General features: G+C 40.8%; 5 protein-coding genes across 8 annotated transcripts; 2 read left to right on the forward strand and 3 right to left on the reverse strand.

The window, feature by feature from the left end:
* The first annotated feature begins 18385 nt into the window (after positions 1–18385).
* Positions 18386–26658, forward strand: LOC119741469 (aristaless-related homeobox protein-like). The gene is made up of 3 exons (XM_038217227.1): positions 18386–19175; positions 22723–23123; positions 25294–26658. The coding sequence occupies exons 1-3, from the start codon at positions 18836–18838 to the stop codon at positions 25915–25917; spliced, it is 1365 nt and encodes a 454-aa protein (XP_038073155.1). The 5' UTR covers positions 18386–18835; the 3' UTR covers positions 25918–26658.
* A 6323-nt stretch (positions 26659–32981) lies between these two features.
* On the reverse strand, positions 32982–40813 carry LOC119740499 (aquaporin-10-like). Its single transcript, XM_038215820.1, has 7 exons — positions 40691–40813; positions 39802–39928; positions 38908–39045; positions 36132–36250; positions 35289–35506; positions 34472–34647; positions 32982–33831 (listed from the first exon to the last, which is right to left on the reverse strand). The coding sequence occupies exons 1-7, from the start codon at positions 40793–40795 to the stop codon at positions 33797–33799; spliced, it is 918 nt and encodes a 305-aa protein (XP_038071748.1). The 5' UTR covers positions 40796–40813; the 3' UTR covers positions 32982–33796.
* Positions 40814–46320: 5507 nt separating this feature from the next.
* Positions 46321–65324, reverse strand: LOC119741480 (aquaporin-9-like). Of its 2 annotated transcripts, XM_038217239.1 has the most exons (9): positions 65239–65324; positions 64944–65055; positions 52174–52386; positions 51374–51500; positions 50663–50800; positions 49939–50057; positions 49253–49470; positions 48670–48830; positions 46321–47402 (listed from the first exon to the last, which is right to left on the reverse strand). In XM_038217239.1, the coding sequence occupies exons 3-9, from the start codon at positions 52267–52269 to the stop codon at positions 47356–47358; spliced, it is 906 nt and encodes a 301-aa protein (XP_038073167.1). In that variant the 5' UTR covers positions 52270–52386; positions 64944–65055; positions 65239–65324; the 3' UTR covers positions 46321–47355. The 2 variants fall into 2 exon arrangements, with proteins under 2 accessions (XP_038073167.1, XP_038073168.1); XM_038217240.1 differs by lacking the exons at positions 64944–65055; positions 65239–65324 and adding an exon at positions 54777–55109.
* LOC119741479 lies at positions 57678–87004 on the forward strand. 2 transcript variants are annotated; one of them, XM_038217236.1, is made up of 27 exons: positions 57679–58022; positions 58342–58465; positions 62318–62399; positions 63561–63671; positions 64225–64365; positions 66269–66379; positions 67958–68110; positions 68278–68382; positions 68860–69000; positions 69925–70041; positions 70797–70916; positions 71348–71473; positions 71614–71679; positions 72105–72863; positions 73915–73965; positions 74401–74436; positions 75140–75274; positions 76894–77013; positions 77776–78030; positions 78329–81433; positions 82038–82424; positions 82880–83002; positions 83589–83705; positions 84293–84427; positions 85390–85521; positions 86246–86368; positions 86880–87004. In XM_038217236.1, the coding sequence occupies exons 2-27, from the start codon at positions 58361–58363 to the stop codon at positions 86993–86995; spliced, it is 6972 nt and encodes a 2323-aa protein (XP_038073164.1). In that variant the 5' UTR covers positions 57679–58022; positions 58342–58360; the 3' UTR covers positions 86996–87004. The 2 variants fall into 2 exon arrangements, with proteins under 2 accessions (XP_038073166.1, XP_038073164.1); XM_038217238.1 differs by having other exon boundaries at positions 57678–58465.
* A 10692-nt stretch (positions 87005–97696) lies between these two features.
* LOC119741698 (stimulated by retinoic acid gene 6 protein-like) lies at positions 97697–121631 on the reverse strand. 2 transcript variants are annotated; one of them, XM_038217553.1, is made up of 19 exons: positions 121348–121630; positions 118880–118946; positions 115988–116088; positions 114564–114703; positions 113845–113965; positions 111651–111708; positions 110935–111057; positions 110529–110599; positions 110036–110150; positions 108858–109014; positions 106936–107011; positions 106407–106482; positions 105610–105658; positions 103948–104065; positions 102518–102637; positions 101753–101916; positions 100788–101000; positions 100106–100302; positions 97697–98696 (listed from the first exon to the last, which is right to left on the reverse strand). In XM_038217553.1, exons 1-19 carry the CDS (start codon positions 121365–121367, stop codon positions 98448–98450), a joined length of 2235 nt encoding a protein of 744 aa, XP_038073481.1. In that variant the 5' UTR covers positions 121368–121630; the 3' UTR covers positions 97697–98447. The 2 variants fall into 2 exon arrangements, with proteins under 2 accessions (XP_038073481.1, XP_038073482.1); XM_038217554.1 differs by lacking the exon at positions 101753–101916 and having other exon boundaries at positions 98504–98696; positions 121348–121631.
* Positions 121632–121896: the final 265 nt, after the last annotated feature.

A 121896-nucleotide genomic window follows, 5' to 3' on the forward strand; every position in this document is an offset into this window, starting at 1 on the left:
CTTCAACTCCTCCCTGCATTCCTGAATGTTCTCTATGGGCATAGGATAATTTCATCCTGAGCAGGACTTGCATAGCAAGACGCATTTTGAAAAGTGTTCCATACCCAGTCAAGTGGATTTTTCCCCCCTCCCGATCTTCATTTTTGAATGAAGCGTGCAGGGAAGGCATCTACACGGGGTACCGGGTGGGAGCTCATTAGGACCCGGTTTGGACATCTTGGTTAACTCGCTCCATCAGGGGGTGCGACAGGACCAGTCAACAAGCATAGCTGGAGTTCCCACCTTGTTTAATAAGTATGTACTCAGTAAACGAGGCGACCTGCGGGGAACCGCCCGGGGAGTCGAGAGGCTGTTTTGCAAGGGGCGGAACACGGCGATTTAAATGAACGCGGGCACGGCAAGGATCCGAAGCGACGGTCATTCCTCACGGGCCAATTTAATGCCAATTAATCTCGTACCTCCACTATCCAGATGGGCAACTTATTTTGGTACAAGTCAAATGTAATGTATTGATCAGTCTAGTAATCAATGTACAAATCCATTGTGACGAATCAGCCTATAGACTTTCTTCACGAGTCGACCATATTAAATTGAAAGCGAGGTAAACTCTCAATTTTTGGAACTTGCAAGTATGGACATGAAACTAAGCCATGACATAAATTTAATTGCAAATTAATACCAGCCTGCTCTGGTGAACAATTTAAAATTTGTGATTAAATATACCTTATGTTTTAAGCTACATTTAAAAAAACAAATTGAAAGTGAGGCTTGGAATGCAATCAGATCATTTAATCATGGAGGTAGAATTCTACCTCCATGATTTAATGGTCTGGCACCATCCCATTCAACCGTTTACAATTTACAAAATAGATTCAGGGAACACGATCGAAAATGGCTTCGTCGTGAAGAAGGTCTCTCGTAGATAAAGCTTTGTTGAAGAGGAACCAAAGTGAATACAATTGTGTGAAATCACATAGAACTGTCGGGCACAAAATCCTGCTGAATACAGAAGAGATTTGCTGAACAAAAAACAGGTAATCAATCAGAATCTCATGTTATGTACACTGCTATCAAATTGTACTCTGCCACTTTTCCGATAAGTGCGAAAATTTGCTATAAGTCATTTTTTTTTGGCTTAGCCGCTCCATGAAATTGGACCAAGGGACTGTTCCAATTTCTGGACAAAGCTGTTCGCTCGCAGGACCAGTACTAATTATTGTTTCACTATCATATTATGAGATGTGATACGGGCAAGACAAAGAGATAAGCTTATCCGTGAATACGTATTATATTTGTTGATTCTGTTCCCGCAATCAGCCACGAAAAAGCTTTTGCATGATTAGTAAAGTTACGGGCGTTGTTATGTAATAAGCTACCGATCGGACGTTAGAACGATTACACAAGAACAAGAATAAAAACACACAGACGGACGTTTAAAACACAAACTCAAGTAATTATCATTTTTGTTGATTTTGTTCTCGCAATCCGCCACAAAAGAAAGTGCAGGATTAGTAAAGTTACGGGCGCTGTTATGTAATAAGCTACCGATCGGACGTCCGAATGAGTTCATCAGGATGAACAAAAGACACGTATTGGGGGCCTACAAGCTTACTTTTCTTTTAAAAACCCAAAAACAAGTATTAAGCATTTTTGTAGATTTTTGTCTCGCAATCGGCCACCAAAACGTGCACGATTACTCGATTAGTAAGTTATACGGGCGTTATTATGTAAACAAAATGTGCTTGTTTATATACTATAAGCTACCGATCAGACGTTAGAATGATTACATCTGAACGAGAATAAAACACGCAGAAGCTTGGTTTACGTTTAAAACCACAAACAAAAGTAACTATCATTTTATCTTGATTTTGTTCTCGCAATCCGCCACGAAAATGTGCAGATTAGTAAAGTTACGGGCGCTGTTTATGCAATCAAAAGATGTCTATTAACTACCAATGACAGTGCACTATTGCTTGCGAATCTTTAAGAAAACTTGCGAGAGAAGACGACGACGAACTGATTTCAAGGGACCGGGAATGTCGCTATTCATTGACTGTCCCTACTGATGCAAGTCATGTTTTAACAACAAACACCTTATTTTGTGTAAAGTTATGTGGTTCCGTTTTGCTATAAATTCGGGGTCCACTTTTTCCCTGTCCCAGTCATACTGATATTTATGATTTTGTAATTCTGGATAAACTCCTCATTGTAGTCTTCCTCTAAGACTGATTATGTCACGTGAAGAAAACGAGCTACCCAACAATTACTGAATAGTTCGAAGCCTTTTTAGATAAAAAAAATGACTGACAAGTTACAAAGTTCAGAAGTAACAGGAATAGAAAACACGACATCCCTTTTCGTAAGGCCTCTATATACCAAGGAGTAAGAAACATACCACTGACTATGGCCCATAGGCTCACTGCACACAGCGGGTGAAAAGGTTGAGTGTGTATGAAGCAGTGTTGTAGTCGAGACTGGATAGTCCGAGACCGAGTCCAAGACCGAGACCTGAAGTTTCGAGACCGAGACCAGCCTCTTAAGGCGGACGAGACCAAGACCGATATGGTCCGAGACCGAGACCGAGACCGAGACCGCGGATAATAAATAACTTTAATCTAAATAAAAAACAAGACGCATAACCTTTTTATTCACAAAGATTACAGACAAAATTTTGACCAGTGGCAGTGTTTACAAATTGACATATACATGACACCTCACTTGAGCAAGAAGTAGTTACACTTAAAAAATGTGAGCTTTGATAGGTTGTCTGCACCCAACCTTGCCCGATAATAACCGGACTTAACTTCTACCAAGACTTGTAAACCTTGTAAGCATATAAACTTGTACATCTAGACCCACAAGTTGCGAGGTGGTAGCCACAGATATGGATATTTATTTTTTCTGACTGGTTTTTTGCTTTTTGAGCATGGGGCACTTCAAATGAGCTATTTTCAAAATGATTCGCTTCGCTGCATGACTGCTGCAGCTTTACATGTACTGTGGGGACTTTCCAATGTGCAGTCCGAACCAACCACGATATACAACGATTCGTTTACAAAAATTAAGGTTGACAACATTATCTACGGGCCAGCAAATGTTTTACCTATCAGCGGTACTGAACGAAGTGAACACAAAGTAATTGATCGAGCTGTAAATGCTAAATATTGCTGGTCAAGAGTCGAGACCAGCCAAAATAACGAGGTCAAAGGGAACCGAGACCGAGACCAAGATCGAGACCAAGATCGAGACCACAGCTCTCGAGACCGAGACCGAGACCGAGACCGAGACCAGCAAAAAGTGGTCTACAACACTGGTATGAAGGTATAAGGCAACAGGGGAAAAGCCAAAATAAGGCATTGAAAAGACAGGCAACATGCGTAATGTTCACAAAATTGGAACTAATAATGTAAGTTAACTTTAAAAAATAATTTCCAAACATGTGATAACATATATTACATTTTTCTTATCAGAAGGTTCGTTGTATGCAGCCGGACCCTTTTTGGAGGAAAGGGGGGGGGGACTTTGCTGAAAAAATTATTTGGTGTACAACCCCAAAACCCATTTTCCCCCTCTTTTCTTGTGATGTTATGTCTTTTTTTTTGCGAAGTGTTCTTTGAATCCCCGATCACGACACTGCTTGAAAAACGAAACCAACAAAATTCGAGGTCGCGCCGAACTGGGTCAATAGTTTTATTTTTCACTGATGGGTCATTCCATGTCAGACCAACGCACTTTTTTACCTCATGTCTTCCGATTTTGATAAAAATTGCTGTGCTTGTAGGTCTTGATGAGCAATGAATGCACACCAATTTTTAGCCCGATCCAACCTACCATGTGGTCAGGGCAGAAACCACAAAAACGGACATTTTTAGAGTAAAATACCACCCTTTTGGTAGAAATATGTCAAAACCATGTCAATTTTCATCGAATATATGCGAATTTGGTATTAAAATAAGAAGAATTGAGTGGTCAAATCAACTTTTTTTGTCAAAATTAAATTTTGTGAAAAGGAGGTCACATACCTTTAATATGTTATCGTGACCTTTGACCCAATTTATGTACTAATGTATCATTCCGAAAATCAACGAAATTAAAACGACTTGATAGAGCATGTCTTCCTCCATCAGAATCTACTAAAAATCAATTGGGGTCTTCAAAATTTACAACTTTATGACTATTTTTGTATAGTTGGTGGGTTACAAATGAGTCAATTTATAGACTTTACATTAGAAATCCACCCACATAACTTACTATTCTGTTTCTAAAGCTACTTAAATTAATCTTGGTTTGGGAATTTTTCATGTTTGGGGCTGATGAGGTCTAACCAGACTCATAATATAATTTATCAGCAGTGGTGCACCCAGGATTTGGCTTTTTTTTGGGGGGGGGGGGCTCATAGCTCATAGCTCAAATGTCTGTAGAAGATTGAAAAAAAATCAAACAAGACAAATTGAAAACCTTGGAGGGGGTGGGTTTAAGCCCCTCAACCCCCCCCCCCCCCGGTGCCACTGATAATTAGTTATCCTACAAGCGCGATTGGAATATGAAACAATGCAATGCTGCAGTGACCCATATGCCACCCGATCCACTACAATATTCCATGTTCCACCAGCCATAACGAATTTATCTTCAAGCAAACTTGACGTCGAATGCGTACATTGCACGTGGTGAGGGATGTACCGTTCAGCAGCAAATAAAAACAACACAATACATACATGTACATGTACATTCGATATCTGGGTTGCAATACTGTGCAATACTATATCAAATCACATTGTTGTCGCTATAGATGGACTAATCAGGTTCTTGGATTCAAGGTTGCTTGAAGATAATACTCAATATGGCAATCAAAGTTACCTAACTCATTCATCACTGCGCTTCTTGAAATTTATTGAGTCTCACAGACTTCAAAATGTTTTCCTTCGAGACAACTTTCACCTAAATGTGTGTCCCCTGTACTGGGTCCAGGTAGAAAGCATACAGCTGTTGCGTACCCTAAACAGTAACATTTGATGACAATTGACTCTCAAGCATTCGACGTCAAGTTTGCTTGAAGATAAATTCGTCAGCCTACTTGCGCTCGTGGAACACGGAATAATGTAGTGCGTCAGGTGGCATATGGGTCACAGCAGCATTGCACTGTTTCATATTCCAAGCGCGCTCGGGGGATTTATCAGTGGCACCCCGGGGTGGGGGGGGGGGGGGGGGGGGTTGGCCTCAATTCAAAGCGCACTCTTGGGATAACTAATTATCAGTGGCAAGGAGGGGGGCACGAGGGGCTGGAACCCACCCCCACCCCCCTCCAAGGTTGCCAATTTGTTTGTTTTATTTTTTTTTTTTTTTTTTTTTTCAATCTTCTACAGAAAATTGAAACCAAACAAATTATGAGGCCCCCCCCCCCCACACAAACAAAAGCAAAATCCTGGGTGCGCCACTGCTGATAATTTATATTATGAGTCTGGTTATACCTCATCAGCCCTAAACATGAGAAATTCCCAAACCAAGATTAATTTAAGTAGCTTTAGAAACAGAATAGTAAGTTGTGTTGGTGGATTTCTAATGTAAAGTCCATAAATTGACTAATTTGTAACCTACCAACTGTACACAAATAGTCATAAAGCTGTAAATTTTGAAGACCCCAATTGATTTTTAGTGGATTCTGATGAAGGAAGACATGCTCTATCAAGTCATTTTAATTTCGTTGATTTTCGGAATGATACATTAGTGCATAAATTGGGTCAAAGGTCAGGTTAACCTATTAATGGTCACGTGACCTACTTTTCACAAAATTTAATTTTGACAAAAAAAGTTGATTTGAGCACTCAATTCTTATTATTTTAATACCAAATTCGCATATATTCGATGAAAATTGATATGGTTTTGACGTATTTCTATCAAAAGAGTGGTATTTTACTCCAAAAATGTCCATTTTTTATGGTTTCTGCCCTGACCACATGGTAGGTCGGATCGGGCTAAAAATTGGTGTGCATTCATTGCTCATCAGGACCTACAAGCACAGCAATTTTTATCAAAATCGGAAGACATGAGGTAAAAAAGTGCGTTGGTCTGACATGGAATAACCCTGATGCATCTCAAAATAAATTAACTTTGGAGTGGCCCATTGTGTGTGTTGTTTTTTTTTTTGGGGGGGGGGTTTCTATTGTTGCCTCATGAATGGCTGATCATATCCATGCAGCTGGAAACAGAAATGCTCAATATAATATGCATGGTCGCCCAAGGGCGGATCCATTGGGGGGGGGGGGGGGGCAAAGGGGGCCATGGCCCCCCCCCCCAAAAAAAAACGAAACCAATTTTTGTTTTGTGTGTGTGACATCGCAATAAAGGCAGGCAATGAGTACACCACCATCTTTTCCTCAAAAAAATATTGGTTAAAGTGGTCAGAAATTGCCTCAGATCGCACCACAGAGCATCTAGAATCCAAAAAAAATTTTTGGCCCCCCAAAAATTGTGTTTTGGATCCGCCCTTGTGGTCGCCTTTATTTTTCTCTTCTTTAGACAAAAACCACTAGTATTTTCTTATGTGACGCGCGCTACCACACGATTGTTACTTTAAAGGGCCATAAAGTGAATTTTTCTTAGGAACATATTTTGTGCAACTTCATCCCTTTATAGTTAATTGTATTGAAAAGTGCACTCCTTTAAACTTTAAAAATTGTCCATGCTTTTCTGGACAACTGAAGGCGCGGTTGCTGTGATGTCATTTCAGGATGACACTGTTCAGTTTTAGGGGGTTTCTGTTCATATTGTGAACCAAAAAAGTTGCTTATCGAAAATGGTTGTGAGAAAAGTTTGCTCATTGGCTTACTTAATTTGCCGCCATGTACTGACACAGCAACGCATCACAAAAGAAAACAAAATTTACGACAGCGAAATATTCAAAATTCTGTCTACTTTTGGTACTGAAATAGCTGTAACAGTCAGGTTTCTGCCTGAAATGACATCATGCACATTTTTGCTCATGAATATGAAAATTGTCATTAGTATAAACATCAAAAAGGCACCAAAATACCCTTGAAAATATGGCAAAACGAAAATTGAAAATAGGGTTAAATGGGACACAAGTGTGCATTTCCAAGGATTACATTAAAATAATTACATTGCATGGTCCCTTTAAAGATACGTTCCTTGCGCTCTTTAAAAAAAACCCTAGATTTTTGTTTCCTCATGAACTCAATTTGTAAAAGTGGAACTCGGTGTACGTGTACAAAGTTGAAAATTTATAAAATAATTTTGTGGCGGTCATTGTGTGAAAACGGAAACTTAAATATGAGACTAAAATGTCTTTTAGGGTACACATAATTATTTTTGTTAATAAACTTGAAGGACTCACTAGCATTTACAAAAAAAATTCTGCTGCTAGGGACTGCATTCAAGACAGCCCGACTTAATCTAGAACCCATCGGCTGTAAGTAGGTAGATCTTCGCGTCGTTATACATTTTTGCAAGTAGGCCTATGTGAAAACAAAATACATGAACGACCAAGGAGACCTAACGAAAATGCGGGATGTAAAAGGTCGTATAAGTTAAATTAGTTTTTACCAATCTCCTAAGTTACTTTTACAAGTATCATAACATTATTAGTCTGCGTCTGAGCGGGGCCGGGGGGGGGGGGGGGGGGAGCGGGGGGGGGGGGGGGAGCGGGGGGAGGAGAATGCAACCCACGCAAGGGCGGATCCAAGGGGGGGGGCCAACGGGGGCCATGCCCCCCCCAAAAAAAACCCATATTGTTCACTTTTCTTTTTTAGTGACGTCGCTATAAAGGCAGGCACTGCGTAGGCCTACACCACCATCTTTTCTTCTTTTCCAAAAGAAATTGGTCAAAGTGGTCAGAAACTGCCTCAGCTCCTACAAAGAGCATTTAGAATCCAATTTATTTTGGGCACTCCCAAACAAATTGTGTTTTGGATCCGCCTTTGAACCCACGTAAGTTCTGCTACTGAATGTTGTAAAGAAATAATTCGATAACTAAACGCCCTTGGAATTTTTTGTTTTTAGTTCACATTCAAATGTTTTAGGTCGCATTCAAATGCGAATAACTGTTAAATATCTACGATTTTTTTATAAGGTGAAATTCGAAAGCGCACGTAAGCAGAATGCAACTTTTAAGTTAGTTTTTGCAGCACGTATGCCAGAGGAAAGAGAGGCGATTATGTGACACACTCTTGCGCCCAAGTTTTCGAAATGATTTACGGCCCGTTTTTGAAACAAGATTGCCAAGCGCGCGTGTAACACATCCAGTGGCGTTAACTATAGGGTTAAACATCTGAGGGAACCTGGGATGCATACAATTTTCAAGGGGGGACTGACGACAAGTTATACATGATACATGTTCAATGCAAGATTTTAAATGGTGTTTTGGGGGCAAGGACATGGGGGTCACTCCCCCTCCCGTAGTTACGCCACTGATAACATCTACCCATTCATTGCAACAGAATGCGTCTCTTTTTCCACCAAAGAACAACAGCTCAAAACGATCAGTATAAAGCAAATACACAAAGAAAAATACGTCTGTTTCCATTCAGACGATGAAAGCAGGAACACGAACTGCTTTGTGTAAATACAGCCACGCTGTTGTGTTGTGGCGCATAATATTCAGTAAACTTGTGGCGCCAAAACGCGTAATTCTATTACAGCAAACAATGGATCGTCGGTGTTCTAGTAGTTGGCAGATCATCGATATTGTGATTCAGGCAATAGTCCTTGTCCTTGAGCAGAATAATGTACAGTTAGGAGCTCTTAATTTCTCAATTTTCGAGGACCATTTTGTTTCTTAAATATTTGGATCTTTTTTGAGAAAAAAGTTGACAACGAATTCTGAAAACTACTATCGGGGAAAAAGGAGTTTGGCAGACACGATTTACCTATATTAATCAGAAAGTTAAGTAATAACCTTCATGCTAAGATGGAGGTACCGCTAACCAGAACCATCACCGAAGGAAGACAATAGAGATATCTTGGAAGCATGCACCAAAGGGTGAAGAAAAAAAAGTGCTCCAAAATCCTGAGTCTTCATTTCCAAAAAGCATCGTGTTATACTTGGTTACCCGAGTGGCCTAAACTTGCCTGCATGTAGTCTTATCCACGAAAACTGCCCATAGACATTTACCAACAACAGTACTGAATGACAATGTTTTTTGCGCAAAAAGGAACCCGAATATTTCTACTTTCAGTCTCGCTTTGGTTACGTTGATTTGAATGGGATAAAAAATAAAGATGGCCGCAACATGATAATGGTCTTTTGCGATCAATGTGAGGAAATCAGTTCACAAACGTGCAGTAATTTCGTCACTTCCGCTGGTCAATATAAAGGAAATAAATATGTGCTTGACCGGTTTTAAGCAACGTTTAAAACCGGCTATGAGCCTGGCCTCGGATAATGGGAGCCCGAGCCGGAGGGTCATTACCCGCGTCCAGGCTCCGAGCCAGTTTTAAACGTACTAACTTAATACCGGCCAAGCACGTAAATTTATTCTCCTTTATAAATACCTTTCGGTCAACAAGTCAAAACAAGTCAAAATTCACAAATTTCCAACGTTTTTAATTTTACCCGTGTTTTGTAAAACACCCCTCTGATCATGTCTATGGTATGTGCATCGCGCATAGCATAAGGAATTGGTGCGTGCGACGTGGCGCAGAATGGAGCGGTGTTTTACCGGCGGTTTAAAACCACACACGTGACGGCCTCTCCACCAATAGGAATTGGTAAACTGTCCGAGTATTAATGAATGAAGAATAATAGCCTGCTGAGACCTTATCCACGAGGAAGCCATTTTCGATCGTGTTCCCTGACTCTATTATAAACTGTTGAATTGGATGGTGCCAGACTATTTTTTTTTTAGATTGGAGTGCGTTCCAAGCCTCACATTTAATCTTCTTTTAAATGTGACTTAAAACATCAAGATATGTTTAATCATAAATTCAAATTATTCATCAGAGCAGAATGGTAATAATTTGCAATGAACTTTTATATCACTGCTTTCATTTCTACTCGCAAACGGTTCCAAAAATGAAGAGTTTTTAATTTTATATTGCCGACTCGTGAATAAAGTCTATTGGGAAACCTCCAGAGAAAAGCAGTTTACACACGCCGAGAACAGCCCCGCCGTACATGCACAAAACCCATGTCTGGTCTCGTCTGAACCGGACTTTTAGTGAGACACCATTGTAAATTCGATAAAAGGAAACTATATTATCAAGATTTACGTTTCTAAAGAAAGGCTTTCTTTTAGAAAGCACTTCTTGATTTTCTAACAGCCAAGGACCTAACACTTCCCCATGATCCCGAGTTAATAATAAAACTCATTTCAATTATGCCCTTTCCCTTTCTTTCTTTCTTTCTTTCAATGAAACAAATAAGGGAGAAAGGACGTTATTGAAAAACAAAATTGCAGACTAAAAGTTTTTCTAGGTATTACCTAGAAAAACTTTCATCAGTCATCATAATCTTATCCTTCGCATCAAAAGAAGATGGTAAATCCCCTAATTGCCTTCCCTACCCCCATTTTTTTGAAGTAATCTTTCTCTTTTATTGTTTCTCTTTTCAAGCCAGCGCCTGCCGCACACAATAATTGTCGGCCACCGCGTTAACAATGTATGGTTTAATTATCAGCGCGTGCTGTTGGCAGCCAAGGACGGTCAATGCATTTTCGACCCACACCTGTTGTTCCGAGGCAAGCCCAGCTACCAGCAAAGTTCGGAGAAGACGCAACTAGAATTTTAGGGTTTACGTCTCCCACAATACAGGCAAACCCATGTTCTATTAAAAGACATCCCTCCCCCCCCCCCAAAAAAAAAACCCTGTTCGGTTTAATACACCTCGCGTGTCGGGTAGGCATTGATTATTTTTATGCAAATTGCGCGTGCTCGTTTTTATTGCTGGTTACATGCATTTAGTGTTTCCTCTTTAACGCAACGAACAATATTTTACCTAATTTTGTATTTAGCCCGGTCCCTCATTTGTCATTTTAGATTTCAAACTTTCATTTTCATGGCAATACGAAAACTGACAAGTAGCGAAGTAATAGAAAAGCCAGTAGCGGGCGCAAAACAAAACCAGAGGTCTGTGTCTGCTTGAGAACAGAAAACAGTTTATTTTATAGGCATTTCCCGCACTATGATTTTTTTTTTGTACGAATCTATGCCTTTGTTGGCGATGTGAAGTCATGAAAATGATAAATTTGCGAAAACATTGCATTTAATGTAAAATTTTGCTAGTAGCCAAAAATGATAAAAGTTTAAACATTATTTTTATTAAAAATCAGTTGATGACGTCATCTTGACGTCATTTCGAATTTTGCATACTATTAACATTATCTACCTTCCCACCAAGTTTCATGACAATCGGACCCATTATGTGTTATGAAAACGAACCTGTTCCCAAACAGCCAAACAAAAATAAACAAACATATAAACAAAAAGCAAAGAGAAAAGGAGCGATAAAAATATAACTTAATGCCAAACGGCTCAATTTCTTCTTTTTTTCAAATCAGGGAAGCCGCGTCCATGCATGACCATATCGCGTGCCTTAATCGTGCCGGCACGTGCTCAACCCGAGCGCTATTGTTCATGCCTTCACGCTTGACAATCCCCATCCTTCGGCCCCAAAACCCATCATAAAGAAAATGAAGTCTATAAAGAGCAGATGTGTTGATTGAAATTATGACCTTCACAATATTCGACCTATATTTATGTTCAGGCAAAACTGACAGCAACATAGGCAGGCGCGGTTCTAGAGCCAATATTTTTGGGGGGCTAGCAAGGTGGATCCAGAATTGTTTTCAGGGAGGCGTGCTGAAATGTAGACCGGTTATTTTCGCCGGACACTAAAGGCCTCTGAAAATCAATACGTGGGGGGTGGGGGGTGGGAGGGGGTGGGGGGTGGGAGGGGGGTGGGGGTGGGAGGGGGGGGGGTGGTTCGTGCCATATTTTCAATGGGGAGCGCTGATAAAATCCTACAATCAGGCACACTATATTAACAAAAAGTGTACAAATGCACCCTTCACATTTAGGGGGAGACCGTTCCCATGTACGTCATATTCTTACATTTTGCTAGTGCAATTTGTGTTTTATGGATCTTTTTTTGGGGGGGGGGGGGCTAGACAAAAATAATTGGGGGGGGGGGGAGGAAAGCCCCCCTAGCCCCCCCCCCCCCCCCAGAACCGCCACGGAACATAGGAAATAAGAGTGAGGCGTCAACGGAATGGTATAATAATAGGCCTACTTAATAGAGCCTGAAAGTACGCCATTTTGTCTGGGCTTCCGGACCCCTCGAGCGGCTCGTCTATGGGCATTTTACACTGGGATGCCCTTTCTCTAGCTATCATTTTGGACAGAATGATTTCTAATCGTAATCACCTCAAGAAACATTCATGTTGGAATCTTATCTTGGCATTCCACAAGAAAAAAAGTACTGCAAGTGAGACTTCCGCGATCCCCCTGACATGCTGGCGTTTTTTTAATACAGTCAGTGTCCTATAACCAAGAAGATTTCTATTGTTTTAGCAATGCAGTGACCTAGACCTTTGACCTGTCGGCCCCCAAAGCAATAGGTTTGTTAAGACTACCAAGAACAACCCACAAACCAAAAATAATTTTCAGTTCCTAAGTAAAGTATTTCTCAAGTTATCGCGTTGACAAGATTTCTTTTGCTTTAGCAATAGTGACCCTGACCTTTGACCTGTCGGCCCCAAAATCTATCATGTCTATAGGCTTGTTAAGACTAGCAAGAACAATCCACTAACCAAATTTCAAGTTCCAGTTTCGAGCAAAGGATTTCTCAAGTTATCGTGCTGACAAGAGTTAACCTGACCAAAACATAACACACACACACACACAGCACTAGCAGACCCACACAAGTCATGTTTGTTTTACATACCTAGTATGGACAGATCCTTTGTAAAAACTCATTTTTCTCAAACTGTAAAAACTCTTTCAACCCAATTTTTTTTCTATGATTCCCTTTAGTGTTTCTCTTCATTTTGCCATGGATAAACCTAACCCCAAAATTAATCTAAACCTGTTTTCCAGAGACGGGGAAGCCTCGTGTGGACGTGGGCAAGTCCACACAACGTTGCTGCTACCTGGTTTATGTGGACCTCTTTTGTTCGAACTCCACACAGTGATAGTAATGCTTGTCCACACACAGAAGGATGACGCTATCGCACTATTCTCCTCGGGCTTACAGCCAGGGGATGAAAAGTGATGAGAAATCAGTTGGAGATTGGTAAAAGCGAATTTTACTTGTGACATTTCACATCCGGCATTTCCGTACCTAGGTCTCACGTGAAAACTACTAGGTCTTGCGTGAAAACGAAAATGATAACGACGCGAAGATTTATCTACCTACCGCCGATGGGTTTTAGATTTAGTCGGGCTGGCTTGAATGCAGTTATTATCAACGGTCATTTTAGATTTGTTTGTAAATGCTAATAGGTCATTTAAGTTTATTCAAATTGTATGTCCTAAAAAAGGACATAATATCCTCCTATTTCAGTTTTAGTTTTCACCCAATGACCGCCACAACATTCTTTCATAAATTTTTATCTTTGAACGAGTGCAAAAGGTCAAATGTCAGGTAACTTTTCGGTTTCCATAAATTAAGATGCTAGTAACAATTTTACAAAGGCCTTTTTTTCGACAGTGATTTTCTTGAGAAATCAATGTACCAAAATTAACTGCAATATTTATAGTTTTTTTTTTACGTTAATTTCGTATTCAAGGGGTCCGGGAGCGCGCCACTAGGGGTGAACCTTCAGGCTCCATTGAGGCTTTGCACAGATCAGAGTTGGGAGAAGTTTCCAAAAGTAAGATGCGATTCTAAGAAGAACCAGATAAGTTTTCTCGAAGTTTCTCTCGATATGACATTTTCTCTCCCCTATACGTTTTAAATGAACATCAGAACTGTTATGTACGCTAAACTGGAGAGAAACAAGTTAATGGAACCATTTTGCTTCGATCCGCAGTTACGAAGAGAAATTATGGGACGATCCTACAAGTTCCCTTTACCAAGTTACGCCCTCATTGTATCGCTTTTACAGTTGCTCTCCCGGTGATCTTCAACAAAATTCTAATTCTTTCTCCTAGCAAATGTTAATTTGTGACTTTTATTTTTAAAGAAAGAACTTCTTTCCCCTTATTTTAGGTGTCAGTAACCTTCTGACAAAAAGGCTTTTACTTGGGTTGCGTTTGCGCTTCTAACGCACAAAAAGGTCCACGGCACTTGTCAAACCGCGAATAATTCGCAATAATATTTTTATTTATCTAAAAACTGTTTATTTACACTGATGATGGATTTATGATTACTGAGATATTAATCAAAATAGTGATATTATATTCATTTGTCTAGTCGAGTGTCCATTTTCACGGGTAGGAGACTCTGTGCAGCGCCAGGTGCGCGGCCCGTGTGATGCCCTGTAAATTAATGCCCCAAAGGGTCGTTTATACTCGAGGCAACATGCAGGCGTAAACCGGCTTCAGTATACCCGTAAATTTGCTACACGTTGTTTTCATTCATTATAGTCACGAATAAATACAATCTCTCTTTCACACCCATCTGAGACTTGGCGTTTCAGAATCGAGCCAACGAAAGTATTCCAAAGATTTGAATTCAGCACGAGTACTACTTGTCAAAAAAAAACATGTCCTACTTTTGATCCTATATAACTCTGTTGTTTACCAACAGTTTAAACCCAAATTTCAGATCATGTAAACATGGCATGACCAATTTCATGGAGCGACTTTCATCAGCTTTGTGCAAGAGAGTGCAAATTTAAACGCCATACCAGAAAAATATTCACTTTCAGCATCTGCCACTTTCGACTTGGCGTCCTCCAATGTCGATGCGGATGGAGACGGTGGCGGAAGGCGCGTGCTGCGGCCGAAAGCTTCTGACTGAAGGCAGTCAATCTTTCGACGCAGAGGTCCATTTAGGCGGTCGAGCGATGGAGATATCTGCGCCAGTAAAGCAGTAAGTCGTAGGTTCGAGTCCATCAATGCAAACTACTTGGGGATTTTTTTCTGATGTCATTGCACACCTCGATCGTTTGGCGCAACACACAGCTTCTGCTACCGTCCCCAGCGCTGTATCGACATTCTGAAAGTGCATTTGTTTTTTCGCATGGCGTTTAAATCTCACCCTTTTGCACAAAGCTGATGAAACTAGCTCCATAAAACGTGTCATGCCTTGTTTACATGATTTGAAATTTTGGTTTAATTCCATTTGTAAACAAAAGTTATTTAGGATAGAACGCAGGACATTTTGTTGACACGTAGTATGTGAAATGTTTCGTTCGAAAGAGGAGCGACCACGTTGAGAGATTGACTTTTGCAGCCGTTCGGAAAGAGTTCTATTTTACACTGTTTTTAATAGACAACCTTGGTCAGTGAACGAACTCAAGTGTGCATGGGCGTCGCCAGGATTTTTTCCAGGGGGGGGGGGGGGGCAAAGCAAATTTTCCCCAAAATTCCTTAACTTTTTCACTATATTCTCAATACATCATTTTTCCGAGCGTGAGCAGGGGAGCATTTGCCCTAACACCCCCCCCCAATCAAATTAACAGCAATATGGCTTCGCACCTCTTTTTTTTTCTTTTCTTCTTCCTCTTTTTTTTTTCGTTTTCCAGGGGGGCAAGTGCCCCCCCCCCCTTGCCCCCCTCGCGACGCCCATGCAAGTGTGGCCTTTAAACTATGAACAATACTAAAAACAATATACTTAATAGGAACAGCTCGTTCTTTACAATGGTTGAACTGAAAGGGCCGGTATGGTGACAACTATGTGTAGATGGAGATTTGCATACCCCCAAAACAAAACTAATATGCGGATACAGATAGATACATTTTAAAGTGTACCTCTCCATATAAAATAATAATCATGACGTTGAACACATTCCGGGATAGCATCAGACGAGTTGCTTCTTTTCAGTTCAGATTTACATTGCAAAACACAATAAATGTGAAAATGGCGTCATCAGTTCCCAAAGCTAAAGATAGCCACACCCCGTTCTTTGAACGAATGCACTCAATCTATCTTTGGACGTATGGCTCCATTTAGGTGGTCGAGCGGTGAAGATATCTGCGCCAGTAAGCAGTAAGTCGTAGGTTCGAGTCCCACCAATGCAAACTATACTAGTGATTTTTTCGTGATAAGTTCTAGGACGGCACTTAGGCCTAGTATGCAGTGGCGTAGCCAGGAATTTTTCAGTGGGGGGGGGGGGGGGGGGGCGCTGGGGGGCTGGAACATTTCATGGGGGGCGTCATGTAGATCAATGATAATTTTTTTAGAAACTCAAAATCTCAGTGGGGGGGGGGGGCGACTGGGGGGCGACAAGGTTCCATGGGGGGGGGGGGGGGGGCTACGCCACTGCTAATATGTATACAGTGTTTACGAAGGGCAATGTATGATTTGAGAGCCGGTGCAGGCACGGATGGTGCTTTCAAATCCTTCACTTTCAATGTTTTTGGTTCACTCAAAAAAAACCCCACCCCAACACGCATCAACAATCAAATGAACCGTGAACAAGAAGATTGGCATGAATCACGTACATGGGGCGTATTCGAAACCCCGTTAACTTGTTGAATGAACACGAGAACCAACACGCGAACGGTGTTCGCGAACAGGATTTTCACTCCCCACTTAAAGGGAATATACAACATTTGCAAACATTGGAAAACAAAACTACCAAATTTTTACGAAATTCCTTAATAGGATGTTGGTAAATGAAAGTCTAAAGCATCCTGTAAAATTATGGCACCTGGTGTGAAGTCATTTTCAAGAAAAGTGGTATTTTGTATAAATTTCCTACGGTGGTCGGCCGACCACCGTTGGAAAAACCTAACTATTTTTCAACTACTGCTCCAAATTTACGTTTTTTTTCAGTCCAAATTTTGTTTGCTATTGGTTACATGTTCATGAACGGGTGCAGGCTAGCTAGACTGGTTTCCTTACCTTACAATTTTCGGGCATCAATACATTTATTCATTTCATTTTTAGTGGAGTCAGGGAGCCAGACTACTTGAACATATTTGTTTTTCTTGGTTTTTCCAGCATTTTCGAACACAAAACTTCAAACTTGTCAGTGTAACAGTATTTGATCTATTATACTAACCCCTCAAATAGTTCATTTCTGAAAATTACAGCAATAGCCAATGATGTACATTCCCTTTAATGGGGGATAGATGAAGAACGTCAAGTACAAACATGGCGGACTTACCGCAAGTTGCATTCATCTTTAAGCATGGGCCTTATTCACGAGTTGGCCATTTTTGTCGAGTTCCCTGAATGCATTTCATTAATTGTTAACTGTTCAATGGGATGGCGCCAGAGTAATTATGCAGGCACAATGCAGCCTTATTTTACATTTTTTTTTTTAAATGTGGCTTTAAACATTGGGGAATGTTTAATTACAAATTTTAAATTATTCATTGAAGCAGACTGGAATTTATTATTAATGAACTTGCTTTTATTTCTTTTCGCAAGTTCCAACAATTAAGATTTTACCTAACTTTCAATCCAATATCATGACCGACTCGTGAGCTTGCCCGTTAGATTGAAAGCGCTCATTCAATACAGTTGGCCTAGCAGCATATAATATTCAATGACCCCACAACAAATTGTACGCGTCTTTGCCAATTTGTATAGCTGTTCCAGGATTAAATTATTTTCGTCAGATCAGTAGTTCCCCCTTCTTTTCATTCGGCGTTTTAACATGGCGGCTGCCATCTTGAATGTTCGCCCAAGTCCACACGCACTTGGACGTTAGTCGGCAACCCGCGAACATTGATCGGAGTTTCAAATACGCTCATGAGTTTAATTCATGTAATGCATGAACAACACAAGTGTTCGTATTCCTATAATTAGAGTGCTGACCATAGACACGAGGCGGGAGGTAGGGGCTCATCAGAACTTACAATTCCGAAAATCTGAGGTGGGGAATTTACTGAACCGTTTCCGTAATATCCCAAAGATTCTTATCTCCTACTATTCATTGATCAAATGCACATGAAAAGCCAATTTACACAAACGAAGGACGGTTTCTCAGACAATCATGATGATTGGTCAATGCCTTATCAGGTGGGCGTTGCTCTTTTTAACGTTCCACCAATGACATTAGGTGCTTGATAACACTTATAAATATATATACATATCCAGGCTTGCAGGATAATTAATTCCAATATAAAAAAACACAGAAACTGAGAAAGAGCGACACACGTGGACATCTACGTAACATGTTTCAGTTGGAATACCAGCATGTTTGATCACATTTCGCCTTTGCTGTCGACTTAATGAACAGCTAATTATACCGCACGGCTTAGGAGGTAAGATCACCGTCGATGATGCATTGATCGCGTGCGCGCGGGAGCCTGACTATACCAGTGCGCCCAGCCCTCCCACTCAGTTCAGACGCACACAAAAGATCGTGTGTCCAGTGGTCTGAGTAAAGTAGTTTCTTCGTGATTGACAGGCCGATCACTGATGTGCCCAGAGACCACAGCAAGACTTAAAGGCGACTGTCTTACCAGATGATCCAGTACTTTGTTTTGGGTGTTGCTGACCGCTAGAAACTTGTAGCTGGAAACAGTGAGAGGTGTTCACGCTCAAGTGTTCCTTGCTCATATTAGAACCTACTGTACTAGCAGACACTAACCTCTGGCGAGGAGAACTTTGTAGGGAAAAGATTGTTAAAATTGTGCAATATTTTTTGCTGCCTACTGCAAGCACTAAGAGTACTTGTGAAGAAATCACCTATGGTTTTATAGGAGAGTGATTTCGGAATTTGTCTATAATAGCGTCTTGTTTTATTTCTCTCACGTTCACATCATGGAATTTTCTGCCGGAATGCCCCCGAAGGACTTGTTTGTCAACCGTCAACATCACCACGCAGCCGGCGCGGAGTCCGCGGGGAAGAACCCCGCAGCTCGGCGGCCCTCCCCCTCCAACTACTCCATCGATTTCATCCTGGGCACGCCGTCACCGAGTCCCCCAGCCAGGACCGCGAACACAGCAGAGCCGTGCCACATCCGCGTGCCTGTGTACAACACCACGTCGACCACCGGGCGCGGCTGGGATTTCGCCGGGTGCAGCCCGGAAGGAAGAGATGCCAGCGCACGCTATCAACCCTCACGGTGCCCGGAACGCGAGCAGACTCCGGAATGTACTGGTAAGTTCTCGCAACTCTTTACTTCGCTTGGTCAATCACTATTCATTTGGTACAATTGCTCAAATAGTTGATGGTGGTTATTTAACAACTTTTCTTGAAAGCTATAATGGTCATGCATCATTTTAAAATTAAATTTCACGCTTTATGGTCATTTATTCTATCAAAAGTTAAAGGAAAATCCAATTAAGTTACTGCAATGACTCCTTTGGTGTTCAATTACTAATGGGCATATTCACATTTCCAGGAAAGGTTTCAAAAAGAACTCCCGACAAAATGGTCTTCTCCACCTGTTCTCATGCACCCCGACTACAATGTAGTGAGCCTATGCGATTATTTCCACATCAACTTGTCACACTTCAATGTACTTTTTTTGCTAATTTTGTCAACAAAAAAACAAAAAATGCAAAGCTGTCTGAAAAGTCAACTAACCCGGAAACTATACTCACTCTCAAAGAAGATATCACCTAAACAATCTTTATGTTCATTGCCACAAATTGTTCACAATATTTTTGTTGTAATGAGCAACATTTTGCAATTTTGTTTAATAGCATTTTTGGAAGCAAGTCCAATTAAAGAGATAATCTCCCACCTGCACATAATCAACATTGAAGTACACAAATGGTTGGCGTAGTACATGCGTTCCCCATATTCATTCGATCCATGCGAACCGAAACTTCAACATAATGTAGTACACAACCAATAGGCCTATCAAGAGACCATATGGCAATTAACAAACACCGTCAAATTATAGCCTTACCTTATTACAGAAACAGTGCATTTTGAATTAACGAATGTCTTCTGTTTTCGAATTTGGCCAAAACGTGTTAATAAAATTAACTTTTGTTTCCGGGGTTCTCTGAAAAGAAAAAAACACCCCAAACACAAACCTTTTAAACCTGAGCTACATACATCAACGTGATTCTCCATGACAACTGTCCAATGATTCAAACTAATCAATGACAATGTTCGTCTAATAACGTGTACAGTTCCACAGATTTGCGGGGGAAAAACACAGTCCAAACTTCCTTTCGAATGATCGCGGTTACCGATTAATCAACACTTTCAACAACAAAAAAGGTAAAAAGTGTGGCGTGCTGAAATGTTGACCGGTTATTTTTCCAGACACTTAGGCCTCCGAAAATCAATAGGGGGGGGGGGGGGGGGGGGGGGGGGGGGAGGGGGGGGGGGGGGCTCATGCCATATTTTCAATGGGGAGCGCCAATAAAATTCTCAAATCATTCACACTATATTAACTAATGCACCCTTGTCACGGCTATTTCTTCTTTAGGGGGAGACCGTTCGCATGTACATCACAATCCTTTTTTTTTGCTAATGCAATTTTTTTTTACGGAATTCATTTTGGGGGGCTAGACAAAATGTTTGGGGGGCTACAGCCCCCCACCCCTAGCCCCCCCGTAGAACCGCGCCTGCGTGTAGGCCTACCTTCTAGAAATTAATCAACTCTGGCCACAAAGAGACTGAAAAGAACATACCAACAAAAAAAACCCAACAAAACATAAAAAGACAGTATCGATCAGACTTACGGTACTGTTCACAAAATTTAACAATAACACCATTCTCCACATACACAAAGTGACCAAGAATAAAACAGTCACAATACATTAAATGTCTTGTTCATTAACGGGTATTTTCTGATCTTGGAGCGTGTCGTGGATCAATTGATTTCATCATTCTATTTAGTAGATCCTGCTATTACTATACGCAGTTGGCCGTATTATAGCTATATAACGAACACATTTGCATGTGATTTATAAGCATCACGCAGTAATAAAACTAACTCCTTGTAATTATTTTTTGGCCTCGTGCCATTCCATTGTCTCACCAATAACGCTTTTGCTTGCCTTCACTTTTGTACAATTATGGTGAATAAACTAATTGATCACTGGAGCTTGTCGTGCACGCGCCGCACAACAATCCACGTACCCGCACATCTTCAAACCTAGCTCGTTAGTCAGTTCCGTCCAAGCGATGCACGATTGAGCCCGAAAAGCCCTCCAAAATGTTTACGACCGCTGAAACGCTAATTTCATTGGCTGTTGCTTCGAGACAAGCTGTCGATATCAAAACATTTTTTTTCTGAAGCGGGGAGATGTCGTTTTACGACTCGGGCCCAGGATCTTTATTCGAAGATAAACACAGAGTGCTTTCTTAACTGCGGTCCGAACAAAAAGACGCCGAGAAATAATATGGCAAATTATTTGTGCAAATAGTGAAAGGAATGATTATGAATGAAACCATCTAGGCTGGACATTTTTTTGCTGGTACGTGTTCATTGGAAATTAATAAGAAAGAAAACTGCACCGTTGGACGCTTTAGACAGTGTATTCCAGCAATCTTTTGTAGTTTTGCATGCAAGGCTGTTCTAAGAAGTCGCACAAAATTATTGTGCACAAAAAAGCTAAGCAAATTCGGCGCATACGTAAGCAAATTATTTAAAATTTGCCCCTATAACGGGCTGTATGCCTACACTGAACCCCATCACAGTGGCGTAGCCGGGGGGGGGGGGACGTGCCCCCCCCCCATATTCCGTGCCCCCCCCCCCCCAACCAGGTGCCCCCACCAAAATACTGATAATGCCCCTTTTCCTTCCCGGCAACCAAAAATGTTTTTTGTAAGTTGTGTTTTTTTCCAGTTAGCCAAAGGCTTACTGTTTACAATGTCTTATGTCAATGGATATAGCGAGGCATTGTGGGGCCCAACTGGGAAAATTTGCAATAGGATGTCTGCGATATGTGCCTCCCATGATATTCTGATGCCCCCCTGTGCCTCCCCCTACACAGCCCCCGCCCTCAAAATCCTAACTACGCCACTGCTGAACCCCAAAATGTATCCCTTTCCCAATTCGATTTATCTCCGCATTTTGGCTACGTTGGAGCATGGTTGGAGCTTCCTCATTTTGATTGACAGCTGACAATGTCAAGAGCCGCAAGAAGACCGCAAATAGTCTCAATGAACAACCCAATGAATTGTGTCGATAAACTGTACACAAGGGACGACCAATTAGACACAATGGCCCTGTCCCGCCTTTCGTCTGGACGAGGCGTCTTGAACCTATTAGCTCGAACAATACAAGAGGAATAATCTTCCTTCTAAATATAGGCCAAAGAATGTTGTTTGCTGTACCTCTGAAAGACAAAGCCACTTGGAACATCTTGCCAGTCGCGAACACTGATGTGTGTACAACAGTTCTGAAGGAAAACGTGGAAAGGAAAGAATGCCTCAAGAATGTCATGTGGTGCATTCACTGTTGTCTCAAACAATTTGTTCAACAATTCTTCCTTATTGCCGGGTTAGAGTGACCTGTAAAGTAACAGGACAAGTACTCAGTTATTGTTGCGGATTCACTGTTAGTGTGTACCTTATTTAGTTATTTAATCTTGAAGATGTACAAATCCAAACCTTGACATCAATGGTTTAATGTACATAACACTACTGAAATTGTAAAATTGAACAAAAACTATTGTGTGTTTGCTGAATAAGCAAATTAAGATTTTTTTAAATTTTTTAATTTTATTTTGTGATGCAGTTTCCAGCGATCTTAGCCGGAACTTCCAGCACCTTCCCAGCACCGATAATTTCCCGGGCTCCGACCAGTACAGCCCCGACCCGGAGCCGGCGCGGTCCGTGCCGTGCGAACACGGTGACGAAGTCTCCTCCTCGCCTGAGCCGACCTCGCCTCCATCATCCTCATCGGGTAGGGAAGACGAATTGGACGGGGAGGACGATGCTACCCATCCCCACAACCAACACCACCGCGGCGGCGGCGGCGACCCAAAGACGGCCCGCAAGATCCGCCGTAGCCGGACCACCTTCACCACCTTCCAGCTGCACCAGTTGGAGCGTGCCTTCGAGAAGACGCAGTACCCAGACGTCTTCACCAGGGAGGACCTGGCCATGAGGCTGGAACTCAGCGAAGCTCGAGTCCAGGTGAGTGTGGGTCAGGATTACAGGGTCGTGAAGTACAAGTGGCTTGGCTGTGTTGCAATTTTAAGTCTCAGTTTCGGCCAAAAGTTCATACTCAGTGATGTAGTGAGTCAGTCCGATGACAAAAGGCCGGCACATTAAGTAAAGCAAAAAGCTGGCCCATTGCAAGAACTTGGAGGGTTATAGCCCCATCAATGTGGCCAATTTACTGGACTACCTCCGTAAACATAGGCCACACATCCACATGTGCAAAAACGTGTCGCACTTTGCCAAATTTTGATTTTCACATTTAGGCTTAGTTTGTAGGTTTTTTTGCCTTTTTCAGATGTCTAATTTTTGTGAAATTTTATGTTGAAATTTTGATACGCAAACGTGTGCAAATGAATCTGGAAATTTCACGAAAAATAGACATCTGAAAAAGGCAGCACTTTCTGATTAGCCTATAAAGAGGGTGAGTATGCTTCTAAAGCAAAAAAACCCTACAAACTAAGCCTAAATGTGAAAATAAAAATTTGGCAAAGTGCGACACGTTTTTGTACATGTGGATGTGTGGCCTATGTTTACGGAGGTAGTCCAGTAAATAGGCCACATTTATGGGGCTAGGAGGGTTAATGCAGAACCCTTTTTTGCTATTTCTTTTTAAAAACAAAATTGATGGCACTGTCGATTTCAAAGCGATGTTCAAATTAGAAACACATCTATCTGTCTCTTCATCTTTCTAGCATGTTAAACCACTACCGCAATATCCAGGTCATAATAATATGAAAATCAATATGTGACACGCATCACAAGTGTTATACTGTCGAGAAGGGAGGAAAAACCGACGCAGTTTTGGGAGGAAATTCATATTCACATCTCTCGTCCGTCGTATGAATTGAAGATACAACATTTGCAAATATCAAAAACAAAATGATCGAATTACCACGAAATTCTTTACTGGACTATTAGGAAATGACAGTCTAAAGCATCCCGTATACAATCAGGGCTCCTGGTGTGCTGACATTTTTAAGTAAAGTGGTATTTTTTTTAATCGATTTTCAACGCTGGTCGGCCGACCAGCGTTGGAGAAAACTTTTCTTTTCTTCAAAAACTGCTCCGATTTTTCTCATATTTAGTTATGCCGCATCTTCTTTGCAATTGATTACACAGCTGTGAAGGGGTACATGCCTGCTAGACTGATTCTCTGACCTTAAAATTCCCCTACGTCTATAAATTGCTTCGTTTCATCTTAAGTGGGGTCAGGGAACCAGACTACAAGAACATTGGTTTTCTTGGTTTTCCAGCATCTACGAACCCAAAACGTAAAACAAGTCAGTGTAACAATATTTGCTATAACATAATAATATCTTATAATTTATACCTGAAAATTACAGCAAAAGCAAATGTTGTATTCCCTTTAAGGAAGATATTAGATATCAAAATATCTTAACGTTTGAAACATTTTTTTAAAATTAAGTCTTCTCGATGATAAACCTAGGACGCCAAAATAGGGAATGGGGGGGGGGGGGGGAATGATGCAAAACACTTTGTCAGTTCGCGGTTTGCGCACCAATTTATTTTTGCATTTTTTCAATTCCATTCTAGGGTCGTTCAAATGCGCACGAGCAACTTTCACCTACCTGCATTCTGAAGCAAACATTAATAGAATACCCGTTGAAGGCAAATTATAAAAGTTAATTTAAACAGTTTTAATAACCAATTATCGTGAACACAAACGATAATTACATTAAACGAGGTTTTACTGCCTTGATATTTAATGTGTGTTTATATTTTCGCCTTGTGGAAAGTGTGAATTAATCATAACAATATAGTTTAATCATCTGGCACTAAACGACATCAGTTAATTGGAAAATAGATTAGGAGCCTTGGGCCATGGATCAAGGATCTTGAATTAAAAACTATTTCTAATTTACACAAACACTTTAGCTAGCCGTCGGCCTCAGGGCAATTATGAAAATGCATTTTCTGTGTAAACAGAAACGGGTATTGACACGAACGTTTGACTAATATACATGTATTGCTATTAAGCACTTGAAATTGAAGGAAATAGAATAAGTGTCATTTGCCAAGGCAAATATGGGACAGTAATGAGGAATATAGTGTTTCATATGAGCTTTGTCAAGAAACAAAAAGTTACAACCATGCTAAGTCACATTTTATTTTATGAATGCAGGTCTGGTTCCAAAACAGAAGGGCGAAATGGCGTAAAATGGAGAAGGTGCAAGGCCGGGAAAGCCCCTCGGGTTTCTTCGGTTCTAACTATCCCGTTGACTTCGTGGGATCTCACGGTATGGACTCGGCCATTCCCACCGAACGCATCCCGGCTTGGGCGATGCACAACGGCAACCCTACCGCCGGTGTGAGCCCCGGTCTGCTGGCGCAGGTCCCGGTAGGCCTACCCCAGCACCCCGGTCTCGGGGCTATGGTCGGCGGCTACCCGCTCTTCGGACACCACTTTGGCCACTACGTTCACCCACCCCACCAGCAACAGCATGGGCAGCAGCATCACCACCACCAAGCCGCTGCTTCTTACTGGCTGGCCAGGCAGGCAGCCTTCCCCGCAATCGCCTCCCCGTGGCACTTGCCAAGCCTCCGCATTCCCAGCCTACGAGCCAGCGAGCAGAGCGAGCTGCCAACCTCCGTGTCGCCTCCCGCGAAGAAGTCGACCAGCCTCGCCAACATCAACGACTTCCCCTCGGACTCTCACGCCTTGTTGAAGAAACAGAGCATTGAGGCGCTGCGAAGCAAGGCCAGGAACCACAGCTTGGCCTCCGATGAGTTGCCAGTCACACCCTAAATACATTCTTTCTGTATCCTTCAACACCTATTGCAGCTCTAGTTTAATTAAAATATTCACAAGAATTTTAAACATCTTATAAATGACGGGTCGTCAAACGACCCAGGGTATATCACAAGAGGGTGCCAATTTAATTGAGAACTTAGCAGGATTCTTTTCTTCAGAACATTTTGCTTTGACGACTTATTTTAACTCCTCCTATGATCGGCATGCACCTCTTTTTGTATCATTATGTAATATTTTTTTGTGCATATGCTTTTATCGCATCTTATAATTCTAAGTTATATAATGTACATTTAATCTTTTTCTTTGGCTTTAACGCTGATTATTCGCCGTGCAATTTTATCCTACATTTGGCATAAAGCAATGTTATGTTTAATGATTTACGAATGTACTTGTTTAATATAACAAAATGACACCGGGGTTGACTATGATTTAAAGGTCCGTGCTAAACTTTCCCGCTGAACTGCTGTATATTTATTCAAATGTGATTCTGTATTAGTTTATGTCTTTGTCTGTATTGCATACTACATGGTCCTTTAATCATTCTCGTGTACGATTTTAACACAAGATGGGCTGCCAACAGTACAGAAATTTAAGCCGTGTTGGGCAACAGATTTGACAATTGGTTAATAACCCTCTCAATATAAGTCTTTGGTGGCGTGTCTTGGTTAGTTTGTATTTTCAACAATCCAATGATACGTTTTGAAAAATAAATGACAAAAACACGGTAGCTATTGACCAATCAAGAGCTCTGGCCAAATTTCTACTCTAAATGACGTCACACTTTGGAGGCGGATCCGACTGGCTGGCGTGCAGGGGTCGCATAAAATGTACATGCTCGGATATATCAGTCGTTTGTAGTGCGGCTCTGCGCAGCACATGAACGTCTCATCCTCAGACTACACACAGCTCAGTCACAAAAGAGATTTGATTACTTGTAAATGGTGCTACCGCAAATTAACCTCCATCTTTATATACTTTCTACCATATCTCAAGTCTTACCTAATTAATAACTATTCTTTATTTTTGTAACATTGACCTTCAATTTTTCCCCTCAAAAAGTGCCCACCACGGGTCGGCAAAGAAAGGTCTATTGACCTTATTCCCGAGGAAGCCATTTTCGGTCGTTTTCCTTGAATGTATTTACAAATTGTGAACTGTTGAATGGGATGGTACCAGACTATTTATGAATTAGCCTTTTTTTTAAGGGAATGTACATCATCGGTTTTTGGTGTAATTTTCAGAAATGAACTATTTGAGGGGTTAGTATAATTGATCAAATATTGTTACACTAACATGTTAAAATGTTTTGCGTTCGAAAATGCTGGAAAAACTAAGAAAAACAAAAATAGTCAAGTTGTCTGGTTCCCTGACTCCGCTAAAGATGAAATGGATCAAAACTGCCGGAAAATTGTAAGGTAAAGGAACCAGTCTAGCTGGCCTGCACCAGTTCATGAACATGGAACCAATAGCAAACAAAAAATTTGGACTGACGAAAAAAATGGTAAATATGGAGCAGTGGTTGAAAATAGTTAGGTTTTCCAACGGTGGTTGGCCGACCACCGTTGGAAATGTATACAAAAGTACAATTTTTCTTGAAAATGACTTCACATCGGGTGCCATAATTTGACAGGATGCTTTAGTCTGTCATTTACCAACATCCTAGTAAGGTAATTCGTAACAACTTGGTAATTTTATTTTTCGATGTTTGCAAATGTTGTATTTTCCCTTTAAATGTGGCTTAAAATATCAGGGTATGTTTAATCACACATTTTTAAGTATTCATCAGAGCAGACTGGTATTAATTCATAATGAGCTTAATGTCATTGCTTTAATTTCTCTTCGCAAGTTCCAAAAATTAAGTTTTTACCTCGCTTTGAATCTAATATTGCCGACTTGTGAATAAAGCCCATAGGCGCATATTAATATATAATACTGCAGATCAAAAAAAATCGCCTTTTATCAATTTCCCTGATCTATAGTGAATTGGTTTTAGGAACTGTACCTATTAATCCTAAAGTCCTTATCAGCTAATGAAAGTGTTGCTCTCACAATGTTTATCAAGATTCCGAAAGCACTAAATTAATTGAGTGATCGCATGGTGCTTCTGTGAGAGGCTAAAAGTTTTATTTATATCAACTTCCCAATGATCAGGACAAACGTCTTTGTAAATTGTATATATTTGAATAATTTAACTTATTTACAGCTGTATTTATAAAGGTGTGTTTTTTTGTAATTATAATCAACCAAATCATGAATATCTTTATTTATAAGGTGATCCCGAATAAACATGTTTTATATTCAAAAATAAACTCGGTGAAGAAGTCATTACAAATCAGGCACATAATAGTCATCATGCAACATTATTGAAGTTTTTTTCCTGTAAGTTCCCTGTGTTCCAAATGCCGTTTTATGACCCAAATTTGGTTAAAAGTTTCTTTATATTGATCAAAGAAAAAGGCCGCATATTTGACCTCGCCGGTTTTAACAATTATTACAATGTTTCACAATTATCACAATTATTACCCCTGTTCCTCAGGCCAGGAGACCCTAATCTATGTAATAGACCATGACGAAAGCCATGGTCTATGATATGTGAGCAGATACGCTGATTAATTAGGCAAGACAACCGCCTCTTTACCTGTAGATTTTGACCAATCAGCGGGCACTTTCTACATCGGGCCTTTTGTCATTTACCCGTTGCGCGTCATACACATCCACGATAAAAAAAAAACCGTGTAGGGTGCTAATGCGCGCCCGGCTGTTGTTGTATACAAAACACTGCCTTCGAATTGACCAATCACAGTTTTAGTCCTGGTTTGGGAATGAAATGATGTTACGATTGAGTAGGCCTAAAGTCGAATCCGACTGGCTGGCGCGCGGCTTGCATAAATCTGAATGTCTAGACATATTATATCGGACGTTATACAGGACTTGGCTCCGTGAATAACGGGTGATACACATGCGCGTCGCCAGGATTTTTTCAAGAGGGGGGCAAATCCCATTCCCCCCCCCCAAAAAAAAATTCCCTATATTTTCCGCATTTTCCCGATGGATCATTTTTTTGGGGGTGGGCAGGGACATTTGCCCCCCAACCCATTAAATTAACGACAATATGTCGCGCCTCTTTTTCTTTCCTTTGTTTTTCCTCCTTTTTATTTTTGCTTGTCCCGGGGGGGGGGGGGACGTTGCGACGCCCATGGTGATACTCAGACTAACCATTTTCTGCGGTAGTTCGAGATCAGCACAATCTGGTCTTTACCCTCACAGGTACCCATTTATACTCCTGGGTGGAGAGAGGCAATTGTAGTAAAGCGTCTTGCCCCAAAACGCAAGCATGCCCCATGTTCCCGTAAAAAAATAATGTAGCAAATCCCTACATAACACTGGGGGGGGGGGGGGGTATACAAAATTAAGCTTCGCTCTACTGCAGTCAAAGAATTCAAAAATACCAAACTTACAACAAAAAACCACCGAAATTATAATTATAGGCCTACAATCCCCACACAAAATTCCCACAATTAATAATACAGTGCATGAAAACCTCACTGTCGGCGATTTAGTAAGTTCCAGACACGAGGTGGCGCTTTTCATAATACAAACTCGGAGACTGTGCGAAGAAGTAAAATTCTGTCTCACGACCACTGTTTACTTTTTGGCTGTGGTGGCGTTGAGAGAAGGACGCCTAGTGACTAGACTGACGTTATTTGTTCATTGCAAAAACGGGCTCGGAGTACGGCAAGACTGCCGCTGTCACAAATTGGTGGATTTACACCCCGGCAGTAGCCTACCTTAGATCCCATGCACTACAAAGGTGATTTACATTGAATTTGTGGCTCGGCGTTGATTCACAAACTTAGCTCTGGCCTTAGGTAGGACTTCCTTACAATTTTACACGTGACGATCTTATTAAAAGGAGCTCCACCTCAGCACAAAGCCATAGTTTAGCAAAATTACAAAATCACACACACGGGTGTACTGTTGGTCATTATCAAGGGCGGATCCAGAACACAATTTGGTCCCCCCAAAACAGGGTCCCAAAAATTACGGCGTGGGGTTCGGGGCCCGCTTAAGGGCCCCGAATAATGCTCTGTGGTGCGATCTGAGGCTATTTCAGACCACTTTAACCAAATCTTTTGGAGGAAAAGATGGTGGTGTACGAAGTGCCTGCCTTTATTGCGACGCCACTAAGAAAAAGTGTGTTTTTTCGGGGGGGGGGGGGGGGGGGTGGCCCCCGTTGCCCCACTGGATCCGCCCGTGGTCATTATATGATTCCGGATCTTACTCGTGATTCGAGGGTCGCTGGATGCTTAACTGCAAACGTCTCTAGACGGACCCAACTTCGTCCCCAGGGATTACTTTCCTTTCAACCTCGTTTTCAATAACAAACCCAGGGTGGGAAACTTGCTTCCTGTATCTTGATTCGATATGGATTTTATCGTGGACTCGTCTTCTCCTAAAAACCAACCATCCCTTTTCCATTTTGCTCATAATAATTTCTAATGTGATGCTGCATGTTTTATGGTACGATTTCTTGTTTCGTCTAGTCGGATGTCATACCGCGACGAATTGATTCCGTGTGTACCCCAGACACCGCATACAAAAACAAACGCAGATTTAAAGCATATCCAGACACCAGACTATTCTGCAGCTAATTTGCATGTGCACGATTTTTTGAACATGCAAATGATCCGACATGGGTTAGAGAGCAGGTATTGGGAATGATGTTGAGATGGACCATGGATGAATCAGTTTACGGTAGAATTGCTTGCGTTCGAGTGAAGTGCATTGTGAGTCGATTTATTGTTCACCATAATTCACGCTCGAACTTGCACACTGTTGTATATTACCTGATAAATTACCTGAAGTCACCTGATAAAATTAAAATCATATTTTTCACTTAATAGCAAGGCTGTATGACAACATACATCCTCAAAGTGGCAACTAAAACAGGTAATCTACTCATAAAACATTCGCATACGGAGTATAGACACAAATACAAGATGTCATTACACCCCAGTAAAAAAACATGAAAATGGTATATATTAGAAACTTCTGTGAGAGAAAGTTCCTCCATGTCAAATAAACCTTCATTTCAAATAAACATTTCATATACTCACCGAAACTTGGTTAAATAAGCCAGTCAAGCTCCCGAAGATGAGATTGACTCCAACGATCGTCGACTCGGGCCTCACCTCCAAAAAGGACAATCATGACAAGACTAACTTGCGAAGTGTCGTCATTCCATGGTGGTTGATGCTGGAATGATCCAACCGTTGATCTTTATAAATGGCTACACGCCCTTTTTAGCTCAATACCAAGAATTTCTTTACATAGGGGTTTGTGATTATGTAACAAAAGGGTGACAAAAGGCGTGATCAAGAAAGCATAGCTCGACTGTCAATTCCTTTTTTTTTATACAAAAAACTATGTTACCATCTGTCGATGGAGGCGCTGTTCAAAACCGACAATTATGCACACAAAGTGCCAATATATTGTGCTTTTCAGGGCGATACATGTGCGAAACTCTGAAAAAGGCACCCAAAACGGCAGATGCCACAAAAAAGGGCACCACTTCTTTTTTTAAAAGGGCACTTGTTCAGAAAAAAAGGGCACTCTTTACAAATTATTGGGGGGAGGGGGTGTAAGCCCGTTGCAAAAAGGGCATTTGAATGGAAAAAGGCAGTCTTTACTAAATATTGGGGGGGGGGAATACCCCCTTAAGCCCCCCCCCCCCTGGCAACGCTTATGGAAAGGCGGTAGTGTATGTCGAAAATGCAAGAGATTCAAACGTTTCTATAAAACGTCTCAGCGATTCGATCGCATGTGCGCCACCTCTCGCTCTATCTCCTTCATCAGTTAATGCACGTTAATGCAGTTAAGGCAAGCTTACAGCACCACGTGGGTTTGCTGGTCCAAATTTCTGTTCCACAATTATTTGCTGACACGAGATGTCGACCTGGCTTATTCTGCTCGTCTATTTCTCTAATATTTCGATCATTCGACTCCCCCCCCCCCGATAATAATAATGCTGAAACATCATGAACAAATGCAAAATCATACTACTGATATAAGAACAGTGATTTTTTATTAACAATGGAAAGTGATACAACCTGAAATACAGTGTGTATCTAGGCCTATTGTATACAGTGTGTGTCTACTTCACATCATTCGGGTCATTAGTCCGTATAACTGAGCTCTCCTCATTAGCAGCTTAGAGCATGTTTGGGCGAGAACCATTAGTCGACTTGTGGTTGATTTGTGACATGCTTACGCCGCGCCTACGCATTCTAGTCTGGTTCCCAGACCTGACAATTATTCCCGACGCTCACGTCTTAAATTGTAGGTCAGGCAGCCTCCGTGGCTAAAAATAAACATGACGACATTAATGGCCCTTTTTCAAAGCGCGGCTCCGTTTCCGATTTCGCTTTATCACTTGTAGCTTTTAATGTTCCGATCAAATTTTTGAATAAATCACTTGCTTCGTAATATCATACAGTTATGATAATACAGTTTGATGTTTTTGTAAGATAACATTGACTAATGTTGATCTGGAATCTTCAAAATTAGGGAACCAAATAGCACTGTTAGCAGGCGGAGCCGAATGAAGACCGAGTTTTGGAAATCTCGGTAACGGTCGTCAAATTCAAAATTGTACATGACGCAGCAAAAAGTTCGCCCGTACGATCCGAGTATATTTGATGCACAAAATCGTCGTTGAATTTCAAGTTTTCTAAATGAAAACAATGAATATTAATTATCAACTCATTTAAAATCAAATTAATAAGCAATTAGCAGTTAATTAAACCTATATTATATACTCGGAAATACTCGGGCGCTATCCGATTGTCGACGAAACGACTTCGGCAAACTTCGGAAATTTTCGGGAAAAGGAGGAATTCCTCCCGTTTTAGTCACGTGACGTATATTGTAATACATTGTATTACCGGAGGCTACTGGACCTAAGATTCATCAGGAATAGTCAGAATCTTTTGGTCTGGGAACCAGACTATACGCATTCATAACAATAACAACGTTCGACAACGTGGGGGGGGGGGGATGTTGCGACCCACCCCCTCTTTATCCGCTACTGTGTTAGTTGCCATCAGAGTCTTCGCCCGAACTTGCCCTTACAAAACAACACCAGATTTCACCTTGTTCCCGTGATCTACTCAAATCTCGGTCACAGAACGGGGGTAACGATAACGATAGTACGTAAAGGACTTTTGGCTGAATTTGCACAACAGCCACAAAGCATTGTGGGAAGGCAAATGGGGCAGTATATCTGCCTTTCCCTTCCATCACGATACATTTTTGGCCACTCTGCGAAATCACGATTAGGCCTATGCGATACAAGAAAAAACCCCAACCTTATACAACACGAAACTTTTCTGTTTACACGTTTCACTGCATAACACCAAAAAAAGAGAGAATATTTAAAATATGTACATGTACATGTACATATGCCTATAAAACTTGTCAAGTTTAAAATTCATTCTGGTTTACGACAATGCTTAACAAAATAACCAAACTAGCTACATAAATCATGCAATTTGAACTATAATATAAATTGATGCTTAAAATCCGGATTGATTTTTTTTTATATTTATAGTTACATACGATATAGGGCCTATAACAAGATAACAGTATATATGTGTGAAAACCATAACAAACCCTTGACAATATAACGGCGCCCTATGCTCCCTGACGATTACAAGATAACTTATACAGCCAAATTAAGGTATATACTGTTGTGAAACCCAGAGGACCATGAAAATAATTTGCGATACAAATTGGTAAACTGTCCTAGCCATTTTTGAATAAATGTTACTACTGTCACCTCCTTTGAAACTTTCCAAGGCAAGCCATGCTTCGGTTATTCACCATTGGACTGAACCCCAACTTTTAAATCTGCAAAAAATAAAGAAACGAGAAAATAACAATGCGTCACTTACTTCAAGAAACAAACATTTAAATTAGTCTGTTGACGCCACTGGAAGGGACCATTTGAAAAAAGAAAAGAAAAACTCTTCATATGCGATTAACTTTAATTTTCAGTCTCCGTTGGCGTTTTGTAACTACAAGAGTATTTCTGGCCCCTCTGATTTTTGTTGCCACTGCGAATTTCCCTATTCGTGAGCAAAACCATTTTCATCTTGGGTTTAAGTGTTACGCCTGCGTGTGCACAAGAATATACATTTACTAGAATGCTTTCTGTTTGATCTATTATTGTCTAATGTTGTGTAACTTATGACCCAAACAAAGTGGACCCAGAGAAACGAATTCTGACGTTCTGAGTATGGTGCGGTTACCGAGCGTAGTCAGTCCCACGTTGAACTTACATATAACATGATAACTTACCAACCAGCATCACACCCTCATTCTGGATCAGTATTAGCTGTTCTTTTTTGGGGTTTTGTTACCAATAAGGCCTATAGGCCTACAATAATCCGGAGAGGGTATATCACCCTATAGAAACGACTCTTTACAATCTGAGTATGGTGCGGATATACTGAGTTTAGTCTCAGGTCGAACTTACATGATAACTTACCGACCAGTTTCACATCCTCATTCTGGATCTGTCTCAGCTCCTCCGCAACTCCTTCCCCGTCCCCGTCCTCAGCAGGGTGGTGCAGCTCCACAAACAAGTAGTAGAAATTGGCCCCGACGATCCCTCCGAGGGGCGGAACCAGCGTGGGAATCCACCACCAGTGGACGCCCCGCGGCCTGTTCATCAAAAGAAAGTATGATACAGGTGTTTAGGTCCGTCTCGTAAGTAGGTTCTGAACATTAACACGAGGAGCCTGAACCATCAATTCTTGCTGGCCTATGGTAAAAAAAAAACCTTCCTATGTGCAATTCGGGTAGGCCTACATTCATTGAAAATAAAATTAAATAAAAACAACCCAGCTCCGACTCAATTCTTTTTGTTTTCATAGAAACACATAAAAAATAATGTGAAACCCCGCTCCCCCCCCCCCTCCCCCCCTGCTCTGACACCCCAAAAATATTATACTGGTAATAATATCTGCTGGTGTACAAAAACTGGACAGAGTCAGCTGTGTCATGGTGGTATTTTTACACTATTCTGTAGTATATTGGTATAATGATTGTCGGATTTGAACAGCGCCCCCATTTAAATTATGGTACAACCCCCCCCCCCTTCCCTGCCCCACATAGGCCTACCTATTGATTTTATGGAGGCAACAATTCCTGGATCCGCCCCTGACTTTAGAAATCAAACAAATGTATTTTGTTTGCAAACGTTTGACATCTGTTCCAGCACCAAAAAGAGTTTTATGATATCTGACAAAAATAAGCATGCCACATTCCAATAAGGGACCATGTGGGTTAACAAGTTTGCTTACACCCAGACTTCAGCTCCGTAGCCAGCCAGCCATGTCAACAGCCGACCAGCCAAGTCCCTGGCTGGGTTCATGGGTGCCCCGGCGTTGTGTCCCCAGGCCAAGATGATCACGGCCACAGACAGACCCACAAAGAACGGCTCCATCCCTTTGGTCGGTTTGCCGTTTCTCTCGTCGAAAAACATCAGGGTGCAGTGCAAGAGTAGTCCTGTGTTTATGATCTTTGGAGGAGGAAGGGATTGGTTCACGTGTGAAAAACAATGCTAGACAAACACAACAGACTGACTATAGACGAACAGCCGGAGAGACAACCGACAACTGACAGGAAGCCAATATCAAGACAGTCACTCAGGCCCAACTTGCTGATTGACGTCAAGTCTAAGGCTAATATTCGTTTCAAAGGTTTTGACACCTAGAGGAACCTAGTATGCTATAGGTGTTCTATACACAATTATCAATCAATACACATCTGAGTTTACTCAGTGACATATTGCAACGCGTTCTTGAGACTATTAACCTATTTCTCTTAATGGTATTACAAACCACGACGACTGAATGCCAGGAGGATTTCAACAAGGCAGGACGCCTTTTTAGGAGCAGATCATGCATTCCGCTGATCCTGCTGTTAAATTCCTGTCGAGTGATACGAATGAGGCGAGATTTATCGCATAGTGCACCTCCTAAAAAAAAGGTATATGCGGCTTGTTCAGATATATATTAACTGTCAACTCAAGGCAACAACCCATGTTGTCACTCTTGAACCCTTGATTTCTCGCAGAGTTATAATCAATGATTATACAACAGTGATAAACTTGATCATATCTACCGTACTGTCCTGTGCCTTACCTGTTCCACAAATCCAGGACCCATGCCGAAATACTCCTGTGGGTAGGTACAGAAGATCCCGCCGGTCCCTGTGGGTCCAAAGACCGTTCGGTTACCTCCATCGAGCGCATCGATGCTCTCTGAAAATATGAGAAAATTTTCGCATTTGATCCAATGAAGTAAAAATCATGGTAAACAAAGCAAGTGGCTTGGAACTTAATTGCATAAAATTGATCTTTAAATTACGAAGACCCATTGCGCCCTCAAGAATTGTAAATTGCATAAAATACAGCGCGTCCCAAAATACCCGCAACTTTTTTTTGCGAGGCTCTAGCGTCGGCGCGGAAACACGCATCGCCATTATTTTTTTACCATTTTAAAGCTTGAAATCTGAACTTGATCCCTGTCGAGTAATGGTTTGATATTTAAAAGAGTTTAAAAATTATTCGTGTTCAAATAAAGGCATGTCGAAAACAAACTCGACCGATTTCAAGGAAATTCGATGATGCGGTACATCAGATGCAGACTCGAGTCACACTGTGAGCTCGCTTTTTGAATAGGTATATACTTGCACTTGAATTTCAAAATTTAACTTGAAACGAAGAACAAGATTGTGAACTCATTTAAGGAGTAGTCTAGAAAGTAGAAGGCAACGAGATCGTCACATCATGAACATGATGAACCATTCTCACATTAGAACAAAATAGCGCATGATTGATTGTCCTTGAAATCGGTTGAGTTTGTTTTTGACATGCCTTTATTTGAACACGAATAGTTTCAAAACCTTTTGAAAATCAAACCAATACTTACCATGGATAAAGTTAAGATTTTAAGCTTTAGAATGATATAAAAATAATGGGGGTGCGATTGCAGAAAGTTCAAAAACAAAATGGGAAGGTGAACAATGTCGGCTTGTTGGTGGCTAATTAGAAATTCGTGTAATGCATTTAAGAACGAGAGCCTAACCTTTTTGAAATATGGCGTCACAATAGGACTAAGGCGGTTGCTATTTTTGGTGGGTAAATTTGGATAAATACATGTTTTCTCCCAGAAGCGCAGACAAAGCAAAAAGACAAAAAAAAATGTCTTATAACCGTCTCCATTGTGTTTGTCCCTTGGCACTTGTGACAATAAAAACTAGTATGCCTGACGAATTTGATTAATCGACCCACCAGCTCTGCATGCATGATTAAGGCCAAACGAACCATTGCAAAGAAAGTCAGGCGCAGTGCGTGATGGCTTAAGCCGTTTTGAATAAGCTACGCATAATTTTCATGGATTACGCGCTGTATTGAGCTCTCTTTTTTTACGAGGAGTTATTTTATGGGGTCAAAAAAATTGGAGGGGGGGTGTGAAAGGTCACGCCATCTCTTTTCAAGCCTGTTTCCAGAAATTGTTTTTGTCCCTGTTCTTTGGGTCGCCACTGCACGTCAGGTTAGCAACGATGACATCCCTTTTTGCCATTATCCGCCCACATGGGAACGTTTGACAGTTTAATAAATCTATACTCGCCAAGTACCGTGTGGAAACTGCTTCTCCGTGGGTTACACAATCAATCATTATGCCAGGATTATCATTTTTTTTCGGTCAAAAGGGTTCAGAGCCGTAAAAAGCCACTAAAATCCCTCCACATTACAGGATTATGCGATTACCGGATCACCGAGCCCACACAGTGACTGCCATTAATAATATTTTGGTGATGCACTTCATGTAGTGACAATTAGAGTAAAACACACACAAAAAGGGTAGTCCAAGCGATGCTTCTGCAAGCGTTGGGTCCACACTAAGAAGCAGAAACCTAAAGTTTCAGTATTATGGAATTGCAAATTGATCCATACGTGATATAATACCTTACAGCTTTAGAGTATCCATTGCAGTGCACAACCGCGGGATCTGCACTGTTTTAACCTGGAAAACATGGTTATAGGCCTAAAACGAGCTGGAAAATTACCAGTCTCAGACTCTCAGTCATTCAAATAATTTAAAACACGTCCTTCTCCCTCCTGTGTTTCTCTTACCTGACTGTTTCTGTACACCTGTCATTTTGTCTTTGACAAAGATTGTTAGAATCTAAAAGATAAATGCCATCTAATTTTGTTTCATTTAAAAATACTTAGCTTATTACAACTTTACGAAACCTTAAAATGTCCATCCATGTAGGCCTATACGTTGCCGAGTTTTCTTTTAGATAAAGTGTACTGAAAGACTGCATAGGGAACTTTGCGAAGCCAAAACACGTCTCGGTCATTCAAAAAGATGATTTTAGATAATTTAGTCTAGTTTTGTAACGCCATGATAATTTTGCTCCCAAAACGAGGAAACAAAGATTGTCACTGTTTAACTTCCGCAAAAGGTGTTTTGTATTAAAGGCATAGAATCAGTTGCTTTTCATGCATTTTGTTCGTTTCCAATAGGTCAAACCCTAACCCTTATAGTAGAAGTTTCAGCTCAGTGGATATTACCTTTTGATCACGTACGGTTCCGTCAATAGCACTCTATATTTCCAATAATAAAGTTAATGGACTGATCGTTGGAAATCACCTATATTTCTTGATTTCTTCTAAATGACAGCATGCCAGACGGAATAATTCCACAGGGTGTTTATCACTGCAGTATATAATTAGATCTTTTATTCCAGTAAGATTTATGATAATAATTCGCCAGGTTGTCCTAGAGATTCATTCAAATGATGATATAGGCCTTTAATAACAAATGAACAAACGACTGCACATTGGAGCGTCTCATAAAAGTTAATTGGGATATATTTGTCTTTTTGTCAAAAGAAGAGTATACTTACGGTAGTAAATACCGAAGACGACCGAAGCGCCGCAGAAGGCTCCGATAAGTTGAGCCAGGATCCAGAGTGGCACCCGTCGCCATGGAAACTTACCAACGGACGCTAAGCCCACGGTAATCGCCGGGTTCACGTGACCACCTGCCAATAGGATTAACCAAATATCGTTCACCCAAACCCTTCCGATTTTCTTTTTCTGTCCCCCCCCCCCACCGTAGTCTCCAAAACATGATAGTTCAAGTAAGAAATGTGCGTGCATTTCGTTGGTAATCTAACTCGGCCAAACCATTGTTCATGCGGCGGTGGAGACAGGGAGCCAATTTAATTTGCTGGTGTCCTTGTATGAAATTCAGTATGCAATGTTTGAGAGCACAACATGAATGTTATAGGAAGTAGCACTCCAATAACCAAAAAAAAACCTGAGGGGGAAATGCAAACTCTCCGCAAAATAACATGTACTGCTCTTTCTTAGAGGACCGGTAACGTAACCGCAGAAATATGTAAAATATCGCCATAACATCCGTGTACAGACATGAATGTCTCCGATTGCATCGGAGATTAAGACAAATAGCTGATTCCTACTTTAACACAGTGTAATAAAGCATAGCCATACAACTCCGATATTGAATTGAAATATTATCATTGCCAAAACGGGCTATTAATCGACCAACATCTGAGTGTTTTTTTTAATGAGTTAGACCTCCATTTCTATATAAGACAAGTAAATTTATACACCAGTTTTTTTTCTTCAAACCTCATGCTATGAATATTTAAAAAGTGCCCAAAAGTGGGGGTATTTTCGTCAAGACGCGTTTTAATCTGCTCTCCCTTGCATCCCCAAGACATGCTTGGATACCCCACTGTTGCACCCTTTGCTTATTCGGCAAGCCGACATACCCGACACTGCAAGACCGGTGTATATGCCGAATGCCACCCCCATTCCGGAGGAGAAGGCGGTCGAGACTGGAGTGCCCGAGATCCATCCGCTGACGATACCCCCGGCAAGACCGCCATCCACGAAGAGCTGGTAAATCAATTAATAATACAATTCAGTCACTTAAAAAATGCGAGTATAAAACTGCGGAGCACCGTGGTCCAATGGTTTAGCCTACGGTGGACTCATGTGTCGTGGTTCATGGTGTGTGGGTTCGAACCCCGACGGAAACATGGTGCTTGTGTTCTTAGGTAAGACACTTTACTACAATTGCTTCTCTCCACCCAGGATTTAACGGGTACTTTTGAAGGGAGAGACCAAATTATACTGATCTTGAGCTACTGCAGAGAAAACGGTCCCATGGCCTGATGAACAGGGGTAATAATTGTGAAGCTAATTGAGACCTATGGTAGAACAAAAGTCTCAGAGAAATTTTCAAAATTCCGTGAGAAATATTTCCACTTTAACGAGGTTGCTGGGAAGTCAAGAGGTGGTGGATAGCACAGCTTGTTATTGCCCCGGAGAGACGTGTAATATTCACCATGTGACCCTGCATAAACATCACAAATACCATACCGTCGGTCAACTTGGACACATGGCACAAGACGCACACTGACTGAGCCACATACGTCAACCTGCCAATAACCTTTCCGTCCCGGGTTATTCAAATTCCCTTCATGAGTTTCTGCTGGTTTTTTTTGCACGTTCCCCCCCATCAATTCCCCGAGTTTCCCTGAATAAAAAAAATGGAAACTCATTTTCAAGGTTTCCCCCTGATTTCCAGAAAGAAAACAAACTAATAAAGACGACTACGCCTTCATGTGAATAAATTGAAAGAAACAATATACATACTACGAGGACAAATATTCCAGCCATTTCGGCGAGCATTCCCCTGGCTATCTCATGCTTCACCGTGATGCAGCTGCGCACCTTCTTCGGCACCAGTGGCAAACCCATGGTTAATTCAGCCGAGCTGTACCCTAAGAAACAAGACGAAAACACAAGTGTTTATTGATCCGTCATGTAAAATATCTGTGATTTTTTTAAGACAAGAGAAAAGTATGTGAAAAACGTGAGCAAGCCTTGTACTTATTGACACGTGGGAACATTTGCAATTACCCCGATACGTACCTACTGATTTAACGAGAAAATCCTCGCTCAAATTGAAGATAAGTCTGGTACCAAATACCTCTCGAAATTAGAAGAAAGTAAGAGGTGTGAGGGAAACCCCAGATGAATATCTGTGGAAGACCCACGGAATCAGGTAGGGACTGAAAACCCAATCTACATAATGTGTATGCTCCGGGCAGGAATCCAACCCGGGCCAAAGCGGTGGAAGGCGAGGGGAGTACCAATAACCACTGCGCCAACCTGACTCCCCTTGAAAAATGACTTTCCCCAGGAAAATCCACCATCTACACGGAACTGAAACTTCAAAGGGTTAGATCATCTGAAAGCAGTCTATATGAACATGTAAATGATCCACGGCATTTCTCACATGCAAAAAGAAACCCATTCGAAGTTTAAAACGTCTGTCTTTATTTGCAGATGTGCGGGCCAAGCACACGGAACGATTGGAACCGAATATCACACAGAATATTTACACATAAAGCCGCTATATTTTAAAAGGGTTATAGTCTGGCACGAATGACGATTGAATCAATAAGGCTTCCAAGGAAACCCACGCATTCCTCGGATGACTGAAGGGGTATTGTGCATTTCCCCTTTCAACACTGTTATTTCGGTTGTGTAAAAATCAAACGGTTGTGTACTATATGAACCTAGCAACCCGTTGTGTAAACTGTTGTTTACACAACTTGTGTAAAATACTACACAACTTGTTTATTTTTTTCACACAACTGGTTGCTAGGTTCATATAGTACACAACCGAAATAACAGTGAATATGTACTATCAGAACCTTGTCGAATTTTCAGATTGCTTGTTTATTTATAACGAAAATAAACCCACCCATTTTGTCGAATTTTCAGATTGCTTGTTTATTTATAACGAAAATAAACCCACCCATTTTGTTCAATTTTGGACGCCTAACACCTCCAGCAGAAAAAGAAAATCGTTTTGCCTGCTTTTGCGCACAAATAGATCCACCCAGCGAGTAGCAAATACTACGTTACCCCTTGATTGATATATGGGGAGGTAATGCTTCATAATGTTCAAGTAGGCCTATAGAAACAGAATTCAGCATTAGTGTAGGCCTATGACCTTTATTTGCGCTTGAAGCTTTCGACAAATTTCAAACATGCCCCTCCTTTGGAATGTTTAACTTGTTCTTTTTTATGGATTTGTGGCCTTGGGGGAATTTCTGCCAAACGGAATAAAGACTTTTTTACTTCCTGTAATTGACGTTGATTCGCAACTGGGAAATGGTTCACCGCATATCAGACAAAAGCTTCCACTCTATGAGCGCTTTCACAATTTCATCGGGAAAAAGTGCAGACATTATGTTCGGTTCTCTTCAATACAGGCAGTACGTGTGTCGTGCAGCAGTGTATTCAGGTTTTGGGCCAGGGTGCAAAATGGAGAAATGTTTTTCCTGAAAAAGTGGCCTTTTCATCTGATAAAAGTGGCCGCCGCAAAAGAAAAACAAATGGCAACATGTCACAGGGAAGGGGGAGGGGACGAGTTGCGCCTCCCCCTCCTTTATCTACTGGTGGCGCTACGTAGGCCTACTACCGTTGACAGTCATACCACTAATAGAAAATTCTTCAAAATAACAGAAACATATGTGAAGTCTTTGAATTCATTAAAAAAATACTACCCTTTCTGGACTTTAGGCCTATAAATATATAAAAACCTTTAATTACATGAGATTCTCAATCCGATGGTCTCAACCCGTCATCTTATCATAAGTTGCAAAGGATGTAAACCATTCATTGCATATTACGACCATAATGAACAGCCAGGTAATGCATAATATATAAAAGGTGTTATATTAGGATTTTTTTCCGAATACACGTTAAAATGCATACAGCATTTGTGGCCAGAAGTTGAAAGAAGCTTTTTTGGCTTTCAACGAGGGAATTTGTTTCAGCATCGTCATTTGCACATTTAATAGTACAGCGTACTCGTTAAGCTGTCTAAACAATGTGTGAAGAAATGGGCAACAAGGAACAACTTACCGCCTTTCTGAAGTTCAACTTTCCTCCACTCCTGTAGATGTGTCAGAGGTTGGCGACAGGACACGTTCGCACAGTGCTCTCAGTGCCAGACCCTACATACACAGAGAGCCAGCTGATCCTATACGGAGCTTCGGAGAGCTATTTATACTTGTCAACTTGTCAACTGCGCTCCAAAGCTGTGCTCATGTATACGCAAGCAGCGTGTCATGGCTGATTTCCAAGGGCCGACCGAGCAAGCTTCCAGCTGATTGGCTCAATTTGTGCCAGATCGCGGTAAAGGGCAAGACCTGAGGTTTTGATTGGCTGACGACAACTGACTGCGAAGCATAATGCATCTAATAAACGTTCTGTCTGAATAATATGGCGAACGCCTACACAGGTTTTATGACCGTTTTTGCCCCATTGCGCAAACTGGCAACTCAATCTGCAATTGCGAACACTATTTTATTCATAAACACTAATTCAACGCAAAAGTAGAATGCTCGCGTATGGTTCAATATTTTTCCGCTGCAATGATATAAATTTACGTTTTCCCAACTAACTGTCGATTCATTAATCTTGCACACAATGAAAGTACTACGATTGGAACGTGAACCCATGGGCATCTCGTGCCTATAGTATAGTCGGTCACGTCAAACACGCGTAATTCTCATGTGTTTATAAAAAACAAACACTTTTTAACATTTTCACCACCCTTTTTATCTGCAAACGTATTGAGGTGCAGCATATAAGATAAATGTGAAAATATGAAGCAGATTAGTGGAAGTAACTTAAAGGGAAATACAACATCTGCAAACATCGAAAAATAAAACTACCAAAACTACCGAAATACCTTACTGGGATGTTGGTAAATGACAGTCTAAAGCATCCTGTAAAATTAGGGCACCTGGTGTGAAGTCATTTTCAAGAAAAAAGTGGTCCTCTTGCATAATTTCCAACGGTGGTCGGCCGACCACCGTTGGAAAAACCTAACTGATTTTCAACTACTGCTCCAAATTTACCATTTTTTTTTCAGTCCAAATTTTGTTTGCTATTGGTACCATGTTCATGAACGGGTGCAGGCCAGCTAGACTGGTTCCCTTACCTTACAATTTTCCGGCATTTTTTATCCATTTCATCTTTAATGGAGTCAGGGAACCAGACTACTTGAACATTTTTGATTTTCTTGGTTTTTCCAGCATTTTCGAACACAAAACTTCAAACATGTCAGTGTAACAATATTTGATCAATTATACTAACCCCCCAAATAGTTCATTTCTGAATATTACAGCAAAAGCCAATGATGTACATTTCCTTTAATAAGTGTATATTCTACATGTAGCTGCAACTTGCTGAACATCGATTCGTAGCGGCCATCTTAGAGAGCAATACGGTTGTAGGGGGCCTACCACCGGAGTTGTTTGCAAGGTAAAGTCATTGACCGTAATACGCATGCGTGAAACATATCACATGAACAACTAAATATGAAAATAAATTCTTATATTCCAAGGTGGTCAGAGTGGTTTCGCTTTAGCGTGCGCTGCGTTAAATCGCTCGTCTGAATGCTGGAGGTTCCAGGTTCGGATCCTTCGAAGGAATTTTACAGTTTCATTTTTTTTTCATTTATGGCTTCAGTGGCCGATCTATACACTCGTCCAAAATCCCGAGTTCTACTGGTGCCTGACAGTTTTTCAGGACAAAATGACACTTTTCCAGGGTTATTTTGAACCGGAAAGTGTAATTTTGGGCCTGGCAAAGTGTCAGGCCCAATGGAAGTTGGAACCCTGCCCCAAAAAAGAAAGAAAGAAAAATCGTGCCAGAAAAAAGTACATATGCCTGCTAACCCCATCCCCTCTTGACAGCTAACCCCCCCCCCCCCTTTCCCGAGCCAAACCTGGATCCCTCTGGGGTCCAATTAATTTAGGATTCTTGCTTTTCTAGACTAGTCATTTTCTGCTAGGTGTTAATTCCTTTTACCCAGACGTTCGAGAGACTTTCCTAGGATTTCAGGACTGCAGATGACATGCATATTACGTATGGCTAACGACCCTAACCTACACTAAATATTTCATAACTTTGTGACAACTGAAAGGGAGAGGGAACTCAAACTGCATGCCGTTCGTGAACCGAGAAGGTTAAGCCTATTAACTGTGTTGTATTGACTACATTCAATTGTTGCCTGCATAATCCTTATCGACGCCATTCGTCAAACCGCAATTTTTTTTTATGGTATGACAAAGTCTAATTCATTGATGGAACTTTGGAACTCCAAGGCCAGGTAAATTTCCGGGCCATGGATTTACAGTTATTTATGTTCAAGGTGACACAGGGTGATATATTATGCAGCTTACAGGATTATGCAAGGTGGCATGTTAAAATATGATGATTGTTATTGGTGTTTACGAGTTCATGCAAGAGAAGTCATTGCTAATAAAAGATCTAAAGATCTAGATCAAAGATCTAGAGGCTTTTCACTCTCTCTAGGTGTATAGACTAGATTATAATTTTGGAATGTGTTTTTTTATGCGAAAATGAAACCGAGCGGGTTCCTAACGTACACCGTCATCTCTCTGCAGTTTTTCCCTACATGCAGTTGCATGTGCGGCAAAACTGCAGAGAGACGACAGTGAAGAAAACTTGTACTTTTAGTGTTGAGAGGAAAACAACGGAATGATATTGATTGCGGGCAGGATTGCAAACCTCGTTAGCCTGGGATGGACATGCCGACCTGGATTCGAACCCGGGCCACAGGAGGTGGAAGGGATATACACCACTGCGCCACTTCCCTTTCACGTACTCTAGGCTTTGACTGTTAATCAAAGAAGGACCTGACATTATTCATCCCGAAGTCTCGAGTCAAATGAGGGTTGGCCTATTTTCCTTCTCATTTCATTTCCCAAGTAAAATGAAAGCACTGGCGTGGAGTACCCCGATATTCCGATTGTTTTAAAAATCTAAGCTGGGGTATCCACAGGAGTTAGTAGGACCTATTGGCGTAATTTTCTTCGTATGTTTTAACCACTTTAATAAAGCAACAAACATGTACAGTTTTGTGTGAATGAATCCAGTCAACTTTCTCTCGCAAAGATGTGTTACAAAATATAGGCCTTGAATGAATAGGCATATATTTAAATAGGAAAAATAGAAGATAGCGGGTAACACAAAGTGGAAAGAAATCTCTTCTTGGAAGAAGTGTGGTTCTGAAAAGAACTGGTTGGTTGAGTGTCAACACACTTCTTCCAAGAAGAGATTTCTTTCCACACGGTGTTATCCGCAATTTTTCTATTGTATCTCATCGCCATGCAAAGCTTCAAGTCATTTGTATATTTAAATATGTTGGAAAAAAGTAGACACATTGACGACCGTTTCAGGTTGACATCAGTCTCCGCCTTATGACGTGCCCAACATAAGGTTACAGAAGATCGCTAATAGCGAATTCTTGAATACTAAAACATAGTATTTTATTTCAGGTCTTTGTGCTTTCGTAGTGTAAGAATGAAAAGGCTAAATTTTCAGACTTGTAATAAGTCGTATGACTCGTGACTCGGACTCGCACTCGAGTCACGGTGGCAAATGACTCGTGTCTCGGGCTCGACCTGCATGACTCGGGACTCGGACGAGGTGACTCGGACTCGATGTTTTGTGACTCGAATACAAGTTTGTCAATTTCCTCTCAACCTATCAAGTACACTGGTGCCAAACACGAGGTTAACACAAAAATCATAGCCAAAAAGATTTGATATATTTCTCATCAAGATATACTTCTCTACAGGCTATAATTATTACATTTAGTATAACCTATACCAAACATACCAAATAAATAAAACACTATATAAATATTATGTGTAGGGTATACGGTCAGTTGGAGGCAAATAAAACTACGGTGCGGCTTCCGGTGAACCCAACAACGGCCATCACGAGAGGGCGACATACACTATTCCTCAACTAGTAGTTCCTCATATCGTAACTTTGAGAATTTCTCTGTCACATTCTTCTCTGGTAATTGTCAATGAGGGAGATCCAAATTTTCAGGTCATGCAAACATTCTTTAAAAAAAATAAACTTGCCGGACACACATAGTTGTTTTCTGTTTAGATTCGTACAGAAAAGGAACCGTGGCCCAGACACTCGGTACTATTAAAATCCTCTCGTCGAGTATGTATCGGCCATCAACCTGTGCCTGCATACACGTTGAACTCGTCTCCCAGTTAATACCAAAGAGAGGTTTCACGAACTCGCGTTGCAGGAGTGAGATGACGTTTTACACATGCACGTATGTTTGAAGATAAATCATTGTCCAAAACTAAGCCAGCTTCCCGATGTTCCGATATGCATGGACACTGTGACCCTATGGGAAAGTCTGTCTGTCTACATGCTTCATACACACCGGGCGCGGTATCCTACAATATATCATCCAGCTCCGTTTGACAAACTGTGTGTGACGTTCCTGTGGATTCAGAAATAGGATGTTTTGTTCAATTTATTTATTTAATATAGGTTTTCCCGGCTATTTTAAAACATTTTTCGTTCGAATTCACCGTTTCTTATATTCAAACTCGTCCCTCAACATCGATTTAGTGCACTTCCAATGTTTAATTTCGTCTTTTGTCAGACAATTTCAAACTTAGTCAAAACAAAAGAAATCAAATGCGTCTGATGCCACACAATTTAAACATCGTTATGTTCAATTTCGTCATGCTTCATAGTGATATCTTTAAAGGCATATAGGCCTATGATAAGAATAAGTCTTTCTTTTCTTATTTCTTCATAAACGTGTCATTTATTTTCATTTTATCTTCTTAAAATTTAGACTTAATATTTTAGGCAAATTACACGGGGATTTATGGCTGTCACTTCTTTCGTGGCTTTTGACATTTCCTTTTTTCATTGTGAGAATTTTCTTTCCATTTATTCATTTTAAATAACGTTGTATTATTGATCTTTTATAATCTTTACTTTAAACTCTTCTTTGAGTTCAGTACTCTACTTTGGTCCGAAAAATCATGCGAGCAAATGTGCCAAATTGTGCTTGGGGACTCGAGGAAAATTCTACTTTATACAAGAGACTAATCTACTTTATACAAGTTTTAAATTGATTGATAAAAGACGAATATGATCTCTGAATGCTGCCAATCCGCAACAGCCCAAACGAATTTGATCTGTAATGACGAGTATTCTCGACCAGTGACTAAAGAGGGTGACTAAACTTAAAATGGAAGGGTAAATGACTAAATTGGTTTTGGTAAAAGCGTGTGAAATTTTTCTCTGAAAAGTGAATTCGAATTAAAAAAATGTTTTACAATAGACGGGTAAATCTATATTTGATTTATTTGAAATGTTATGCTCGAAATGTAACATCCCCTGGACCAGCTGCGGTTTTAGATCCCGTGACTGAAAAAGTGTACTGAAATAAAAAAAAAAACAACATTTTGTTCTTCATGCTTGTATAATACGTTTGCATATCCTCCTTTTAACAACAATTTCAATGAATACATTTGATTTATTGATCGAGAACTTACTCATTTAATAAACGTAATCGTCCTGGGGCTTTATGTTCAATCGTCCCCTTTTCTATTTATTTAATTTAAGTTAATTTGAGCCATAGTGCCTCAAGACTTACTTTTTTTTCAATTGAATGTCTTTAATTTGACAGCTGTGAATAAAATGAAGAAATTGTCAACACATTTTTAGAATGCTTGGGTGAATATATTTACCGAGCTCGTCAGCAGGTGGGCTACGTTGGACTTTCTGGTAGTCCTGGGCGAGATTGCCCGGGTGATGCCTCTTAACGAACAAAACGTAAAAGTAGGCACCGCAGATTCCGCCGGCTAGCGGCACGAAGGTAGAAACCAACCACCAGTGCGCTTTGTAAGGCCTAATTAAATTAATTTAAAAAAAAAAACTACAGATAAAGCTTTAAAATTTTGTGTTTTGTTTTCAATTGAAGGTGATTTGACAGAATAATTGAAGTATAACGTAAGTGAGTTTCCGAATTTTCGATCGAGTGCCAAAACTTTAGCAAAACGAATTGTCTGGTACGTTTCTGGTTCAAGAACCAAAATATGGGTATTCCGAACCCTGCGGCAATCTTATAGGGTTTTGGGTTCGAAATTTGGTTGGCTGACAATTATGTACTTTTAGGCAACCAAAAAGGCACAAAATAGGGTAGGTTGACAACCTTACATGTATAGGCGGCTGCCCTATATTCATTTGTTTGGAGCTTGTTTGGTCGTGTGCTGGTTTGTGCTTTTGGCGTGGGTTAAGATTGGCCGAGGTTTAATATTTGGTCTCACTTACATCCACACTTCGCTTCCGTAGCCGACCAGCCATGACAGGAACCTACCAGCCAAGTCCCTGGCTGGGTTCATGGGCGCCCCGGCGTTGTGTCCCCAGGCCAGGATGATCACGGCCACAGACAGACCCACAAAGAACGGCTCCATCCCTTTGGTCGGTTTGCCGTTTCTCTCGTCGAAAAACATCATCGTGCAGTGCAACAGGAGACCCGTGTTGAGTATCTGTCGGTAAAGAATGACCTCTTGAAATCAGATTCACAAACAGAACGATGATCGAGATAGGTATATTTAAGGTAAAGGAACTATTTCACATGACGAACAGAGTGGTACCGTACATCAATGATCAATGCTTTAAAAAGAAGTTTCTTCGAGCTTCACATCTTCAGGACGTAACTTCCTTGTAAGAACGACAAGGGGCAATTGGTCATACAATCAGCTGACAAAATCCCGAGATAGGCAGTTAAAAGATCACAAACGAATTTGACCAGCACATGCAATGCACTCACGACCTGCCCTGTCTGCTCATGCGCAACAGCGCTAGGAGTTCAATCGACCTGTGAATCCTTTAAACCCGACGTGGACGGCAGTATAATTTCTCCTATAGGCTATACCACCAGAAATTAGGACAACATGTTGTCGCTATGATGATCAATCATCCACCAACTAGATTGTCTACGCATCAGGAGTTACCTGTTCTACCAGCCCCACCCAGACACCGAGGTAAGGTTGTGGGTACGTGCAGAAAATGACCCCTGTTCCGGTCGGACCGAATACTGTCCGGTTCCCACCGTCCAGGTTTTCAATTGCAGCTGGGGGGAAAAGAGAAAAAGAAAAGCGGAGTCTAGAACTTTCAAGAAAGAAAATATAGCTTAGCCAAATGAACAGACCGCTTACACCGAGGGCAATCAACGTATACGTAACTACAGTGAGTGATCATGACACAGCCTGCTATCGGAGAGTGTTACTTCAGATCTGACACCTCTATTGGCGCATACCTATTTCCACAGTCTTTAATTGCGCCACGTTTACCCAAATAACTATACAAACAGGCATTCGAACGGGTTTTGTACCAATGGTGAATGAGATCTGTATATCAAAGTCGTACTCAAGTGTCTAATTATACATTTTTCATATTAAGCCTCCTCTCAGAATGTGATTTTAGATGCAAGGTTCGTATTGGGCCTAAGCGAAACTTTTTGCAGTCGCTGTTAATGCCATGGTTTTTTTCCTTCAAAATAACACTTAATGGGGTACGGTACTTGACCTGACTTTGAGCCAAAAGTGATTGAGAGCATCATTAACGTAATATTCAAGTTTTCTCACGGCGGTAGGTCACATCAATTTGTATGTCACGAAGAAAAGGGCACTGAAGGCATTATATCCCCCTATTTTAAGGGAATGGGTTGAACCTTACGGTAATATATTCCGAACACCACTGCTGCCGCGGCCAGTGCGCCTATCAGTTGGGCTGTAATCCACAGAGGAACCCTTCGCCAGGCAAACTTCCCCACTGACGCCAGGCCGATGGTAATAGATGGATTCACGTGACCTCCTGTACAAAACCAAGATAATCAGGACGACTTTCAATTTGAGGTCCACTTATAACGATATATCCATTATAATCACAGGCAAAACCGCAGTCGGCATTCAATTTTTTGGTTTTCGAAAAAGTCACAGACACCTACAGTAATCCTTACCAAAACGCGCATAAGTTGCACAGCATTACTGCTTTACATTTGCCGTCTATGTTTTGGTACCATTCGGAACGTTGCAAGTGAATCCAAAGCGTTATCAATCGATCACATAACCGTTTCAACACTTTAAAAATATTAAACTGCACACTTCACCCGTCACACGAAATTTGAAAATACCTGTAAACATGTAAACGTTGGAACTCGCTCCCTAAGTGAATCAGAAGGATTGAAAAAGCCTGTGAAATTCAGGCAAACGTTCATACATTATGTTCAAGTACGAGGTGTCAAGGTTCTAACTGAATCCTTCTTCTCAACTATATTTGCTCATAAAATATAGCATTTTCAATTTCCACATCATTTTACGAACATCCTTCTGTCTGTACGTCAGTCCCAATGTCCGTGCCTTTTTGTCGTAGCATTTTCAGTCGCACCTGATATCCCGATACTAGTGTAGATTCCAAAAGCCACGCCCATCCCTGTGGTAAGCGAAGTCGAGACGGGTGTTCCTGATGTCCAGCCGCTGACCACGCCTTGAGCTAGCCCACCATCCACGAATAACTTTACCATGAAAACAAGACGGAAGAATTACAATTGAGATCACGACCTGAACGTTGAAGGTATTTCCAATAAACCACAAAGGGAAACTAACTAGGTTCGTTATTATAATTTCCAAAGTTGAACAAAGAAGTTGCCTGGAGCAGGGTTTGAACCTGCGACCTCCGGATAACCTTTCCGGTGTTCTACCCTGAGGTTCATTTAACAATTTTGTAACAAAAAGTCGTATCCTCTTGGAGTGATCCTGTTTGCAACTTCCCGGGTTTGCCGCACTGCTGATGTTGCTAGCAATAGTAACTTTGGGCTTGCTCCCTGGCTACGTGGGTTTATGGCTTCTGACTAGCGCCCCTTGAACAAAGACATTGACAAATTGGGGAACCGCCAACAAAGGCTGGATGTAGAGCAACGGAAAGGCAATCCGGTCGCAGGTTCATACCCCGCACCTGATCAACTTTGAAAATTGGTTTTATTTAAGTTATATACACAGAAAAAAACGTGGATTATGAGAAGAAATGCAACGGTATACACTGTAATAAACTCGCAACAAAACATTTTCATCCGTATCGGCAGTCGGGATTCCTGAACTCTACCCCTGTGTAAGGGATACCATTTTAAAAAGAGGGAATTATTCGATATGTAACCCCGGGTAAAGTGAGAAAAAAATGGACGCACTTACGACTAAGATGAAAGTTCCCGCCATCTCGGCCAGCATGCCTCGAGCCAAGCTGTTTCTGACGACGATATCGCAGTGACTTGAGGCACCTCCCTTCATCGTGAAGATGTGCCAGACTTTTACCAAGGACAATGGTCTTTAGTGCGCGTTCCGATGGCATAAAACTGGCTACGTGGCATGGGTTTATGGCTCCTGACTAGCACCCCTTGAACTGGCCTAGCATGAGATATGGTGCAGAAGGTAGATTATAACTTTTGTTGTGTAGGCTAATCTATAAAAACGTTTAATTGTTATAGCAAGATCATGTTATGGGGTCAGCGACACTGACAAATCAGGGACTATAGAAGATCATTCCAGATGATGTTAACCGTGATGCACCAGACTATGATGATATGTCCGGATATCCAATTGAAACGAAATACAACTTTATACTGCTGCTCAAAGCAATCGTGCGTTATGTGCGTCACAGGTGCAAACAGCATGGTACCAAACATATGCAGAGTTATTTTAGTCACGGCAACTCAATGTAGCTGCTTTCAAGGACCAGTATTACGACCACGGTATAGCGAAACGGTTTGTCTGTGTTACCCTCCTATATGCAAAAATTATGTGCCAAGTAGTCCTTTCAGTCAAAATCAAACAAGCGACTGTTTTCAACAGTTATGAGCATTCTCAGTCTACACTGTTCAGGTTGTGAGTGATAAACCAGCTGTGATCACAACTTGCCTGCTTTGTCTGTTGACCGAGTTTGACTAGTCACAGTGCTTGTTTGACATAATTATGATTTGAATGCTGGTGACTATAGCCTTTGTTAAGAGTATAGCAGGGGGAGTGGATGGAAATTTTGACTGTCTGTGACTTTAAATAGCAGGAAGGTTAAAGAAAAAATTCATTTGAAAAAACAATAGCAAGCCTGATGTGAGGGTTCAAAAATAAATACATAAACAAATAACAAATAGATCAATCAATAAATAAAATTACCTTAAGCCTATTTAAGGGTGCAGGCCGCGCCTGCCAATCGACTCCCATAGACCCCAATGGTAACTACGCGTACTTCCAAAACAATATTAAAATACTCGCAACTCTTCAAGTCCATCGCCATTTAAAAATGGACGCCTACATACGCTCTATTGCAAAATCTCATCTAAATTTCACAGAAATGCGAGCTCGCAGTCCCCTGCACGGCTTATACCCTTCTTTTATAAACATCCTCAAGATCGATGGCCTTCAAAATGCTCTAATACCTGAGAATTTGAGGGCATATTTATTACGCCCGCGTAGGCAATTCTGAGCCTCTTTACAGATCTGCATCCGATATCCATAACATGAGCGCTGACGTGTTTACCTAGGAAACATGAGGCGGAAAGCCTGAATTAATGGTTCAACGCTTTAATTTGCGTCTGAATGAATAGCTGTTTTCATGGACTGACGTGAACCCGCGGCGTCCATGCAGGACAGGTTATCTTTTTGTTAAGAACTGAAAATATAAAAGTGCTTCTATAATAAAGACTATCTATACTGAGTCGCTGGTACATGTACTTCAGAAGTAGGCTTATTTACTTTTGGTGGAGCGTGTGAAGCCAGTGTATCACATAACAGTGATGAGACTCGAATAGGACAATGGTGGTACAATGCGACTAGATGTCTGCAAAATGGATTCGTGTGTTCATCCGACAACAGTGGGCTTCATCGAGTAATTTAAAATTATCATCCAACTGACCGGCCTTCTCTGAGGCTGTGAATACTTGTTCGTGGAAATTTGGCTAGCACTCTTTTTTCGTTGTTATTTGCATATGCCCTTTCGGTTGGGCATGCCATGGAGGATTCCTCCATGGGCATGCATTGCAAATAGTACAATAGCCTGCGTTGAAGCATTGCAAACAAATACGGGTATAGTGTGTCACTGTGAGTCGCTCCATTTTCAGACAACTGAAACACAAAACTGACATGTACAATTTGCGCTCATTGGGAATATCAGAGGCATTAACGCTTCGATATAACAAGACAGGGCAAGCAAACACCAATGCCAATGCATACCAGACGGACAGCACATCCTATACATAAGGATAAATCATACCTCCCTAGGGGATGTGCAATATCATGAACATTGGAGGATCAGGACTGTTAGGGTTAATGGCTGCTATATGAAAGACGGGTTCGATATCATCCTACTAAACAAAGCAGCTACACAAATTTGCATGAGCATATATAATAACGACCGGCAAATATCACCTGCCTAAATCTGAATTAAGACTGTGCACACACATAGACGGCCTTGACTTCGACCTTGACCACGGCTTGGGTCTATCGATCGGCCATTTGGGACTGCAAATTGGAAGATATTCAGATGCAGATGCCTTAATACGTCGAAATACACGGCATCTATAATACAAGTTACGACTGTATTTTGTTTGCATAATTATGACGGTTGTTATATAATGATAATTATGACGGTAAAAGATCCATGATATCAGTGGAATGATGATATTAGACGGCAGACATCATAAAATAAGATATTATCATTAAGGGAAAACATAAGCTGAATGAAACCTTTAGTAGGTGTCGACGCTCAACAGAATACATTTCAATAGCCGTCGTCAACTCACTGTTTGTCTATATAAGCCGATCCCTCTGCATCACCTCATATAAGCTGCGAGTTCAAACTCTGCATGGCCAAAATGAAGCACATCGTGTCCGGCTACGGTCAGACCATACTGGTCACTGCCTCTTGAAATAATTATCAAAAGTCCATCAAAACTGTCAATAACTCAGGTCCGGTTGCCTTCCCGAGTGATAATGCGAGTGATGATGCAATTTGTATGCACGGCACAAGCGATGATACAACGTGAGCCGGCGCCACAGTGTTTTGTTCCGCACAGTGTGCGCATCTTTCGTTGACCGTGAACCTGTCGTCATACCTGCGGCCAACCATGTAATCACAGACAGTGTGATATAGTACAGATTATGTATTAGCTGAACGAGTCGCCTTTGCAGCAATGACTTGAATTACATCATGGGAATTTTTTTTATCCAGCTGAGCTTGTTTACAGCAGATATTGAATAGCAACGTATTGCTCAGTCCTTAATATGGAGGGTATAATGAACTTCCAGGGTGGAAGCATAAAGCTGCAATGTGCTTTTTTGGAAGGGATTGCCTTGGTGGCTCAGTTCTGTTACAAATGCTATTGAGGGTAACTTTTATTAAGCTCTTGCAGGAGCTTCTACATGTCGCTTGTCACAAAAATAAGGCCCCATAAGTTTCCCACCAAATGTAACTACCAAAATTTCATTTAAAAAAACCAAATAAAATAAATTAAATATTTAACAAAAATTGTTTGTAACGTTATTGGGAAAGATTATGAAAAGTTTAAAAATGGAAGCAAAACATGACTTTGTGCAGTGTAATGTTATACAAACTGTAGTCAAGTGGTATTTATCACCCCCAAAAAAATACATCTTAGGCCAAAAAAAAAAAATATTCGGTCTCTGGTCAGACCAAAGTTCCGGAACTGACGCGGCGACGCGGTTTTTTTTTTTTTTTTTTTTCTTCAAGCTTGGATTGTACAGACAAGGTGGGGTACTATTTTGCTTTTTTTGATGTCCTCATGTACATTGGTGTCCTCCATAATTTGCCTTGGTGCTTTCGATCATTTGCCTTGGTGCAATTTCCCATTCCTTGGTGCTCTTTGGTAAAAAAAAAATGAGGAGGTGCGGAAATAGAGGGCGATGTTGGAGCTACCGCGGAACATTTTGGAAAAAAAAAAGAAGATCGACGCGCATGATTAAAATCGACACACGCGCTGACCAGAGACCGACTTATTATTTTTTTTTGGCCTTAGCTATGCTGTTATTATGTGCCATTTGGGCGTCGCATTTTTTCAGCTCTGAAAGGGATCATTTTGATAGATTTCATATAAGACTTCCATGCTAGACGGCCGGAGGTTATCGGTGCACTTGTTAAAGTAATGAATTGATGCAACTCATTTCAAGGTCACAATGTAACGGCAAAGATATGGTGTGGTTATTCCTGATCCATGCTGCTGGGCGGGGCTTTGTTTCCTCCAGCGGACTGTATTTGCTATTAATGTATGCCTTATGACAAAATATATAACAAGATAAAGAAATATGACCTCCGAACAAAAACGAGCGTCCCATCAAGTGTGTCTGGTATTTCGATGATTTTCTTTTTTTACCACCAAGAGGAAATGTTCTTGCCAAATTGTGGAGTCGCTCTGTAGACCTACACAGCGCACCTGCATAGGCCTATGGATGCAGACCAGCAAATATTAAGTATCTCCACTTCTCAAGATCAGGAAAAAATACTCAACACTCTTCAAGATCAAATTAAAGCTTATTTCATCATCTTTCATTTTCCGTTCAATATGCGGGTTTTAATCAGATGACTTTTGGGCGAAAAATCCATTCAAAAATGATCACCCCAAGGCTGCAGAACAGTAAATAAACTTCCATTGACCCCAATGATAAATGCTCCCACTTCAGAAATTCGGGAAAAATACTCACAGCTCTCGAAGGTGTTCGAAACACACATCAAATTAAAGCTCATCTCATCATCTTTCATTTTCTTTTCAATTTACCGTGGGTCAACTGATGACTTTTAGGAGAAATTTTCATCGGAAGATGATCACCCCTTAAAATAGTCCTGAAGCCCATCGCCATTTTAAAAAACGATGCCTACACTCCATTGTAAAATAGAGCGCTTTTAGGGCCCCAATTTCATCAAAATTGAACGGAACTACAAGCTCACAGTCCTGTGCACAGCTTCCATCCATATTTTTTACAAACCCTCTAGTTCACATGGCCCACAGTATGCTCAAAATACTAAAGATATTGAGGGCATGTAAATCGTGATTTGGCCGGCGTAGGCAATTTCGGACCGATTTACTGGTCTGCAACCCTAAAAGTTGTCGTGAAGCCCATCGCCATTTTGAAAAAGAATTCCTGTGTATGCTCCATTTTAAAATAGAGCAAATTTAGGACTTAATTTCATCCAAATTTCACAGCAAAACAATGTCGCAGTCCTGATCACGGCTTCCACGGACTTTTCTATTTTTTTTTTATATACAAACCCTCAAGTTCACGGCCCACAAAATTCTTTTATAGCATTGGCAGTTTTGGGTCTACTTACTGGCCTGCACCCGAACCCCTCACTGTCAAAATAGCTAGACGGTCCTGCACCGTTGGTGATAAACAGCGCCACCATGAGCAACTGACTCAGATGATGCAGGGAAACATTCAAGTCGCGGTCAAAAACACAAAACTGTACAGTGTGGTTATTAGAACATGAATTAACATTTCGATTTTGTGGAGTCCAAAAATGAACACTCTTGTGTAGATCAAATCTTGCACATCGACCTCAACACAAGCACAACAAAGTTTATTTAATAATATTGTCCTCTTAGTGTCAATAAGCCAAGCCTTAAAAGTTAAAAGTGAACGTCTATTTAGACATTAAAGATACAAAACCGATGGGTGGACTTGAGCATGTCTATGTTCCTGTGCCCACCACGTCTCGGCGCGAGTTCAGAGAGAGTGCGGTGATACTCGGAGCTGACCCGGGGATCACACAGCGCTGGTGGTGGTGTGTCATTGGGATATCACCCAGTGAAACCCGAAACATATGTCAAAGGAATATTTTCACGAGTATCATTTCCACTATCTACAAAACTGTGGTCACAGTGGTCCACGGTTGACACAACCCAGCGCTAACATCTGCACGAAGAACATCACATTCTGTACCCTTCATTCTCTGACCACTGGTTTGTGCTGTGACAGTTTATGGTTGTAACGACGCAAAAGGTTACTCCATTCACCAAAGTCTTCACACACTGATCGTAAGTTCTAAGACTGCTTCGCAAATCAAATGGACACATTGCAGCCGGACTAATAAGGCAACCTACTGCCACCTGACTATACTCTCAGGAAGGACACTGGACTGGAAAGCGTCGCTTGTGAATACAGACTACAATTTTTGGTACTCTACACGTGACCATCATTCGTAAGCCTAGCCTACAATCGCGTAACCCTAGTTCGTATCACTGCAGACCGCATGGTTGTGATTAAGACTTTGAGATAAACTTGAAACAAAGTAACTCTCCACCGGCAATTGGTGACAAGAAGAAATAAATTATTGTTTTGATTTTTTTCTTGAAGTCTCTCGCACGGCCCAACGATGAGACTGAGGACATTCGTCATATTCTTTCTGTGCTTAGGCCTACTGGTACTGGTTCAAATGGCAGATGGTAAAAAGAAGAGACGTAAGAAGCAAAAACCTAAGGTAAGTTACTGTACTTTTATATTTTACAATTATTACAGTGATACATGTGCAAAGTTTTTTGTTTATCTTGTCAGTTTTGCATTCCGACTCTTGATCAGGTTACATTATTAATTAACGATAACGCACTTTTATGGATTAGAAAGTTGGAAAAGTATGTTGTTTTTGTCAATATTTGCAAAATTGGGCTTAACCCTACGTTATTTATAGAGGCCATGAATAAAAATTTGGACCAGTATAAACTTTACATTAAAAATCCAGAACGGTGCGGGTTTAATTCTGTCAAGACAAGTAGTATAAGTATAAGAAAACAGCGTTGAACAACTGGATCAGGGAACGCGTTGGAGCCCAAAAAATCGGATTGACTAAAAGGGACAGCCGCACGCTCAACTGAAGAACCAAGATCACCAAAATCCACGCTGAAAAAAATAGAGAACTAGGTCATATCAACGATAAGGCAAGGCATATACAAACTCTTATACAGAGAAGTTCAGTTTCCGCGGGCAGGTCAAAACATGGACACTGTTGAGGGTTCGTTGGTAAAGCTTTTTACTATCGGAGTTCACCTGTGTTGCTCCTGTTATGCGTTGCCTCGGGTCGGTCTCAGTAGGAGAGCTTGGAGGGGGCACTCGCAGGGCTAGCCTCCACCGAGTTCCAGGTAATGACTAGGATGTCGGTCTTCCTCAGTTGGAATCGACCTTCAAAATGTAATTTTAGGGACAGGTGTATATGTATTTATCGACAGGTGCCGAATCAATCCACGCATGTTGTTAAAGACAGGTACGGCACAAATGGAGACCATTTGGTATTAAAGTGAGCAGACACGCTTATAGAGGTTTCGAAACACTTTTTTTCAGGAGCAAAATCCGCGAAGCTTAAGCAAAGTCCAGAAGACAGCCCCATTCCACGAACTCTGTTAAAACGATACTGAGAGGGAAATTATTGTTTTGGCAACTTGTCAGATTCGCCAAAATTCTTCACGACAGCCACAGCATATACTGGTTCTTCTTGTAAGATTTGGAACCTTTTTTGTACTAAATTATAAAAACCCACGATATCATAATGGTATATCCTATACCACAATATGCTTCATTGCAATAGTTGCGGAATGTATCGACTCCAACATTATACAACATACATAGGATGGCGGTTAATTAGATGAAGTAGTTTCTATTAAATTTAGTAGTGGCATTCGGCCGAAGCCATGGCATTAATCACAAGCCAGACGGAGTACATCCAGCACCATATGTGCGTAAAAGAACCGTGGACCAGCACCATATGTCGTAAAAGAACCGTGAACAAAATTGTATCATAGAGACACTATCTGTCGACCTTATTGCCCAACATGTATGTTATGTTATTCACGGCTCCAGAACGCTGATTTTACAAACCATCTCAAGATGATGAAAAAGCCTAAGGTTCATTCCACTCAAACGGTTATGTGATGGTTCCCAGCACGTCATCTTTAATGCCATCTTATAAGAAACCTTGCCTCGTAACCTTGCTTCCTCCAACACGCTGTCGTCGAACTGCGCTAAATTTGCTTTTCGTGCATGACAAACTACGCCTGCGTATAAGTTCATTTTGAAGAACATTCTTTACCAACTACTGTCCCAAATCATACCGAGATTGACCACAATCAGCGCTTTCGACCAGCCGATTCGATTATTCAATCGTGTGACAAACTCGAAGTGCAATAGACACCCACTGTCTACTTCCTCTGTCTGCACCATTTTCACGGCCAAGTGACATGAGTTAACCACCGAAACAAAATTTGAGGATGCCGCTGATCTGTGAAACGAGGCTGCCGCGGCCTTAAAAGGAAAGTGGGTATATAATCTGCAATAATTGTAGTTGTAAAGTTGTGCAACGACAATAGTAACATTTCCGTTCGTGGCCTAGTCATTGGTTGACCATGAACCCCCCTGGAGCTTTGACCTACTTGACGTGGCCTCCAGTAGTCTCCATGGCAACCCGTGGCAGTGTAATTATTTTGCACAGAGACTCATTTAATGGTTCAAGGTGGGCGAGGAAGGTCCTCTATAAGATTGGCGAAAGAAGTTTAAATCATCGTTGGGTACGTGTTGCTCAAAACCATTACAACAATGTATCAGATTCGATTCTTAAAGATACGAAATCATTGTGTTTCCTTTTAATGCCCAATTGATATTGTATGACCATTCATTTTAATCAAATGTTTACGATCTAACCATGGGTATCAGACTAGTTCACCTGCCGTCGCCTATAGGTAAATTTCGTTTGATATAAAACTGCCATCAATCAGTTAGGTGTGTTTTTTTAGGGAGCTCATTCTACACTTGCTTTAATGACCGGCGTTCAAAGTATCTTGAATGATTTTATCAAAAATTCACTGTCCATGTGTCAAATCCCGATATCCTCTCTACTACTTTCTCACATTTTGGAAGTAAAACCACGACTTATACCTCCTGAAAACAAGGCTGAGCAAATGAAGAAAAAGACAGGATCGAGGGCTGAAATGTTTACTTGAACCAATGAACCTGCACCTTTAAATACAATGATGAGCAGATGCAGCACAAGAGAAACACCACATCCACCTGCTGAGCAGAGTTTTTATTATTACAAGAATATTGGCAAGCCCAGTAAAGCTGGTCCTGGACCATTAGGTCTTAGGGGTCTAGGCAGTCATCCGAGTCAAACCTTGGGCCACGGTGAGGCTTTAGCAAATGTTAACTGCATAATTCAAATGAACCATGACGGTTAGGGTTTTAATCGCAAGTGACAGTCTGTAAGTTTACAAAAAGGACACTATAGGGCGGTCCATGGGACCAGCAAAAAAGTGCATGGAAATAGAAGCCACCGACATGCATTTGCATTACAAGCCGACTTTAGCATTCCCTCTCTCAGAATTCCTTCTTAATTTTCGGGTATCCATGGGGGGGAACACCTGTTTCCATGACATTAGCAGACCTAGAGGACGTGACCTTACTCAGGTCACCACCTCACATCTGTTCCATGCCCACGCTGCATATCTCGTGTGCATTGTTTCGAATCCGATTAAGACTTTCCCACCCCCTTTAAAACCAGATAATTTCTCCCGGTTAACAACGTCATCGTAAGCTTTCGGGGAAAGTGGCTGGTAGGTGGGAAAAACCGCCACGTGCACGAGGGTTACTCCCTCGGTCGCGCGCAAGCCCTGGGGTCGTTGTCTTGGGGTTCAGATGCCTTTTGATTACTCGTAAAAAAAGAAAAATGAATGACGTAATGGGGTCCAATTTGCAGGTGCGGGGGGGGGGGGGGGCTTTTTGGGGGAGAGGGGTTGGTGTGTTTATTTTATTGTGTGGGACTCATTAGGTTTGCAACAACAAAATGCTGATGTAATAATTGGAATGAATGTTATCGCCTGTAGACTGACAAGTGGTATATTGCAATGATTACATTATTTTAGAATCGACATTTTTAAATGTTCTTTTGAGTCATACCCATTCCTCGGATTGGAACACTTCGTTATTTTATCACAAAAGTTCCCAGACAGTTCAAAAATTGTTCCTTGGTTCTCTGACTAAGGGAAGAAGTACAAACGTTTACTGTAGTATACATTTGGTCTTCTACTGCTCCGTTTTTCTTTACGGACTAGATGATCGGATGATTTGGCGTTGTCTTTGTAATGAGGGCATGGTGAAACAATCATGAACGATTAATAGATTTAGGAAAGTGAGGGCATTCTCAAACAATGGAACAATAATTTCCGGAATGACGCGTAGGCCGGTGCCCACATCCAACGGGAAGCTGCGTATAAAGATCATCGATATCTCAATTAAATACACTGTATAATTTTCAATCAGTTGTCTCTTTTTACTCCCTTTTTCCCACAAGCCGACAACTCCAGCACCGACAACCACTAGGACAGCGCCCACAAGAACCCTCCCACCGGCATCAGAAACGCCCCCAAATGCCGGTGAATGATAGACATACCATTTTAGTTTACAATTATTTTGTATATTTTGTAACCGTTGGAATTATCAGTCAAGAAGTCACTAAGATGTTGAACGCAGTATGATCTGTCGTCTTACAAGTATGTCCAGTCAGGCGCGGTTGTAGAGCCAATATTTTGGGGGGCTACCAGGGTGGATCCAGATTTTTTTTTTCAGGGAGGCGTGCTGAATTGTAGACCGGTTTTTTTCCCGGACACTTGTTAGGCCTCCAAAAATCATTAGGTGGTGGTGGTGGTGGGAGGGGGGGGGGCTCGCTGATAAATTTATTTAGGGGGAGACCGTTCGCTAAAGAAATTTCTTTAATTTTGCTATAGTGCATTTTTTTATGGAATTTTTTTTTTTTTGGGGGGGCTAGACAACATTATGGGGGGGGGGGGGGGGGGGGGGGGCTAAAGCCCCCTAGCCCCCCGTAGATTCGCCACTGTGTCCAGTGTGTTTATAATGAAAAACAAAATTGAGATATTACTGACGGAAGATCCACACGCACAGGGCTGACATACACCTTTTGCCCATTTACCAATAAATACCCCACAATGTGGCTTGAATGGCCAGGTGAGACAATATACTCGCATAACTACAAAATGATTGAATCCGGCCAAACAGATAATACATGGCAAATTCTTTAGACACCCGTGCAGTCGCCTCAATCCAAATCCATTCGGTGAAGCGCTTAAATGTCGGTTTCCATTATTGTGTCGGCATAATTAGTCTATGCAGATATCAGTGATCACTCCTCTAAGTTATACCCAACAAAGTTTCACAAAAGCCATTGCTAACCAGAGATGAGCAAATCATCACAGAACCTTTTATCAGAGTTAAACGGTGACGAAGCTGGGACTATTGGAAAACATTGGGAAGACTTAAATTTGTACATGGCCCAAATCAGACTTGTCTACGCGGTGTTACCGAAGAGTGATCAAGAGTGTGTCCGACTGTGTCGGGCAAACAACCACAACATCTGAAAAGAGAGGCAACACAGAAAAAGACATGTAGGGGAATGGAAAAGGATGAAAAGACTTCCCTAGCTCTCTTGACCCACCCTCCGATTTGCTTCCCACCCCAAGTATTGCAAGTTTAATCACAATGTTAAACAACTGCAATTATCTTTTTTCCTCCTGCTTTAGCCGGTGCCTGCCGACGTTCATGCGAAAGGAACTCGTACCTTCTACAGGATCAGTGCGTTTGTGTCTGTGAGCATGGTTACGAGTACAGTTCGCGGACAGGCTATTGCGAAGGTAATGTACCAAAGAAAATGGCTCCTTGTTCGGTACATGGAAATGACTTTGACGGTTAGTCATAAAGATATCCACATTATTCACAATTCGGTAGATTTTTACCCACGACTTCATGTTTTACTCTGTACAGAGTTGTGTTTTGCTTTCTGCAGTATGCGGTAAGGAAAACGTATATTTGTTTTACAGTTACCGACCATCTTCTTTAATTTGAAAGGATACAAAACTACAAAAATTTGTGGAAGCATTAGAATAATTTCACTCTGGAAATATACTTTTATTTTATTTTTATATAACCCACATCGCTATTTACGAGTATTTACTACGTAAATCCTCTATGCAATATTCAGATTTCCTAATTAGGTGATTCATAAGTGGCTGATTGAAAAACAAAACAATAAAGAAGAACAAAATCGTTTTCACGCCCGAAAGGTCTACGTGAACCATCTTGGTTATCCATGTTATCTTCATGAAAACAAAATGACTGATAATGATAAATCTATAATTAGTATAATTTACATCGTATAGGCCAATTTCTTTTAATTCATGTTTACAGATATCGACGAATGTGCAGATGAATCAAACTGTGTTGGCGGGGCATGCACCAATAACATAGGTTCATATTACTGCATCTGCGCAGTTGGTTACAATCTCCATGCCAACGGGAAACTGTGCCAGACGGTACCAAAAGTCATGCGTAAGAATGAAGAATTTCTCAATTCTAAGAAACCACTTACAGATGCTGATGTACTCACATAGTAGATGTCACCCTGGGTTTTTTTACGCGGAAAGTTAAAGTAAACAGGTAGCCTAAATACCCTGTATCTTGGAGGTTCAGTGCATGAGTTATCGTCTGCTTTTGCTATTGAATAAACTGTATTCACGAGTCTGCCATAATAAATTGAAAGCAAGCTTAACTCCTCATTTTTGGAACTTGCGAGTAATATGAAAGCAATAAAAGTTCATTACAAATTAATACCAGTCTGCTCTGATGAACAATTTAGAACCTGTGATTAAACATACCCTAATGTTTAAAAAAAAAAAAAAAACGAAAGCCGAAAGCGAGGCTTGGAACGCACTCCAATTATAAACTAGTCTGGCACCATCCCATTCATAGTTTACAATTTATATAATTGATTCAGGGAACACGATCAAAATGGCTTCTTCGTGAATAAGGTCTATCGAAGAACAGAAATACTCTCCGAGATGCCTGCCATGCAAGTTGTCTTATACAAATAAGACTTGTTGTCATTCTTGGTTGAATTTAACACATACCTGGTACTTGGGCCTGTAGTGGTAGCAACTAGAGATGTGGTCCAAATTGCAACCTTGACGAAATACCTGTACTCCGATTTCATGTTGTGTCGGGTGATACCGCCCAGAAAACCTATTGGAACAAATAAAATCCACTAATGAAGACCACGCTTCATTCGCAGAACATTAATAACAACATACGCCATTTTACGCGTGCCCCAAAGCTTAACCCTGTATTGAAACAACTGAGAACTTGCTGACAATTAAACTCGCATTCGTTGAAGACGTAACACAAAGCCTTCGTGAAGAAACTCACAACAGTGACGCGTTGAAAATGACTCTCGTTCGTCGGTATTTGCAACTGGCGTGGATGTTGCACGTGTAGCTCTGCCGAACATTTGACCAATCAGCATCGCAGAAACCACCTGCTCATGCAACGAGCGCGCGACGCAGTTCTGGCCGGCTTTCAAAGATAATTCAGAATAGCTGAGATCTATTCAGCACAGAATGCGGCCACTCTTTGTTTGGCATAACATTACAATGCAATGCAATGCACTGCGATACGTGTGATTCAATTCCTCTAGACTGTCCTAAACAAAACGTTGCTTTGTACCTTTAGCGACCAAAAAAAAAACCTCATGGGTATTTCGTTGACGTTAAGTTTTGCATTTTTGGTATAACGGCGTCCCATTTCAAGTCAGTAAGTTTATCAACTTTGGACTAATTTATATCAAATGGGCCTATGGGGTTTACTATTTAGATTGTTTTTAGGGAATACGTATCACTCAATGATACGGATCAAAATATATTAACATTTGAACACGGCTCTCTTAAAACAAATGAAGCTACTAAATTGAAGTTGATTAAGGATCACTTTAGGTATCGTATGTAATCAAATCAATTAGTTGTTTTAACTATAATGGTCGATATACCATTTTTAAAAGAAATATTCGAACTTGAAAAAAAAATAGGTGAACTAGGTTTAAAAGAAATCTAAATCAGGCCTACATGAAATTTTTTTTAAGACTGATTAATGCGAAAAAAGAAAATATTTTGTGTTTGGCTTTTATTTTTGAGTTCTAGAATTTCATTAATACTTTACGTGAATTACGTCGTTTTTTCACGTTACAGTCTAGCCAACATGGTAAGGCTTAAACACTAATAAGTCAAACTGATTTATGAATAACAATAAGGAACAGGTTCGCAAGAATTCGCAAATGTTTTTTTTTTCACTCCACTACTTTTTTTGGAAGCAACTGCAAATTGAGAATCCATATTTTCTACTGAATTCCCCACATACCGGATCTGATTATACGGGTGTGACTTTCTGTTCTTTATATACCCAGCGTGCCGTGGTTTGGTCTGTTTTGGCGAGGCTGAACTTGATGGGTTACGGTGTCAATGCTGGTGCAGCGATCCAGGGCTAAAGTACGATTACTTCGCGGAAAAATGTCAAGGTAAGATATGCAGCCAGAACATATACCAAACATTTACAAAAAGATTTTAAGTCAATAGTTTTACTTTAAGATGCACGCTCCGTGCTCTTCAAATATGATTTTTTTGTCTCCTAACAAATTTTGTTTTCAATTTGTATGCTATATTTTAACAAAAAACTACTATATTCCGATTTTGGGCGTCTACAGCCCTCTGAAAAAGGATTTGCATTTTGCGCACAAATAAACCTGCTCTGCGAGAGCCGAATTATTGTCCGACAGCCAAATAATTCCATTTTTGTGGAGAAACAATTCAATAACTAAATGTAGGTGGATTTTATTAACTACGCTTGGTAACAGCATGGAGTATTGCGCTGTCGTCAACCTGTTATATTTTTTAAATAGTCTATACAGTATAACCATATCTTCTTGACTTCATGACGTAAAACCCCGCACACATTTTTATCGCAACGCAACCCTGATGTTGTTTACCGTTTGTGACATAAAGGCATTAGTAACGCTCAACTGGAATCACAACCTAAGTAAAGCGTACAGAACGTGATCTGTTAGAGTCTTCATATCAAGCTTAAAAAATTACTACGTCACAAGTGCTAGTTTCAAGGCCGTTTTACGAATAAACCATACTCCATGACCATTCCGAGTAACATAGGCTACATCACACTGTTTACACGACATATGGAGATTCAACCAAATCTGGAAATGAATCCGTTGGAATACAGGTGCTCTTAACATTGGTGCTTTGCGATTGGCACAGGCATGCACTCACTCACACACAAAAATTGACCCGTGATGAACCTTGATCTTAAAGCGTAAAGTAAAACGCCACAGCAACAATCTGTTTAAGTCAGCATAATCGTCACCGATGGGGTGGTGCACTGAAAGATGTGAAAATCAATTGCAAAATGTGATTTGTATTGCTGTGTAAGTTCATTTTGACAATTATCACTGTCATTATTTTGCATCCGGTACTTCCAAATACCTCATAAGAACTCTGTAGAGTCTTTTCACATTTGCCCATGTCTTCTTAAGTATTGACAACAAATCTAGACAGTTTAGAATATTGTGTAACAATTAAGATATACATATTAACGTTTTCATCACTGAAATAGTTGTTCGCCCAATCTGGAAGAGAATGATATTGTGTAATTATTTATTTCTGGTAATGAAACCATGCGAGGATTCTCAAAAGCTTGTAGCTCACAAGCCTGAATAAACTTGTAGGGAGAAGAAAATGAGAAGAAATTACAGTTTTAGAGGTGGGAGAAAAACTCCAGAAGATTATTCTGGGGAAAACCCACTCGAGCGGGGACTGAAAAGCCAATCCACATGTTGGCACAGGCGGGTTACAGCGGTGGATGGCGAGAAAAGTACCAACCTGACACCCCTTTGAATGCATGAAGGAAGAGTTCCCGAACCCATTTACGAAAGAAAAAAAAACTGGTCACGATTACTAAAATACACGAATGCCATAAATATACTTACCCAGCCCCAACTTTTCCAATCAGTTGCACATGTGCAATGACACGGCCCGGCTAAACATTATGTTTTTCTTTTCTTTTTTCTTTACTTGTTCTCATAAAGACATCAATGAATGTGCCTTGGGTACACATGACTGCGAGCAGGGATGCATCAACACAGAAGGCAGTTTCTTGTGCTACTGCTTCCGAGACTTCTCCCTCGACACAGACGAGACTTCATGTTCCCCCTCCCCGGCACCGGATCCTAGCAACACGAGTAAGCTTTTTTTCATATGACATACTGGGGGTATTCAGATGTGATACAAATTTATGTGGGGTGGATTGAGGTGGCTAAGTAAACCACCCATAAACTTAGCCTGCTGGATCGGCATTACATGTGGTTTAAACATCAAAACGTGGTTTATTTCTGATTTTTTTTTGTAGTGTGCTTTGGGAAATGCCCGGGATCGTCAGGGCTCAACCTTTTGAATTGCAACTGCATGTGCGACAGAGGCTTTGTTTACAGCGAGGAGGAACAGGCTTGCATAGGTGAGAGAAAAATAAACATTTAAAGAACCCTTGTGCTAAAAGGTGACAAAACAAAATGTTGCAATTATTCCAAAATAATTTGTAGCGGTATAATTATGAGGGAACCTAAGAAAGTCTGCTCATACAGATAATTACTTCTTTTCAGATATTTTTTACTCAAAACCTAATTTCAATCCTACTCGAGATACAGTGGCAATTAAAACGTGTTGCACTTTTGAGGGCTGATGTGTTTCTAAGAGATACACATGGTGACAAAAGGATCCCAATATTTACATTGAAAGAAACGCATATTTTTCAATCGGATAGGCCTCAGTTTTGTTTCAGAAGAGGAATACCATAACATTAGTCTAGGAATACCTAATACAATGTATCGTTCTTGACATCTTTATACATATATTGTTTCTCATTGGTTCAAATCAGAAAGATATATCTAACAAGCGATCACTTACTTTTACATGTTTATGTGTGTTTATGTAGACAGAAATGAATGCAGAGAGTATCTGGGCTGGTGTCAGGGAGTCTGTGAGAATGAACTGGGTTCCTACACGTGCACGTGTCCACAAGGAACAGTGCTAGACGCTGACGGATGGGCGTGCAATGAACCCGTCACTCAAACAGGTAAGAAACAGGCACCAATTTCACGAGTTTTGGTACTCAGTAAGAATCATCTGGGAAACAGTCCAAGGGAGTGTACATCACACGACATTTTGGCTGCTGACCGGTCTTTCTTTAGCAAATTATTTCTATGTTTAGAAAATTCCTGAGCTTAGAACTCCATGAAATTGTCCCCAGACCTTGTGCTCAAAGTCTTGAGTGTTATATTCCATATGCCGTTTTCGTGCTGTGAGCGTGTTGGCGACTTAGACATGGCAGAGTGACAGACAATGATACAGTGGCGGCACATAGATAAATAGTGACGGCAACGAGGCCCATGAACGTAAAACTTCATGGGGCCCTTGAGCGATCTCCGGAATGCATGCTCACATCCTGCAGCTACGACACATTTTCTCCATGCCTTAATTTTATCCTGGCTAAAACCTGCAGCGATGCAGCGATGGTTCGGTGACGACACTAGTAACAGTAGTATAATTGATATCATCAATATTAAATGACAAACAAGTGAAAATCGCAATTAAATATTACAAATGAATTCAGTAAAGCCCTCCTGCTGTCTGAACATTCACAGACAGTCAACAAAATCATTCCTATTCCCCTGATATGACTTATACCAACAGTCATATCATATTTCAAGCAAGCACTGTAAATTCAGTCAACAGAAAAAAAACAGGCAAGTGATAGGCACAGCTTGCTTATCAATCACATACAGTCAAAGCATAGCTGTATCAAGTTACATAAGCAGTCACAGCCAGTCAATCCTGCTTTGTGTAGGCTGGGAGCTCTGAACTGTTAACAGTCACTTGACTGATTTTAAGTGAGAGGACAACTTGGCACAGAATGTATGTTTGCATAGGAGGGTTTACACAGTTTTTAACCAAAACAAAATGATTTGAAACCAGGTACCTTTTTTTTTACATTCTGTAGAAGAATTTCAGTGTCTTGATTATGAAGTCCTGTGCGATCATGGTAGCCAGTGTGTACACGAAGGCGTTATCTGTGATGGATACAATGACTGTGGGGATGGATCCGATGAAAAACTATGTAAGTGCTAATAAATCCACCAAAAACAAAACGTTTGAAAAGAGCATGCAGAGTGAAATATCAGTTGAACATTAAAGAAACTGAAAGAAGCATCTACATAAGAGTGTTAGAACTTTCGCTTTAGAATGATTATTGTGATATTGGAAATTGTATATACCTGAACTGGCCTCACTCCGTAGTCATATTTAGCAAGGAACATTTTGTCCTGGGAAATAAACCACTGAGGTGGTGTTTTCTTTAACACCTCCCTGCTCAATCAACCAAATCCAATCAAATATAAATTAAACTAATCTAACCCAACCCAACCAAAACAAACCTGACCAAATGTAACCCAACCAACCCTACTCAACCCACCAAAGCATACCAACCAAAGCTAACTAACTCAACCAAAACCAATCGACCCAAGTACACAACCCCACACGATCTAATCCAACACAACCTAGCCATACCCATCCCAATCTAAGCCACCCGAACCCAAATCCAACGATTCCAACCCACCCGAACCAACCCACCCCACCCGACCCCGACCCCGACCCAACCCAACCCAACCCCAACCCACCCCACCCCACCCACCCCACCCCACCCCAACCCAACCCAACCCAACCCAACCCAACCCAACCCAACCCAACCCAACCCAACCCAACCCAACCCAACCCAACCCAACCCAACCCAACCCAACCCAACCCAACCCAACCCAACCCAACCCAGCCCAACCAATCCCTGTTTTAATGTTCAGATTCTTGTTTCTCCCCCAGGCAAGCCAGTGTGTCGTCCCGACCAGTTTTCCTGCCCTAATGGACGCGCTTGTCTCGAGGAAGCGCTGAGATGCAACGGAGAAAACGACTGCCTGGATTACTCGGATGAACTGGATTGCCGTAAGTTTGCCGTAAACCATTCAAAAATACAATTTCAAGTCAAAACGGAGTCGTCAGGACTCTGGATGCATTCAAAAGAATCCGTGTAAATGATTCCCGACAACAGAGGAGTTTTCCATGTTCCGACAATGTTTCACATGCTGGAACCCATGCAGGCTGGGCAAGTAAGTGTGTATTTGGGAAACAATGAAATCTTTTTGTGGGAACCATTTGCAAAATATGCCCCTGAAAGTAGAAATGTTGCAGTTCCTCTGCAGTATACGACTCCTTTCATTTCTTGCTTATTTCCTAAGAATGAAAATTATTCTGTCATCTAAGTACATTATCAGTGGTTTATCAGAACACGGAGAAAATACAGCTCTAGTTCTGAAATTGTCTGTTGATACTTTCAATCTGTTACTCTGATAAACAGCTCCTTTTCCTTTCTTCAGCTTGCCAGGACGACCAAGATGAATGTCGCGCCTGGTCAAATCGAGGCGAGTGTGAAACCAATCCTGGATGGATGAACTGGAACTGTCGAGACAGCTGCAAAACCTGCTTAAATGACGACGGCACAGGTGCAAATCTTAGCCGAGATATTTTTAAGACCTGTCCTCAAACCATCAGCCAGTATTTCCCCGCTAACAAATATCTGTTTCTAGCTAACCCCACCAAAAAATCTCTCGATAAAACTACCCCGTTGACTTGTTCGTTTCAGAAAGTGGCGAAGTAGAGGAGAATGAGCTTCCGATGTTATTTTTCCTGCGAAATTCGGAAGACTTTGGTAAGAGATCAGGGGTAGACCTAGTTTGTATATTTATCAAAATTATGATTTGATAAATTAGATTTGGTAAATTGTTTTGTTTTACTCAACATTGTGGTATGTACCAATAATTATGTATGAATATTTTGATAAAATGACTTGACTCGTCTTTAAATAGATTTTCTTGTCTGGTGGTCTCAAACTACACAGCTCATCATAATTCATATTATTTTACGGATCGACCTCTAACAAAGTCATATTTAACTGTCTTTGTTTAAATCTATTTCATTGGATAAACAATAATAATGACGTACATTTCAGTTTCATCTTCAAGTTTGTTGGCTGAATGCCAGTCGCTATAGGCCTAAAAACTCCAGAGGGGAAAATCGGAATGTCCTAGCTCCTTTTCAAAGGATTCTAACAAAAACTATTTTGTTTGCTCGTAGCTTCGATCTTACAGTACACTCTCCGTAACATTGGGACCCGTGAGGAGGGATCGGGAAGCCGATGGCGCTGCTACACGATCACCGAAGTCCCCGCGGATGTCCGGGAAGAATTCCGACTGAGCTACGCCTACAGGAAGTACGTCCAGGCCTACAACATCCCAATTCTGGGCACGGAGCGAACCAACGAGGAGGCCATGAGGAGGGCCTGTTATATGGTCAGGTTCCTGCTGGCTGACAGGAGGGATATCAGAGAGGCTATTTACCGAGCCTGGGGACGGATAGCAGTCATGGGTGAAGACGAAGTAACGGTGATGATCCCTGAGCACTCCCACCTGCCGGAGGTGTACAACTCCGTGCGCGGGCTTGGCGGCACGCTCCACATCCCCGTGGCCTCGGGGGCCGCGGAGAATCTACTCTGCTTGAATAACGACCCCAACAGCCTCCAGGACATGTTCGTGCACGTCATGGCACAGACCATCAGAAGAGTGTCCATCACCACTATGACAATAAGCTACAACTCAAGACTAATGGGGGCCTACGTTAACGCCAGAAAGACCGGCCTTTGGGCGAACACCAGGGCACAGTACACGGTGGATGAGTACTTCGCTTACGGAGTCATGAGCTTCTTCGACGTGAGCGCTGACACCGAGATTGATTCCCGGGAGAAGTTACAGCGATACGATCCCGCGCTGTACAACTTAGTCAAGGAAGTCTTCCCTTGTATGAACACCATTGTAGATCGCTGCGATCCCGACAAAAGTAAGTGTCTTGAACGAAGTTATTTAATAAGCCCCAAGTCCTAAGGTTTTTGTTGTCTGAGTCGTGTTTCAAATGTACAAATGCAAAATGTAAGACCCCCTTTACACAGGGCTGCGACTTTTGGGCCTCCCTTGTGCGACCATAAAACTGGCCATGTCGCCGTTGGAGGCTCAAAGGAGGCCGAAATGGTTGCCTGGGTCGTTCAAAGGTGGTACACAGGATGTTCAGACATCGCCATGGACGCCATGGTCGCCGTAAATTTTTGAACATGTTCAAAACAGTCGCACAAAGGTCGCCGAGGAGGTTGGTTGCTCAAAGGTGGCTCAAATGAGGCAGAAGGGAGGCACAAGCATTGCCGTGGTTGCAGAATGGATGCACAACGGTCGGCCAATGGTCGCCACGTAATCTATCCGTTCTGTTGCAAATTTTACCGTCAATCTGGGCGATGCTTCTGCCCGGCCCTTGTGCCTCAAGGGTCGCCTAGGAGGCAGAAGCATGGCCGAATGGTCGCCCAATGATCGCCGTTAGTTGCCGTTGGTCGCCGATGATGGCACAGAGGAGGCACAGGGGAGGCTCAATGGTTGCCCAAACATTGCTCGGGGTCGCCTATGTTGCCTATAATCGCGTTGGTTGCCGTAGGTTGCACAGTGGAAGCACATGGGAGGCAAGCAAGTGGCTCAGTGGACGCACAGGTCGCTCGTAGCTAGACATGGAAATGCCCGAAAATTGCAGTTTTGGTGGTTCAAGGGAGGCACAAGGATCGCTGCAGGAGCAGTTACGTAGAAACAGGATTGTCCGGGTTCAGGCGACCATTTAGCGTCCTGGCCATTTTGTGGTTGCTCATAGGTGGTACATAGCGTAGCTGAAGGCCGCGGCCTTACAAAGAATCCATACCGGATCAAGTCCCTGTTTGCATCAACAAGAGGTTACTTATAATAATTGATAATTTTAATATTCTTTACTTTTTTCCCAATATTGTACGTTTTTCTACACTTTCATAATGAGGTAACAATACTTTTAACATCAGATGTGCATATCCTTTTGCCAATAGGTAAAACTTACTCGGAACAGATCAGAATGAACTGCAACGAGGGTGAACCAGGTATTTAAAAAAATAGTGATATTTTCAACCCAAAAGCCCACAAAAATCGAGTATGGACTTAACAAAATAATGCGTGATTGATTCACAAATTTCACGACACGCAGCATACAGATAAGGTTGATAAAGTTACGAAGACTGGCGTCTTATGAAATGGTAGAGTTTGATGATGTCCCTGCCAGATTAAATGCTTCAAAAGCACGTGGTTTTGCAGTTAAATACTAATGATGAATTCATCTAATAACAATGTAGGTTTAGATTAAAGTTGTAAGCGATTTTTTTCTTTTGCGAGTTTTATTTTTAATACCATGACAAAATTCGTGTTGCCTTTGTTTGAATGATTCCTTTGCACTCCCCCCCCCCCCAATATCAAAATGCTATCAAGATCAACATTAAGACAGTGATTAAATTGGTCCCGTTTCTCTATTTTTTTTTTAGATCGCGAGCTGGATCCAGATACGATGGGAGAGGAAGGTAAAGCCATTTATTTTTTACAACAGACGCAATTAATGTTTAAAGAGGTTCAACTTTTTTTTTGTAATTCACTAAAAGTTCAGGGTTTACACACGTGACTTTATGTGATAATGATGAAATGTCATTATGGCAATATACCAGTTGCTGTATCCGATAATAATCAAGTAAATTTTACATGCTTCGTTTTACCTCTTCCTCTTGTAACATAAAGCTCGCGCCAGGTGAACAAATAGTAAATCCATTCTTTATTTAAATTTTAACCCCCAACTTAGTTTTGATGCAAATTCCATTGAATTCTAACTAGGCTGTGGCTTCGCCGGAGCCCGGTCCTCACAAAAAAATGACCATAGTGCGAACGTCTTCTCACGGCCATGGCTAAAGGTCGCGTCCGAATTACGTGGCTGCGGCTTTCCCTTTCCTTATCCTGCCTCAATGCAGCTACACATGAACCTATGGTAGCGGCTGAAACCATTTCCACGTATATCACTGTCGGCCGCAGTCGAGTAACTCGGATGTGGCATGATGCGTCTGCGGCTTGGGCAGAAAAGAAATACCGTTTTTTTTTAGTTTTGGCAAGTTGAACTTATAGTATTGGAGGACTCCGACATCGAGGGCCAGCTGCAGCTTGGTTGGTTAGTAAGTCCTGATTCGGGGGTTAATCGTGTTCAATCAAAGCTTGATCAAGCTGATCTTATTCCTCCAGTGTGCAGAAATATGCACCACGAATGTCCCCAATGGAAGACTGAGGGTGGATGCGAGAACAACGCGGGCTGGATGAGCGACCACTGCCCCATATCGTGCGGAACTTGCCCCGAGCCGAAAGAGGAGACTGTTGACGGTATTTCAATTTCAAAGATCTGAGTATCGGTTGCTGTGTTGCAGTTTTGTAGGGGAAACGGAAATATGTGTGAATGTTTGGATCAGTAGGGCGAGGAAGTACAGAGTTGAGGGTTTGAAATGTGAAACAATTATGTTACAATTAGGCAGGAGAACCAAAATACGGGTGATGGTTGGAAATAGATAGCAAGGAGGGTTTTGCTGAAGAAGGGTTCTAAACGTTAAGTATGTAAGCCGTGAAAGAATGTTGCATGACCACGAGATAAAGAATTTGAGAGAAAGATAGCAGACCAAAGAAACAAGAACGATTATTTTCATCTTAAGTTAGAGAAAACGAAATTTTAAATATAAAGGACCCAAATCTCCAACATAATTCGAGTAAGCCTAAGGAAAAAAATAATACGACTAACATATTCTTTTAAAGAATTAGATACAAAAACGTACAAAGGAAGAAGTCACGAGATCAAGTGTGTGTTGAAAGACATATGGTTGAAGCCAGAATGAGGTGGTTGGCGAGAAGTCTGAATTAAAAAAAAGAGAAAGTTGATAAGTTGACTTGCTCAAAATACCGAGACTAAGCTAGATATAGCAAGCTTGAAGAAAACATAAATTATATTAAGTAGCCAAGTTTTACTTTTGGACAGTTTAACGGTCCCGACCACGACAAAGAACTGACGGACTGACGACAACCATTTTAACGGAGTAATGTGCCACGACCTCCACCGAATCCCACCTTTCAAACCTTTTCCCCTCCCGTTCTCCCTTTTTTTTTTAGCATGTCTGCATGGAACATTAACTCTGCATGGTTGTGTAAACGCTTGATTCTAATAACAGACTGTTTGTAACATTTTGCACTAAAGAAAACCACTGGGATGTTGTTATTTTGCTAGCTTGTATCAAGCAGGATCATTCGTCTTGAGACATTTGATAATTGTTCATGATTTCATGATATATCCCTTGCTGATTTCCGATTATAACGATCTCCGATGATTTGTCCACAAGACAGACAGACAAAGAGTACATGGAATAACCAGTTTGATTCTTGTCTCAGTATCCTAAAGGGCTTCCTTCCTATAAGTCAATTCTGATCCAGTTACGGCTAAAATGATAGGTAGAAAAGGTTTTAAAGGCTGCATATTTATTTCCGTACATTTTATGAAAAAAAAAAGATACTGTTGATTACATGCTTTCATTTATATCTTAATTTGCATTTCCCGTGCATCTTTATTAGTGTGTACCACTGGATTGAGAGGAGATAAATGTGGAAATCCGGTTTTATAAATGGGAGGAAAAAAACCTGGAAAGCAATAGTCTGGGTAAAGCACATGCACTGGAAGAAACCAAATCATAATAATGCCGAAGTAGGAGTCGAACCACGGACAAGGAAAGCACTACTCCAACTTGGTATCCAAACTACGGACAATGCCAGACACTTTTATTTTCATTTGTTTTATGAAAATACTTTTGTGTTCCTTTTCTTGGCAGCATTTCCTTTTCAGATATTTCATTTATTCTTTTGCTCTTGTCCGTTATTTTTGAATCACTGCAATTGACCACACACTGTGACCAGTAGTAATCCCTTCTAGGCCCCAATGAATAATACAACCTTAAATTGCCCAGAACTGTCAGCGTGTCGAGACACCGACGAGCAATGCCAAACATGGGTCCAGGAAGGGCGGTGCGACAGCCACGATGGATGGATGGAGCTTTTCTGCGAGAAGAGCTGCAATATGTGCAGAGGTAAAACAAAAACTTGCCCTATCTCACCAAAATGGCCGAAGGGTTGTAAACATGAGGACCTTTGAAGGGTTGGGAGCATGGAGGTGAAACCTGAGGCATTTTAATAGCTTTTTAGTAGATCAAAAATAAGAATTTTCACCTGTGGGAGGTTGACCAATGTAGAGACAGGACTTCAGCGGGGAGGATGGTGGGGATTAAACTTCTCCCTTGATAAAACCCAGCGAGCTATAAAAAATGTTTGAAACATTTTGCCAGTTGCACGAATTCCAACCTTATATATAGAGGAGGCCTTGGTGTAGCCCACGGCCTGCTTGAAGTTGAGGATTCTTTGGCAAGAGTGGTGTTGTTGAGAGTGTTCCAATTTCAAAACTGATGCAACATCTGAAGTTTAGTCTGAAGTTCTTTTTGCCTTAAATAATATGCAAGTTCCTGTGGATACTCAGTTTATTTATTATTTTAACTGGGTAGCCCATTCAGTGGAATCCACTGGACTCCCATGGGGACCAGTAAAGTGAAGACAATATGAAGCAATTATAATTTTATACTTGGAAGGAAAACCCAAGAAGAATATTTTAAGGAAAACCCACGGAAACTCAATTCACATAATGGCCCAGGCAGAAATCAAACCCGGGTCACAGCCGTGGAAGGCGAGGAAAGTACCGATACGTCAACCTGACTCCCCTCGGTAGGGATAACATATAGGCCTACTGATGATGAGGACAGCCTCTTTTTCAGCTTAACTCTGGATAATTTCTTTCCCAGATAAACAAGGGATAGACATACAACAGGAGGATGAGGAACAAACTCCGCCACCCTCTGATGGAGATGTTGTTGTTGTTGTTGATGATAATGAGGAAGATGTGGATGATGGTGACGATGACGATGATGATGATGATGATGATGTGCAGTGTGTCGATGGCCACTTTCTTTGTGACATCAATGCTGAGGCAGGGGAGTGCATCACCAATGAATCATGGATGCGGGAACACTGTCCTTTAAGCTGCCATTTCTGTACAGGTAAATGATTAAGTACCATAACTGCAACCCGTAGCCTAGACAAAAATCAAATTCAATGCACTACCCCTCAGAGGGGTTGGGATTTTTCTCCTGACCTGCAGGTAATTATCATGGTCAAATCTTTAAACGATAAAACGCTAGACCAACAGATCTTATTCAACACAAATAAATCTATATTGTGCCTTTGAAAAATGAAAGGCCTTAAGCTGAAATTAGTAAACAATAAAATTGGTCAATATGTTTTCCAGAGTTCAAATTAAGACGTTTTCTCAAATTTATTGTATGATCCTTTTCACAGACTCAGAAACCCAAGTGATGTGTCAAGACAGTGACCCCATCTGCAGTGAATTGGCCAAGGAGGGAAACTGCGAAACAGGATGGATCAAAGCCAACTGCAAAAAGAGCTGCAATGTTTGTTCTGCCACTGATAAAGAACAGACAACCTCGACTGCCACTATCTGTGAAGATATTGGTCCTTTCTGTACTGATTTTGCTGATAAAGGTGATTGCACCAACAACACAGAGTATATGGAAGCAAACTGCCCAGAGAGTTGTGGTTATTGCGGCAACTCTGAAACAGAGGAGCCCGAGACTATCTGTGCAGATTTGGACCCTCTCTGCATTGGTTGGGCAGAATCAGGCGAATGCATATACAGCCCGGACTACATGCAAGTCAACTGTCCTGCAAGCTGTGGCTTTTGCAGTGGTCCTGGAGTGACACCTGTCGAGCCAGAGTGTGCTGACGTTGATCGCTACTGCCCCGATTGGGCTGCTGAAGGCGACTGCCAGACCAACCCAGAATGGATGGAGGTAAACTGTATGGTCAGTTGCGGCATCTGTGGCAACCCACATAACAGCCAGTGCTTCGACACTGACCCATACTGTGTTGATTGGGCAGAATCAGGAAACTGCGAGTCTGACCGAGACTGGATGGTTGTTAACTGTCCACAGAGTTGCGGTCTCTGTCATGGGCCTCTAGTCACCCAGCAGCCGACTGCAAGTACCCAGACTTCTTCCAATGGGCCGAACTGTAAGGACACTGACGTGCTTTGTCCAGACTGGGCTTTCTATGGAGGCTGCTATCAGAACCCAGAGTGGATGCTCCCAAACTGTGCCTACAGTTGCAACTCCTGCCATTACATTGAATCAAACGATACTCGCGTGGACCTGGAACCATCAGAGGAGCCGCTTGGATGCCAAGACAGGTACAGGCTTTGTTATGAGTGGGCATTTATCGGTGGCTGTCTAACCATCCCAGAGTGGATGCTGGCAAATTGTCCGGTAAGCTGCGACTTGTGTGGTGACAGGCAGATCGTTACAGGCTTGCCACCTCCAGCCACAACCAATGCCCAGACAAATGAAGATCATGATGAGGAGTCACAGAATAGTGAAGTATCAGATTGGATAGGTGAAGGCATCCAAACAAGTGACTCATGGAGAGAAAGCCAAATAACTCATTTGTGGGAAGAGAGTGAATTTGAAGACTCATTTGATGAAAACAGTCACTCATCAGTTGAGGTTGTAAGTAACTTACCCGATACAGGAGTGTCACATAGTGAATTCGTCACTGAATCTACTGACATATTTACCCAGGACACAGAAGTTTCAATGAATACAGACTCATTTGAGGAAAACAGCAACTCAACAGTTGACATCATGAGTAACCTACCTGATGTAGAAGTTTCTCAAGATGAACTTGTTACTGAAACTGCCAGCCAATTTACCAAGTACACAGGAATCTCCCAAAATGAAGACTCAGTTGATGAAAACAGAGACTCGACAGTTGAGCTCATGAGTAACTTACCTGACTTAGGAGTTTCGCGGAATGAATTTGTCACTGAATATGCTGAAAAATTTACCCAGGACAAAGGAGTCTCCCAAAATGAAGGCTTATATGATGAAAACAGGGAATCGGCAATTGATGGCATGAGTAACTTACCTGAAACAGGAGTTTCTCGAAATGCATTTGTTACTCAATCTGCTGACAAATTCACCCGATTTAATGTTGGAACAAAACCAGCAGAACAAATGGGCACAATCACAGGTGAAAGAGGGCAACTGCAAACCTCCGTGACACCATCTTCCCACTCCTCCACTAGCTTGTCAAGTCAACTTACCAACTCATCGGATAAAGTAGTTCCAACAACGTTTCATGAGGTAAGCAAGTTTCAAACCACTGAAGCGTTTAACCATGTCAAGCAATTACCTACAACTGAGAGTATATTCTCTGACCCTTCAGAGGATGTACTCAGGACCTCATCACCCTCTGAGGCCACTAAACCACAAAAAGAATCAACTTGGGAATCACCTTCTGTTACCACACACAGAACAAAAAGAACCACAGAGCCAGTGACAAGTAACCATCAAACGACCTCCAAGTTTTTCACCAGATCTTCAGGAGTGAGTACCATTTCACTTCAAAAAGTAAGCAGTACGTCTGCAAACAAGCAAGTATTTACAGGAGCAACTGGTACACTAATGAGTGATCCTATTAAAATACACAGAACCTATCCCAATACCGCACCATCTGAAGGAAGCATGTCATTTAGAACAACTGACTCATCAACGTCTACTGACTCCACCAACAGAATGACCACACCTGTAACTGTTGCAGATTCCAAAAGGACCCATTCACCAAATTTGTTCACCACATCTGAACATTTAGGACATCGTACAACACTTACACAGCTCCTTCACAGATTAACCCAAATGCCACAAGAGAATGGCACCCCAGTGACTGAAGAATTGACAAAGCAGCCCACTGCTCCAATCACCGATGAGGTTTTGAGGATATCAACAACCACGGAGCCCCATGGCAGTCCTCCAACTGATGACTGCATTGACAAACGTCGAAGGTGCCCGGTCTGGGCTTCCAACGGGGGTTGCACAAAACGCGCATCGTTCATGCGCAAAAACTGCAGGGCCAGCTGCAATTTATGCGAAGTCATTGTAGACGAACCAATGTTCTTGGGAACATCACCACCACCAACCACCGTCGAGAGTCCTATGTTTGACTGCACTGACACCAGCAAGTTTTGCCCTGTATGGGCGTCTAATGGAGGATGTGCATCTAATCCCCGCTATATGCTAATCAACTGCAGAAGAAGCTGCGACTCTTGTGATTACACATCGAGTCTCGCTGAGGATGAATACGATGAAGTCTCAGGGTCTGAAGATGACAACCTAGTATCAAATAATGATGAAGAGTCCTTCCTCGTCACAAAAATGACAACTTTGTTTCCAACTCAAGATACAGTGATGATCGGAACGACCGACACAGAAGAGTGTTTGGACTCAGATGTATTATGCACAGCGTGGGCAAAGAATGGCGGATGTGTGGAAAACCCAGGCTGGATGCTTCCAAACTGCAGGAAAAGCTGTAACTCCTGTGATTATGTTGAAGGTTTGTATTAAAGTCTCAATTTTACTTCAATTCGTTTTGCGGATTGTGTGATTAAGCCAAGAATTTACAGAACACAGGGCTCAGGAAAGTTTTTGCCTAAGCACATTCTGCACTCAATAGTCAGTAATTTGATTTATTTAATATCCCAATACAGATTAATTTAATTACTTTAAGATTGAATAACAAGAACCACTTCCTATTCACCTGCCTTTTTCTGTATTTAGCTGTTCCAGTGTGGAATTACTTCAAATAAGGGCCCTCTCGTTGAGATGATCAGCCTAAACGACAAAGCTCCAACACAACAGCCTCTCCAAACAAGCCAGGCATTTTCCTAAAAAAAAGAAGCTTTAAATGACACATAGCAATATGTCATGAAGATTTCAATTTTGAATGTCCTTTAGAGACTGCATGACAGAAAGCTCAGTTTTAACAGAGCTGCTTCTGCATGGAGTACAATGTCATCTATCGCATCATGCTTGTGATGGTTTCTTTTGATCTTTCTTTGATTCGTTAAATTTTTGTTGCCATCCAATAGCATCATTCACAGTTCCAATTACTACATTAGATACGAGTGCAATGCTGTCCATATTTTTTCTAATTTTAGAGGCAGAATCAATGTCATCGGAACCAGTGGACCAGTCGGAGAGTGAGCCAACATCATTCGATGAAACAACAAGAGTGTCAGTACAACAGTCGACCACTAACCCACCAACCAACCACAATGACACAAGTGAGGCTAACTGTACCGACTCCCACTCAAGTTGCGAACACTGGGCATCCATTGGAGAGTGCACAGCAAATCCAAGCTGGATGGAGGCACGCTGTCAAAAGAGCTGCCACACTTGCCAAAACTACTGGTCTGACTGCAATGATGACTACGGATCAGCGTGTGAGGGCTGGGCGGATATCGGAGAGTGTGAGGCTAACCCATCTTGGATGCTGAAGAACTGCAGGAAAAGCTGCAACACCTGCAATGACACTTTCAACGAAGGTAAGAATGTCTGCCTTCTCCTATTATCTGCACAGCTGGTTCATACCTCACACGAATGCAAATACAAACATTCAGACATAATTGGCTGAAGTTGAAATGCATTCAACTTCAAAATCATCTCGATGATTTTGTCTGTAATCAACATGCTTTTATTGCACCTTAGTACTAGCTCAGGTGGACTCCCTTACCGCACTACGTAACAGAGGGAATGCAATGAAGACGGCGTCCATTGAACCACGGCCAACCTTAATACCTCAAATATCTCTTGAAGAGACACAAATGCTTCAAAATCTAAATGTTGTGGTTTTGTCCCAAAATAGTCACTATTTTTTTTTCATTCGAATGAATGTATGGCTGGATATTTTTTTTTACTTTTAAGCTTTCTCTTTATACCCAATTCTGATTGACTTACTTGAAGATTTTTGTTAATATTTCTGGTGACCACAATTATGCAGATTTATGTGCTGACCGCTATGACAAGTGTGCAAAATGGAAGGAGGAGGGGGAATGTGATTATGATCTGGACTGGATGAGGTCAAACTGCAAGCGAAGCTGCGGATTATGTGCCAAAGACAGAGGTAAAAAAATGTCTTATGGAAACACCTGCTAGCAATTAAGCCATGCAATTATGAGACAAGGGCCCCTAAGCCAGGGTACTTTGTGGAAGAAAGGGAGAAAGCTACACCCCATTGCCAATATCTGATGCTCCTCCTTTGCTTCAATATAATTCACAACAGTTACCACAAATTGTGCCTGATATGCAATTGAAGATCCGTTTCTACAGAAAAGTGTCTCCCTCTAAAATGTATCCATATGTCCTTTGTTTTTGCCTCTATGATCACCTGTGCCAAATAGTGACCTGTATATTATCATCATGAAACATTTGGAAGTTTGGAAAACAGAAACCGATCATTGGGTTTTGTGGGAGAGAGAAAATACAGTACTACATATGTATAATTCATGAAAATTAAGCCCTTCATCAAATCTTGGCTTATATGCTACATTGCTTCACTTTAACCATAATATTTTTTATGAAAATTAAAATACAGACTTACCAAAGTCCATTGGCGCATGAAGCCTGCAAAGAGAAAAGGAAGAAATACTGTATGTACAATGTACTTCAAAATATTGGAGTCCCAATAAATTTTCATTTGAATATTGCAGATGAAGTAGAATGTCTTGACGTGTATGATGACTGCAACCAGTGGGCTGAAGATGGGGAGTGCGATTACAACCCAGTATGGATGAGAATCAATTGCTGCCCTACATGTCTTGAGAAGGGTGAGTACCCAGAAAGGTCAAAGTTCAGTCAAAGCTTCTCTGTGTTGTTATTGAACAATGATGGCAAACTGTGACAAAATGTGATGCAAAATAATATGTAATTTTTCAAACCATCTACATCAGAGTCTACATGAGTTAACACGTGTATTTAAAAAGGACAACTGTGTTCAGATAACTTGACGCATGTTGGTCAGAGCATTTCATTTTCTTCAAGACAGAAATGTTTTATATTCTTCATGCTATAGTCTTCTCAAGAAGTGTGTCAAGAAGTTTTGGGCTCACAATATTCCGTGGGTCACCAATTTTTGCTGCATGGAACTGAAGGGCCAACTTAGGCTGTGTCCGAAACGGGCTTCCAGGGCTACGGCTACGTCTATTGTCAGCGCGTCCCCGCGTATTTTCAATGGGCGCAGACCTAGACCTAGCTCTAGACAACTGATTCAGATGCGGCCTTACTGTCCTCTGACTGACTGAGTCACTGACTGACTCACGGACTGTGTCACCGAGTATAAATAATGTCCTAAATCGAGACAATCTGGTCCAACTTGATTATTTAACATCATACTCCTTTACCCTCCAACATGTAGAGCCAACCTACTGTGTGGACAAGGATGAACGCTGCGTGAATCTGACAAAAGAGGGTGCCTGTGAGTTCGACAGAGAATGGATGCTGGTACACTGCAGGATGTCATGTGAAGCTTGCAACATTTCAAGTTTAATCAGTGAGTACAGATCCAAATTACAATCACTAACTGTAATCAACTCCGCCCAACCAATTCTTCTGACAAAAAAATATCAACCTGTCCATTTTCTACAGTGGATATGCCAGGAATTAAAAAAAAATTAGGAATTTTAAAAGTTCACCCTTTCAACTCGGAATCCTGTGTGAATACAAACTGAAACATTTCATAAGTCTTACATTGCTAGGGAGTCTGGTTGGCGCATTGACACTTTCATTGCCTTTCACCTCTTTGATTGGCATGTGTGGATTGGTTTTACAGTCCTTACCTGTTTCTTGGGTTTACTCCAGAATATCTGAGGCTTTCCTCTCACCTCAATACATTATTACTTAACTCTCTCTCATTTCCAAAGAGTAAACCTTTGTTATATTTGAGTGAAAATTCACTCCCACCGACTGGAACTAGAGACCAGATGATTCAGAGTGAAACTCATTCAGTTAAAATATATCAAGTTTTCACTCAAGTTTGCTGCTAGATTTTCTTTTTTCAGAGTGTTTCAATCTTAAACTAGAAAGCACTCAGAGAACGCAAACCTCCGCCAAGTCAAAACAATTCCGCGCTTTATTGTCAGTACACCTAAAAGTAATACTCGCATAGATGGTGAAGAATCCTTCAAAAAATCCTAGATCCAGATCTGGATCACTTCCAAAATCGAATCGATTAATCAATAAAGTTTTGAGCTATCTTGTTAAGACAAACCAACCAACCAACAAAATAATCAACGTTGATGAAAACCTTTACCTCCTTGGCAGCGGTAGTAAGAGTGATGTTCACTCTAAATCGTCTCGTCCCTAGTTTCACCGTTTGGAATTGAGAAAGTTGTCGTCTGTCCATAATTTACATAGGATTGTGGGTTAAAATGCCATTGGTATTTCTGAGATATCCTCAATGTCATTACCAGAAATAAATACAAAAGGCCTAATTGCTTTGTTTTGTGTGAACAGTTCCACACCCAAAGAAGGATTGCACTGATGAAGGAGACTTCTGCGCAGAACTAGCCCTGGAGGGTGAGTGCGAGACTGATAAGGAGTGGATGGAGGACCACTGCTGTCACTCATGCAGTATTATGCCAAAAGGTAAGTAACATATTATCTTTAAAAATGTTATCAAATTTTTGTGAATCTTAAAAGTTATCCCCAAAATAATGCTCCTGTTTCTGTCAGCTCACGGTTCAACAACTTTGTCTGATGTAGATGTAAGTAAATCATGTTGGTTCTGTCAGTTACTTCTGCTTGTTGCATATTAAAAATATGTATGCCAGTGACAGTACTCTCGAAAAACAGTGATTTGTTTTACTTTCAGCAAGTTTAGGGAAATTTACAAAAACTCATTAACCTGAAACCTTTGGTACACCAAATCATACTCTATCTTGGTAATTGAGCCCTACGTTGTCTGACAATTCATACATGGGGGAAGGGGGCCTCATTTTAATAGACCTTTGCCAACCTGTGTCTGGTACTTTTTGCCAATCACGGGCTGGCAAACTATGGAAGGTCAATACTGCAAAAAATATAGAAAAGTTATTAATGTTTCCAAGTTTATCAACAAACCTACCAAAGACTTCTTAGAAATGCCTCTTTCTTACAAAAATGGGTGTTAATATGCAATTTTGGGCAAAATCTGTAGCCAGCGATGGCTTAAATTTATGACCTTTTGTCAGCCCATACAAAATGGCTATCAATGTTTACAAGCGAAAGAAAAGTCCTTTTGCCTATTTTCATAAGGAAATTTTCTTTGATCATATCAGCTTGGATAAGAAATTTGGTTGCACAACACATAATGTTACCTTTTCTATTTTAGACTTTACACCTGGCTGTGCAGATGTGAGGGACGACTGTAAAAAGTGGGCAGAGGCCGGAGAGTGCGCCACCAATGAAAACTACATGATGCTCCACTGTGCAAAAAGCTGTGATAAATGCTCAGGTAAAATCAAGCTGATCATCACACAGTGCTGAAATGTAACTTCTAAAAAATCTTTGCGCCTGTTAAGCAATCTAGTAGTGCTTAATTGGGTAAATAAGAACGAGTGGAAAATGCCTGATCAGAAGGCTGTTGGCCAGCTCAAGGCAAATTTCTTTACTGGAAACAGCTGTTAATAAGGACTTTATTTTAAGGTAAGGTTGAACTGTTATGTCAAGAGGTTTGCAGTGAAGGGGTTCACTGGTGCATGAAAATCTACATGTGCGCCATTAAATGAAGAACAAGCAATTTTACTTCAGAGACGGGCAACTTAGTGACAATGGAAAACCGGACATCCATTCCTAATATTGAATTTGAACTAGGTACACCAGATTTAAACCTACAGAAGCAAATGGCAAGCTAATTGAGTAAACCAAACTGACTTGTATCTTTTTTCCGTTCCTCCTTCAACTGATTAGAAACTAGTTCATTTGGATACCATCCAACTTCTATTTTTCTCCCTGCATTTCTTCAGAATGCTTTGACAGTGACCCCACACGCTGCAGTGAGCTTGCCGACGAGGGCCAATGTGAAGCCAGCCCAGGCACCATGCTGGCCTACTGCCCTAAAACCTGCAACATGTGCATTTAGTAGGCGAGTATTTTACTGTTAGCAGAGGCCCCAGAATTCAGAATTGCCTGAACTCTTTCTTGCAGGCCAGAAGATAGTTAGATTTATCTCACAGAACTAGATCTTTGATGATTCCTTGCTGAGACCAACATGAGCGGGACTAACATTTGTCTCCTTTGCTTTTGGCAATTGAAATACATGTACATTAATTGTGAATTTAAAAAAAAAAACCAGCCAATGTTCTTTTCTGAGCATTTCAAATTTGGCAGTTGCAAAATAATTTATATTTTTTTACTCCCACACTTGGTGCTTGATGAACAGAAGCACCTTGAGGACCTTTGTTGGAGGCCCTGGATTCATATTTAATTAATAGATTACTAAAAAATCGTCCAAAACTCTACAACATAAGTGTCCTTTATTTAATTTATAAAATCAATAAATGCAAATCACTCTTATCTGAAAAGTCAGAGACAGTAAAAAAAATCAATCCTCTTCCCCTGCCATGCCTTTTACATAGGCTAGTCACCAACAGATCCAGGCGCGGTTTTACGGGGGGGGGCTAGGGGGGGCTGTAGCCCCCCCAAAATTGTGTCTAGCCCCCCCAAAAATAAATTCCTTAAAAAAAAAAATTTGCATTTAATAGCAAAAAGAAGGATTGTGATGTACATGCGAACGGTCTTCCCCTAAAGAAATAGTCGTGACAAGGGTGAATTTGTAGTTAAAATAGTGTGAATGATTTTAGGATTTTATTGGCGCTCCCCATTAAAAATATGGCATGAGCCTCCCCCCCCCCCCCCATTGATTTTCGGAGGCCTAAGTGTCTGGAAAAAATAACCGGTCTACATTTCAGCACGCCTCCCTGAAAAAAAATTCTGGATCCACCGTGCTAGCCCCCCAAAAATATTGGTTCTAGAACCGCGCCTGAACAGATCATATTTCAAGCAAGCACTGTGACTTGTCAAATTCAGTCAACAGACAAAAGCAGACAAGTAGTAGACACCGCTGGCTCATCAATCACCTACAGTCAAAGCATAGCTATATCAAATTACATAAACAGCCACAGCCAGTCAATCCTGCTTTATGTAGGCTGGAAGCTCTAAACTTTTCAAAACAGTCACTTGATTGATTTTGACTGAAAGGACAATTTGGCACAGAATGTATGTTTGCATAGGAGGGTTAATGATGAAAAGACACCAATCAAGCAAACACATTGATACACATTGTTGTCTTGCAATTTTCAAAGATGAGCTGGCACACTGTTGTCGAAAGGCCACTTTCTATTTTTACATTAGTTTTCTCAGGTTCAGTGCTCGTATTCATCACAAGTCAATCTCAAGTCAAATTACAAGACACGTCAAAAGTAACTGAAATCAATGACAATGGAATGCCTTTGTCATTGACCCTGTCAATCCAAATGATGGTGCCGTGCAAAACTCAATTTACCAGGCCAAACGGTTCTAAGCGCTGTGCAAGTGCCATGACGAATTCAAATAGGTCAAATAAATTGAGATAATATTTTGACTTACCATTACAGATCACTTGATGAGCAGCCTCCAATATACATTTTCCATCCGTCTCATCTTTACCACTGGGAGGCAGACCTCTTACTGGAGGCGTGTACAGACCACATCTGGCAGAGGCTTGTTTTTTTTTGTTAGCAGAGCAAGTACGCCACATTGATGGCCATCAATGCAGACATGTTCCTTGAGATGTGGCTCTGGCTGGGGCTAGCTCGGTATAACCCTGATGTTGTTTGGTTCCTGTTAATGTTCAAAGATAAGACTTAAGGGTTTGCATGGTGGACATGATCAATGAATGGGATGTGAATGATATCTCTTAGTGAGTTGTGTGGTTCTGGGAAGAACCAGCTGGTTTAACTCGACGTTTCGAACAGTATGCTATGCTCGTCAGCAGGAGACTGAGGTGCAGGGCAAACCGCTACCTCCAGCTTAGGCCAAGTTCGGGCAAAGACCATTAGTCGACTAGTGGTTGATTTGTGACGTACCTTATGCCTGGGCACTAATAGCAACATGCGAACGTCTCTAGTCAAACACTGGTCAAAATGTCATTGCAAAACTTCTGGCTCCTGGCTCCCTGCTGTAAGTTATGAATGTGCGCAGCTATTGGTTACCAGTGATGCAACCAGCCCCAGTAGGTTGGTTGCAAATAGTCGACTAGTGTAGTCAACCACCGTCGACTAGACAGAGTTCGGGCTAACTTTAGTCGAACTATGGTTAACCAATGGTAAACAATAGTTCTTGCGCGAACTTGCCCTTGGATTTCGTGCTGAAGTCAACGGCAAGCCTCTCCATGATGCATAGATTTGCACAAGATGATGAACAGAGCATACTTTTCAAAACGTCAAGTTCAACCAACTGGTTCTTCTCAGAACCACACAACTCACTAAGAGATATCATTCACATGGCGTTACCACAAAACCTCCCATTCAATGTTCAAAGAGTTCATCGGTAATCAGACATTTTCTGTTTAAGGCTTTGCATTGCTCACAACAGCATTCCAAGGGCAGGTAAAGTATTATCAAAACCTGAAAAATAAATATGTCGTCTTAGAAAAGTATGTGAAGGTCTGTGAATTTTTATGTTGCATAAATTGTTTTTTTTTTCCACAAGTGATTTTAAGTAAGATGTTATAAGTTTGTACTGTTTCTTCAGTCTTGTGTCATTACCAAGAAAGAAAATAGTACTAGTAGCTTTTTCTGAAAGACAATTTTCTGATTTGTTTTACAGAATGCTGCAAAAGTGAAGAAAACGAGCAATGAAAAAAACCCTTAGCATTTAATAAATCTTAATAAGTAAAATTAATATCTTTTTAATGTTCCTCCTCATCTATCCATGCATGCATTTATTCAAACCACATCCATCTCATGGTCAATTACAGCATTGGGTTTTTGTTAGTTTGATATCAAAACTTGTGATTTTTCAAATTTACTTGACGAACAAATGTAAATATTTATAACACCTCACCCACAGGTTCTGTGTCTTGATTGGCCGAGAGCGAGTCACATGATACTTTCTATTTTTGCTATCTTTCTGTACACGGCCAAAAGTACTATACCATTAGCAACCAAAGTACTATATCCACGGCGCGGTATTTGTGTGCAAATGCATGCTGGTGTGCGCGTTGCGCATTGCGCGTTTTGTTCCAAAGAGCGCGCTAGGGCGCCGCAGAGTTGGGTTCAAACATTTCGTGAAGGGGTAGTTTGGAAGAGAGAGATACATTTTCCACCAATTTTGTATTGAAATTGAAGTATTTCAACTGTGTTCAGATTTAAATAATATAAAATATTAAAACCTAGCAGAATCTGTGGGCGAAGTGTTATAAAACAAATATTGAATGCTTTATCTCGTGGTGTAGTAAAACTAGCCTCCCTCGGTGATCCATGGACCACTCTATTTTCCCTCGGCTTCGCCTCGGGAAAATAGAATGGTCCATGGATCACCTCGGGAGGCTAGTTTCACTACACCACTCGAAGCATTCAATATTTGTATAATATATAGTTATAAAGAAAAATTCATGTTGTGATTGACATAATTATAGTTGATGGTTCAGCATTCCCTCATTGCTTTGTATGTTACTTAATCCACAAGCTACCCAAACCCTCATCATTCATTCTCCTTTCCCAGGACTATAACTAATAAATATTTCAAATGTGACATTGGTGCTTCAATGTGAAATAGAGACATTTTAGTGTTGGACTATATTATGTGAAATGTTGAAAGTTTGAGCATGCAAGCTAAGCTGTCTTCCGTACTGATTAAAAAATGTATACAAATCTGTAACTGTTTTCAACATGTATCTATCATTGAACAGTTTCAAATATTCAGTAGACCCTTGCTTTTAATAAATTGCCAAATACAATTTTAAATCATGTAACAGACGAAGCAGCTCGATTGTTTTGTCTTGTCACTGTGCATGTCTTTTCCTCCTTCCATCCACTTCTCATGCAAGGAACCTAACTTTTTCCTAATGATTTTTACATATGAATTACTGAAATTCAAACTACTTGTAACTTTCCTCAGTTTAACATAAATGAGGCTAATCAGAAAAATACATGAATCCTAATGAAATCCTTTCATCCAAAGTCACCGGAAAGTGAAAAGTTTAACAACTTGTAAACCTTTTGTTCAAACGAACAGTCTTACCTATATAGCAACAACTCATTGTTCCCTTTCCTGCCTTTTTATAGCCCCTGTTCCACAATCCGTCCCTACCCCTACACCCTCCACCCCAGCCCTACCCCTACCCCTAACCCACTCCCCAGTACTAAATAGTGAAACAGAAGACCCATTGGACATCGCGACAACAAACCATAGAGGCAATAATTGGTGTGCTTGAGAAAGTATCATGTAAATGTGTCAATGAGGACAGATACAACAGGATGACGGTGTGAGAAAAATTGTGAAGTTGTTGAGTGTTCAGAGAGATCCTGCGATAGGTAACCAGGGGGCTAGCTGAAACTCTTAACAGAAACGATCCATTTGAATAAGCATGTTCAGAGACAAATTCTCTTGAACAGACTAGAGAAATTGCAAATTCTTGAAAATGGAATCTGATTCCATCCAGGAGTCATAATTCCATTCAGAATCAACTCAACATATACCCAGCATAAAAGCAGTGGGAAAAACCTCAGTGACACCACGAAAAATTACAGTGCATGTACAGTACATGTTAATAGTGGATCATTAGTGCAAATAAAAGTGATCAGAGAGATGTAATCCCTCTCTAAAAAACAAGATCACATACCACAAAAAAATTTAAATTGTCTTGAAATTTTGTGGAAGTAAGAGCTGATTCCTGTAAAAAATGGAGCCATGACTCCAATTCAGAGTTAAAAATTGAATGTTTTCCATAGGGATACTAGTATTGGGCCTACTATGTGAGCTTAAATTTTGAAGCTCAATCGACTTGTTTGATAAAACGCTTAAATGTCACTTGGATGGGATGCCAATCGGCATGAGGGGTGACTGCTCTTTGTTCCGACACCCCTATGTTTCGACAACCTGCACATAAGATTGTGTTACTCCTGGCTAGGGTTAGGGTTTAGGGATAGGAATATGAGCAGTCGGAACATAGGGGTGTCGGAACATAGGTGTGTCAGCACATAGGTGTGTTGGAACATAGGTGTGTCGGAACATAGGTGTCTAACCGGCATGAGGTGCGAACCTGCTGTTTTAAGGCCAACATTTAAATCAGACCCTTCACGTTGGTTGAGATGGAATCCTGATTTTAGTTGTCATGGAAACTTGGGTTACCATCAAAACACGATGTTTGTGAACATAAATGGTTGTGATGGAATGTTGATATTGGTTGAGTGCAAATTATAAGCTCAGTTGCCATGGAGTCTTGAATTTGGTGGCTATGGAAACTTCATTTTGGTTGTTATGCACAGCTTGCCAGGACAGCAATGAGAACTGTGCCAGTTGGGCAACGGAAGGGGAGTGCTCGGCCAATCCGCAGTGGATGCTGCCAAACTGCCCAGTCAGCTGTGACCACTGTGACTGTGAGTATAGTGAAAGCATGACAGATACTTTCCCAAATCATTTAGAAGTCTAAAAACTGACCACTTATTTCAATGGGTTTTTTTTGCTTTGCAAATATGCATGGAAAATTTGAAGAAACAAAAGCCTGTCAGATTATTTTTCGATGGTCCTACAAGACTTTAGAGAAGTCTCTTTTGGCCATATAGGCCTACCACCTGAAATAACTAGAACCTTCTGCTCTCTCGTATTCCTTGAAATGAACATTTTTCTGCCCCTTTTTTAAATATCCATTCCAAGCCCCCTAAAAAAAGAAAAAAAAAAGAAATGGTTTAAATTTTGCTGGCAAGCTTTGAACATATCCCTGCAACCAGAACACTTTACTGAAAAGGGTGACATATATCCATCCAGTCCCCCCCCCCCCAAAAAAAAAGAAAATTGGAAAAGAGGCTTTAAAACTACTGAGCCAATGATTATGAATTGGACCTTTCCCCCACATTTATGCACAACTAATTTCAACAGCTAATTACTGGGAAATTTACCTTCAACAGCCACTTTCTGACGCTGCTGGTCCCTGGCCTTTTGCCTGCAAAACCAAAAAGAAATTCAGTTTACATTATCAAGATAGATGTATGTCATTCGCTTTCAGCCTAGATAACTGCCAAGTTTGTTATAACTTAGTGTTTTTTTCTCTGTCCCTTTGTGACCGCCCCTCCCCTGTTCTTTGCTTGTTTTGCCCACGCAGTCAATCCCATATGTTATGACACACGAGTAGACTGCATCATGTGGGCCGCGGACGGACAGTGCGAGACTAATAAGGGTTACATGCGGTCTTTCTGCAGGAAAAGCTGCAACCGCTGTTAGTGCATGTGCCCTGCGAACGCTGTGTATAACGCTTCCCGCTTCTGACGTCAAGCTTTTTTTTATAATAAAAGAGCTCCTGAACTTCTACCACCAGAGGATAAGCCATTTGCCAAGACTGAAGAAAATTACCAGAGAGTTTGTTGATGTTCTTTGTTAGGCCGTGTCCGAAACGGGCTTGCAGAGCTACGGCTACGTCTATTGTCAGCGCGTCCCCGCGTATTTTCAATGGGCGCGGACCTAGACCTAGCTCTAGACAGTTGATTCGGATGCGGCCTTAATTAACAAATTCCAAAGTTGGACATTGAAATCTTTGGGAGCCATCATTGATTTGTCTTACTACATGTGCTTGTATAAATGCTATGCAAAATAAAGCAGGGCAATATTAGCAATGGATATCTTATACAGAAATATGTATAGAACTGAAAATGAGTTTATCAAATATTTCTTTTTGTTTACAAAAGTTTATTTTCAGTCAGTTGCCGGACATTTTGAGGTAGATTCTACAATGTATTTCACAGTATTTCTGTAGGATCATTGTGAATTTCCTCATTCAAATGTACACCCTATAAGATCCAAATTGCAAATACCAAAAGCAAAATCAACAAACGGCGTGTAAATAAAAATACAGCTATAAAATGCATATAAAAGCATACTTTGGTACAGGTCAATAATAAGATTTCAATAATTACCTATTTCTTTCTCCATTGTTGTTGTTGTAGTAGTAAGAGAACTTTTCAGGAAGAATGCAGAATTCTTTATCTTGCTGCAAAAAAATTATCGTAATTAATATTGTGCACAACGAAGAAGTATATTTCAGCTTCATTGCATGTGTAACTTAGAAAAGGAATGAAGGATAAAAATTAACGCAGGAGAATTATCAAAAAAAATAATTTTGACCAAATTTAAAACAATTACAGAAATCAATGTGGATTTCAGCATATTGTTGACATACTGCCATCAGTTCAACACATACATTACTCTATAAAAAATTGCACACTTTGGACAGAATCATTAAAAAAAGGCAATCTACAACTTGATTATTTTAATAAACACATTATTTATCAGCCAATTGTAATTAAGATTATTCACATATGCTAGCATCAAATGGCATTTGGTATTTGTGATCATTATTCTTTCAAACAGGTTTAAAAAAAAAATAAGAAACTCACCTCTTTGAGTTGGATTTTAAACTAGCCAACCTAAGCAACCTTCAAACTTTAGTGGGCAAGTTGTATAGGGAAAAAAGTTTGGTTAAGATGGAATAAAGGACTTTAAAAGGCATATATTTTGGGGATCATTTGCTTTTCATGCATTTTGTTCATTTCTGATTACACCACCACTCCAAATCCACAGAAGAATGTTCAAAACACAACCTGTTGAAGTTTCAGCTCAGTGGATATTACACTGTTTGTTCAATATCTGGATTAAACATCTTTATTTCCAAAAATCAGTCAATTGACTGATCGCTGGAAATCACCTACATTTCTTGATTTCTTCTCAATGACAGCAAGCCAGATGGAATAATTTCACAGGGTGTTTAGTACCAGAATGCTCTTTAATCCAAGTAAGCTGTTTGATAATTCAGTAAGTTACCTTTGGGATAAATGCAAATGATTATTTGTGCCTTTAAGTTGTTACAGTACAATGGGAACAATTTTGAAGCAAATTCAAACTAATCTAGGGTTTCATTCTGATTTCTGTATCTGTGCAGTGTTTACTATTTGAACAAACTCCAATACATGACAGGGCAAGTTACTGAATAATGGTCTCCCAATTCTTGAATATTTTTTTGATGTAGGTTTTTGGTTTATAATTAATTAATTGAAGTTGTAAGGGCCATTTCTTGGGACTAAAATCAAGCTGCAGTGAGAATGTTCATATTGACCATGGATCAGACAAGATATCATGTGAATATGTTTTTAAGCCAATGGGAAGATAATTGTTAATTTTGTCATTCATTTTTATCAGCACAAAATGTGTACCATTTATTTCAAAAGAGATAATTATCTTCTATTAAAATCTCTTTGATTAAATATAAGGCCAAAAAAAAAAAAATTAGTTTTGCTTCCGGTTTCCCTACCTACCCTATTCTGACAGCCCCACCCTAATTTTTTATTGGAAAAATGAGAAAAAAAACCACCCAAAACCATCACTTTATACCTTTTACCCTTGACTACACGCAGACGCCTCCATATGATTGTACACAACAAATAATGGTCAAAAAAAAAAATTCCCTACCTACCCTATTTTCGAATGCCATGTAATCGGAAGCAGAAGTATTTTTTTTGGGCCTGATCATTTCATTAAAATGAGTACATACATGTATTACATTAGTGAAAGGCAAAAACAAACAAAAACCAAATCCAGTGCTTTTCACTCAATATAAAAGACAATATCATTTATTGGTATATTTAAATAAAAAGTATCATTTTATAAATGAGTATATCAATAAATTTTCCACAATACTGATTTAAAAAATGCCGTCTTGGTACTGTCCTTTTTTCCTTATAATGACTTGGGTGGTTTCCAAAATTCAATCAGAAATGGTTAAAAATTTCTTAGACTTTACCGATACAAATCATATTTAAAAAACTTTCACAAGTACTTTAGAATGAGAAACATCATTTAAACTGAGTTTACTATATGATACATCATATATCACAATTAAATGTAGGAGTACTTGATTTCTTTACTAAAATATATAATACACGAGAGCGACATTTTCATTGTTTATAATATATACAAATCGTTGATTATTTCAGTGTGGATATTTGAGTTGCTTAAGCAAGTGCTGTTAAACCTTTGACAAATAATTACTTGCGAAAAAGCTGTAGACAAAAGAACACTAAAGCAATTTTGAGAATTTACAGACACGCAGAAAGCTAGGGACAAAAGCATGACATCACATCTCAAAACGAAGTAAAAAAACAAACCGATGGTTGCTTTCTATGAGGAACAGGAAATGAAGTAAAGAACATAATGTTTTGTTGGTATTTTTTCTCATAAGGAATGCTGGAAGTGGGAATGAAACAGTCAAAATGCTCTAAGTGAGCTAATTATTAATTTAATTATTGAGTTATCCTTCATCTACACATCATGATGCAACCCTTCTTATACGATCAATGGAGAGTTAAGGCCAGTTCATACTCAATGCAAAAGTGAACGTAAACGTGCATTTGTGATGTAATCTCAAGACTTCGCGCTGCGAATTCACAGTTAAACATATTTCTACTCCAGCGAATCTAGAAACACCTGTTTCGAGACGCAAAACTCACTTCGCCTTCACACTCGCATGAAGTATGGACCTACCTTTAGGTATTAACAAATTTCTCATTTAAGAATCTACATATTTTCATATTTATCAATTAAGAAAACTCAAGGATTTATTTGGCACAAGGAAGGAACATAAGAGCACATTGTCTCTTTTAGTACACAATGTACAGTAGAACATGGCTAAACCATAGAGCTATATTAAATTACTAGAGCGCTAACTTGACGTACAAAGTAATGCCTGATGGGCGCATCCATGATTGTGCACAAACCTATGAAAAGCTCAAACTTTTGTACGGCTATTTGCATATCTGCGTTTGTATTCCATACCGGTGCGTCATCGAAGCCGATACGCCCAAAACCGAAACGCACGATCAGCAAATGAGCGTACCATTTTGCTGTACGCAAACAGCGCAACGTGTGCGCGTCCCACCGCTGCAGATGCTTTTCGCCGTGAAGTTTTTTTAACCGTCATGATGCGCTTAAGTTGTTTGCGTATCTTCCACTTGCGCGTTGCATGTAGAGTACACTTTTAAAATTCAATCCATCTATTTTGATTGTGTTCTACAAACACGCACATGAATTCAAAATGTCTGCGCCCAAAGCGGCTTCAAAGTGTCTCCGCGCGCAAGAATGAAGAGTTAGCGCTCTAGTAATTTAATATAGCTCTGTGGGCTTAACACACACACACCGCCATACCACACATCTGGCTATATAATGACCATCTCTTTTAGATCCCAAATTTTATGTACATTATAACCAACAACCTTTTGTGGAACATACATTTGTTATACTGGCATTCTAATATAATTTGGGCGATTCACAATGCAGTGCGCCACCAAGAGTTTGCCATGGAGAGTCAATTTTTCAACTTAACGGTCAATAAAACACGGCCCATTTGAATGAGTTTCAGTAGAAATAACTTGAGCTCCTTTGTTAAAGATTGGGGCAGAGCATTCTGCCGCATACAAAAAAAAAATATTGATAAAAAGAAAAGAAAAGGGCAAACAGATCCTTGAATCATACACTTACGAAACTACTGACTGGAAAAAGTAACAATTTCAAATGTCCTGCGATACGAATTTGTCTACCATTACCCACAATGCACTGGGAAAAATGAACTCTCCATGGCAAACTCTTGGTGGCGCACTGCATTGTGAATCGCCGGAATTGTTAAAATTTGAATAATTACAGATACATTATCACCTTTAATTATTTTAAATACATAAAATATCTTAAATTTTCATACATTCTAGAATACACTTTGTATAGTACAATTCCTAATCTTCTAAAAGGTCGCAGTTTTGATCACGTAAACAGAAATCATGTTCCAATCTACTGGCTCTGGTATCAATGCTGATATACGAGTATTGTGGTACCTAGTTAAGCATACCAACGTAACATTCCCTGTATAGAATTTTTTTTACAGAAACTATACCATAATACTGTGAATTTAGTTGTGGACATGCTGCAGTACTCTTCGTGTTCCATACATTCATGTTTATATACATTTGGAAACTAACTCTTATTTCGGAAGTAATTGCTTTAATTAGAAGGCATTTTAAAAAATAGCTATGATATTTGAGTGGATATATCAGCTCGTTGTCTCTAAGAGGATTCAAGTTATATATCCGATATATCAGATCACCATACAAAAAGAGTTTATAGGCATGCAAATGGGAACTAACCAAAAAAGAGGAATTTCCAAGCTTTACAAGACTTATGTAACAGTGGTTTTTTTTCAATCTTTAACCGGCAAAAGTGTGAAATGAAAAATAAAGGAAGTCAGCTGATCTGAGGAAAAATTCCAATCCGAGTTTAAAGTTTGGGATTAAGCACAACTAGGCAGTACTTTCAGAGCCTGCAGAATGGAGTTCCTTCTCGCCCGTTCCCGATAAGATCGGATTGTCGTGTTCACCAGACAGACCCACCTGCTGCATAGGAAGATTGGCATTAGGCGGGCGTGGCTGGTACGGTGGGGCGGCATCATCTAGGACAATCAGTCCCGGGTCAACCGCATTCACAGAAGGCTCAGCCACTGAGGGAGATGCTTCCTGGTTGCTTCTTATCTGGTCTTGCCGCTTCATCACCTGGTATGCAAACAGATTTGTAATCACCACGTATGGACTTTAGAAAGCCCTCAATGCCTGGTGCTCATACTCAAATGCTTTGTGTGCATAACAATGAAACTTATGCAGTACCCGCTGCTATGTACATCAGATTCAAACCAGCCAGCCGATCCTGTAAGCTCCGTGGTCGAGTGGTAAGACGTCTGCACTAGAAAACAGGAGATTGTGGGTTCGAGTCCCACCCGAGTGATTTTTTCCAACTTTCACTTGGGAGGTAACACACTGAGTATACAGTGTTTATACGTCAGTGAAGGGCAAAATCCAATTTGATTTACATCACCCCGACTTTCAATTCCCTCTTATCAATACAATGAAACTTGGTTGTGCGTACATTGAGCCACACATGTGTGAACCAGCACGTCAAGCCAAGATGCTTCATGTTTAAGCACATGCTGATGAAAAACAAATAGTTGAGCATATATGTCGAGCCATAGGTGTGCCCGAGTCCAGACCTCTTGTGAGAGGTTATAAAATACCATCTACTGTTCTTGAACTGAGTCAACATTATTGATGGATGTTGTCTGGATCAGCCTTGACCCTTCCCACCCTGCTTGACATTCATGTGACATTAATAGGATAAATGAAGCAAAGAAGTACAAACTGCTGCACAGATGTCCTCACAGACATGAAAAATGTAATCGTCTGGGTTATGACTTTGTCATCATGATCAATGGTCATCTATTCCCCCCCCCCAAAAAAAACCCAACCATTTTGAAGAATGAGGCAATTGTTTTTCATTTTCAATATTGAGAACAGTTAAAGACACACACACTTACACTTCATGCACAGTTCAACTTTTGTGCGAAATACCCCATTGATAGATTTTGACTCATTGGTTGTATTGCACATACTTCAGTCGACAGATTTAAAACAGTGACAAGTCACATATTTGGGTAAGAGTCCATTTAGCTAAAAGAGACAAGATTTCATTGGAGTGTATAACGTAAAGCATCAGAAACAGGAACGGATCCCGGGAAACTTTGTGTGAAGTGGAGGAGGGGAATTCAGTCTTGTACCAAAAACAGTGATCACACTTCAGTTGTGAGACGTTACAAAACGTCTTCAGACTGTATTACACAGCTGTGCTACAATTGCAATGTACATCCTCTCTCTTTCCCTTCCAAACACCAACTGTTTCCAAAAAAATCTTTTAATAACAAAAACGAATTACTTTCCATAATGTTATTCTCGAATTACTTTAAAGCACGCACGCACACGTATGCACCTGTATAACGCAGCTGTTCATATGCGCACCTATTCACTTGCCTTGCATATATAATTACTTTTCACATCCACTACAGCAGTCCAAATTTCATGAGACACCATCACCACATCAAGACTGAATATAGCTGTAAATGAACAGCACTTACCTCCACGATGTGAGGCAGCAACTGATGCCCTCCGTTCCCTTTCCCGGCGTTGACAAACTTGGCCTGCCCATCTGGGGATATCACCACCTCCTGCTCGGGCAAGATGGCTGAGTGCTTCCGCAGCTGGATCAGGGAGGGATTGTTGATCAGCGTGTAGGCCAGGTGCCAACGGAAGTACCTCAAGAGATTGGGTCGTTCTGAGATAGAATTGACAGAACATGAGCGGGGGTAACTATAGAATACAGGATTACGAGTTGGAGACGATGTCACAAGCGATGTTAGAGAAAGAAGAGTCACAAATTTTCAACCAAAGTAGAATGTAAAATTGAGGCCTGGATGCACGGTCACTGAGAGCAATGACTGAACAATTGACAGTAAGAGGTAAGGAAAAGTAAGGAAGAGGAACATTTCGAAATAAATTTCTAATAACCGGAACGCCACTTCTGCGGCGCACCTAGAGCATAACAGAGACACTATGGGCTTAGTGCTCATGCACGTACTGGTTCGCGCACGTAGTTCGAAGTATGCACAGCACAGAGTACAAGTACGAGTACATATTTTATTCCGAATGTAAACAATCATAGCCAAAGCGTATGAGCGTGAGGGCCAGATTGTCTCGCCCAGTGGTCCCTCCCAACTCTCTCATTGTAACCATCGAGTGGGTACTTGTGCACGTCCATACCTTTCTCTGTCGCAGTGCTCTCCAAATCCGTGTAGCTGGGTTCCTGGCTGTTGACCAGTCCTTCTCTGGCCGTCAGGCTGTGATGATGGGCCAGTTTCAGTCGCTGCCGCTTTGGTTTCAGGACATCGTAGACCATCAGGTGACAGAACATGACCAGAATGGGGTTGCTGTGAGCGTTCTCGGTGTACAGGTTGCCCGCGTACATTACGTAGACTTCAGAGGGACAAGTTTACAAATTTGAAGTAAGTTAAGTTACAACCTAGAAATGGTGAAATTATTTCACTTCGAAAAAACGAACAAAAAACAAAAAAACAACGGCAACTATAAGGAAATGTCATCTACTCAATAATAAGCTGCATCTGAATGATGACTAGTGACTACGGCTTGTGGTTCCACATGCAACAATGGAAGTAGCTGATGAAGCCGATCCCCATAGACACGTTTGTTACTACAAGCCACTGCCAAGCAATTTTGGTGCCTGCCTGGTTACATATTGTTAAAGGTAGAGTACATGTAGATCATTTGCAGCTATCCAAAAAGTAAGTGAAAAAATTAGTGTTGAAAAAACTTACTTTGTTTAAAGATGGGAATGGCAATAAACTCCCTGTGAAATTATTCCTTCTGGCATGCATGCTGCCACTTTGAAGAAAACAGTAAAAAAAGGCTGTTTCCAAAGATGCATCAAGTGACGCATTTTTGGAAATTTCTGTTAGTTGAATTGAAATTAAGATCCTGGAATAATGTTTTCTCAGGATTTACAACAGTCACAGAACTAAAACTTCATCAGGTGAGTTGTTAAGCCCCCGACTTTAGGTTTTTAGTACTTTTGTTGCTTCAAATGGAAAAAATGTACAAATGTCAAATGATCTACCGTACCTTTAAAACTAAGACCTGTCTTCCCTGAATTGCAAACAAAGTTTAGACATTGATTGGAAAACAACTTGTCAAAAACTTATTAGTCCTACCTAAGTCTTTGTCACCCACGCCCGGTGCCCAGATGGGCCGGTCAATGCGTGGCAGGAGAATCACAGAAATGATCGTCCCAATCACGATGCGGAGTACCGCAAAGACCAGCCCGTACAACATATTCAGGAACAAAGTCACATAGGAGTACAGTAGAAACCACACTCTGTATATTAAAAAAAAAATACCCATCACAGTTCAATGAGAATTGACAAAAATACTTGGAGAAACCCAATTTTGTTTTGGGTTAGTTTAACCAGATCATATTATATATTGGAAGTTTAAGACAGAAAACTAGAGTTATTTTTGCATGTGCATGAAATGTAGACGTTATTATGGGTCTCTTTTCTGCATGGTCAAAAAGTGACCATTTACATGGACCTTAATATCGGTAAATAATGGTTTTAAAATACAGTAGTTCTGTTGAGTATAAAGATGCTGTATGTGGCTCAAAACAAGGTTACTAAAGGTTACCAGCTAAAATGTCATACAATGTATAATGCCTGTAACTGGTTGTTGGCTGTAGTCCAATGGTTACGGTGTTCGACTCGTGTGTCGTGGTACATGGGTTAAAATCCCGACCATGGGAACATGGTGCTTGTGCTCTTGAGCAAGGCACTTTACCATGATTGCTTCGTCCTTTGGACGGGACATATAGACATAACTTCCAGCACCTTGAGTACCTAATTGTTGGTAGATACGTGCGCTATATAAGACTCTGGTATTATTATTATTATTTTGTTGCTTACCGCTTAAAATTTGCTTACCTGTGTTTCAGTGCGAGGGGTACATCAGCATCACCTGGGTCGAGCTTGGCCTGAGTGAAGCAATGCTTGACAATGATATTCTGACTGTACATCACCAACACACTAATGATAGTTGAGGGCCTGCGTTGGGACAAATTGGAACATTTCAGATATCTAGTCACAAAACATCACAACTAACAAAATTAATTCTTGTTTCGTTTTTAGCTGAATTGTTTGTTTTTGATGTTGTTGTTGTTGACAGTTACCGAGACTTGTGATTGAATCAGTTTTAAGTTCAATTAAAGGTCCCTTAAAATTTTTTGTGTGAGACAAGTCACTAATTCTTGTTGTTTTGTTAAAATTTCAATATCTTTTATTCAACCGCCAGTTCACGAGAAGTTTGAATAATTGAAATCATTAATGGAAACTGAAAAAAATTTAACCTAAAAAATATAAAGTGATCGAAGTCACACTCTAAAAACCAAGTTGCATAGAGCACTTTATTGAATGATATTGTAATTCTTGACATGCATGGTGCCAATACGAACAATAAAAAAAAGCCTGAATTCTTTTTAAAATGTACAGTGGAACACTGCTATACCGAACACCGCTATACTGAACATTCGGCTACACCGAACATCGTCTTTGGCTCCCAATTTTTGTGTACAAAACGTACCAAAAATTGTTGTGGAAAATGTCAACAGAAAAGTGACAAGTGGCTATTATTTCCTCAAGGAATAGAAGGGGAAAGCCACCCATTGCTGTAGGTAGTACTCCAAAATTGTGTAATTACATAATTCAATAGTCGGCACATGTTCAAAGTTGTCTTTCAGGGCGTGCAGGGTGAAATTCTGAAGGGCGCGGAGTACCGGCAGCTTAAAATCGCCATACCGAACGATCGCTACTGTGAACATTTTCTGTCAGAAGCCCGACAAGAATTTGGCTTGGGAGGGGGGCCCCTAAAACTTAAAAAAAAATGTTGCCCAAAATATTTGGCTGCAGAAAAAGATTGGAGTTTTTGTCAGGGGCGGACTATTTTGACGTTGGTGGTGCTACTTACACCCTTATTGTACTAATCGAAATAGGCCACGTATATATCACCAAGGTCAAATCGTGGGAAAAAAAAATTACCCCCCCCCCCCAAAAAAATGGACAACCTCTTGGGGGGGGGGGGGGGGGCTCAAGCCCCCCGAGGGCCCCCCTCCCCTTGGGTGTACCACTGAATTCTGTGGATCCTGCTGTGTTCGTTATAGCAGCGCTCCACTGTAATCCTTCCGTTTCTGTTTTCCATTGTTTTGCGGCATTTAATTAATTTTTTTTTGGGGGGGGAGAGAGGGTAAGGGAGGCCTAGGTCCGCATTCCATTCTGCCACGGCAACTCAAAGAGGAAAGCAATATTTTAATGCACAACGTTGGAAAAGCGCAAACAAGATATAATGCAAAACAACTTACACAATAACATCCACTACAAAGGAAATGAAAAATGTCTGGAAGTACCACATGCTGGCTAGCACAATAAACGTAATGCCTGCCACAAGTACGAAGATGAATCCTTGCACAACCATGTAACCTGTCAATGAAAAATGAGTCAGTTATATTGGGGTATTAGGAATAAGTATTTTGGTGACGGGGGGGGGGGGGGGGGGGGGGGGGGGGGGGGGGGGGGGGAAAGGGTTCAGGGTCTCTCGCAGTCTAGTGTAGAAGCACTTGTATTCGTACTCATGGAAACGTACTCAAATACTTGCATTTTGCATTATGGCCCCAAATCGCCTTGTGCTAATACTGTCACCGTTCTCAAGAAGAGCCACATATGTCAAAAATCGATTTTGATTTTTTTTCAATATTTTGCATTAAAACAATGTACTTAACCATTTTGACATGTTTCTGTTAGCAAAACATCACTAATTTCCAAGTTACATTAATGTTGCAAGGGGCAGAAATCTCGATAAATGCATTTTGCGTTTTCACGAAGAGCCACATACATTTTGGCCCTTTGAACGCGTACAAAACCCACTGCACGGAAATATGTAAAAGTAGGTAAAATGAGATTTCTGTTTTCACGAAGAGCCACATATCTTTGTTATATTTTCAGCTGCGCACGCGTGCTCACGTGCGCCTAAGGAAATACACGTTGAACAGAAAGGGCCAATATGTCAGAAACCTGAATTTGTGTTTTCACAAAGAGCCACATATCTTTACTAATTAATTTTCACCAATTAACTGCTGTATTAAGTCTTATTACCGGTTTCATGTAAAAATTCAGCTCTCGTAGAATCGTGTGATGGTTTCCTTGCTGCACAAAGCTGTTGCAAAGTAGTATTTCTTGCAGTTTTAAAATATGAGAAACTTCTTTTGCGATTATCTTGAAAACACTTTTCTTCAAAATCAACATAATATATATAGTATGTGGCTGTTCGTGAAAACGGTGACAATACTTGCACTTATTCAAGCAAAGGTGCTTGTATTCGCACTTTAGCACTGTCTGACCTACTCGTGAGGATTGTAGACCGATAAATAAACTGGCATAGACCTCATCAATGATAATTACACCCACTTCAAACAAATTATGGAAAAACACTCACAACTCTCCAAGGTGTTTGAGACACACATCAAATTAAAGCTTATTTCATCTTTTATTTTCTGTGCAATTTTTGGGGCTAATAACTGTAACTCCCTAGGGGGTGTACAAAATGGTATCAAAATTTGAGGATTCAAGACTGTTAGGGATCCAATGAGTTTTGGGAGAAAATTCCATCCAAAGATGACCACCCCTAAAAGTAGTCCTGAAGCCCATCGCCATTTTGAAAAAGGATGCCTGCGCTCCATTCAAATTTCGCAGAAAGACGAGTTTGCAGTCGTCCGCCCTTCTTTTTTACAAACGTTAAGTTCATGGCCCACAAAATGCTCTAATATCGGAGAATTAGAGGGCATGCAAATTGTGGTTGGGCCGGCGTAGGCAATTTCAGGCCTATTTATTTGGAAAAATCCTGAACTTATTCTAAGGTTGAAAATTCAAAAAGTGGTGTGGTGGTGGTGGTGGTGGTGGTGGGGGTGAGGGCTGGCCAACTTAGACACCGGGTGGTGCTATTGTAAATATGGTAACTGTAACTGTACCTGTGAGGAAAACAGCCACTTGAAATCCGATGTACTTCAAACTGCCAACCTGTAAGACCAGCGACAAAATCATTATCAGAAGTGAACACTACAAAAACATCAGTGGCTACAAAACAATTGTGATTTTTTTCTGTTGCAAGTTACACCCTCCCTCCCCCCCCCCACTCCCTGGTTCCGTCGTCTATGCCATGGAAAATACAGCGTATAGGTCTTCCCGATAATCAGAATTGCTCATTTGATCCTGTTATTTCCAGAGTGTACAGTAGACTAGAGACCTTTTTTCTAATGTTTACCCAGATATAGGGCCTATGGGCTCTGTGCGCCGACATAAGAGGGCTCCCTTTTACCTAGTAACGACGCCCCATGGGCGGGACATTTCGCTGGTTGACGCGCACTGGTTGACGCACTTACACCAGGGGATTTGTACTATGTACACGCAGTGGCCCCGCCTTGCGGCAATGAATTGCAGTCAGGCAAGATGGCGTCGGTCGGTCACCCCCAACTGTACTTGCTTTGCCGGTGAGGGGGGTACTTGTGAACGGAGTGGATAATAAACTATTTTGGGATCTGCCAAGACTGGGGAAGGGGGATGGTGTCATTAAGCTGCCGATGAAGAACTAATGTTCCATGTTTATATGATGCAATGGAATTCCCTTATTTCATTATATTTCTTTCTCGGACAATGCCTCCGTATTCAGTATTCACATAATTATTTGTTACAATGAATTCCATTATGTGACTGAAAGCTATGACCCATAGAACACTAGTTAATTCCTGATTGTTTTGACGTTACTTACAATAGAATCAGCAGACTTCAGTGTCACAGCTGTTTGCAACTTGTGTTTCCCTGCCCACATGCTCATCAAGTGTTTCCTAAAAATAAAAATAGAGTCATGAACACACCATTACAACTCATGTTTGCTCTCAAATAGAATTTTTTTTTGTTTTTATTCCCGTAGTTGTTTTCATCCTGAAATTCACTTTAATTTGATGGCAAGTTACATTAGGCCAAAAAAAAAAGTCTCCGGTTTCTGGTATGTGCACGCGTCGCCGTAGCAATGCGGGTCAGCAAAATTAAAAAGGTTTTTTTTCAATGTAAGATGATGTCTTAAACTGCTAAACTCACTGGTTTGACTGGAATCCTGCTGCTGCACAATTTTAACATGTTTTTAGATGGGGTTACGATCGAGTATAAGCTTTATGTGGCCTCTCTGGGCTCCCATACATTTTGCACTAAATTTAGTCGGGCACCATTTGCAGTCATCAGCCGACATTTGACGGGAAAAAAAGTAAAAAAAAAAAAAATTTCAAAAAAAAAAGATTTACCTGTAATTCTTCAAGATGTGTGGAGTGTAGAGAAGGGCAACAATGATTGACAGAATGCTAGCAATCCACCAGCTGACTGCGAATGCAAAAGAAAAAAAAAATTACAGTGCCAACGTCGGTAAATTTTGATACCTTTATTATATGAGAGGGCCTTTCGGTGGCCCAAAGAGGGGTGTGCCCCCCCCCCCCAAAAAAAAATCTGACAGTGGTAGTGTACCAAGATTTTGTTTTTGGTATGTTCTCTCTAATTTGTTTTTGCTTATCACAGAAATTTCTTTTCGCAATATTTCCTGCTAACGGAGGATTATTCCGAGGTTTTGGAGGATTTTATAGGATTGATGAAACTAGAGCAACTGGCCCATCATACTTCACATGCGAATTGATGCACCATGAAATGCAATCAGATACAAAGAGGGTGCAATTGCTTTCTTCGGCAGGGGAGACTTTAGCTCCCCTCTATTTCTAACCCCAACTATCTTTCAAGTTTCTTGAAAACCCATTACATGATTTTGAAGGATTTTGCAGATTGGAGGCAGGTAGATCTCAGTCACTGGTACTTTACACGGCACTTGACTTCCCTCTTAAAAGCTCAAGTACGAAGAGTGTATTACTGTGGCATAAATACGGGTAGGAAGAGCAACAGTTCCCCGCCCCTCCACGAGGTATATGTGTTTCCGTGGTGTTCCCCGCTCAACATTTAGGGAGGGCAACAACGACTTTTAATTGCAAAACACAAATTGAGTATGCCTCAGAAAGTGAGTAACCCTTAAGAAAATGAGGCAGCGCATGATGCCCTCCAGCCAATTATACTGGATGGAGGATACGGAAGCGAGCAGAGACAGCGGAAGTGGGAGGCTACATGGGCAACCATGCAACCCCCACTCCACAGGTTCATGGACTCCCAATCGGTAAACCCTCCTGGACTCCTCCTCAATAGAACAGAGTCAGTTCGCATGAACCGCCTGATGACAGGAGTCGGCCATTTGCATCCTGTAAACATCAGTGGCAGTTGGCACCCTCCCCCCTATGTGAATGCGGTGGCACCCTCCCCCCTATATGAATGCAGAGAGACACAGACGGCCGACCACATAATTGACGACTGCCCCTGTACTCTCCTCCAACAAATGGTTGCCCTTATATCGTCACCGTTTTGATGAAGTGACGCATCTGTGCACACAGATGCAAAACCGAGTTTTGAGAAAATTGCATTTGAAGTTGGTGGATTTTTCAATTTGCATTTTTGTGTACATTTCTCCACCAGAATTGAAAAATATATAACTGAGACAATAGCCCAGGAGTTAAATAGCCCAAAACAATTCTCTCTGTTCAATTAGGAGATATTAATTACTAAAGATATCCGTCACTTCATCAAAACGGAAAATCTACTTCTTCACAAAAATGAGGCATATGTTTGTACACAGCGCGTGCGCGTATATAAAACGTATACATTTTAGAATGCAGATGCGTCACTTCGTCAAATGCAAATGCAAATCGTGGAGGCTTCATATTTCTAAATATAGCACACATGTAAAATCAATGAGACTAAGTGACACATAGAGATTCGTCACTTCGTCAAAACGGAAAACTGAGTGTGTAGCACTTTCAACACTTCGTGCAATTAGCGTAATTAACGAACGATGGAATGTTGTGTCTCAGAATTTGGTAATCATGTAGAGGACATCATAAAATGTTCAATATCCAAAAATCTCAGATTTCAGAAAATCTCGGTTTTGGACGGATGCATCACTTCGTCAAAACGGTGACGACATGTGAGCAACAACACGAAAGAAAGAAGAAGGCACCCTAAGTTCCCCCTTGCAAATTGGACCCAGATACCCAACTGATGTGCCATTGGCTTCTTGCACCATGTGCAGGACCAAGGGTAATATCGAACATAGATAGCATCAGCAAGCATCACTAACCTCTGAGTCCGGTGTGCGCCTGGTTCACTTGGGCGGTGATATTAGCCAACGTCTCAGTGTCGTTGAGGAGATTATAATGCTGGGCGGCCAAGCCCATCAGTGTACCATAGGCAAGGTTTATTAGGTTGAGTCCCAGGGGTATGAACCAAAATGCAACCTGCAAAAAAAAAAAAAAAAAGGCAAAACGATTAAATTCATAAATACACACCCAATGGTAGGATTTGGGTTTTTTTGGGGGGCAGGAAAATTTCACGAAGCTGATCACATAAACTTGCCAAGCACAACAACTACATGTTTGAAAACAAGGTACCAGAAGAGGCCGGGACAATGGGAATGCATTTGTTATGGGCCAAAACTAAAATCCAGAACTGCGCCGGTCTCAACTCAACTCCACCTCCTGTCACCGTCCTTGGTCAGTCTGTTGAAACCACGGAGGAATTCAGGTATCTCGTTTTTGACATCGACTCCACAGGCTTTCTTATCCTGACATCCTCTGAGGAATAGGACTTGCCTCCTCAACCTTCAGTCAACCTCTTGGCCCTTCACATCATGGAGAATAGCACCCTATTACATTAAGTTGACTCCTTTACCACAGGTCAATCGTCCAATGACACACTGGAGTGTCATGGCCTAGCGGTTAAGGGAGTGTCATGGACTAGCTTTTAAGGAGCGTCATGGCCTAGCGGTTAAGAGCACCGGACTCATGCTCTGGTGTTTCAGAGGCAACAGTGGCGCATGGGTTCGAGCCCGGGCCCGGACACTTGTGCTCTTAAGCAAGGCACTTAACCACTATTGCTTCGTCCTTCGGATGGGACGTCAAGCCATAGGTCCCGTGTGTTGTGTAATGCATGTTAAAGAACCCAGTAACACTTGTCACTAAGAGAAGGGGTTAGCCCCGGTGTCCTGGCAGTGGCCGCAGCACCTTGTAAACCCTTATAAGGTGCTTCATAATGGGTCTCATATTTCTCATGTATTTCATTCATCTAATAATAGACATAACTCCCAGTGCCTTGAGTACCTAAACTCCGTTGCGATAATGCCTGAATAGGTTTCTGCAATGTAACCATACAGATACAGATACAGACTAGCCGTTATTAGACTCTATAACTGCTGTTGGAGATTTTGAGGCCGTATTCTGAATTGGAACAAGCAACTACTAGTACCGGAATTGAACCTACCTGGTAAATACTGATTATGCAGACAAAACATGGCATGAGCACCCGGGTTGGGTAGATGAAGCCTGGGTGAGGCTTGTAGAACTTCACAAATCTAGCACGCCAGCCTGTGTACACTCTGTAACAATAAATTTGGATTTGATACAACAACAAATACACATAAACAAGTACTCCCTGGTTGGTAACGAAGAGAGATATATTGCCCATTCCAACGCATTGACACTACAGTTTTGTGTACATTCTGATAAAATTTAGTTGTGCGCTTACTCTGTAAAATACAAAAAAAAATTGGCATAGAAAAAAAAAACTTTTTAACTGTTTGAAACTATTGACAAAATCAATTGAGTGCTCCCTTCGACACACATTTGACCCAAGTTGGGCAAAAGTGCTAAACCAGTACAGATAATCTTGCGATGTGTCATCGAATGACACATTCTACGGTGCTTATATAAAGTAGGCCAAACATGCGTCTTGTTTGGACTTTGTGGAAACTTACACTTCAGCAGGCTTGTTGAGGAGATTTCTGACGTAGATCGCCTGATGAGTCTTGTACAGCCTCTCCTGACTCTGTAAAATATGAAACAATCTGTTATAAAGTGTTAGGAACAGTAAACAAATAAACCAATAAACAAATAAATCCAGTAGATAAATAAAGATACAGTACATACATCAAATAAAAGCACATAAAATAATATGATGATATGCCATTGATTCAGTGTGTCTTGGACTCACAAGAAGAAGACGTTATTGAGCATGAAAGTTCGTTTCGAAAGACGTTATTGGTTTGTGCACATTTAGACTAAAATTATGTGAACGGCACAATAGTGAAAACAGCCAATACCGTGTGACGCTCTCAGCCAATCAGGAGACAGCATAATAAAACTGCATTTGAATATTCATACCGTGAGTGTGATTCCCTTGTGGCGCTGGATGAGAATGGAGATAAACATGCCGAGGAAGTAAATAGTGAGCAGGAAGATGCAGATCAGCACAGGGATCTGTGGTACCAGGACTGGATACGGCTCCTGAGAAAAACCCCCTCAAATAATCAGTCAATTTGAACAACACTTGTCACTATAACAGGCACCATTAGCATTTGGGTGTGATCCCTGGCTACATGGCATATACGGGTTCATGGCTTCTGACTAGCGCCCCTTGAAAGAAGACATTGACAAATTGGGGAACCGCCAACATTGGGCTGGATAGCTCAGTTGGTAGAGCACTGGAACGGCAATCTGGAGGTCGCAGGTTTAAACCCCACGCCAGTGAATTTCTTTATACAATGTTTACACTGCTTACTTAGTACTTTTTTGACTAAAGTTAGTGGGGGGGGGGGGGGAAGTAGGGGGGGGGGAAGTAGGAGACTTACAATTGATGTTGGATGGAAATTTGTTAATCTTACAACCAAATGTTTTGTGAATGTTGCAACAAGCACAACAAACCTGCCCCCCCCAAAAAAAAAAATGCCAAAAAAAACAAAAAAACAAAGCCAAATGTTTTGATTCTTGGTAAAAAAAAAGCCCAGACGAGGAGCTTGGCCTTAACAATGTAGGACCACAAAAGTTTGCCAGATATGTAAACTTAAAACACCAGCATTGGATGCATGCATTCCACACACCTTGTTTTCATGGCCACGGCTTTCACAGCCGACACTGATCAAGATCAGCATGATAAACCTGCAGGTAGTTCAAAAAAACAAACAGATTAACAAATAAAATAACAAACAAGCATATCATTTCTTGACGCGCACTTCCTTGTGGGCAACTGGGTTCAAAGAGTCAAAGTTCAGCTTTATATTTACATAACAATAAGGTGATGAGTACCGCACATCAGACTTTTATGGTTTTGATGGTTATCGATAGACAAATTATCTGGATGAAATATACACACACAGTGTTCAAGGGTTCTTGTGTACATGTATAATCTGTTGATTCTGTGGAAATTGTGTTTTACGCACGGTGTCATCCAGCCATAAATTTATACTTAACAAACCCATGCTAGTATACGTTCATCAGACCCTGTACAACATTTTCACATCAGCACATTATGTTGAAAACAAAAAAAAAGGAATTTTGGGGCAAAACAAAACATGTTAATGTTGCCAAAAGGGCCGAACAACTTATTGGGATTTTTGTCACCCATGAAACTACTGTACGAACTGTCGATAACAAGTTAAAGTATAGAAACATTAGACAAACGCTGGGTCCCAATTCATGAGATGTCACAGCAAAAATTTTACTCGGCAAATATATGCAAGGCAACCTGGAAAAATGAGACAGGACAAAATAAGGGTTTCCTGGTATAAGGTAAAAAAAAAACAGAAGAAAATTCTCTTACAATAGTGTTTGTTGCACTTCAATAGAACATTCAGTTGACAAATTATCGATGTTTAAAGTTAGCATTTCTCAACATGTCAAAAAAGTAAAATACTGAGTAAAAGGCCTTTAAAGTTTCGAGTCTGGCAGTCGTGAAAACGAAAGATGCCGATTTTTTTTTTTCTTTAAAATTTTTTAGTCCATGCACTTCAAATTATTTCTTTAAAATATGTGAAGTAGACATATCGAAGATCAATAAATCTGGGAAAAAAAAGAAAAAAAGAAAAAACAGCTGGAAACCACACCCCAGCAGCAAGGCTTTCTGCTTTTTTATATCGTACGCATACGTACATGGTTAGCATATATTTGTGCTCAGCACCTCTGTTAAAGGGAAGATACAACATTTGCTAACATCAAAAAATAAAACGATCACATTATCACAAAATACCTTACTGAATTGTTAGGGACTGACAGTCTAAAGCATCCTTTAAAATCGTGGCTCCTGGTGTGCTGACATTTTCAAGAAAAACTGTATTATTCCAACGCTGGTCAGCCAACCAGCGTTGGAGAAAACTGGCTTTTTTCAAAAACTGTTCCTAATTTTTCATATTTAGTTATTCTGACTTCTCTTTGCAATTGATTACACACATGTGAAGGGGTACAAGCCTGCTAGACTGATTATCTGACCTTACAATTCCCCAAGTGTATTAATTGCTCCATTTCATCTTAAAGGGAATATACATCATTTGCTTTTGCTGTAATTTGCAGAAATGGATGGAATTGGGGGGTTGGAAATATATAGCAAATATAGTTACACTGACTTTTTTGAGGTTTTGGGTTCGAAAATGCTATAAAAACCAAGAAAACAATCATTTTCCTGTAGTCTGGTTCCCTGACTCCATATAAGAAGAAACAGAGCAGTTTACATACATTGGGGAATTGTAAGGTCAGGGAACCAGTCTAGCTGGCTTGTACCCGTTCATAGGTGTGTAATCGATTGCAAACAAGTGCGATGGTCAATTGGGGCCAGTATTTGAAAAAAAGCCAGTTTTTTCCAACGCTGATCGGCCGATCAGCGTTGGAAATTGATACAAAAATAGCACTTTTCTTGAAAATGACAGTATACCAGGTGCCATGATTTTACAGGATGCTTTACACTGTCATTCACTAACAGTCCAGCAAGGTATTTCAAAATGATTTGGTAGTTTTATTTTTTGATGTTTGCAAATGTTGTATTTTCCTTTAAGTGGGGTCAGGGAACCAGACTACAAGAACATGATAGGTTTTCTTGGTTTTTCCAGCATCTACAAACCCAAAACGTGAAACAAGTCAGTTTAACGATATTTGCTACAACATACTTATCCTCCTAATCGATTTATTTCTGAAAATTGCAGCAAAAGCAAATGTTGTACTTTCCCTTTAAAACAGCCCTGTTTTGTTGATAAATTTTTACTATGCAATTGTGTTTGAGCACTAGACATGTGAAGTGATACCTACCAGCCAGCCAGATACAGAAATCCCATGCCATTGGCTATGAGCCGAGACTTGCAGGTGATGCAAGCAAAGAAGGGGAAACAGTCCACGGCGATTTCTATGGTCACGATGGTGCCAAACAATACTAAAAGAAAAGAAATCAGAAAAAGTTTCCTTTTTATTTCTGGTTACTTTTGTTTATGTTGAGAGGCAGTGATGCTGACAAAACTAAAAACAAAACTGCCACACAAGCTATAATTTAAGCCTTACGTTTCATCTCACAATGCAATATGAAATGAGTGAAATACACTCATACAGAAATACAGAGACTGATCACTGCACAGTTTTGATTTTGTTTTTGTATATATGAACATTTGTGATGTCTTGTTGACGTTTGACACCAATTTCTAAAACGTGCTCATACAAATTGTCATATTTTTGACGCAGGGTAGTGTACTCAAATAACCTTATTTCCATTGACCATATATGGAAAAATAAACTCATTCACTGGTGGAACGGTGGAATATTATTTGTTATAATTATAAAACACTTTCTCCAATTGATCCCAATCTTTACATACATACTAAGCAGGAATGCTTCTATTAGCATACCAAATTTCACAAAAATCTGCAAACTGCATTTTTGAAATTATAAGGGGCAAATCTGCTCACCTCATTTGGCCTAAAATGACCTGAAACCCAGCTCTTTTAGGGTAAAAAAAAAGGTCAAGTTATAATACTCACTCTTGGACCATCCAGGCATGACCCAACCGAAGAAATAGGACTGGTAGTCACCGAAGATGAGGTCAAGAACCATGGAGGATGCAGCACCGAAGGCCAGGCAGTGCGGCAGACGGTCATGGTTGTCAAACAAGTCTATGGGACTAAAATGTGAAAACACCACAAAAAAATTGAGAGCATCAAGTCAAACGGGCATTTATGAAATGATTCATGTGGATATGACCCCACAAAATATATTGAAAGATGTTAGGTTTCATGAGTGTTGCTGGGGGGGGGGGGGAGTTGCCCATTAATCATTGACAAATTTTAACGCCAAAATAATTGTCCTATCAGCAAATATGCTGTCTATTGCCCGATTTTAACTCTTTCAGTGCCAAACTCGTACATGTACGAGGTAATGTTCGTGTTTAAAAACGCCAAACCTCGTACATGTACGAGGTAGAATAACATGTTATCAAAAGGGGGCGCTCTCGCTCTTTCTAATGGTACCAATTATATGCATGTACGACCTGTATTTATTTTTATATTCGAGTTCTTGTGAGAGGGCGTCACACTGAGTTTCGATTTGTTGACAAAATGGCGGCGCCCATAAACCGAGCTCGCGTGTTATCTCCAGAGAAAATCAGTGTATTTTTTTCGCCGATTTGGACAGGGTAAGGGATTACTTTTCTGATTCAGAATAATCCATGGATACTTCAGAACTGGATGGTGGGTCAGAAGACGAACATTGGGATACCGATACAAATGATAATGATGGTGCTAAAAGTGACAATCATGGCAATATTTATGAAAATGAACAGAGTTTGTATGAGGAGGGGTATCAGACGCGACTCGCGTATATTCTGCAAAAGTGCGGAATTCCCCTGTGTTCAGGAGAGTGTTTCAGGGTTTATTACTAAGTGCATGACTAATATTGACTTTTGAAGATAACAAGAATATACCAGAGAGCAAGATACAACAAGTTTGGTGATTACAACATATTTACTTTTTTTTTTATAGAATTTTGAATAATTAACAAAAAAGCTCGAAGTTGGGTGCTTTAGGGTTAAACTTTTGAAATGTCGCGGGCACTGAAAGAGTTAACAGTGTCCCCCAGAATTCATTTGGGATGGCCGAGCTACCAAAAACAATTCCAGGCGACCTTTGAGTACGGATGGCCTGTCGGCATATTGTCACACACTCCCAGTCCGGCGAAGCCCCTGCTAAGTTTTTTTTTCACAAAAAGATGGTGGATTTATTTGTTTTGGAGGAAGGGGGGGGGGAGGGAGGGGGGGGGGGGAAGAGGGAGGCACACAGGCGGGACTGTTATGAAGTCAGTCAAACATTGTCAAAAGTCAACCAATAATTACATCCAAACTAAAAAAATTATATCAAGATTGACAGAACTTAACAACTAAAAGAATATCCTGTCCTCTATGACTGCTTACTAGATCAGAGAGAAGAGATCACGCAGAGGATTTTGCAGAGCCCCTGGCTGTCTCTCCTTCTTGGTCCGTTGTATGAAGCTGAGAATCAAGATGATACACACCTGAAGCAAATCAAATTACTTCACATAAGCTTTTTGTTTCGCAAGAAGTTAAAGTGAAATGAAGGCATTGTTACCTTTTCCCCCCACAGAAAAACCCAAACAACCACAGAAAAACAAAAACAACCAAACAAATAACAAAAACCTAAATGTGTACACACACTATGCAAACCATACAAACAAACAACCAAACAGCTTGACAGCCCACTAGCAGACAAACAGACAAACTTGATGAGAAATATACCAAAATAAAACTCCAAAATTTCTTCCACACACTTAATTACTAATAGGCCTATAGTTGATTAACATTGTTGAACTTTTCATTTCTTTTCAACTTCCAAATGAAATTGTATAATAGCATTTTTCAATGTTTTTCCACAGCCTGTTAAAGGGAATGTACATCATTGGCTTTTGCTGTAATTTTCAGAAATGGAGTATTTGAGGGGTTAGTATAATATATAAAATATTGTAACACTGACATGTTTGAAGTTTTATGTTCGAAAATGCTGGAAAAACCAAGAAAAAAAAATGGTTCAAGTAGTCTGGTTCCCTGACTCCACTAAAGATGAAATGGATCAATTTATAGTTGCCAGAAAATTGTAAGGTAAGGGAACCAGTCTAGCTGGCCTGCACCCGTTCATGAACATGTTACCAATACCAAACAAAATTTGGACTGAAAAAAGGTAAATTTGGAGCAGTAGTTGAAATATAGTTGAATATTCGATAATCGATTGAATATTCAAGTATTCAGCACAGCTCTAACTCACTTGCAATTTCAACATATTTGTTTCATACTCTCGTGACTGTTTGCAGTAAGTTTTATTATATTCATAAACATTCAGTGTTCACATTACATTTAACTTGAGCAAATACATGTATTTCCTAGTCTCGGTTGTACTTTAAGCTCCAACGTTTATTGAATGACATTTTACCATATGAACATATTGTATATATATCCTCAAACATCCTTTACATATTTGATACTCATTTGAGGTTAGTTCCTAAACCATCCTTCCTCTATAACCAAGTGCACTAGTTTGTAATTTTCAACCTTTAACCCCAAAGTCTCACCACTCCATTTAACCTGTAGCATACCAGACCTGATTGTTTTTTAATTTTAAAGGGACACTAGGTCCTGGAACAGCCCAATTGGGCTACAAAACGCGCTTTGAACGAGATGATGTTAATCGGAAATAACATTTAAAATAGGATATAAACATGCACACAACTATCCTTTCAAAAATGGGTGTTTTTGTGTTATTCCTGTATTGTGCGTGCGAGAACGAATTTCGGGGTCCACTTTTGCGACCCCATAAATATGAGCTGTTTTGATGCTAGTTGTGATAGTTGTAAAGCGTTCGCCTTTTGCGGACGTTGAAGAAAACGTTATTTTTTCCTTTGGTGATTGGTCACCGCTGTTCCCGAGACGCACAACGTGTATATCGTACACTGAGAACGACACGAAAAACGTATTCGTACTCCGTCATGTCTGATGTAAACAAGCGGGTTTTGCTTTTGTTTTTCTCGGGAACGGTCACGACATTAGGTTGGTTTCCTTTCAACCAGATGTTTGAAATGGGCTAAGTAAACAATCCAAAACATATAATTTTCGGGGATTTCAGGACCTAGTGCCCCGTTAAGGTCATTTGACTTTTGATTCAAAAGAGGAAGTTTTAGCTCATCTGTCCAATGGTTTGGGTTATTAGGCCAAGTAAAAAAATAAACCAGTTTCTCGTCCCTGCCAGTTCCCTTTTTACCCGGCCCCTTCCTTTTATTATTATTATTTTTTTTTTTAATCAATAACTTGCAATATATTTAGTTTTTCATGTCCTTCCAGCAAAATTATAGGTATGTATGCAAGTTTAGAATCTGTTTTAAGAAGTAATGGCTCAATGGACACCAAATTAATGTTAGCCTTGGTCTTCAACCTTTTCAATCGCCCAATTCTGGTGACATATTTATATTCCCTTAAAAAAAACAAAAACAAACAAAGCTAAAAACTAACACCAAACCAACACAAAACAAAACAAAACAAAACAAAACTAAACAAAACAAAGGAAACTAATAATCTGTTTAATGCCCAGCTGCGATCTACTTTGTAAAAAAAAAGCCTCTTTAGTTTTAGGTTCAAGAGAATTAAAGTTTTAGTTTTGTTGATTTATATAATTTGCTTATGTGTACTAGCCTTATCCCATGCAAAACCTGAAAACTAAAGCTTACATGTATCTGATAAGTTTGTGTAATTCTTTTGAATTATCTAATCTTGTCAAGTATCTGTTGAAATTCTGCATGTAGACAATTAATTATTAACTTATTCAGACACACTATAACATGACTAATTGATAAGTGCTGAAAAAGACTGAGTTTGAAGCTGCAACAATTTCAAACAAATTTGCCCAACGCACATGTAACACCCTTGATAGTTATGACTGGTTCTGTACCCTCTTCCTCCATGCTTATAATTATTTGAAAGAGTTCCATACCTGGACATCACTTGACACCCTGTGCACAAACCCTATGAGACTGGTCTGAACAATTCTCAGTAAACACTTCTGTACTTTTCCCTGCTAAATTTGACTTTTTAGGACATGTTATCGCTTTCTGATGGCTGATAGGTCACTGCAGGGGAAAATTAGTAATGTCCATGAATGGAAAATTTTCTTTCCCTTATATCACTATGAACAAACCACAAAGGAAATCTGACAAGTTCTACTTTACATCAATTTCCCCATTGAAAGGCTAGAATGAAAATACAGAAAGTCACAAGATATCTGGTTAAATGAATAGTACTTACAGCGAAGGGGAAGGAGCCATGAACAAGAAAACCTCTGTATGTGGCAATGATACAAGTCTGGTTTGCCCTAAAATATGAAAAGAAAAAAAAAGAAAAGTGGTTAATGGTCTTCCTTTGGCGATTGTGGACTTCTCAATCTTTTTGATTCTTAACCACTTCATGTACTGATGACATGTTTAAACAATATGGCTGATGCCGTTTCTATACATAGGCACGGCAGACAGGCTAAAACGTCAAGCGTGCCTCGCCTCGCCTCTGGATGACGTCTAAACATGCTAATCCCCCATTGTTTTGTACACACACACACAAAGCCCAAGAAGTCTGTGGAGGTGGACCGTGTGTTGTACTTGAACTTGGCCATTGTGTATGGCCTGTTGTGGTACAATTTACGCTCCCTGGGAATACCCTGGGGTGTTGAACCTGGGAACACCCTGGGATGTTGAAAAATATTGGGTTGCGGTATGAAACATCGTACAAATACTGTTGAAATGACTCTTGCGAATCAGTATTTGTGGCATTTGGCTGTACAATGTATATCAAAAGTTGGTTGCTAAATCTTGCCTTTTTCGAAAATCGAACTTTTTGGCAAAAATAATTCCGGTGTGAACTATGGTTAAAAGGATTTATTCGCTCCAAGATGACATTTGCAACCTTTGGTAATTTCTTCTTAATTATATTGACCCTATTTTTTGGGATTATGAACAGTATATTTTGGGAGAAAATGCAATTTTCTTACCTGATATTCCAGTAGCAACCTTGCGAATCTACACACTTTAACAGGTGTCGCCATGTTTGTTTTCAGTGTGCGCATTTTGTCGCTGCAAAGTCGCGTCATCGTTTTACCCCATAATTTCACTCAAAAATCAAAAGTCTGCCCTCTTTACACACAATTAATCCCTTCTCTTAGGTGAGGCGAGTTTTCCTTCTCTTATAGTATAGGGACGGGGTCCTAAACTCCCCAACCGCCATTAACCAGTCCTGTAATTGGCGGTTTTTTCTGCTGTTGGATGTGGATAATAAATAAATAAATAAATAAATAAATAAAGAGGGCCAATATTTTCCCCAAAAAATGGTTTCTTTATCTAGATTTTCAAAAGCGTACAAAGAGTATCATTATGTAGGTACATTTGTATGTAGTGAACATATGATCCAACACTCAAGTTATAAACTTTGGGAACACTACATTTTTGAATGAATTATCATCAAGGAAAGAATACATGTAGTATCCTGACATCATTCTGGTGTTGTGTATAAAGTCTATATGGAGTCATGAAAAATTTCTAGTTATGTTTGTTTTAGAAACTTTGACAAACTTTTGATTTCTACTGTATTTGACTTAAATTGGGTTTGGCTTGGCTTGGACTCCCATTTTGTGTTTTCCGTTTTCCATTTAGAGTTTTCCGAACTGAAAGAGAGAGGCTGAGAGAGAGAAGGGGGGGGGGGGGGGAGCATTTGGCGCTCGGGTACAGGATCATTGGGGAGACGCCAAGTTTTTTTTTTGCCGTGGGAATTTTGTTGCCGTGTCCAGCCGCGGGTGGTGGGTACGGGTTGGGGGTAGCCTGCTTGGCTCGGTCGGATATTATTTTAGTTTGGGTAATTGATGGTGCTATCCCATTCATTGGCACTTGGGATGGGCAGACACCGGACATAAGAGATCGGGTAGGATTCGGATAATGAAATGTGATTGTGTTGTCTCAACTGTTGAGTGGTGCTGAGTCGAGTTGAGTTGTCTCAACGGTCGAGCTGTCTCAACGGTCCAGCTGTCCCGAGTCACTTGTCTCAATGGTCGAGTTGTTTAGACATTCATTTTGATTCTCGATCTCTACTGGATCCTAAGGTGGCCTTGCAAAGTTTTGACATAACTGAGACGGACATAGGTCCGTGGTTTCAAGATCTCCCTTTGGAAGAAACAAGCTGCGTCAAGCCTCAACTGGTTCACGACACTGCAACTAATAATCCCACAGTTGGGGGTTCAAATCCAACAGGGGTTTTCAAGTTTTGGACCAATTTGTAACGGATGACTTCGATGACTTTGATGACGCAAGTAGATTTCGTCCAAGCAAATTGATGAAGAATTGCGCCAACCGTAAGTGCAGTTTCGTGCAGCAAAAAATGACACTCTCCTCGGCCATTTTAGTCAGTATACTATCAGTAGGTTGGTTTGCACGCTGTGTGACGAAGGATACAGCGCAGCAATAACGTTGCCACACTAGTGGGGCCATTTGTATACACAAACATGAAACAATTTACATAATACATGTAACTAATACAATCCTGTAATTTCACATTGAACAGTTTTGGACTCGCACCGATTATATTGTAATTAGGCCTAATTAATTAGCGACCTTGACACACACATGCATGCTTGAAAAAAATGGGATTGGGATGTAATTTTCATAGCATTGCAGGCGTACAGTCTTTAGTCACTATTTTCATATAGCCCTTTTCCATAAGAACAGAGGACTTACACTGAAATATTCTGATCCATGGTCGGGTCGCGTCACGTGGCGTTCGAGGAGTTCAGAAGTTAGAAACCCGGGCAAAATATCCACCGTATTATGATGATTCCAGCCTTTTTCAGGAGGAAACAACCTTCACATTTTCCTCACATCGGGTGCTAAGTCTGTGCTACTTCACCTCTCTCTCGGTAATTACGGCTCGTTGTGCTAGATCTAATGACAAATGTACACACGCATTTACAGAACATCCCTTACGATTCGAACTTTGTACCGCATTTTGTGGTGCGGTGGGGCTGCCGCGCATATCATTTACACACGTGATCCACCACGTGCATCTGATGCTGGTTGTTTATAAAAGAGCGCCCTCTGTTGACGACTATTATGAGTTTTTCAGATACCGAGAAATTGGAAGTGAAATGAAAAGTACACGTCTCAAAATTTCAATAGTATTGTTGCGTTCCCGCAAATTGCGTAGTTTACTTCTTTCCTAACCAATCCATTCCACTCCGTGCACAGTGTAATGCTTGCAGCGATCCTGTGTGCCCTCACACAGCGCGA

This window comes from Patiria miniata, unplaced genomic scaffold (genome assembly GCF_015706575.1).
Source record: "Patiria miniata isolate m_02_andy unplaced genomic scaffold, ASM1570657v1 HiC_scaffold_5, whole genome shotgun sequence".
Lineage (NCBI taxonomy): Eukaryota > Metazoa > Echinodermata > Asteroidea > Valvatida > Asterinidae > Patiria > Patiria miniata.

Bases quoted from the DNA above. Each gene is read 5' to 3' on its own strand.
- LOC119741479 (XM_038217238.1), top strand. From the start codon at position 58,361: ATGAGACTGAGGACATTCGTCATATTCTTTCTGTGCTTAGGCCTACTG. The intron at 58,466-62,317 runs GTAAGTTACTGT...TTTTCCCACAAG, and splicing joins GTAAGAAGCAAAAACCTAAG to CCGACAACTCCAGCACCGAC. The intron at 73,966-74,400 runs GTATTTAAAAAA...TTTTTTTTTTAG, and splicing joins CTGCAACGAGGGTGAACCAG to ATCGCGAGCTGGATCCAGAT.
- LOC119741698 (XM_038217553.1), bottom strand. From the start codon at position 121,367: ATGGATCAGAATATTTCAGT. The intron at 105,659-106,406 runs GTAAGTAACGTC...CTGGTCTTACAG, and splicing joins TGAAGTCTGCTGATTCTATT to GTTGGCAGTTTGAAGTACAT. The intron at 98,697-100,105 runs GTAAGTGCTGTT...TTTGCATACCAG, and splicing joins TGCTGCCTCACATCGTGGAG to GTGATGAAGCGGCAAGACCA.
- LOC119740499 (XM_038215820.1), bottom strand. From the start codon at position 40,795: ATGGGTTTGCCACTGGTGCCGAAGAAGGTGCGCAGCTGCATCACGGTG. The intron at 36,251-38,907 runs GTAAGTATACTC...TCATATTTTCAG, and splicing joins CGTCTTCGGTATTTACTACC to AGAGCATCGATGCGCTCGAT. The intron at 34,648-35,288 runs GTAAGCAAACTT...TTTGATGAACAG, and splicing joins TACGGAGCTGAAGTCTGGGT to GCCGCGGGGCGTCCACTGGT.
- LOC119741469 (XM_038217227.1), top strand. From the start codon at position 18,836: ATGGAATTTTCTGCCGGAATGCCCCCGAAGGACTTGTTTGTCAACCGT. The intron at 19,176-22,722 runs GTAAGTTCTCGC...TTTGTGATGCAG, and splicing joins GCAGACTCCGGAATGTACTG to TTTCCAGCGATCTTAGCCGG. The intron at 23,124-25,293 runs GTGAGTGTGGGT...TTATGAATGCAG, and splicing joins TCAGCGAAGCTCGAGTCCAG to GTCTGGTTCCAAAACAGAAG.
- LOC119741480 (XM_038217239.1), bottom strand. From the start codon at position 52,269: ATGAAGGGAGGTGCCTCAAGTCACTGCGATATCGTCGTCAGAAACAGC. The intron at 50,058-50,662 runs GTAAGGTTCAAC...TTTTCCCCCCAG, and splicing joins GGTGTTCGGAATATATTACC to CTGCAATTGAAAACCTGGAC. The intron at 47,403-48,669 runs GTAAATATATTC...CTGAATCCACAG, and splicing joins CCCACCTGCTGACGAGCTCG to GAACGTCACACACAGTTTGT.